Source organism: Diorhabda sublineata, chromosome 9 (assembly GCF_026230105.1).
Source record: "Diorhabda sublineata isolate icDioSubl1.1 chromosome 9, icDioSubl1.1, whole genome shotgun sequence".
Taxonomy (NCBI): Eukaryota; Metazoa; Arthropoda; class Insecta; order Coleoptera; family Chrysomelidae; genus Diorhabda; species Diorhabda sublineata.
The window spans coordinates 24,542,153-24,686,331 of NC_079482.1; the positions used below are offsets into that span (position 1 = coordinate 24,542,153).

Here is a 144,179-nt window from a genome sequence, read left to right on the forward strand (position 1 = left end):
ATATTCAGAATCGAGTTATAAGAGCATAAAAATTGTGCAATTGACCTAAAAAAATGATAAAAACACGTAAACAACTATTTAATTCATAATAAACTATAAAAGAAGTAAATATCTTTCGCCTTTATGTACTTGAGCTTTTGTAAATAACAATTTGTGCGTAAATCTACGCAATAATTTTCTGTACGCCTATGGTTTCCTGTACCACCTCTAACTGAATTAACTTCCTGTACTTCTCAAGCAATCGAAGAGTACACCGACTGTCAGAGAATCGTTCATATCTCACTCAAGATCTAAACAATATAGAACTCTATTCAACGAAAAATTCACAAAATAAAATGTGAAATTCTTAAAAGTCCAAACAAACATAAGAATTAAATATTTGTAATGTAAACCATCGATCTATCGTTTAAGAAATGGAATAATGAAGCCGATATCTATGAACTGCCACTTCACTTGTGGAGCGGTTTATTTTTACGATTTAATAAAAGAAGTAATAAGAATACATAAACCGAACACACAAAATTTGTTATATTATGTGCGTTATTTGACAAAATTATTTTTTATTATTAATGCTTAGAAAATTATATGATTGGGTATTCGACGATTCTAAAATCAAGAAAACGAAAACGGAAACAGTATATATATCAAACTATTGTTAATTATACTTTTATCACATATTTTATTCGACCTGTAGAAAAAATGATTTAATTTTATAATACATTTTCATTTAAAATCTTAGCTTTGGTTGACGTTGAAACAACTAATATTCATTCCAAGCAAGAGATGACGCTATATATTCATATCGAAAACTAACGTTCCGTGTCACTTTTATAAGCGTATTTTCTCTACGTTTTTTATATTATATACCTAGAGTAGGTATAATTAAAAGTATTTTTTTTTTATAATTTATGATTACACATTTAAAAACGACTCCATAATTAATAAATCACTCTTGGAGTACCCCCGAGTGGATTTGCAAACAAAGAAAAATCATAACCTCACTAAGTCACATTTTGGTGTACACAAAGTATACGATTTATAATAAGAAATTATACAGTATGACTCAAGAAAATAGTGAATCCGATCAGGAACCCTCAACAAGTATTGTAAAAGTCAAAAAACCTGCCAAAAGAGGCATAATATATTTATCAACTATTCCACCTTATATGAATGTAACAAAAATACGTGATTTTTTTAGTGAATTTGGTACAGTAGGAAGAATATATTTACAATTAGCAGATAAAGGTTATTTGACAATGATTTATTTAATTTATAATTTACAAATAAGAAATTTTTGTTTCAGAATCAAAATATGATGGCAAAGACAAAACAAAAAAGAAAAGGAAAGTGGCAAAAAAATTTACGGAAGGTTGGGTAGAATTCGAAAAGAAATCTATAGCTAAGAAAGTAGCCGCTCTTTTAAACAATACACAAGTTAGTAATAGAAAAAAATCAAAACAATATGATCATATTTGGAATATGAAGTATCTATCTAATTTCAAATGGACACATTTACATGAGAGGTTAGTACACAAAATTTATCGAATGTAATCTTTATTAAAAACTTGTGAAAATTTATCTTCAGACTAGCATATGAAAAGGCCGCCCGAAGACAAAAATTAAGAGCTGAAATCCAATTGGCGAAGAAGAAGAGTAATTTCTTTGCATCTAATATAGAAAAAACAAAGAAAAACAAAACAGTCGTCAACAAAGAATTTGAAAATATAGAAGATAATTTTGAGAAAAATTCTAGCGAAGAAAAATCAAAAGATATAGAAGATAGAAAACAATTTTTACAATCCCTATTTTAAATAATTTAGTGTAAATTGAGTAAATTAATTAATAAAAAACAAAACATTTGTTATCATTTCAACACAGTGGCTCTTCAAGTTTAAAGTCTTCAATTGAAGCAGGAAAAGGGAAGTTTTAAATTGGTTGACTGTATCCCAGACAAATATAGAGTGAGACAAATTTCTGTGGGTTCTATTAGACCTAAAATTTAATCTTTGAATACAAAATATACAGTATGGACGTTTTACAAGTGTCCTCATAAATTAAATAAAATACCCTTGATTCTGTTACTTCATTATTTTCCAATAGTAGTTGATTGTGACGTTGTCTAAGGATAAAACTATCGACTTTGTCAAAAATTAACTAGGTTATTAAAATAAGAATATACTTAGGCCACCCTATATATTAAATATCTACAATACGAGGGTTGTCTGAAAAAATTTTCTATTTAAATCTGAAGATGGCAGCACCAGTGATGTCAACCAGTTGAAATTTTTTTCACGGAAGCGAAAGCATCTATTGCCTATATAAATCATATATGTAATACTCCTATATGGACAGTTGGTATGGGAAAAAACGTCCCTACGTTACGCCACCGACAATATTCATTTTCTCTCTCGTTCGAGACACTTTATCTATACTACACATGCTTGATAACTCGCAGAATAGAGTTGGAGCCTCGGAGGATAGAGAAATCGTTGACATTCTGTCTTCTTTAGTCGAAACAACTACCACTCAAAACTGTCCATATAGAAATATTACATTGTATGGTATTGCACAACAAAAATCATAGGGTTGCTCTTGGTAGCTGCACTGGAACTGTACTGACCGGACCAATGCAAGAGAGTTCATGAGTTTATAGAATTATTTCGATTAGATACAAAGAACGATATAGTACAAAGTGCAATGGAGCATTTGAGGTTATTTGATGTGATTCAGGCCTTGTAGTATTAACAATAATGGAAAACGATTACTTTTTGATATTTTACATTCGTCCTATGACGTAAATGGGGTTCCTTGCACTGCTACTAAGAATAACAACACTAGTGCTGGTTCTACTAGAAAGAATGCTTTAGTATACACTTCAGGAACTGACTCTGCCAGTGCAGCTACCAAGGACAAATCTCATTTTATCTTTGCACCTCTGCATTACAGTATAGTCAGCTGATTGTTCTGTTTCTTTGAGATATTGGCTTAGTTACAATTTCACAAATTTTTAGCTGGGAGGAATTTTTTTTTATTGTCCAAGGGAGGCTACTGCCACTCATCAACAACTTTAGGTAATGGAAAATTTAATGGAATACAAGGAGAAGTGGGTTGTACAAAAGAAAAACACATTTATACTTGAGAATAATTTATTAAACAATTACTGTGATACACCAACTGTTTCTTTATTTTTATCGACTAAAGTATCTCTTCCCAAAATTTTTTCACCCTCTAAATTCACAGCAAAATTATAATCTACTGGTGTAGCAAGTGCTCTTTCAATAGCTTCATCTATATTCTGTGGTGTAATAAAATGTTTTGAGGCTTCCTTTTCTCTTCTTACAATTTCTTCTACTTCCATTTTCTTCTGTTCTTTTTTTTGCTTTTCTAATTCAATTCTTTGAAGAGCATATTCTATATCTTTCTCATGTTGTGTAGTAATAATCTTCTCCCGCAATTCCTTCTGTTTTTCATTCCATTTTGAGTTAATTGCTGAACTTTTTTCATAATCTTCTAAAAATACTCTTCTGCTTTCTTCTGGATCTTCACTAACTTGTGCAAATTCTGCACTATGATTCACCATGAAAAAGTATCTAGAAGTACATTTTTTTATTGATAATAGCTACATATACTAAATAATGTAATTTATCAATTTTTTTGTTAAAATCTCCTTTAAAGCATAGTTGGGCTTAGAAATTAAAACTACCATACCTTAAAGATTTCATTGTTGTACGATAATTGTTGAAAAGTCTCATAAGTTCAAGTTTTTCATCTTCTGGAATAGTAGGGCGTTTTGGAACTCTAAATAATTTACTTTTTGCAGTACCTAAAGCTATAGGCTTCCTTCTCCTAAAGTGCCTTATAGAATCATATTTTGTATAGTTAATTGCTTCATTTAATACTAATGAACGTACATTTGCCGTTATTCTAAGCATAGTTTATTAATTTATTTTGAATTCGTAAATTCCAAAAACACTACTTAACATAACCTAATAATCTAGTGGCAATGTTGTCAAATCATGACCGGACAGAGTGAAGGAAGAAAAATTAGAAATAAGAAAAAATATTAAGAACTAAAAAAGTCATTGCTATCTATGGATTTCTCCATCTGAAAGTGTCATGTACCATATTATTTCAAGAATAACTGTATAAAATGTTTATTACGGAACTGTATACCTGGCAACACTGTTTTTACATACGTGCGACAAATCACTTCGAACCTTATGTTTTCATATACCCGTCGCTTCTTTTTCCTATTTTTTTTGTGATACCAATAATATGAAATTATGTATTCTTTCTCTATAAAGCACAAATTTTATGAAAGAAAATTGAATAATTAAAGGATTAGATTTTTTATGCAGAGTGAGCCACAGATCATACCCTTAGGGTTAGCTTTATCTATGATAGCTCTCATATCTAATTAAAGAATAATCAACTGAAAATGATAATAATATACGTATTATTATAATAAATATTGGAATAAAATACTTTCCAATGCGTGTTACGAGTAAACGTATTAAGTTAATCATTTTTTAAATTTAGTATAAGATTTTTGAAAATTGTAAAACATTGACATTCATCATGTCAAAGTATTTTAGTTGGCTATTCTGAAGAATACAAAAAAATTGATGTGTCCAGCTAACAAGTCGATACATTGTCAAAAGTGTCAAGTATTGTAAAAGAAAATAGAATTTTTTTGTTTTCGACAATATTTTTATTTTCTATTAGTGAGGTAATACATTTTATTGAAAATGAACAACATTAGTCCAACAACAGGTAGGCCTGAATAGCTTACTCACTGTAGTGTTGTTGATTTTCTTGTACTTTGCTTTGTGCATGATAAAAAATGTTTTAATTTGCAATAATCACGCCTATCCAACGCAAAATAATATTTGCTTAATATGATAATATAAATTAATCATTACTAAGGAACCGATAGGTTAGCACATGACGTGTCAGTAGGGTCAAAGAATTTTTCTATTGCGGAAATATATTTGTAATAGTAACAAAATTACCATAAACAAAAACGAACATTCATGTAAATTGTCATGAATTTTTCAACGTTAGAATTATCTGGAATAATTATTAAAATTTTATGTTCTTGTTTATTTTTTATTCGTAGTGTCTAATGAACCGACAAAGATAGGTCAGTAACAAACGTAATGCTGAATATTTACAATAGACTTTCTCATTTCTTTTATGGATGATCTAATTTATTTACGAAATATCTTATCGTTGAGTTTCATTTGATTTATAATTATTAAATGGTGTAATAAAATATTTATGAATATGATAGTGTCAGCATATTTATTTAGGTAAGTTGCTCCCGTAGTAAATTATAATATTAACTAAAAACTTCCTGATACATTTAATTACGCATATTAATGAGTAAAAATAAAATGCTTCCATTTTTTTGTTTTAGAGTTTTAATTATGAACGCTTATTTTGCTTTGTTTATTGATAGTTGTTAGTATTACATACTTTTTAATTTATACAAATTATCTTCAATCATTTGAATAAGAGAAAGATTTATATAAAATATCAACGATTTCGCTAATGCCATACATATAACTGTTTAGCTCATACGTTAAAAAAATTTCTATTTTCGTTTTAGTAACTGATTCAATATTTTATTCCATTCTGTTCCCTATAATGTTTTTTAAAAAATATAAAATCCAGTAACACAGTATTTGTACTAAATGTCTAAACAGATGAATATTCCGTCGTATGGTAGGGTAGACACTATCAGCTTGTGTGTAGTGCTGGTCGTCAAGGTATTGGCGTAAATTATAAAATAGTGAAAGTAACATTCCAAACAAACAACGGTATAGCTTTCTATCCGCGTAAGCATTTTAGTTCTTATGTATACTCAGTTATTTTTCCTTAAAATGTTTGACACGACAGTTGAAACATGCATAGTGATGATGATCAAAATTTAGAATATATTGAAGATCCTTACTTTAATCCCCAATATTCGAGTGCTACTCCAAGTTTAGATGAACCAGACTTGGATGAATACGATTTATTAGAAAACGAATTAGATTTGTTTGATCTGCGTCAGTTGGATTTTGATGAGGTTAACCACAGCAGTTTGTATTCGTTTCAAGAAGAATCTGAATCGGTTAATGTCGAAGCTGAATTTTTTAATGTGAAACGAGCGAATTCGATTGTTAGGGCTTTTTTTAGAAACAAACTTAAAAAACAAGTGCGTGTAACATATTGTGATCTTACTAAACCTTATTTAGCCAAATTACCAAAAGACAGTAATTTTAAAAAATACTTAGATATTAGTACTAACGGTAAGTAATATAACAACGTACAATTTTTACAACTGACAACGTTTTTCTACTAGTTTATTAAAACTTGTTTAGTTTTTTACTAACGAATTTCCAATGTTTTCATGCTAATTTAATTGAACTCTGTTGTGTACAACAGAAATACAAAGTCTAGTGAATGGACTGCTGATTACAATGTCTATTGTACAATATTTTAATCCTAGGATGAGTTGTACACTTGCTGTCACATAGTTGTTGCAATTTCTTTATTTTAAAAATTGAAATTTCGCGAATAAAATTGTAATTATTGGTGGATTTACAGTGAGCAATTTATTCAAACTTTCTACCACAATTTCCCAAATTCATTTCAAACAAATTTCTATTTTATTTTGAGAAGAAGAAGCTATGGCCGTGTCGGAGCACCCGATCCCCGATCTTTCACACCTTTCTAGCGAAGAAAAGGAAGAACAAGAACGACTTTGGAGAGAAGAATTGGCCACAGTTGAAGACGAAATTTCTACGCTGAGAACAGTACTGGCATCAAAAATGCGTCGTAGCGCCGAATTGAAAAGGAATTTAGGTATCACTGTATGGAAAGAAGTTTCTGATGACATCAACCAAGGCATTAAGAATGTAAAAGAAAGTAATGTGTAAGTATAATTATTTTTCGGCCGAAAACTAATTTTCCGTTAGTTTAGCCTGCTAATATTTGAATAGTAATGAGGTTATAAACTTTTTGAGACTTCAAGGTCGTCTTTCAAGACCAAGGTCCAGGACTAACATAGAGGGCGGCCCTTTTCTAAAAAAAATTTCTTGGTATACAAAATTACATAATTTTGTAGGAAATAAATAAATTCGTGCAGATTTATCAAGTTATGTATAAAGTTTCACTTTATATGCAGTATTGAGACAATTTTTTATTGATACAATTTGTTTTAATGATATTATAACTGATTTTTTGAAATTTTATATCAAGATTCATTGCATAAATTATTTTTTTACTATTATTTGCCCCCCTCCAGAGCCTGGTGCCCTAGGCATAAAGACGGCCCTGTAAGACTAATAGTTGCTTGTATCTCTTGATATGGTAAGTGTTAGATAATGTTAATTTCAAAAATGTAGGTTTAAAAAAATATAGTGTGCAATAGTTGCAGCATATACTTTCTTTAGGCTTTTTGCTGACTAGGTTTGATCTACTTTGTCATTAAGATTTTCTATATATCTATCTATAGATACTTTTATATTTATATAATATTATAAATTCTTAGTTTCCGAAGTATTAATTTCACTGAAAAGTATATGTGAAGTCCATATAACAAAACAACCGAACTACCGGGAAAAATCAAGAAAAGCTGACACGGGTACATAAGAGAAAGTCGATTGTTTACCCCATGGCTGTAATGTTGATGTAGATCAGCTGTTTTCTTATATCGCTTAATATATTAAAAGATTAATATGAAACCATAAACTTCATTTATATAAAAATATTTTGTTTATAATTCAAGTTTTAATGAACGAGAAGAATGGATTTCATTTAAATCAGGTGGAATTTGTAAATTTGGTTAAATTTTATTAGGCTTTTTTTTATTACCAAAAGATTTTATGCACTTTCTTTCTCAAAATACTTTCATTTTGTTTATAGAATTTCTATTAGGAAATGCATGTTTTTTGTTATTTAATGGTTCAATGATTTACAGTTTACTTTTTTTTGATTTCATTGTACCTTATTAGAATTAATATTTCGTTTGAAATATATGATTGTTCAATCCTAGATTAAACTCCCTTGGGATTGGATCTATTAAAAAAGGAATCCACTGATGCAAGACACGTTCACGTTCATTTGTAGCGGTTTCTTATAGTCTATCTATCAATTTATTTATTCAAGTATTAATTGAAATAGATCTAAAAGTAATATATTAATTAATTAATTAATTAATGTTAATGTTCAAATCAGCAAAAGTTCGAAACGCATTTTGATTATTGCATGATATCTTCTTTTATTTCTATATTTTTTTAATAGATACCAAACTGTAGAAACTAAAGTTGGTCAAGTAACAAAAGCTGTAACAGATGCTCCGATGTAAGTAGAAAGTTTGTATTCGCTTATACACGGAGTGAGATCAAAAAATAGGGTGAATCAAATTATTAAAACATTGAATTTGACTTATCCCACTTATCCAAATGTCGAATTCTCAATTGGAAGCAATTGTATTGAAATGGCTTCTATTTGCTTAACTTTCAGACGTTTTATGTTTGTCGTAAGAGTTATAAGTCACATTGAATTGAATCTGGTGAATAAGGAGCATGCAGATAAGCTGGGATATTTTAATAGGTTTCAAATGTGTTGCTGATTGTCCGCACACATGATTGTGTGAGATATATAATATTAATTCATCTTATTATTTGATCCCCCTTCTTAATTTTTTTGTTGTTATGTTAAAATGTACCAAAACATAATTCATTTCTTTTTACACAGTTATCAAAAAACTTCATCAGTTATAGGAGGTATAGCTGGAAATATCACTAATAAATTAGGACAAATGCGACATTCCGAATCTTTTAAATCTTTTGAAGAAAAAGTAGGATCTGCATACGAGAACGTTAAGGTAAAAATAATTTTTTTATCTAAAGATATTTCAACATCACAAAACATAATGTTTGAAATGTACAGCGAGGTTTTTGTTTTAGGGAAATGTTGTCAATTTTTATGAGGTTGGTATCATTATTTAAAATTTCCATTGCTAATAATGCATTTTAATTGATAATTGTTTGCTATTCTATGTGCTTATTCTATAAACGGGTTAATTGTGGAAACATCTCTATGTGTTCTTTTGTAGCTTCAGTTTTTGTTCCTTTCCAACTCTATATAATTGTTTTGCAACTCTAAATCTACTGCCTTACAAAAATATTTCTCTCCTCATATGTTTTTTGTTGATATTCGGATCAACGGATGACTTGTCTTAGTATTCGATTCCGAAACGTTCTAGTACCAGTTATTTTTGAACCGATGTTATGGTATTTCTATTGTTCTTAATGTAATGTATCTTTGGGCTATCCAATGATGGTTGAACATATTTTTATTTGTATTAAAACATTAAAAACCTACTTTTTATGTAATTAATTAAACAAATACAAACCGCTTTAAGTACCAAAATCCTATTGTACACAAAAGCTATAAATTATTATATTTATGGGCGTTAGAATATAAAATAAAAGTAAGTAACTTGATATGTTAATGGAACTTCAAGTGACACTTGGAACCACTTAACTATTACGTTGGTTTCCATTAGGAGCGTTCAGTGTACAACAAAAAAGGCCAAAAAACAACAAAAATTTCATTTTTGTATCGGGCGTTTCTTTCTTTTTCTTTTCTACTCCTCGTTTTCATTGTTACCCTTTTTTGTCTCTTTCTTCTACGACCTAATGCAGTGCACATCGCTTTACCATTCCACAGAACTCTGCAGTGGAGTAATTCCTATATCAGGGCCAAAACCAATAAATCCTTTCCCAACATGAAAAATTTTCTCAACCCATCCAAAAAAAAACCCAAAGAACCTTTCATAGAGAAAGCTTTTTCGCATATCTCTTTTTCGTCAATATAATATTTCCTGGTAAATTTTCTTTTTGTATAACACCGTCTAGATAAAGGAGGGGTTCATAATTTTCTTAGACTAGACTCCTGAAACCGACTCTGTTCACGAAATTTGAAAAGTTTTGAAAAAAAATTTTAATTTTACTTCGGTAACCAGATTTAATTGTCCTTATGTCCTTTTAATTCCCTCTATTTTGATAATCGGCTCTAAGGGTTGATTTTTTTTTGTTTTAGCTCTCAAATTAAATTTGTGTTTTTATTATGTGGGTATTTAAAATCATTTTGTTGTGTTTTACTAGTGTATATTTGATGTATGGAGACTGCTGCAAACTTTACTCGAAACCAATACTTTTATTTTTTTTTTATAATTGAAACAGAGTCGGTTTCAGTAACATGTCATCTAAAAAAAATCAGAAAATTCTAAATTACACCTTTATTTAGAACCTATAGAATATACAAAGTGATTTATTTGAAAAATTTTTGGTTTTCAAATTTTCTAACTACTTACAACTATAAAAAAAATTTATTAACAATACTTTAACAATTATTAATGGTTTATGATGCTTACTTACTAAAAAGCTTTAACCAATCTTCCCCCCAAAAGGCAACATATTAACCATCGTATTAATAACTATTTAATCTTTAAATAAAGAATATAATCACCTTGTACACTAAACCAAAGGAAGGGGTTAGTTTTTTTCAAAAGTTTTTTCATAACTTTTACAACATGCGTCTTCGTTGGAAGATTTGTTGCAACAAGTTTAAGGGCTTTAAGTAAACTTTCCATTTTTATTTATTAATATCTTTTAACATGATTAAAACGATAGGTTTGGACTTGTTTAACAAATAAACGCGTGAGCAGTGATGCGTGTTTGGAGGCGCTACTGGCCAAGAGTAATAGAACGACAATCGAAGAAAAATATCGGTGTTGATAATCAGAGATGTTTTCATTTTTTTCTCTGAAGTCTCTCAGAGCCCCCACAGAGGTTTCGCAGTACCTTGGGGTTCTGTGTAGCACACTTTGAGTATAGGAAGGTGGAATATTTAGAATAATTTCCAGTGCAGCTATTAGGCATGATTTAATGGCTCCAGTTGCACATTTGCAAGTCTTTTTTCAGTGTATTTTTTTGGAAGAAAATTTCTTCTGGAATAATTATTTTCAGTCTTCACATAGTTAACGGAAGGTATATAATTATTAAAAGTACTTTATAAATGATTTGTTTATTGTGATTTTTAATCATAATTTCATTCAAGTCTAAATTTTTTCTACTCTACATTACACGTCAAGTCCTAAAGTGATTATTATAATTCATCTCGACGTTTCTATTAAAACTTAACATTGGTAGACTGTAATTAAACGATTAAAGACTTCACATTGATATCTGTATATATTGTATTACATTTTTTGTTATTAATATTTGATATTTTTATTTTTAGACTAAAGTCGTATCTCGTTCCGGTTCCAATCACAGCATAGACGAAGCTGGTAGATCTCGTTCAGGGTCATCAGTTGCTAGTCCAACAATTCCCGAAGACAAACCATTGGCGTAGGACGTTAAAATCACTTCTTATATTATTTAATATTATTGATAATACGCCAGCCGGAAATGCCTTTATAAAGCTTGTCCATAAAAATATTAGTGCTATTTTATTTATATAAAAATGATTTTATTTTACTAATATTTCAGTAGAAGGGGCGAGATGGTATGTGAAAATAAAATTATTATATTGGCCTGTATTTTTTTCAATTTTTAACACATATTCTAATTTTGTAGTTGAAATTATTTTTTCTTCTATTAGATATAATAAATATTAGTTTTTGTTATTTTCTGGACGTCCCTCGTAGTTTTAACTAAAAGTATATAATTAGAATAAAAATTTAAAGAAAATCGAGTCTATATACAACTTTTTACTTATCATTTGAAAGTTGATCAACAAAATCCACTGCACTTTGCAACCCCATTGAATGTAAGCAAATTCAACTATTCATATAGTTCTACCCAAAAATAAAATTAAAATTTTTATACCGTTAATGACTTTCACCAGCCTCAATGACAAATTTCCTGAAAATGGGCTAGTTCCAAACAAGTAACAAAATTATTATCATTTGAATAATATGAACTTCTTCATTTACCGGCGCTACGGTTCTTTAAGAACCAGAGAATCCTCAACAATCGACTGCCAATTCTTTCTGTCCTGAGCATAGTGCCTCCTGGTTAGATCCGCCTCAACGTCCTTTAACCGACGACCTTTCAGTCTCCGTCCTCCAGGAACTCCATACATGGCTCTACACGGGTATCGATCAAAAGGCTCCAATCTCTACATCAGATGCGCGAATAAACGCCATCAACTCTAGCTCGCCTTATATCTGTCTCAGCTCAACATTCCCCCGAATCCTCCACGCACCATTCTCGCAAAAAGGGCCAAACATCTTTCATAGAATCTTATGTTCCCGACAGTTCACTTGTCGTCATAGTCCATGTCTCGCATCCGTATGTAGCTACGGGATGGATTATTGTGTTGTAAATAGTGAGCTTTGACCTGGCTGAACTGACTCTAGACCCAGTACAAGCAGTACAGTGAACTAGGCGAACTAGTTCTATAGCACTGATACTAAGCACAGCGCTGGTTCTGCTACAAAGAACGCTTTGGTGTACACTTCTATTAATGCCAAGAACAAATCTATTTATTTATCGAGTTCGATGACTGGTGATTGTAGTATGATTTACAAATCATAGATAACCTTTTTGTACAGAGTGGCTTTCGCCTAGTGTCATTTTCACAACAGAAAAGCAACATTTCATAATAATTCTAATCGTGTTTGTATTGTACATTCCTCCATTATATTTTTCATAATCTCCTTGGATTTTTATTATTTATCTAATATTTAGTTAAATTAGAAAAATGACCTGTTGTAATGTTGATAACATTTGTAACAATTCTCTCCTCTGTCCACAGCTATTTTAGTTAAATTGAAATAGTTTATAGTATAAATAAAATAACATAATGTGATTTTATAAAAATATTTATTACCTAACATTCTTAAAGTACAGTTTCCAATAGAAACAAACAACTTTTACGGCATGTCTTCCTCATTATTTCTGTAAATAATAAATTTAAATTATCTGTTTTATAAATAAATAACAAGATCAAAACAAAAAGATAAAGAAACCATCACCTCACTACGCTGCCTACATAAAGACAAAACCATAGCTTTTTAAGACACTTGAGAAAGCAACTCACAATTAGACAATTCAAAGCTTGCATAAAAATAGAATAATTTATAGTAATAACAATTTTTTTTCTATATTTGATTTAGTTAAAAAGAAACCCATGTGCCGAAGATATAACATTTTAGTTTCTGCAAGACAAAATTACAGTTTATATTAATTTGGTGTCATTTTTAATTGCAGTTGTAGACATTAGTTTTGTTCGAGGATCAAATTTAGAATCGATTCCGAATCAGTTTAAGATCACTGTAATGCGCATGCTCCATTACGAACAAATAAAGAATGTTCATTTACTGCGAACGATAAACCACTGAACTAAAATTTTTATCCCCTAATAAAAACTATAGAACTGCTATGAGTGATTCGAAGTCGATTGACTCGCGAAAACGAAATTTTTACTAAAAATTCAGAACAGAATCGTTTCTTAAATTGCTTCAGAATCAATCACGCGAACAAAGCTATAGTTACTTTTAAGGTTTGTTCTTGGTAGCCGTACTGAACTGGATCAGTTCATGAGTGTATAGAATTATTTCGATTGGATACAAAGAACGATATAGTGCAGAGAGCAATGGAGCATTCGTTGTATTTGATTCAGGCCTTATAGTATTAACAATAATAGAAAACGCTTTAGTACTTTTAGCTAGTTCTCTTGCACTGCTACTAAGAACAGCGACACTAGCGCTGGTTCTGCAGCAAAGAACACTTCTTGAACTAGTTCTGCCCGTGCAGCTATCAAGAACAAACCTATAGTTTTATAACTAAACAAATGTCAAAAAGGTCAGCTGATTGGAGCGAAGACCAAGAAAGTGATTTGCAGATTGTTGCTTTGAAAAGCGGAGTGCTTCTGGAGGTAGTACAACAAGATGTTTTTGTTTCCAATTTATTTGATTTTGCTTGTACACATTTACTAAAATATCTCGTTTTATGTTATTATGGGGAAATCACCAAACTCGTAAAAAAATAAAAATGAGCTTATCAAAAAATACCTTGACGCCCATTGCATTGATAAGATTTCAAGTAGGTACACGAATTTGTAAATTTCAAGTGTTCTTGATAAATATTTTAGAAAAAATAATGACAAGATAGGGGAAGAACATATAAACTGATATCTATAAAAAATAAAACCATCATTTAAGCAACAACAGTAGAGAAACATACCAATCAATTATCGAATGTAGTAATCGACAAGGCTTCAAGGTGAGATATACAGTAATGAATTAATTATATTACACATTATATTTTAGATAGAAATCAATGTTTGAATTATCAGCTGAGCTTCATCTAAGCATTATTTAAACAAAATAGCTTTTATAACAAGAAATAGAAGAAAACTTGAAAAAACAAATAATAGTAGCAAAAGAGGTAGGTCTGCACAATAATGACAATATAAAGTTCTTTGGAGCAAAAAAGTGTGTACTGGGCTTCAGTTTTGTTTGCGCATCACGATTAGAATTGTTTCTAAACCAACTCAGATCGCGTTTGTTTAGGAATCAAGTCATGGTTTTATATGACTCGATTATAGAACCACAAAAGGTTAAGTACTACGTATGAGCAATTCAATCAAATAATCAGACCCTCACTGATTCGAAATCTGATGCTCGAACAAAGCTAATACATAAGAATATTTTTCACAGAATCAAGCAACATTTTCCAGTTTATTCCTTGTGGTTTTCTTGCAACCTGGTAGTCGCTTTCATCAGCCAAATGGCCCACGATAGGGAATAATGCACACAGGAAACATACCGAACAAATCCTATATCAGGACGACGGAAAATTAATCAAATCCAACATTGAATTTAATATTGTTTGCTAATAAAACGTAAAGAAACTCATAGTATTGTTCAAATTTAGTGGAATAATAAAAAATAAAGTTTGAGTTTGATTTATCGGAATGTGAAAATATTAAAATAGATTAGATAAATACCAGAGCCGCACTGGCTCAGATGCTGTTCATGAAATTAGATTCATATAATACATAAAATATGTAATTTTGTTTACATTGACGAGTACTGCAAAGAAAATTTCAGTTGTTTTGGCATAGTTTAACCAAGTTACGAGGTACGTAAGAAATTATCTTCCAATTCTAATACACACTAATTGCACCGTCAAAAGTAATTTGTACGGAATTAAAACTCGTACTGACGAAGCAATAAATCGGTCAAGCTTCCGGTAAATACAACGTTGCCAGATCTTCCGAGGTGTCGCCAGTCTCAATAATTTTCTCGCACAAATATTGTGAGTATTTGTAACAGAAAATCAGAATTACAAACCAAACTTCATAGGATCGTTTGAAGCATAATAAAAAGTTTCTGCAAGAATTATTGCGGATTTCTATGAGATTTATTTCATAAAAATGTTTTTTTTTGGAACTTGATTCACGATTTTTTTTGTGACTTGAATATTTTTACTGGTTTTTTTGCTAATAAAAGAAAAAATTGAACTATAATACTCGTATATTTATTTAAATACAACCTAATTAATAATAAGAAATACAGATAGTGATAAATGTTTGTACCATGAAAGAAAAAAAAAATTTAAAACACATTTATAACTAAGTCCATAGTGAAAAGCTAATAATATCACAATTTCATATGAATCGTTTTATATTTTCAGTCTTGAGAGTGATTTGAAAATGAACTAGTTATAAATTATCATCCTCGCACAAAAATTATACGTCAAAACATATCTTATAAAAAAACTGTTCAATAGTGGATTGGTTTTGAAAGAAATTCACCCATTTTGACATAACCTCGATAAGAAAACTGAAAATTCCCAAAATATACAGGAGAGTTGTTTTTTTTTTTCAAAATTTGATCGCAAAGTATGATAACCAGGAATGCGGTAGGTGACTGGTGTGCGAAGTAGGCGACTACGTATCTTCCCCGCTCACTTTCAATTCCAACAAGTCATTTCCTGTCGAAGTACAGCACATAAACATGACTATCGTTATTGATTCTCCCGCCAAGTTTTAATTGCTGTCTGTTATACGTTTCTTGCAGGCAGAAGGCAACAGCGCAACGAAAATGAGTCGAGTGTCTGTCTGTCAAGGACGCACGTCTGCCACTACAGACGACATTGTTAACCTGGAGGTTAGGGAAACTCGAAGGTTCAGCATAAATGAAATATCGATCGGAAATCGTCGATTGGTTACACCTTTGGAGTTTCTTGACCTTTACAATACTGATGAAGAAGATTTTTTGACATTTATTGTGACAATCACAACAATGGATGGAAACGAATCTTCAACAGATTATGGCAACTGTTTTGTGGAGTCAAATATGTGTGTGTGGAGTTTATGTAGCTTGGAACAACTATTGATGCAGATTCATATTGTGGAACGAACGAACGAAGAGCGCTTGTGTAACCCAATGACTTCTTCAGCAATTTCAATTGGACATTTTCGAAAACCCATCATAAAGTCCCGACTTAGCAACGTGGGTAGCAGTGGTTTGAAGGGCGGCGCTTCCACATTGGCGCGGAGCTCAAACAAACTCTCACAACTCACATCAAATCATTTTTTGAGAGGGTATTGCAAAGATTGTTCAAAGATATGACAAATGCCTTAATCGTCAAGGTGATTATGACAAAAAAACCTTTCTTTTGGTAATAAAATATTTTTTGTGTATTTCCCCGTCTATTACTTTTCACGATCCACCGGAGGTTGAAAAAAAAACAACCCTCGTATATATATTTGAAATTATATTGACTATATATAATTGATTTCCGCTAAAAACACGATTTTCTAATTTGCGAACAACAATTTATTTAAATTAATATTCATCTAAAGGCTTTTATGATAAGTTTGTAAAATAATATGGTAGATGTTTTACGTCGTTGCCACGTTCTAGTTTCTTCCCCTGTTATTGGGATTAAATGAAATAATTAAACCTAATGTAAGGTTAAAATGAAATATTCGGACACTATTGGCTTATTTTGATAACAATACAACATCGATGACACGGGTACCAACTTCTAAAATGTCATTTTCCCCGATACATGAACAATCATTCTTTGGGTATTTAGATTTTGTTTAGTGGCTACAAATGTCAAAGTTGCAAACTTGACATAAAAGCTGTCAAAGATTACAAATACAGAATTTAAAATCGATTTTGTGACTAAGTAGCTTTCGAAATGTTTATTTGACACAACGAAATTGAAATATTTAATTATTCCATAATAGCATCCTAATATTTTCTGTATGTCCTAGTGTTAGAGTAATCTACAGTCGTGAGCGAAAAGATCGATCGAAGCGGCACCCCTGTAATCGCAAGTCACTGGCAAAAGAACTGAACACGAAAATGTATTTTTTTAATAAAATCTTCACAGTGCAACAATATATTATAATCGGTTAGGGGTAATTCTTATTGAAAACGGATACAACAAGTGATAAAGCTGCACAAGCGGTCACCCTATTACTACAAGGCCATAGTTAACAAGAAGTGGCCAGTGTTGTTTCTAGATTTTACCGTCGTTAAAAAGATATTGATAACTTTCATCAAGAATGTGCATATCGCTGAGAAATCGCGCCCTCACTGGTGTTCAAGTTCAACAAGAGCTTAGAATGGTTGGATAGTCAGAAGAAGGCCTAAGCCAAATACCTGCTTCTGGCCCCAAATTAATCCCTTCTACGATTTGTCCGAGAACACGTTAATTGGACCGACGAACCATGAGGCTCTGTTCTCTTCTAGAAGAGGACGAGTCCACAGAAGACTTTGAGTGTTGCATTAAAGAAAACGTGCCTTTTGAAGGAGATTTTTGGATGGTTTGTTTGGTGCGTACTCGAGTCGATTTTTTTGTTCACGAGTGTATAAAGTGCGCTTGTGTTTTATAAAAGCAAAATTTGAGAATATGTTTTAAAAATATCGTGAATTAATTATCAAAAAGTGGAAGTAAACGTGTATAGAGTTGATAGTAGTAATAAAAATTTCCTTCAATAGGTAACTCATAAAAGTCACCATTGTGTTTTTAAATCATTAATTAAATTAAATAAAGTGTATGTAGAGTACTGTTTACGTGTATTGTTTTTGTTATATCACAACGAAAATCACTTCAATGATAATATATCATCAACGAAACTCAAATTACAATTTTAAATAAAATAAATTAAATATAAAGCCCAGCATATAATAATAAATACCCTCTTGTAGTTAAATTAGTTATGTTGTTTATTATAATATCCATAAATAAATAATTGATTTTTTATTCTTCATTCGATTTACTTGTCAATTTGATAAATAAATGAATGCATTTACCACAAGATTTTTAGGTGTAGGTGTAGGGACGAAAATTCGTACATTTTTAGACAGCTTAGCAAATAAAATATGCGTTTTATAAACAAAATCTGAAAAATTCGTTTACTTTATAAGAATAGAAATAGACAAACAGTTTACGACATCTGTCGGCGTATTGAGACAGATATTCCGACTGAAAGTAAGTCAAGCAGAAATGCAAAAAAAAGAAAACAGGGGAGTCAGTTTGCGAAAATTGGACAGAAAATTCAAAATCCACAAGAAATATGTAAGCAACATTATAAAGGTATAAATGTAGTTCTTCAGAAAGGGGGTGGGAGTGGTCCTAAATTTCCACTCGCACTACACACTCTGGCATTGTTAACATTCAGGCGTCAGTCGGCGTTGTGCTACAGCCACGTAAACTCGACCGCCATTATTGATGCATCCACCAATTATAAATTGTGATTCGTTTTCTACAGGCTGATTTGACCAAAGTCTTGCGGGATAGTCAAAAGATATCAAAGAGGCAAAAAAATGTCTGAGGTTCAAATATTTGAGACATTTAATGCTGTATATAAGTTAAGCAAAGTGTCGGTGTCTTCTGTTTCTGATACCATTCTCTCCAACAGGAATAAAAGCATTGGTGCGAAGATGAAGACATAAATTTACCCCGTATAAGAATATGTATGCCGAGAAACAGGTATTTAGAAATAAAAAGAAATTTACACCTGAATGATGATTCCAATATAGAAAACAACCAAAACCATTTCCTTTGATAGAAAAAATGAATAAACAGTTTGGGCTTTTTGCTAAAAATATAAGCATTGACGAACAAATGATCAGATACTATGGACATCAATTTTGAAGCAATTTATACGTGGTAAGCCGATTCTGTTTCCATGCAGAGAGAAAACAGAACCGAGCTCTCCCAGTTGAAGGTCTTGGAGCCTCCGGTATTCTAAAACACATTTCATTGGTTGACAACCCTACTGAGCATGTTTTTTATTTTGATAGGTTAGTTACAACAGAACCAACATATTTTTGCAGTAACTTGGAAGTTACTAGATTGGCTGATAAACAAATATAATAATAAAAACCCGAGGTAAGAAATGGTATTTTCCTCTTATAACAAATTTGATAGACACGACTGCTGTAAATGCCCATGTACTTCATGAAGAAGCTAATGGGAAAATCCCATTCGTTGAGTTCAAGAGGGTTATAGCAAGAACCTATTTGATAACGTTTTCAATTTTTGATCCTAAGAGGTTAGGCAGACCTAGCATTCGTAAACCAACCAGTAAATGTGTGCCAGAAGATATCTCATGGTCCCCAAATGGGACTTTTTTGGAAAATCGCTATATATTTTAAAAACTGATAATGAAAATTTAAAACATTTTGTATGGATTTTTTTGTCCCCACACCTATACTTTAATGCAGCTGTTTATATAAAAAATAAATTTCAGTGTAATAAATACCCTGATTCAAATTTATATATGGACGTTTTTGAAAATTTTAATATACATGTATATATATATATATATATATATATATATATATATATATATATATCATATATATATATATATATCGTGAAAATTACTTAAAACAGGACAGATTTTTCATAGGAATATAATCCGAATCGCTTCTTGTATCAGAAAACCTGAAAAATTGTTAATGTTTTCAGTTTACTTACCATTTTATATTGAAAACATACCAGAATCTCAAATTACAAGGGAACACATTAACATATAAAGCTGTATAAAGAACGATCGTAGCGTTTTTAAATCGAGAACTATCTACTGCAAACGTTATTCAAATAAGTATTAAATCACTTAAAGAGTGATGTGACTTACTAAGTAAAATTTTAATTTTGCCAAAAATTGATTCTATTCATCAAGAGCATCAATACAATCATTCCAACGCTTCTTTAACGTCTCGGTGTTGTACTTTTCGTAGCCATTGCTGAGCTTTTACAATATTTTTTTTTCATAAAATAACACGAAATTGTTTTGAAAATAACATAAATAACTTCACTTAAATGACTGTAACTTTTTTTTACTAATCGAAATGTTATGAAATTTGACACATAGTCTTTTGAAAGTTAGTACTTCATAAACGTCATATGTCAGTTTGTGTCAGTCACAGGACTTACAGAGTAATTTAATATTTAAAAACGGCTATTTTTGGGAAATTGATTGGTTTTAAATAGCTAAAACTTTACAAAAACGGAGCAATTAAGCGAAACCTGGGTAGATTCTATTAAAATATACCTCGACAAAAGATATTAGCTGCTGGTCGATTGTCAACTTCAAATACGTTACATGTGTTTTATGAACACGTAAAATTTAATCAAAACATTCGTTTATCTAAGCCTGCTCTAAGTTTAGATCTAATATCTATTTTATATTTCATGAAAATAGAAGGTTTGCTGACAAAAAATGTCACTGGGCATGAATCTACGTTATATAGAAGCTGAGATACAAATAAGTGAAAAATCAAAAATGTCTCGAGCAACTAGATTTGCAAATATCGAGATTAAATTTTCAGGATCGTCTCCTATTTAGGTGTACTTTCGAGAAAAAGAAACAACATCCAAATCTGATTTAAGGTAAATCCAGAAACAGGAGGACTAAGTTCAAGAAAATCTAGAAATGGGAAGACTTTTTCAAAGAAGACCAGAACTGGGGAATTGAGAGAACTGCGTTTACGAAGATCCATAAATGGGAAAATTGAGCTAAAAAAGACCAAGAAATGATAAGACTGAGTTTAAGGAGAACCAGAAAAGATTCAAGAATAAGAGTACTGAGTTTAGGAAGATCCAGACACGGGAAGACTAATTTAAAGAAGGTGCAGAAATGGGAAGACTTATTTGATAAAGGTCCAGACATGGAAAGACTGAGTTTAAGGAGATCCTTAAATGAGAGGACTCAGCTTGAGTTTCAGAAACGTGGAAACTGAGTTTAGAAAAAACCAGTACTCGGGAGTACTCAGTTTAGGAAGATTCATAAATGGGACAACTGATTTTAAAAAGATGGGGAATTGAGTTTAGGAAGATCCAGAAATGGGAAGACTGATTCAAAAAATATCCAGGAATGAAAGATTCCACAAAAAAAACTAAGAATTAGAGAATTGAGTTAGGAAGATCCAGAAATGAGTGGCTAAGTTTAGGACGATACAATTCATAAATGAGGACTGATTTTAAGAAAAATCATGAATTGTAAGATTGACTTACAGAAGGTCCAGAAATGGAAAGACTGATTTCAAGCAGTTCCAGGAATGGAAGGACTGAACTTAAGATTCAGAAATGGGAAAACCGAGTTAAATAAGATCCAAAATTGGGAGGAGTGAGTTCACGAATATCTGGAAATGATTTGACGATCACAGGACAATAGATATTTTTGAAAGATTCTTGGAATATAATAAATGAAACTATTATATAATTTGACTTATGTGACACGCGGTTTTTATATGATTCAATCATATAAAATTCACAATTAATTGATATTAAAGTTTATAACTTAAAATTACGAAATTTTCCTAAAGTTCCATTCATTAAAATTTCCTTTTAAAATCAGTTTTTCTTTCAATAATCTCTTAGGTTTCTAACCATAAATGGTTTAAATCGATTGACACTCCAGCATATTTGATGACTGGCCAAAATAAAAGTATAGAAGACTAATCTAACCTATAAAGTTTAAAATTGTATTTCTTCATTATATTATATAAAAAGCTTGAAGCTCCCTCTATTTTAGTTTTAAAAATACGGATCTGGTATATTTACAATTCCCCATTAAAAACTCGCACACACTCCATTAAGCTGCACAAATAGGGAGGAGTTTGAAATAAAAAATAAAAACAACAAAAACAAAAGCTTTTCCCAGAAAATTTATTTCAGCTCAAGTTACACAAAAATTACAGCTCTCACAGCCAATATATATATATATAGTATATATACGAAAAATTTTTCAGACCTATTACCTTCCATAGCAATAACAGGGTTTTACAAAAATCTATTAAATCAAAATCTAAATTTTACCCTGTATATTATATCAAAATTCATAATGGCTTTTTGTTTGGATTTCTGATGAAATTGACCACGTATATCCACACAAAAAGCTTGTTTTTAATAAACAAATAGGGGAAGTTATTTTTTTTTTTTAAACAAAAGTTTATATTCGCTATAAGGCTTCTTCATACCTACCGTTCCTATATTTAACCTATAAGTAATCTAATATCTTATTCTATTCAAATTTGCGTGAAATGAATATCTGTTCTATCGCAATTTTAATTTGATGAATTATTTTTTTAGTGTAAGAAGCAATTACACTGGGAATCGTTGAGTAGATGAACTATTCTTCTGTCCCTCGCGTAATTTATGCTTTTACTATACAATTACGCAGTTATAGTATACTCCGGAATGTTCTTAATCTATGAGAATCTTCGGGAGGGAATTGGATCAGTTTCTATATTCATTTCGATTCTCTTTTGAAGAATCTTATAGATTCGGAATATTCCTTAATGGTATAGGCAAAGGGGGTAAGGAGAATATAACTTTTTTCATTTGATGCTAAAAACAATATTCAACAATTTTTAAAATTACATGAAACTGTTACAGTTAATGATTCCGTTTAATGGAATAGGTGAATCTAAAGGGGTATATTTGATTGTTATAGTGAAAAAAAATTGATTTTGCCATCAAGAACCAAGTACGGGTATGGTAATATCAGAATCAAATTTTATTTGGAATTTGGAAATATTTCCAGAAATTACAGAGGGAAGATCTTAGAAAAAATTAAAATACAAACAAACAAACGGTATCCTAACGAAAAATGAGGTGGAAAGACATAAAGTAGACAAATTTAGAAAGAAAATTGAAGATTTTTTTTAAAGTTAAAGGGAATCATGGAAATAATTGAAAGATATTTCCATAATTTGAAGAGGGAAGATCAAAGAAAAAAATTTAGTATAGTCAAACAACCATTATCCTAAGGAAAACTGAGGTTAATAGGCACAAACCTCAAGAACTTTCAAGGAATTGAAGATATTTTCATATCTTGAAGCGAATGGACAAGGGGTGATCCATATATTACGTCACAAGTTAATGGGGAGGAAGTGTATCACCGAAATGTGACTATGTGTGATTAGTAGCCAGGGGGGGAGTAGTTTTGTGACGTCTACTACTAATCAAATTAGTCTTTTGTTTTTTTTGGTTATCTGATTCGGTTTTAGATTATTCAATAAAAGTATAAGTAAAAAAATTAAAATAGACAAGAACGGAGGGAGGGGTTCGAATGTCCTAAACCTCGTTTTATATTTGAAATAATGACACCACAAAAATATTTAGAATACAATGGGTTTGATATATGAGAAAAAAAAAGATAAATGATAAAAATCTGATGGATAAAATACTGCTTGATAAGATTATTTTGAATTTTGAAGTGTGCTATAAAAATTGGTGAAACACAAAAGTAAATATTTTTCTACTTATCGAAATGAATAAATTAAATAAACCTCATTATAATTGCTTCATTTTCTAGGAAAATTTAAAAAATAATTGTCTATAATAATTGCAGTGTGCAGAATTGTAAAAATTTTTGTTTCTGCTCACCATCAATACGTTAGATAGTTTTCAACATATTGAATTGACCAAAAACTAATTATTAAAATTAACTATTATTTACACTAAGCTTTATTTAATAAGAATCATAAAGTAATTGAAAATATTGAATCAACTTTATTTGAAACATATAATACATATCTATAAGAAGACATAGAACCCAAAACAAAATGATTTTCACGCCTCTGAACCAAGTAGGTTTGTATATTAGGGTGATCCATTTCCAAAAAAGTTTTTTGGTACCCAAGCAAAACATTAAACTACATATAGAAAAAAAAATTCTCACCAATTTTAAGTACTTACACTTTAAAAAGTTTTACAAATTTTTTTTCAAATTTCTAATACTACTTTTTACAATAACGCAAACGTTGTTAAAAGCAAATTCAACAAGTCATTAACACAAAGTTTATTCAATAGGCCTTGTGGTGAATTTTATGCTCTTCGAAATCGCTTTAGATTTTTTGGTTCACCAATAGGAGTCGTTAAAGCACAGTTTTTGAAAAAATTTTTTCTAAAGCCACTGATTTGCTTTATTGTAAAAAGTGAATATTAGAAATTTGAAAAAAAAAAAATAGTAAAACTTTATTTAAATTGTAAGTACCTACTGAGAATTGATGTTAAGAACTCAAACTTTGCGAGATTTTTTTTTTCTATATGTAGATTAATATTCTGCTTGAGCACCGAAAGAAACAAAAATTTTTTCCGGAAATGAATCATCATAGTGCGTATATATATATAACAATGCACAAAAAAAATAAAATCACCAACACCAAAACGAAACAAAAACAGATAATTGTCAAAACAATAAAATGAGTAAATGTTGTAGTAACGCCCGTCTTAATAAAATTAATATGACAAAATAGATTTCGTTTATAATTAAACAAGAAGTATCCGGTAAATCCCAGAGATATTATTAGAATAAAAATCAAAAACAAACTGTTACCAAACAAAAATATTTCGTCATATTCTTACAATTAAGACACGAAGTGATAAGTTTAGCCCCGAAAAGCTCAAAATGAAATTTCGAAAAATAGACCACACTTTCTCACTCGTATAGTATTAGTTCAAATCATAACTAATTTATTATATTTCTTTATATCAAAAAATAACGAATACTAATCGAGTAAAAAGCGACGTCTAATAATGTTTATTTATATTAAGATCGAAATGTCACTAATGACACTCCCTATCTGCGAGCTGTGGAGTGTTTTTGCAACTCACATTGAAAGGTATCCTCTAGCCTGGCAACGACGTCTTCCATATAGGTAGGCGACCAATACTACCACTACAAGAATTGCTAGGACGCAACCAACTACGATCGGGACGACGTCCGATGTTATATTCGATGCTTCACAATCGATGGCTGGAAATAGAAATATGGTATATAATTAGGGCTTACAAAATTACGCAGATTTTTTTCTCCAATTACATAATCGAATTTTGACAGAAAATTGAAGATAACAGATCATAGAAAATGGAAGTAGAGGCACAAGATCATTATAGGAAGAACATTAAGGTTAAGAGACACAAAGCAGAAGAATAAACATCATAGAAAAAATTAAAAAACAAACAAATAATCAGTATCCTAAGGAAAATGGTGGTTGAAAGAAATAAAATAGACAAATTTTGGAAGAAAATTGAATATTTTTCAAGGAGTTACAATTAAGAAATCATAGGAGGAGTTTTTGGAAAGAATATGAAAATTATTCAAGAGGAGAGAAAATTGAAAATAATTTATCAATTTAAAACAATCAGTTCATAGATGAAATTTTGCAAGTAAAATTCAAAATATTTCAATCATTTAAAGCGAACAGGTCACAGAAAAAATGAAAATCATTATCCTAAGGAAAAACTGAGGCCGAGAGGTACAAAGTAGAAGAATTTTTTTGTCTACTACACTTTAATTTTAGTTAAGAAAATTATGAGCATAGTAGTTCCCCATGATCGTAGAGTCACCCCGGCCCTATCGACTCGCTAAGTTAATACATTTGAACTCTATTTTAGACGTCTTCTTACTATTATTTGTAAGATGTAACAAACGATAAAATAAACGGCGGGGAATCCCCTTAGAAGTGACACAACCTGTCCGCTAGTCGCAAGGCTACTCTACAGGCTACCCCCGGCCCCACAGGGGAGTCACTTGATAGCAAGCGCATATTTTGGGCCTCTTATAAAAATGACCTTCGTACATTTTTACTGTTTTTTAGTTTTTTTTGCTCCTATAAAACGATTCCAATACTTTGACGGTTGATTACAAAACTTCATAAACAAAACTACATATCTAAAATTGATCGGTAACTTGAATTATTTATTGTTCATAAAAATATACCTTGAAACATTTATATATAAACTTAATCGTTAGATAAGAGTATTTACTGTAAAAATGTGTAAATCACCCAAGCATATCTAAAATTGAATCAATTTGACGCCTCTGTAGACTGATAAGATTGATCAAAGTTAAAAATGTGGTTTGAAATATTTTTTCTTATTATCAAGAGAATGTATATTATATTTAAACGGATTCAACGATACACTGGACATTAGTGTGACGTGAAAATTTCGAAAAAATCGTTTTCAATAAACAGTATAAATATTAACTTAACCTACAGCATTCCAACAAGCTTACTGAACACACTGTTTACACAAACATTCACAAATACACTGTCTGATGCGCGTTTCGATAACCCAGTCATCATCTTCAGAGACTGAAGGTAAACTGTCTCTTCAGTCTTTAAAGACGATACAGTGTGTTCAGTATAAATATTACCAACGGTTCCAGAAATTCCAGCATGCTGTCAAAATGGAAACAATGTGGCCGTTGGGAGGCAAACAAAAAATTTTTCTCTTAGTTTTGTTACTTATTTCAGTTTTTTGAATGGAATGATTTAATAGTTTTATTAAATTAAATACTGTAAATTTCAAGTATGCCTCTGAGGTTGCCTCAGTAGATTGAGAACGTATGGAAAATGATTCTAATCTAGTGGAAGAAAACATTTTGATGAGTAATAGTAAATGTTGTCAAACAAATATTACCATGGAAAATTTAACTGAAACTTTTATCTTTAACATTCACTATTGATCTATATCCAGTTTCATGGATTGCTACTATGGATGGAAAAGTGGGAAAATATCTAAAGGACTAACAATCTATTTTCCCTTGGTTGGTGATTGCTTTTCAAAAAATGATTTAAATCATTTAAAAAATTGTATTCTTGTTTTTAAGAAAGCAAGTAAAAAAACCCAACTCGTCGACATTAGTAGGAATTCAACTGAAAAAGAAGTTTCGAACTTGGAAATTCAATAATGACAATTTTTCCTCAAGATTTATGAAGATTCGTATACATAAATACTGCGGGGGTCAATGAAATAAATTAAATATACTTACCATCATAGAAATGATGTCCTGTAACATTCGAGAAAGCTTGGAACTGCGCATGACTAATGTGTAAATAAGCAACTGTGTCATTTTCATGTTCCTTGGTAAAGTTTAGAGTTTGAAGTTTAGCGCATTTGTACGAATGATCCAATAAAGTTTTGAATTCGGGTTTCTCGTGAATTAAAGTGTTATTTTTGGTACCTGCAGGAAAAAAATGAACATTATTTAGATTAATGTTGTAATAGATATTTTAGAAAATTTATATTTATGTAAAAAAGCGATTTTCGTATAGATTGAGGGTGGCCAAACATTTAAAAAATAAAACTGCTTACATAAACCATGAAATAACATATATTTAATTATATGAATTCAAAAAGAAAATTTTTAAAAAGGGTTCATGTGAATAGAATGATAAAAATGACTTGAACAAATGTTATAGCTACATTTTATGAATTTCAATGTTGCTGTGAATAATTTCATTGCAATTATATTTTTGTACAATAAAATATATCACAATTAGGGACAGATAATATGGTATTTTGATATGCATGTGGTGAGTGATCTATTAATTCATATAATTATCAGATTTTTCAAGTAATCTTTCAATCTTAAAGTAAATAATTAATTCTGATGAACCGACTAAAGCAACTTAATTTGAAGGTTATATTTCAATAAAAACCCAAATTAATAAATCGAACTTTTTTCAAATTCTAGTACAAAATATGTTAAATTTATTATCATAGATCCAAACTCAAGATCAGTTATTGATTCAGCATTTTGTATTGTCAGTTAATGTGTACTAACTTGTTATAACATTGGAGACTGTTTTTATTTAAAAGACAAATGCTAGAATCAAAATGAGTGGGAAACATAACGAAGATTAACAGACTCTAAAGCAGAATAAAACAAATTAGTAGCAATAAACTTGAAAATTTTGATTGATAATAAATATGATACAAAGTAATTTCGAAATATATGAATTTTAATATAAAAACTTACCATTCAAAGATACCCTGATGAATTCCAAATCGAATTTTTTCTCAGTAGCATTTTTGGTGAAATTCATTGTTATAACATTTCCATCCCATCTCAAATTCAAAATATCTGTATTGTTACCGCAACTACCATCAGACGTAGCATTTACAGGAATGTTAATTTTCTTCGATGTAGAATTCACCACTAACAATTCAATTTGGAAAGCTGCATCTATTACCAGACAAGTATAATTCGATTTGTCATAATTCAAACTCCAATTACCTGTAGATGGGTTGGGAAGAGGTGTCGGAGAGGGAGTAGACGTTGGAACAGTGGTAGTTGGAGAAGGAGTGGTTGTTGGATTAGGTGTGGTTGTATTAGGGGCAATACTAGTTGTATTTGGGGAAATAGTAGTTGTATTTGGGGAAATAGTAGTTGTATTTGGGGAAATAGTAGTTGTATTTGGAGAAATGGTAGTTGTATTTGGGGAAATAGTAGTTGTTTTTGGGGAAATAGTAGTTGTATTATTAGGGTTCGAAGTGGTAATTGGACTGAATGTCGAATTGGTAGGAACTATAGCTGTTCCCCTTGTATTTGGTTCTGGAGGAACTACCTTCTCTAAAAAATTAAAAACTGATCAACACATTTGCTTTGAGAAAAGATATTTAGAGAATAAAAATAATATATAAGAGTTATTTTATAAATTCAAACATTAGTGTAAAATGTGGTGAATTAACTTGTGAGACAATTGCTAGATAAGTTACAATAGCAGATGTTACAAGGTCATATCCCACGACAACACTAAAGTCATTTTAGACTTGTCCCCTTAAGACCTTCATAGAAAGTGAAGCAATAAAGGCATAGAACAAGAAACCCGACGACCTGAATAGGCACCCCAGTAATCTAAAGGAATATGTGATACCCATAGATAACATGGACACCATGTCTTCCAAACATGCTGCACACAACGTAATTACCGCAATGCAAAGATATTCATCCTATCAGATAGCAAAGCAGCTCTGCAAGCACTTGATAAAATTGAGTCAAAGCTATTATGGGACTGCATCAAATTTTTTTAACTCAATGGGAGCAAACAATAAAGTTTTTATCATCTAACAAAAAAAGATGGGTTATTTCCTTTCATAGGACCACAACCTTAGGTTTCCCAACAAGTCATCCAGTCACAATCATAATGAAGTCGGAAAACGAAAAGAAATCAGAAACAGGAAATAAGATCCCAGGTCTGAAACAATTGAAAATATTTCTTTCCTATTCCACCAACTGGTCTAAAAAGCTCGTTTCATTGAACAACACAACACTGACCATTTGAAGAATATCTTAGTAATTCCTAACAGCTTTTATCACTTCTCTAAGGAACCAAAGAAAACTGCCTAAAGCCTCCTTTGTGAATTCGAGGCAATCCATAAATAGAGACTGCCATACTTACATTCAAGGTTTTTAGAGCCAGAAGAATTAAACCGCATATCCCCCAAACAGTTCACTTAGCAAAGTCGTTGCTGCCTGACTGGTGAACAGTCCAATGTACACAAGAGATCAATAGATCAAAATGTTAATGAGCTAGATTTACGACTTAACGCCCTAGTTCATCTAATCTAATCTAAAAGGTCTCATATCAGAAATCACAATAAATATGATGGAAATAAAATATTCAAAAAAGTTATAATTTTCTGAAAACCGAAACTTTCAACGCAGGCTCACCAATCAAGAATGAGATCCTGTAAAAACCAGCTACAATGTCAAAAATACTACAAGGATGCTTTATTGAATGATATACAAGATACAAACACAAATCTAACTGGCCAGAAGTAAAAACACATAAAATTAAATAAAAATTTTCTTTTCTTCCACTGAGTGTGCCTATTGGTTTCAGATTTTAATCATTAGCAAAACCATTTGAACTCAACTAGTTACTTCTTAAGTAGGTAGAAGAAATAAAATTCTAAAATTTTAAAACATTTTTTCAGGTTCTCATGTACTTGGGAAACTTGAAGAAATCGATAAATAAGCGAGACTATTAACCATGAAATCTACCATCGGAAAACTAGTTTCTAGTGAACGAAAGCATCGAAGCTAATTCAAATGTTTAGCATGAAGATATAATGCAACAAAAGCAATCTAAAATACTTTCCATGATAAATAATTTGACCACATAATGATAAGTTCTTTAATGAGTTACCTCATCCCTACCTAAATTCTCAATAACAAAACAAAAATGAGAAGGAACTAGTTGGATGATGTAAATAAGCAGATTGGAAAGTAATTTTCAACAAAAAAGTTTTATCAAACAGAGAACAAACAATACTATATGTGTTGTTATGATTACTTATCAAAATTATTTTTATAAATAGGAGTGCTGATATTAGAAAGAACTTAAAACCAACATTTTGTTTTATAGACAATTTAAAAACTACTAATTATTCAAATTATTAATCAACATATTATACATAAATAATCTAAAATGTGCTGCAAAATGTGATAAATAATGTACAAATTTCCACTTTATCTTGGTATAAAAATATTGTATTGAACAAAACAATAAAATATATTTGAGAACAAATTATTAGAAAACTTCATCTTTATTATAACATATATAATAAAAACGTTATAACAAAGGACATGCATTCATCATTAACTGCTTGTTTGTGAAAACCCACGGTTCTAGGAATATTACAATGAAACAACAAAGTTGATTTTAGATGTAAAAATATAATAAAGAATGATCAATTTTCGTGTTTTTATGTATCATTTCATATCATACCACAGTATTACTTGCAGATAAGAGAATACACAACAATTAAATCATATCTACAATACCAGGCAATATCTACTATACCAGATGTTGATTCGACTCTGAAAATATCATAAGTCGGATTATAATGAACATTCTGATAAAATTTTGGTAATTATATACGTTAAACAACGTCTGATCTATTAATATAAATAAAATCAGAAAAAATCAACTATAATTCTTGTTTAATCAACAATATCCTCATACTATGTAGTTAAACAAAAACGTAGTATATAAAAAAACCAACTATGACAAGAGCTCATATCCCCATAGCAAAATGTTACGTTCGCTTAAAATTTTCTTACCTGATACGCTCAAACAGACAAAAAATGAAAACACTATTAATATCTTTGAATATTCCATATTTTCCTTAATTATTAATATCTATAATTCTACAGAAGACAAAACAAAGGTACAAGATGATCTGTCAGAAATTTATAGTTGAGAATAGAAATGGGAAATGAACCGCTGGAATCAAACAACGTTTGTGTTGTGAAATCGGAATGCGGATACTATATTGCGTTCGACTATGGAGTACTTCATCTGTCAATCGATAGAACTAAAAGATTTCATTTGGATAGAAGTTTATGTCAACATTATAAAAAATACTAAAATAAATACTACTCAATATTCGATTTTGATGAGATGCTGGAAAGAGGTAAAAAATTCTTCAATCAGAAGTTTACTATAAATTTTCTTTCAATAATAGTAAAAATTTGTTAGTAGAACCTACAGAAACTGACAATATAGAAGTATTACATATATGCTTGATATTAACTCTATGATCTAGACTTCGTAGAATTGTAGTAATTGTTCTGTGGTTTGACCGCTAAATTCATAGAATTAAATTTTTTGTTGTGGCAAGTACTAGAAATATTTCCGTTGCAAATATAAATTCAAAAGATAAGAGTGATAAAAGCTATTTTCATTATCACATTTTTGGAAGTTTTATATGAAATGTTGGTAGGTGATAAAATGAAACAATCGTTTATAGTGTTAGAACCGCTATTTATATTCTTTAAAAAATTACATTTAAGCACAAAGAATTTTTTTAGACTTATATTGACCACAACGTGCTTATGCAAATTATGTTCAACATTAGACCACAAATTTAATATTTTGCTACCAGTGAATATTCCAAAGTCATAATCATTGTTTGATTTGGGTGACTATTTGAGCAAAGTGTCTCCCATTCATTATCTTACAAGCTTGAATGAATGAAACGAATCAAATACAATAATAAAAGTATATTAATGAGTATATTTTCAGTTTGTTGATTACGAGATTCATTTGCCTAATTATTGATCATGACTTTAGAATATCTATCTGATAGATAATATTTTTATTAAGTAATATACAATGCAGAATAACAATGTGTATGTAGCACAACATATCAAAATTATTACTTTCGTGGGCGAATTTTGCCGTTTTATTGAGATATCAGGTTTATTCCTAGGTTATAACTGTTTTTAGGATTTTTATTAAAATTTAAAATTACAATATATCTCATAAATAAACATTATATTATATAACTTTCGATTGGGTTAGGACCTAAGATGACGCCATGATAATATTTCTTTGCAGTTCAACCAATATACCACCATTCACAAACCAGTAGGGGAAAGTGGGGCAATTTTTTTAGCAAATCAGCCAAATTTGTTGAGGACTAACATCAACTTTCCTCCACATATATATAGTTTTCCTTCAAGAATTATCTTTCAATACCATTTTTTATTTTCATTCGCATGACATATTTGTAACAAATCAGTGGCCGTTGTTTTATTGGTTCTATTTGTGGAAAAGAAAGACGTAAGAAGCCGTGCCGGATCTGTGTCCAGTTGGGGAAAGTAGAGCAGCTTTTTAAACAAATCAGTCATGGAATTAATTCTCTTAAATTATATTTTTTGTGGGTAATATTATGCCGTTTGGACCGATTTTGCGATCACTAGGGAAAAGTAGTGCAATTTTTTAGTCACTTTCCTTCAGGTTTAACATCATATTTCCTCCATTTCTATTTTTTGTTCCATTCACATGACATAGGGGAGAGTAGGGCAATTTTTTTTCTTCATATTTATGTTGTTTACCTTCTAGAATTCTCATTTAATTCAATTTTTTAAATGATATTATATCGATGTATGCTTTTCTTGTTCCATTCGCATGATCTATTTGTACCAAATCAATTGCTGTTATATTATTGGTTCTATTTTTTTAACAGCAAGAAAAAAGACGCAAAACGCAATGCAGGATCTGCGTGTGGACGGTTTTTCCGATGAGACTCGAAGCAAGGATACGAATTAGAATCATCATAAAATGTAACGACGATGAAAGGGGCTGCAATTTTTGTCACACATAATTTCCTTTCCACATTATTGTGCGTTTGGTATTTTTTTTATCAATTTCAATGAAATATTATCATTGGTACGTCGATAATATTGTGCCGTTTCGGCTTTTCCTTTGATATGCAAAATGCATTCTGAAAAATAATCAGTCTACTATATCTTGCGAACGGGTAGAATTTGTCATTTGAAAATCTTAAAACTGGTTATTATCTATTTAGTAATATTAAGATAATCTAGACTCTATGAAGTACAATTAACACTTATCTTCTGGTAATTTATAACAATATTATTAATTTTTGCATATTCTTCTTCTTTTTGTTCCTTATAATAGAACTATAGCATTTTAACAGTGCTTAACACATATTCGTAGGTGTCCGTAAGTGTTTGGATTCTTTTCAAAGGCAATAGCACACCTTTTGCACTTTCGTTTATATTAACTTTTTACATTGCATTAAAATGACGATATTATAGCTTAGACGAAATTTTCTGTTACTTACACAATATATAACGTTACAGTTTAAGATAACGTAGTCTATAAATATTTATTTAAATAAATACTGATAAAAATAATCGATAACTTTGTTCGCCGTTTATAATCAGAGTCGATGCCGAACCGATTGATGTCCCCCGCGAACATAGAACTGTTCCTATAAAATTAAAACTGAACGAATTAGTTCTGAAAGTGCGCTATCGATCAGTGCCTGAATGGAATTAAACTCGCGAACAAAGCTATGTTATGTCAATATCCGCCATGATTGATGATCATGAATTTTTATTATGAATTAGTTGTTCGAAATGATGTACAAACGTTTATTTGATAGTAGATTAATACATCGCATTGTATTGTATGTTGGTTATTACAAATTCCTATTGCTGTCAATAACCCCTTCGTTGGTATAAATATAAATATTATTAAAAGAACATTATCTGCTGTATCTGAGAGGTATATTTTTTGATATTAAAATTTCGTCTTTTTCATTATTCAAACTGAAAGTATAGTTGAAGAACTCTTATTATATATTGTCTCAGATGAATAATAGATTACAATTTAATAAGTCTCCATTAGTTACTTGACATTTACTAATAAGCTTTTTATTTTACTTTATGGTAAATAGAAAATATTTAGTACATGCGGACATCTACGCTTAAATTTTTAATAATTTTCAATGCACAAACGAATACTGCTTACTTTTACTATAAAATAATATGTATGCTATAAAATCACAACGAAATTTTATGTACAGAAATAATATAACACATTCGTCTCTATCACAACACAAAGACCCGAAGGATCCCAATAAGAAACGTATTTAAACCAACCAGTTGGTCATGAAAATGATTTTATATCAAATTTGAAAGTATATCACAAAAACTTTTCTGCAATTTGGTGACAAGAAGTGTGGGTGACTGCAAAATATCAAAAAAATTTCTTGTTGCACTACATCACTTAAAAAATTCTTTATAGTTATAAAATTCATTAATACACAAAAAAAGTTTTGAATCAAAAGTTCACATCTGGCCCCTGGTATGTGGGTTGCCTCAAAAATTTGGTAGCATTGTATAATAGAGAAATGCCGAAAAATTGCCACAAAAATCTGAGCAGCATTGAATAGTGGAGGATTGGGAAAAGATGTTGCCTTCAGCTGGGTTGCAAACGGGCAAAATACCCTACTTTTCTCTTAAGGTGTAATGTACTATTAAATATATTGCAATCAATGTCTGGATAGCATTAATAATAAACTGTCACTAATAGAATAGCTGCTTTGTTCGTCTTGGTGATGAATAACAGTTTTTAAAAACAAACAATTGTCATAAAGCCTTTTCGAATGTAATGTCTTTCATTTCTGCATAGTTATTATCTTGTTGATTACTTGCAATGTTGGCAGATATTTTTATAACAAGCTTTTTCCAATTTTGTGACAATAATTCTTCAAAACAATGGCTGGGATACCGAGAGGATGGTAAAAAAATATAAACAGGTCTCCATACATAAATGAAAGTTTTATGCAACTATTTGATCTTAAAATTTGGATAGAAAACTGTCAGTAGTAAAAATTTCCTTGTTACTGTGATTTCTTGAAGTATACAGGGATAATTATGGATACGGTTTCATACTTTCGGTACATTATTCATTTATGAAACAAATGAGTGCAATTTATAATATAAATTTATAATTAATTATAGCCCGGGAAGAAATATGTCATCCAATTTCCTAGAATAATGAAACTTGATATAAAATTATTATTTTCATTTATTAATAAGTTGAGTGACAGACATTTGCTATTCGGATCTTCTACTATGTCTTTAGCTTTTAAATAATATTATAATATATATTTGAATACCCCATACAATCAATAACAATTATGTTTTTTATAATTTATTGTGATAAGTCAGATTAAATTGTGTTCCGACGATAATTTTTTCAAGATTTTTATTCTGGGAATGGAAAGAAATTTTGACCATTAAAAAAAAATAAATTTGCATTATACCAAATGTTGTAATAACATCGATAATGAAAATATTGATGAAATATTGGGCGGTCGAGTTCCAAAATTCACTTTTTTAAATGTTTACAGGATCCTATATAATCTATTTCAAGAAACTGTTGATAATGCGGATTTTATCGGTATGAGTGATTTTTTTTCTGAAATTTCTTGATTATTACATTTATTGATCTCATTTTTTTATTTTTATCTTTCTTCATATTTGTATGTTTGTTTGGTTGGAGCGTTTACTTAGTTCTTTCTAAAAACTTAATATTCTTCTGTTTTAGGGATTCTTATTGTTGTTGCATAGTTTTGTGGATATCAAAAATGAATCTTCCAATATTTCATCCAATAGAAATTGAAGAGTTTCGTGGTACTAGTATAAAATTAACGTAAACACCACTAGCTTCTTGTATATCAGGCTTAAAGCATTCCATTGGACTACCATCTAAACTGATCGATTCTTCAGAAGATAGATATGGTAAAGTAAGTATTTAATTTACCATATTTTTTAATTTCAAATTTTTATACTACACAAATTTGGGTACTTCAGTGTCAATTCAACTCAATTGCGTTTAACTATACAGTTCAGTTTGTGTTAGGAAGTTTCAAAAGTTTTAGTTTATATTTTAGTTAAAATTTTGAGACGTTGATGGTTGTCAATTAATCTTTGGAGTGGAGATAATTCTTACTTAAAGGAGAAACTGATAGAAGCAACTTTTGGTACACCGTGTGTGTCATTCAGGAATCTATTGGTTCTCCATGATGCTTCAAGATTGATTTCATCTTCGGAACCACATTTCACCTGTTTTCGATTCTTTATTTTTTTGTAAAATTGTACAAAATAAACTAAAAGTGGTGAAATCGTCCTACTTCTTTGTTTCCATTAAAAAAGTTGAGTATATCATAACCCAATTTGAAAATTTGTTATTTCGTTTAGTTTGAGCTGTTTAACTTACACAAATGTGGGTATTTGAGTCTTAATTCAACTCAACTGGGCATATAAATTGAGAAGATTGAAATTTCAATTTGTTCAACGCGTTTTTAGGGTTTTAATTGTACAGTTTTTAGTTCAATATGTGTTAGGAAGTTTCAAAAGTTTGAGGTTATATTTTAGTTGAAATTTTGAGACGTTGATGGTTGTCAATTAATTTTTGGAGTGGAGATAATTCTTAATCTGGTAGAAGCAACTTTTGGTACACCGTGTGTGTAATTTGGGAATCGATTGGTTCTCCATGATGCTTCAAGATTGATTTCATCTTCGGAACCACTTTTCACAACGAAACTATTTCGAATTAAACGAAGTTTTATTCTAACCACGTTAATAATAAAAATCTCTTGGAAATCAGTGTCATTTTTGTATCGTTTGATGGAATAAAAAAAAAACAAAGCTGTTATTGTTTAATGGAAAATTGCAAATAATTCACCTCCATTGACGATTACCCTGGGTACACCTATGGAAGTCAGTGATAGGCGGCCAAAAGCAACCTAAACTTACAATTTCGACGATCCGCAAACACATAGTCGAAATAAAAAGAAGTTATAAAGTTAAATAACACAAAATTTTTGTTTGAAAACGACTAAATATTTCCGAATCGATCATTACGAGTTCTAACGGTGATGGCAGATTTGAAAATCGTGAACTAATACAACTAAACTATCTAGACCGTCACCAATCTGTTATTTATGGAAATTTTGAATACTAAAAATGCGAGCCCCTTTGCGATTTTACTTGATGGCAGTTGTCAGAGCCCTTATTTGGCCTACTTGATGATATTACTGTTTTTAATCTATCATGAGTTCGAAATGAACCGACCCTCGTCTGTCGATGCGATCGTGGATGATATTTTTGGCCCATGCCTTGCATTCGATATTAATCAATACACCACCTAAAACAAATTTAAATCCCCATCATTTTCCATTAGAAAAAAATATAAATAAAAACAAATCTTATACTAAAATAGAGCGACAATTTCGTGCCCAATGCACCCTGGGCGAAATTTCTAAGACACGATTGGATAATACGTTCCATTCCACGCTGTTGCCAAGATAACAAATTGTTTGGCCCGTTCTAATACCTCACCAATTGCGCCCCTTTAAGTCCGTCGCTCTGGGTGATCGTCCTACCCTATCGCCGCTTCTGAATCTCCAGGAAAACATTTGAATGTACAACCTACACAAAAACAAAGGACGTCTTCTAATTGTGCTGGTTCTTAATAAAACCCCAACTTCGATTCTTTTTATGAAGAAGATTAAGTGTTGTTGTTTGCTTGGAACTTTCTTCAAGACCAATAATCTATATACTTCGCAAAAGCTTCTAAACATCTACAAGTAGATAGTTGATGTATTGCACGATCATTTGGAGCCCGATTCTCAAGCATACTCGACTCAAAACAGAAGGGAACAATTCGACTTATAGTCGACCCGGAGTTGACCAGAAACTTGGAGTGATTTGATCATAGAAGAAAGGTCGTTGACGTGACTCAATTTTACCGATACTTCTACGGAAGATGCTCTTCCGAGCTATCCAACAAAATCCCATCCAGAGCAGTATTTGCAAGACGTGGCTCAACGCCGAGTTCGATAACAAAAAAACAGAAATCGAGAGAGTCTTAAAATATTTGGATATATGAGACTATCGTGAAAGGGGCGGTTTACACGTGCAAGTTTGGAAACGTGGAAAAAATTGACAGAGAACAGATCGCTTGTACTGTGAACCCTTATCGAAACTCCTCTTCATGGAGAATCATGGAGCAGCGATACGCAACCAAAGATTGTGTAAAGCTTGGCCATGAAACTAACCACCTAACCATAACTGAAGGAATATAAAATAAAAATCCCGTCTCTGGTTGTCGATAAAAAAGCTGAATTAGTTTTTGTGTTCGTACACTTGTCCTCGATGTTGCCAGAACGTGTGCGTTTTCTGTTGAATAGAAGATTTCATTGTTGAGGAGGTGATAGTGCCGTAGCTAGATCGGGTCTTTTTTTATGATTCAAGATATTCCTAGAAGGTAGGGAGTAATTGGAAGAGATAGAACGCCCAATGGCCAGCAAGAAAATTTGTCGCGAATGAAAAGTTGCCCGCCTATACAATTGGCGTTTGCGCCATGACATGGTGGCGTTGCCTCATTTTTCCTACTGTTCAGACGCAGAAGCTGAACAGCATTCCGGTCCAGGCGTTCTTAGAGAAAATGGACAATAGGAAAGCATCTATTTCAGAAATTTCAGCGCTTTTCAAGCTTTTAGATACAATTTTTCTTTGGTATCTGAATCAGCTTTTCTTTGAGTGATGATTTCCTAATTTGACTAATCTGGAAGCAACTATCGGTCGCTGGAAACCGAACCTGGAGAATATAGTGGATGCTGAAGCAAGAAGATAAGACCTTAGACTTTTTTTTTAGACCATTCGAACGTTGCCTAAGAAGAAGACTTAAGCATACGTTAGTTTTAATGTGTATTTCGACGATACCGTTAATAATGGTTTAAGTTACTTACGTTTTGGTGTTTCAAAATGGACGGCCACCAACGGTGAAAGATAACCGTCCTGGTTCTTGAAAGGAAAATATTGTGATGAAAAACCTCGTTGAGGTATATATCGTAACGGACCGATGTTTTCCTTATCGGCAGGATTTTCTCCTTCGCACGTCACCCATACCATTTGGTGCTACATGAAAAATTAGCGGAAAATTATGATTTATTTAATGTAAATAACAAGTTTTACCTCATTTCTGGTTTCGGCATCCAAGATATCTTTTCTTAAATATTCGCTCATCACACTGGAATCGGGCAGGTTCGTCGAATTATAATATTCTGGATACCAGTTGTAAATCTGGAACAAGGTATCGATAGAAACTAACCCATATCATCAGAGAAAAATGTATCAATATGAGTGAAGCTTTGAATTGTTTTTTTTTTTGAGGCAGTTTTTCCAATCCACATCCATTCCGATCCAGGATAGGTTGATTCGAGGTCAAAGTTACGTGGTCAGTCCTAATCTGCATCCATTCAAAGTGGTACTCATCTAAAATATTGCAGGGTTAATTCTGGCTTGATTTGGATAGGTTTGTGCCTTTGAATGTCCACCACGACTTATCCGTTGCTCCTTTTTGGTGTTCTATCACTACGCCAGTACAAGACTTCAAATTCGAACTTCCATATCTCCAAATGTAGGCGTTTCCGCCGAACCACCACGTGGTTGATACTTCCTCATTTTAAGTGCATTATGTATATGAAATTTCTTCAGGATCAAAGGTCTCAAAGTTTAGTTTTAATATTTTGGTACTTTCGTACTTTCTGCTTTTTTTCTTTCTTCTATAATCATGTTACTTTTACTTAGTTTTATCCAAATTTTCCTTCCAAGTTTTCTGTTTCTTTTCTGTTATCCTTTTTATTTTAACCAAAATTTTCCGAGTTACTTACTAGTTTTTTATTGAAACCGCAACCTGCGATCGCTCCGTGCAGACGCTACTCGGACAAATGAAAGCGGGCATTCGCTGTAGGCGTCAGTCGGCGTTGTGCTACATCTCCATTATTGATGCTCCAGCCAAATGTAATTCGTTTTCAACAGGCTGTAGGAATCAATCGGAGAATGAATCGTGTGTATGGGGAAAACTTCATGAGTGATGGTATTGTACGTAAATGGTGTGGAAAGTTTAAAGATGGCATGACGAAGGGAGCCAAGGATGCAAATCTGTCGTTTCAGACGACCTGATTCGACGAGTTAACAAAATGGTTAAAGAAAACCGCAGATTCGCCATTACTGCTTTGTCTACTGAATTTTCCTTGTTATCTATGTAATTTTTTCTTCTGCTACATCTTCTCTTATTTCTTTTTTTCAATTACTTTTGTGTCCATTGCCCCTTTCAATTTTTCTCACCTCTTCTTTGATATCTTCTCTAAAACTTTCATTTTCTTTATTAATATCTTTTCCGTGGCTCCAATTTTCTCTCGCACTACACACTTCGCAATTGTTGACATTCAGGCGTCAGTCGGCGTTATGCTACAGCCACGTAAACATGTCAGCCATTATTGATGATAGTTATAATTGTTTGTAGTCAAATTTTTGTTAAATATATAAATTTATAAAGAATCCGTTCGGAAACTATCTACATTTGGAAAATTGGAAAGAAACTGGAAATTTATTTCGAAAAATCTCAAATTAATAATGAAAACATTGTAATTGAGGGGTGATTTGATTCAACTTACTTTATTGAGTTTAAGAAAAATGCATGGTCCACCTTTTTCGTCTTCAAAACCGAAACCGGCTTCGTCTAAGCAAGGATGCCATTTCTGGGGTGTCATTTTTACATCGCAAACTTTACCGGGCGTAGGGCTGACAAACATACTGCACTGTTCTACGTTATTATAATGTGGATTATTCTCTTTATGGTAAGCTGAAGAAGAAAATGCAATCATAAGGAAACAAAAGTATACAGAATGATAAAACTGAAAAATAAAATTTAAATTCAAATTGAAACATCATTTTGTGTATATGCGATGATAATATTAATACCTGAATGAAGCCTTGAGGACAGCAAACAGACAGAACATCCTCAAAGAACTGCAGGTTGGACCAACTGGCAACGTAAAGGTCAGGGTCCAATCATTTTCACAGGCTGTGACCAAATGGAGCCTACGGTCGTTAATAATAAGGGCTTTAACACACAGATCATTGAGGTAGAGAAAGAGAGAGCAATGAACTGGTGACTCCAAGCCCACGGCTCCAGAATGAATGTCACTGCAAGATGAAGCGGACTCATTTGTTAGACTGGGATCGGCAAATCCACCGATAGGTCCAGAACATTTTTGGTGTGGCTAAACGTCTCCGTGGAGGTGAATGAAGACACGTGTCATGAAAAAAGCGATGACATAAGTGTCTCTCTTACCAAACAACTGCTCCAATTAAATAGGCGCGGGATTCGAATAGTGATTGGAATTTCATTCAGGTACGCACCTCCACACTAAGGGCACCACGGAGTATCCTGAGTGCCTTTGGTGCATTGAGAAGGATCAAACCGTAAACGACGGCGATAAGTTCAAGTCAAAACGCCTGTTCGGCTTCACCAAGGACGTTGGTAATGTCAAGTAGGGTCTATCAGAAGGTCGAAGTGTTTGACGGTTCACTACGCTATTAACTTTAAATTTTATTAAAGAATCCTATATGAGTTGAATACTTACGCCTTAAAAATTTTCGTAATTCTTCCTGCCAATAATGCACATTCCCCTTATCGGAGCTTTTATACCAAATTAATGTACTCTCTACATTCGATTCTGGTGGCATAGGTCTAAAACCTAAACCTAGAACAGAAAGATAAATAGGAAATGGTTTCTTTATAATCAAGTCACAATATTACAGTCGGTTTCCTTTATATAGGCAAACCTGTATACGAATAATGTCATAGGTCGTGGAGGACTTAGGTTGACATCCAAGAAGGTTGTCACTTTTTCGTTTTAGTCGTGGAAGAAAAAGATTCAAACATCTAATAGAGCTCTTAGCTCCAACGCCATTAAATCGAGACTAACCTGGATGAGCTAAACGAGTTACCATGCACTCCGAGGACACACCGAAGTGAACGAAATAGTCGACAGACTCTCTAAATTAGAAGCAGACAAACCCTTCATACAATCTGAACCCTATCAGTTACAAAACAATAGAGAACAAATTTGGATAGGGGCAAAACGAATTACTGGGACAATCTACAGAAGGTTGGGACAAGCAACGACATTCCTGGGAATGTATCAACTTGGTAAAAGCAACCAATAAATACAAACAGGCCTGTTGGGGCACTGTCGTCTCAATGGGCGCTTGAAGACCCTAGAATTAACAGAGAATGAAGCGTGCAGGTTCCGCTGTGCAGATGACGAAACCTCCAAATTTTCTGAAACTCCAGAGCGCTACATCTGGAAGCTGTGAAATAGAAGACGGCAGCTACAATCACACTGGGATCCCCAGTATTACAGTGGGATACAATAGATCTTTTGGGTCGCGATTTAATGGAGAATTCGACTCAAACGTCAGACTGTCCCCTGCAACTTTATTCGATGAAGAACTGTCAACCCCACCAACAAACCGATCTATACCGTCACTAGTAGACAGGGTTGCCTATGAATGGAACCGAAATAAATCTAAAGCCGGGTTGCCGGTGCACGAAACGAGTCTCGCCTATGTACTCACCCCGAGCGAGCAGTCAAACATCAAATAAACTTTGAGTATAGTAGTTATAAATCGAAAGATTATGAAACTAAAAATCGTCCACTTCACACTATTAAACGTAAACTTCAAGTATAATGGATTTGTAGTCATTTGTTTGTAGGTGTAAGGGTCCTGGATCCCTTTCTCCCAGTTTCAACCCCTGTGAGCAGTCTACAACGTTTGTTCTTGTCTTGGTAGACGTGAAATATTTGATCCTCAAGGCAGGTGCGAAGTACGCTCTGTGATTCGTGTTTTTTGTGTAAAAAATATTTCTCCGGTGGATATTTATTCCGGAATGCTTGAAAGGAAAAGTGTTTGAGTGTGATACAGCCTCTTACAAGCCTTACATGGCCCTCAGTGATTTCCATAAAGAAACATTTGGAATGAAGGCATTTAACAGCCGACGAAGAGGTTTAAGCGTGCAGCGGAGGCCATCTTCTACGTCACAGTTATCGTGCATTGATCGGCGATTATGTCAAAAAAATAGAAGAAAGTCTAAGCTTTCCAAACATGTATTTACAACTGCGATTTATCTACACTGAAGTTTCTTTCTTTTGGTTTTAGCGATTATAAATTATTTATAGTCTTTTCTGTTTTATAACTAATTTTGTTTCGGGCGGAGTGTCTTCATCATTCAACGACTAGTAGAAATTTTGATGAAGCTTATTAACTAATTTACGTTTAATTAACCGATTGACATCCGTCAAGTTTTCGCAACGTTTATTTTGGATAAAAATTCTAAAAAATTGATGTGTCTGATTACTGTGTTGTTTCGAAAACATTCTGAGACAATATCTTTCGGAAATTAACAATTTAAAACTTTTATGTACATAAAAAACGCGGGGTGTTATCAGGGACTCTATTTGGAGTTTGTTGGTGGTACATTTGGAAGAAGAAGAAGCTTCAAAATAGTCAAATTAAAACAATTCGGAACTATCTTTAATTATTACTCAGTTTTTGAGAAAATGTACTTAAAAATAGTCGATCCAAGTGACACCAGAGGCGCCTAATGTACTTGGATCAACTTTCCCAGATGTACCGTTGGCACCACTGCGTTTTTGGCGGTCTAGGAATTTTTCATCATTCCAAACCGCTGTTTTCTCTACCAAACATTCAACAAGTGTTTCATAGTGTTGTTTTTCTTTTAATTATAATTAAAAAATCATCTCGCACTTCACCAAAAAAACGCGGTCTCTTTGCCCATGTATCTACATTACAAATTGAACAAAATGTTTGAATTCAATCATTTCATCATTTATCCTATTCTCCATTTCGAAAATTCTTTACCAAGATTTCAAAACTAATTTTGAAATATTAGTTTATTGTAATTATTTTCCTATTTTTTTCCTTCCTCATCTTCTTGTTCCTCTTTCAATAGGACCAGGTCCTGTTCAATCCTGTACGTTTGGCAATCTTCCTGAGAAGCAGAACTCCAGCTCTCGTACCACCTCTTTGGTGGTTTGCTTACAGGTCCGCGTGTGTTCTGACATTCTTTCGACGTGATTCCTCCAGAATCTTTTTCGTACCCTGACCCATCTCACCACATCCTGTACGTCCAATTCTTCTTTTATGTCATCAATCCTTATTGGATCCCTGAGGGTGACTCCTTTGATGGTTCGCAGTATTTTCATTTCCGTGGTTCTCATTATTTTTATTTTTTATTGTTGATGACTCGGCTCTGGTTTCTGAGGTTTTACATACGTTTTATAGTTATAGTTTTATGGTTTTGCTCTGTGTCTTTTGAAGCTTTCATCGGTTGTGTTCGTGCCTCCTCTGTCAGGTTTCTTTCACTAGATAATTGAATCTTGATATTATTCAAAAGTAGTTCCGCAGTCGGACCACGAAGAAGAAGACTTTAGACTGTTTCCTCTGGCTAACGCATGGAACCACATAACATCACATACAATGTTGGAGATTTCCTTGTTGTTACTGAACTTGAAGGAAAGAAATCACTGGTACATAAAATGGCAAACATAGGAAACTTTTGTATTGATGGAAACATAAAAGTTTCATTTTTGCGAACATCTGATAAGGGAAAAACATTCAGATTCCATGGAATTTTAGATGAGCCGAGCATTCAAAACGCAGACGTTGTTCTCAAAGCAGATATTCCACAAGAAAGAAGAGGAGTTTTCCATTTTTTCAAGATTTTTCCAAATATTTCTTCATTTTTTTGATGTTTGTATTAAATTGTTTATTTGGCCATCCTTTATTTCCATTAGGGGTTTCTAAAGTGTGATCTAAATTAAGTTTGGTGTCATTCAAGTTTATGAAGATTTTTTCTATACAAATATACACTAAAGTAAATTTAATTTTGTTTTTTATTTCAATCCTGGTCCTTCAAACATGCCAGAGTGTAAAATTACCCACACGGGGAGTTACCACAATAATGGCGTGACAAGCTTCAGTGATGTATTAGAAAAAATGGTAATCCAGTAGTTTCAGATCATAGTGGCACAAATGGGGCGATTTTTTTTCTGGAAAATTCATCCAAAAATATCGGAAATTTGATTGTAAACCTTAAAAATGGGCAAAGTCACCACGGGGTGTTAACAAGGACTCTACTTTGAGTTTGTTGGTGGTACATTTGGAGGATAGAAGCTTCAAAATAGACAAAGTCACAGCAAATTAAAACAATTCGGAATTATTAATTCTCAAACAAAAGATCGAGATAGAGAATTCTGAAGAAAACGTCAGAAGGAAGAAGAAACTCAACCTCAAGTGAATAAAAAAGAAATTACTTACCTGGATTATTACCAATTAAACCATTGTCTAATTCCCATTTAGGTTTCTTGGTATCTAAAGTTTGATAAAATACTGCTAACAAAGCAGCAAAAAATCCTACTAAAACGGCATAGAATATTAAATAAAATAACAATATTTTTCCTGAAAAAAAAAAAAAATATATCAGTCAAATGTATATCAGGTTAATAATTACAATTTTATAAAAAAACACTAGGCAATAAAAAGAATTTTAATATTTTCCTCGTGCATGATATTACGTGATTCGTAATTTTATAGAAAAACTGAATAATAAAAGGTGAAAAAAAAATCGAGTCACGCCACATTTTTGTGAAATATAGTATGTTGAATTTTCGGCCCTGCGCGTCATGTTTTCCCAATTAAAAAATTGTGGTTTTCGTATTAAAACTTTCACTTTGCGATAAATGTTTAACTTGACGTGTTTTACAATTTTTTTGTACGAGGTGTGATAAAAAAATAAGGAACTCAAAGAAATCTGTCGATGATGATGATGTACTTGTTGAAGACTGTTTGCCAGTGTTAAGTATATATAAAACAGTAGTCTGCAAGCATTGCTGGTTCCAATTTTTCTTGATAGAGCTTTCCATTTGTCGTTGTTACATACAAATTCATAATGTGCCCAAAAAGTTTTCAGTAACTTTGACAAACGCTTCCATCTTTGTCCATGGCTTTTTCAAAATTTTCGAATAGCCCTAATTTGATGTGCGAATGTGGCAATATCATCTTTTCGAGGTTAACCACTGCTCCGCTCGCATTAGAGCAACATTATTTCAATTTCCGGTTTGTAGTATTAAAACCAAAGCAACAACTTTCAAATCTGCACAGATTAACCATTGTGTTTGCTGTATCTATCTTCTCTAACGCTAGTTTCATTTATTGTTTTATGTTTCTTTATTTCCGTTAGACTTGGCTTCGAGGAATCAATGGAAAGTCTCCATTTCTTCATGTTCATAACCTAGTTTTGAAATCAAGCCTGCAACAATTCAGCTCTTTCTTTCGGCAAATCCAAATCTCTTATGAGATTATTGAGCTCCAATTTGTTAGTTAAATACGGTGCTTGAAGACTGACAGAAGCTGTTTCAGAACTACTTGAGCTTTTTTTAATACCAAAGGCACGGGAACTTTTTCCTAATGAGGGATTGTTTTTGTTCGACTATATGCTTCGATTTCCTCGAAAAACCCTCTGATATTGGTCAAGAAAAAATAACAGTCGCTTATTCATGTGATTGGTAGATGATTTACCAAAAGGCATTGCTGAATATTGTTCATTAAACCAACAGGGGAAAGGCAAAAATTTCTGATTGCACATCTCGAAACTCGGAACTTATATTGCGGGAATCTAAAACTATTTGCCTGTTACCAAAAATTGTCTCTTCTTTTCAATCAATATACTCTATGTTCTTTGCGAATTTTCACTTCCAAAACTTTATCGTTTTTGATGTAGGTATTATATATCGATATGACTGATGAATAATGATGTATGAAAATAACAAACGAAATTCATCCCCTATATCTTTTGTAGATTTTTCAGTATAAATCTACTATTTTATTTAATTTAAAAACAATCTTCAGTCTACGCTTCAAAAATCTATCGTTATTTGTTCTCCCCGATGTCAACGAATCATGGAAACAGGCGCAGTATTCGGTTCCGTATCAGTAGAAAGTATAACTAGGTCAGTTTAACTTTGCTTTTGGATAAATGTGGAAATGGAAAGACGAGAGTAAGAGAGAGAGAGAGAAGCGATTCGATCAATACATACACCCAAACATCGCCACTCACGATAAAAGCGGAGGGGTAAATGGATTTAAATCAGTAATAAAACGGTTGACTGAGTTTAAATTTCCACATTCTCAAAATTTTATTTTTGATATTTTGATTCGAATCACGATTTTTTCAAATTTACAAATAATTTCATTTTTCAAAGCCAATTCGATATTAATGTACACGGTCACAAGTCATATAATTGAAACACTTGTTTTAAACGCCGCTTGACATGATGCAAGACAACGTACAATGCAATGCAAGACATAGTGCAATGCAAGACAACGTACAATACATTGCAAGACAAAGTGCAATGCAATGCAAAACAACGTGTAATGCAATGTAAGACAACGTACAATGTAATGTAAGACAAATTACAATGCAATGCAAGACAACGTGCAACGCAATGCAAGACAACGTACAATACATTGCAAGTCAAAGTGCAATGCATTGCAAGACAACATGCAATGCAATGCAAGACAACGTGCAATGCATTGCAAGTTAAAGTGCAATGCATTGCAAGTTAAAGTGCAATGCATTGCAAGACAAAATGCAATGCATTGCAAGTCAAAGTGCAATGCATTGCAAGTCAGAGTGCAATGCAATGGAAGACAACGTACAATGTAATGTAAGACAAATTACAATGCAACGCAAGACAACGTACAATACATTGCAAGTCAAAGTGCAATGCAATGCAAAACAACGTGTAATGCAATGTAAGACAACGTACAATGTAATGTAAGACAAATTACAATGCAATGCAAGACAACGTGCAACGCAATGCAAGACAACGTACAATACATTGCAAGACAAAGTGCAATGCAATGCAAAACAACGTGTAATGCAATGTAAGACAACGTACAATGTAATGTAAGACAAATTACAATGCAATGCAAGACAACGTGCAACGCAATGCAAGACAACGTACAATACATTGCAAGTCAAAGTGCAATGCATTGCAAGACAACGTACAATGTAATGTAAGACAAATTACAATGCAATGCAAGACAACGTGCAACGCAATGCAAGACAACGTACAATACATTGCAAGTCAAAGTGCAATGCATTGCAAGACAACATGCAATGCAATGCAAGACAACTTGCAATGCATTGCAAGTTAAAGTGCAATGCATTGCAAGACAAAATGCAATGCATTGCAAGTCAAAGTGCAATACATTGCAAGTCAAAGTGCAATGCATTGCAAGACAACATGCAATGCAATGCAAGACAACTTGCAATGCATTGCAAGTTAAAGTGCAATGCATTGCAAGACAAAATGCAATGCATTGCAAGTCAAAGTGCAATGCATTGCAAGTCAAAGTGCAATGCAATGGAAGACCACGTACAATGTATTGCAAAACACAATGCTATGCATTGCAAGACAAAATGCAATGCATTTGGAAGACTTTTTGATCAAATTATGCACAGATGCAGTTCGGCTGATTGTTTGATGCAAGAGTTCGCACTTGCGACTTTATCGGTTTGATACGATTTTTATTAGATGCAAGTTGCAATTCTAGAAAGAATTGAGTTTCAGATCTGTTGATATTACGTTTTATTTTCCTTAGGAGTGTTTCAAATAATTCTTCATCTATTCTAAACTAGTTTTTGTGTGTTTCTTCGTCTAATTCTAAAGCTAAACTCCCTTTGTTCTATCTAGCCAGGGCCTGGCCCTCCAACGCCTGGTTGCTCTTTTCTGTTCATCAGTCTACAGAAGCAAGGCAGCATTGATGCAATTTGGAATTTTTATTATTGCCAACAATGATGCAATGGCAAGAGACTTGCATAACGTCAAGCGACGTGCAAACTTTGTCTACGTAATATTTTAATCTTGCAAGGAATTGCGTGTATTTTCTTGCATTGCGTGTTGTCTTGCATCATGTCAATCTGAAGTTATGGATCTTCCGATTGGGGTATCACCAAAACGTGATTTGAACGCATCAACTGCTTCTTCAGGTATAGAAAAACGTTGACAAGAATAAGAAGAAATAATTGGGTGTCAAACAAGGATTGTACGGTGGATAACCCACACTTTTTGGCAAACAAACACAAGTGTTCAACTCAGAATTAAACGTTCTACGTTGTGCTTAGGGTTTATATGCATAGATCCATGAATAGTCGACTGTCTAGTTATTTTCTTTGCTCTAATTGACACCACAAATCTTTTGAAAACCATACTTGGCTCAACCTTACAATTGCAATATCAATTAACTTACATAGTATCGATGTTTTTTGGCACAACGCCCGATTTTGCACGACGAGCTTTACGAAATTCATCCTGTAGCGAAGCGCGTTCACGATTGGTTTCGGAAAACCACGAATCGCGATGGAGATATGACATTTGACGTATTCATATCAGTGTTGCCATATATTAAAACTTAAGTAGCGAATCTCGTGACATTCCAAGAATTTCTATCCGACAAATCTTCCGAAAGGTTTTTCCATATAGTAAGGAAGACCAAGTTGTGTATTCTGAACAATTCTAATGTGATTAGGGAAAATTTGGAAGGGCGGCGTAAACGGCGGTCGTTAAAGGGTTAATAAAAAAAACATTGTTTTGAATAATTAACAAACATTTATGTGGAAATATTGATGACATATTGAAATTAGTTAGTAGTACGTTTGGTGTTGGGAAATCTACGATTTACAGCAGTTATCAAAGAAGTGAAATGTGGCGAATTTTAAATAGAAAATCATTTGAAGAAAATTACATGTTTAGAAAAGAATTTCCGACAGTTGACAAAGTTCTTGTCACCGGTTCGAGATGACAAGAATAACCTTGAACTGAATCGAAGTACACTATGGAAACTTTCAAAAGAAAAAAAAACGGGAATGGCATTCGAGAAAAAGACTATTTTAATGGAAAGAAACGATATTATGGTATGAGGAAGAAATTACCTAAGAACTATAAAAGAAATGAAAAAATCTTCATCCAGATTTGTACCCGAATGATTTGTATTTGTTAGTCCTCTGATACATTTTCTTTTTTCGTACAAATATTTACTTGAGGTTTGGGCAACTTTCCAACAAGTTATTAAGAAGTTCTTAAACTTTTTGATGAAAGAATTTGCGGTATATCAAAATACAACATGTTTTCTTAACTATATCGAAAAGTCCAAGTCCATAATTAAAAGTGTGCACACACTTTTATAAGGTTGTCAGGTGAGAGTAAAAATGAAAAAGCTACCTACTCATAAAATTGTAAATCGATTTTTTCGAAATGTTTTCACAGTAAGTCTTTTTTATTTATACAGAGTGTGGAAATGCTACGAAAAAATTTGTTATATCTATTATCAACAAAAATAGTAGATGTCTTCATCTTTTTATTTTGTTTTTTTAATGGGAAACCCTATATATTACACCGAATTTGAATTTCTTGATGTTTTTTTATGTAGTACATAATCGTTCATGTGAAAATCGTGGATGAATCAACACTCTCAGGGCCGGATTAAGCTAGGGGCTTGGGGGGGCTATAGCCCCGGGCCCCAGGTCCCAGAGAGCCCCATCATTTGGAAATCATTCTGTATTTTTTGATGTGTTGATACCACAAATCTAACGTATTGATATTATTTTGTGAATTTTTCCGGGTTTTCGAATTCCTTAAGGGGGCCCCGTCATTATTTTAGCCCCGGGCTTTATAATTCTTAATCCGGCCCTGAACACTCTGTAGCTTAACAAACGTTCAAGATCGAAATTATTTATCAAACGTAGTTTCCTAATTGTATGCAATATTAGATTAATTTGTAATTATTTTTTCTTTATTTAGTTTATTACTCTCAAAAGTGAACATTAATAAAATTCCAAAGTTCTCTGCACATGCGTTACCGCGCGAAAATTACGATTACGAAAAAGGAAATTGCAATGAATTAATAATCTCTCCAAGCGACTCCAAATCTCCTCTATCTCAATTAGTATGCTTAATTACTACTTTAGAAAATTACTTTCTCAAATTAATGACACGTTTGGATGAAAAAAAAAATCAGAATCAAATTTAATGAGGATGGTGAAAAGTACTGCGGTTGAAGTTAAATGTTGTTTGTCGTTTAAATTTATTCATATACTCCGTTGAATTAATTTGTATTCTAATCAAATCCGTTTATTGGAGATACAGTCTATATTATTGATCCCAATAAATTCGAAGGTTGATTGGAATTGATTATAGAACATATCGAAAGTTTTAGCGGAATTAACAAATAGCAATACGTTTTTATATACAGCACGGACAACATTAAACAATTCAATGCAGTATTTAATAAAATGCTTCGTATTTTCGTTCGAGAAATTTCATCTTTCTAACAGCAATTACTCAACCAAAGTTTTCAACGAACCTCGTTGAATTAAATATCAAATACGTGAACGGAATTCCGGTACCAAAATCGTTACCCGAGTTTTGTATTTTATACTGTTCGGTAATTCACTTTATTTTGAACTCACTGTTCGATTATATAAGTTTTTGAACGTCCAGACCAAGACGACAAGAGTGTTTAGCCAACAGACTAATTCTCCCGTAGAACTGTGACCCTGGGATGGATGCTTATAAGGTTACGATCCCAAATCGTCGGTGTTGCAGGTTTTCTGCAGTTCCCCTGTAACCTGGTGAACCGGTTCAAACAACGAAGCATGCTTTGCATCACGTTCTGGGAAAGACTGACCCATTCCTGCGCCAGTATGTCGCGAAGATCTCTAGAATTTCTGGGAGCCGGCAGATGTCTCCGTAAACATCTCTACATCTGATCCCAAAGGTGTTCAATGGGATTGCTAACAAGCCAAACGAAGTGATTTGGACATAGTTTGGATACTCCGCCGTGCATTATCATCCATAAAGGTTGCGTCGTCTCCAAGATTAACCATGAATGGTACAACATGGTCTTCTAGAACCTCTGTCAAGTACCATTTGCTAATATCAGTTATTGATGGGGTATATATGGAAGTCGCTGGGCAATACACGTTTGCATCACGTTCTGGGAAAGACTGACCCATTCCTGCGCCAGTATGTCGCGAAGATCTCTAGAATTTCTGGGAGCCGGCAGATGTCTCCGTAAACATCTCTACATCTGATCCCAAAGGTGTTCAATGGGATTGCTAACAAGCCAAACGAAGTGATTTGGACATAGTTTGGATACTCCGCCGTGCATTATCATCCATAAAGGTTGCGTCGTCTCCAAGATTAACCATGAATGGTACAACATGGTCTTCTAGAACCTCTGTCAAGTACCATTTGCTAATATCAGTTATTGATGGGGTATATATGGAAGTCGCTGGGCAATACACGTTTGCATCACGTTCTGGGAAAGACTGACCCATTCCTGCGCCAGTATGTCGCGAAGATCTCTAGAATTTCTGGGAGCCGGCAGATGTCTCCGTAAACATCTCTACATCTGATCCCAAATGTGTTCAATGGGATTGCTAACAAGCCAAACGAAGTGATTTGGACCTAGTTTGGATACTCCGCCGTGCATTATCATCCATAAAGGTTGCGTCGTCTCCAAGATTAACCATGAATGGTACAACATGGTCTTCTAGAACCTCTGTCAAGTACCATTTGCTAATATCAGTTATTGATGGGGTATATATGGAAGTCTCTGGGCAATACACGTTTTAGCACGCTTCGTTGTTGCCACATCTATCCGAGTCCGTCATTTGTAGATGATTTCGAAGGGAAACTGTCTTTCCGTTCGGTTTTTCACAGCATTAGAAACACCTCTAGCTGTTGTAGTCTTGTCTCGTTTTGAAGCAGCCACAGTTTGTGTAGCAATCACAGAATTTATGCTTCAATATGCTTTTTTTTTCAAACGTTTATCAAAACAACAAAAACTTTTTGTTCATTCAAGCAATCAAAACTATGATGCAACCGAACAACAAACCAAAACAATTAAAATTCGTATTTACTGGGTGATCCTAATTTTAATCTCGGCTTTCTACTTTGTATTTAGGTTTGAATATAGTATGAATATTTTTTGAAAGTAGATTTATTTAAAAACCATTTCACTTTTCGACAAACAAAGATACACGTCATAATCAAACGTAACTACGATTGAATATAGATTTAACAAAAAAAGTGGGTCCACCCACTGTCGCGACGATATTTTCTCGAAAAAATATTAAAATTTTATTAACTTCCTTATTTTATTGAGATTTTCGGCTAGAAAATCGAATTTCCACGAAAGTAATTTTGCTAAAACGGGCGGCGTCCTCCATGATCTACATACAAGACGCCATTACGAAGACTTTCAAAGTCAAATTAAGTAGAACAACATAAAAACACCCGAAAATAGTTGAAGCCAACTTTAGAAAACCAAATTTTTCATAAAGAATTTGAGGTTCCATACAAGGAGGTTAAAACAATTTAATTTTAAAATAGAAAAGGTCATAGGTCAAGTCTAGTTTGAATTTTTTTATTTTTTTTTTTTCGAAATTCAATTGAAATACACCAGGTTGTTCGTTACGTAATTATAAAACTATCAAAAATATAAGATGTTTTGTAAAAAAATATTTTTTCCGTAAACTATAAATATATATATATATATATATATATACTTAATTTCCACAACATTTTTTTTTAATTCGTAAATTATACTATCATAAACCAAAAACCCTAGTTATTAATAAATGTCTGGAAAAAGACAACGATATTAAATACTTACCCCAACTAGCCCCTGTTCTACCGAGGAATTGTTTCGTTTCCGGATTCCACAGGAATTGTTTGAATCCTTCCCATTTGGTCAAAACTGGTGGCCGTGTATAAAATTCGTTCACTTTTTTATCAGCCATCGTCTTTCAACTGTTCCGTCTACTACCCTTTACGTAAGAAGGACTATCCTGGGGTTGCGGAACGATTATGCGCGATATAGCGGCACACTTCGATCGACTATGTCTGCGTCGTACGAATTTCGTTTCGGGCTATTCTCGGTGTAGCGCCATCTAACGTTTTGAGACGTAAATATCCGGTTCGATCGACGATGAAATCCTTCGATAGAAAAATGTGTAAATTGGGTTAGTTTTGAAGGTGTCAGGAAAATACGGAACTCGAAGGCGTTTCGAATGTTCATTAATATCAAAGATAATGAATTTAATAATTAATATTTTTTTCTTGCGTTTAGTTCGTATTTAATATACGAGGGGCGGTTCAAATATGATCGAAACAAACGTTGTCGATGGCGCGCCTGTATGTCGCGGCTTGATTATGTGTTTGCAGGTTCCTTTAATAACATAGTGAACGTCAAGTGCCGACTGCCTTTGCGCAACGTATTGTCATTCGTCCTCTTGTTGTGGGAAGGTATTAAAAACACGAAAATTGTGCCTCGACTACGAAATAAAGTCGGTATTGAGTACATGGATAAGTCTGCTGTTTTTAAATGGGCCAAAGCGTTCAAATATGGTTTGATCTTCAACCGCTAACAACGTCACATCATACACCAACTTATTTTGGAGGACTACAGCATGAATCTTCAAAAAATTTCGACTGAACTCGGCATTAGTATTGTTAGTGTGGAGTATATCATTCACGAATACCTTCAATAGCCCAAAATAACGGCACCATGGGTTCCCAAACTGTTGAATTGGACGGCATTTTGTTTAATGGAAAACTGTTGACGGGTTCGTAATCATCAGCCTCGAAAACCTCCGCATATCCAATTTCAATAAAAATGATCATTTATAACATTGTTGGCTGCCATTTTGTTTTTTGAGAAACTTTTGATGCATTCGCAATTAGCCCGTATACTAAATTTCATTACATAATAATGATGGACGCCATTTTGTTTAATGGAAAACTGTTGACGGGTTCGTAATCAGCTTCTTCGAAAGCACCAACGTCTCAAATTTCAACTGAAAAAGATGATTTGTCTAGCATTGTTGGCCGCCATTTTGTTTTTTGAAAAGCTGCTTTCGGTTTCGTAATCAACTACCTCTAAAACCCCCGCATACCCAATTTCAATAAAAAAAGTATCATATATAACATCGTTGGCCGCCATTTTATTTTTTGAGAAACTTTTGATGCATTTGGAGTCAGCGACTTTGAAAAATCCCGAATTTTCAACATTCCTTGACGCCATTTTGAATCTGCCACTTTGTTTCTTTGAAAACTGTTGACTGGTTCGTATCAGCTACCTCGAAAGCACCAGTGTCTCAAATTTCAACAGAAAATGATGATTTGTCCAGCATTTTGCTTTTTGAGAAACTTTTGATGCATTTGCAATCAGTGACTTTGAAAAATCCCGAATTTTCAACATTCCTTGATGCCATTTTAATCCGCCTTTTTTTTTGACAAGCTGCTGTTGTTGGCCGTCATTTTGTTTTTTGAGAAACTTTTGATGCATTTGCAATCAGCGACTTTGAAAAATCCCGAATTTTCAACATTCCTTGATGCCATTTTAATCCGCCTTTTTTTTTGACAAGCTGCTGTTGTTGGCCGTCATTTTGTTTTTTGAGAAACTTTTGATGCATTTGCAATCAGCGACTTTGAAAAATCCTGAATTTTCATTATTCCTTGATGCCATTTTAATCCGCCTTTTTTTTTGACAAGCTGCTGTTGTTGGCCGTCATTTTGTTTTTTGAGAAACTTTTGATGCATTTGCAATCAGCGACTTTGAAAAATCCCGAATTTTCATTATTCCTTGACGCCATTTTAATCCGCCTTTTTTTTGACAAGCTGCTGTTGTTGGCCGTCATTTTGTTTTTTGAGAAACTTTTAATGCATTTGCAATCAGCGACTTTGAAAAATCCTGAATTTTCATTATTCCTTGATGCCATTTTAATCCGCCTTTTTTTTGACAAGCTGCTGTTGTTGGCCGTCATTTTGTTTTTTGAGAAACTTTTGATGCATTTGCAATCAGTGACTTTGAAAAATCCCGAATTTTCAACATTCCTTAAGGCCATTTTGTTTCTTGAAAAACTGTTGATTTGTTCGTAATCAGCGCCTTAAAAACCCCCATATGTGGAACTGGATTAGAAAATAATGCCATATTTAAGGTGCCATTTTGTTTTTCAAAAATCTGTTGACGTATTCGTTAACATCGACCTCTAGAATATCCCCCGTATATCAAATTTCAATAAATTATGTCCACCACTGTGTTTCGTCGGACTATTAGGTATCGACACTGGGGTGTATGTACGAAACGAGGGAAGTAGGAAATGTTCAGAACATACCAAACTCACATTCATGATGTCAAGTATCAGATTTTATCTTCAAAGGGCAATGACAAATACCGTAGATCAGCAATTCGAACATTTTAGGTTAGAATGAGGTTTAAATGAAACAATTTTTTTAAAAAGAATGAACAATTATATTCATGGTTATTCATAATCGATTCATATTGTACATTTCTCGTAAAAGTTGAAAATAAAACAGTATTTAAAAAAAAACATTCATTCACTACAAGTGTAAGTTCTATAAAACTAGAACTTCAAAAATATTAACAGCCGTTAATATAATCTTATTGTAGGTATAAAAGGGACTAGACGTTCGTTTTAGGAGTAATCTTACGGACTAGAATTCAAATTAATAAATAATAAAATTATTTAATAAAAAAAAAACAACAATTTCAATACTTAAAAAATTCAAATCTCGTAATGGGGCCTTCAATTGGAGAGCACTAGATATTTTTTTATGTAGTATTAGAAATGAAATACGAGATTTCAATATTATATAAATATTTTAACAAAAATATTTGATCTACTAACATACACTGCTGAACACAATTAATGCTTATTTTGTAAATTGGAAAAATCCATTTGAGGACAAAATTTCAATTCAAGTTAAAGGTTTAATAATGATAGTTGTTGGGTGTTTTTGAATAAAATTTCAATATCTAGGGCACTGGTATGTTATCGAGACTGGTACGAATCAAAAATCTGAACAAAGACGTCATAAAGTGACATAATCGATTTTTGAAATCGATTCGCGAATTTATTAATCGATGTTATCATTGTAGCGATCTCAATGGCGCTAGTTAGTTATCGAAATATTAGTTCCAGGCAAAAGAGACCTGGACAAGGACGCCAGTGGACATGGAGAAGCGACAAGATCGATTTTTGCGAATGAAGATACTACGTAATCGATTTACAACAAGTTGTGCACCATAGTACGAATTTGTTCATCGATATAATTACTGCAGGGATCTCAATGGTGCTAGTTGGTAATAAAAAGACTGGTTCCAGCCAAAGGAGACCTGGACAAGGACGCCAGTGGACATGGAGAAGCGACAAGATTGATTTTTGCGAATGAAAATACTACGTAATCGATTTACAACAAGTTGTGCACCATAGTACGAATTTGTTCATCGATATAATTACTGCAGGGATCTCAATGGTGCTAGTTGGTAATAAAAAGACTGGTTCCAGCCAAAGGAGACCTGGACAAGGACGCCAGTGGACATGGAGAAGCGACAAGATCGATTTTTGCGAATGAAGATACTACGTAATCGATTTACAACAAGTTGTGCACCATAGTACGAATTTGTTCATCGATATAATTACTGCAGGGATCTCAATGGTGCTAGTTGGTTATAGAAAGACTGGTTCCAGCCAAAGGAGACCTGGACAAGGACGCCAGTGGACATGGAGAAGCGACAAGATCGATTTTTGCGAATGAAGATACTACGTAATCGATTTACAACAAGTTCTGCACCATAGTACGAATTTGTTCATCGATATAATTACTGCAAATGAAGATACATTCTGTTAAAGGCAGTATTACTTCATATAGACCCACAAATGATCCTATTCTAACTTCAAGAAATAATGTCTTTCTTTATTTTTGCCTCCTGTAGGTATTCTCCATTTTATGTAATATGCTTTAATTTTGTAAACGCAAATATAAGAATAATAAGCCCTTTGGACGACTTTGGATAACAAAAAAGTTCATTGACCCCATAAAATATGGTTGTTAGTGATAATTTCCCGCCCTAATATTTGCATAATAAATTATTCTCCTTCTTCCTATTTTTTATGATCATCGTCCCATTCAGAATTACTGCCATCCTCATTCTTGGAGGGCCAGCTCTCGTACCGAGTATGTGGAATGTCTATGGTGAGTCTGCTATGAGTAAAACAAGTATTTACGAGTGGTATAAGCGTTTCCAAGATGGCTGTTGAAGATGACAAACGCCCGGGACGTTCCAACAAACAAACAACTGATGATAACGGGGAGGAAACGATTATGAACGATATTATTCGAGATAACAATCAGCCCGAACGTCCTAACTCATAAACAATCGATGAAAACGTGTGAAAATTTGATAAAAAGTGTATTAAACGCTAACAAAGGTCTATGGTGAGTCTGCTATGAGTAAAACAAGTATTTACGAGTGGTATAAGCGTTTCCAAGATGGCCGTTGAAGATGACACACGCCCGAGACGTTTCAACAAACAAACAACCGATGAAAACTTGGGGATTTAAGTTGTATTTAGATTTGAACGCTAGTTCTTGAATTTTCAGCTAATAATTTGGCTCCAAATCCATCATATGCACTTTCAAGTAACTTTTTCCTATTTCGTCGTCGTTTTACCACCACAGATGACATTAAAAGCTAGTTCCGCGATTTTCCGTGATTTTTTCTCAAACTTTTTCGCCAAAAACAATTTTTTTCCGTCCAAAGGGCGTAAAAAACGAAATAAAATTATAAAAAAATTGTATATGGGTTAATACACTTTAAAAAATCATATTAAACTTTCGGAGTAACAAAAATTTCCTGTGAATATTTGGTAAAAACAATGGCAGACTTTGAAGTCTCTAATCTAATTAGAAAAAGACACAACAACGACTGTTATTTGATTCCATCAGGTATATATACAACAAATTCACTATTTATTTGTACTTGATTGGTTATAAGTACCAAATAACCTGTCATCTTCTGCTCAGATTAGAATTCTAAGTGCTGACGAGACCCCTCGATCGAAAACATGTTTCACAAATTGTGACGTTTTTATATAATTGTAAGTAGTATTCACCCATTTACACAAAATATTATTTATACTTATAGTTTATTGCAATGAAAATGATGTTTCCCATTTTTAAAATGAAAATTATCACAGAACTTATAAAAAAATTGATGATAATAATAAAAAATAGATATATACACCGACGAAGGCAACTCTTGGTATTATTAAATGCGAGAAAAAACGGTGTTTTGGGCAGATAGAGAATTAGCTATTTCTATCTCTGTACAAACTGTTTACTACCACCATCTGGTCCTTCGAGCCGGATATGTGTGTTATATCCGGCTCGAAGGACCATATAATGTAATAACAGTTTGTTAATTTCAATTGAAGTTGTATATTGAAAATATCAAGTTAATGACACGGTATCAAATATAAATATGTGAAAATAACAGGTTAATGCAAAAAATTGGGGACGTCAGGGTAGCGTCATAATTTAAAAATCAATTTAGTGCTAAATTGAACTGATTTAAGGGTGCGATTTTCTCAAACTTTTTTCAAAACTTCTAAAACTATCAGACTTTTTACAAATTTACATTATTAAATATTGCAAATATTTTTTATTGCATATTTTGTAATATTACGATCACTATTACCGACAATAGACTTTTTAGAAAGAATTAGGGATGCGAAACTATTAAAAACAGAGGAGAAAATTGGAATTTTTTGTAAAATTTGTTTCCAATATCAAAATATAAAAAGTAATCATTACATAATTTTGAATAAATATCGGCAAATTTTCATATTGTTATGAACTCATCTCCGCCCTGGAGCCGGTCCTGCTTAGATATAGTGGAATTCTAAAATTCGATTAATAATATACCAGAAATTCGTTTGGTCTTTGTTTGAAGTTTTAATTACAGCAGACGGTTTATTTATAATGTTTCTTTTAAATAATTTCTAGGAAGGTCTATTCATTTATTTTGTTTTGTTTCTATATTTTTCTAGATCTTTTGAGAATTATTTTGGGATATGTAAGGAGTTTATGTAGCGCAGTTCAGTTCAGTTTATAATAAATAGTCGTAGTGAACAGACCAAAATAAAAAATAATCCAAGAATTTAAATAAGTTGGTTAAGTAATGGTGATGAGTGAATATTAAAAGTTAGTGTAGTGTATAGTGTTTAAATAAATTAAGAACCTAAGAAACAGTGTCTAAAGTGTATAGATAAATGCGAAAAGCCTTACAATCTTCTATAATTATTCCAGATATATACCAATAATATCATCAATTTATGAACATTGCATTTCAAATTGTATTAAGTGTGGTATTGATGCAATAGCCATGACCTTCGCTCCGTAACCAATTCTCAAGACTTCGTCGTACATTATGTTCCACAAGACAGGGCCTAGGATTGATCCTTAGGGCTCCACCACAGTGCAGCTCCTTCCGGATGTGCAAAAAACTCCGTTTGCAATTTATATTGGTTGGTAGTAATTTACACCTTCAGAGTAGGGCCTCCATTGCTACTCCCTTCCTACCCCTATGCACAAATCACTATAAATCGACGGTTCATAATCTAAAGTTTTACCCATTTCTTTAATAAATTAAAAATAATATGAATACAGGACCATTACAGCGGGTAATATTTCAAATTTTGAATCAAGAGTTTCCAGATCGGCGATTCCCTAATTAACTAATTAAATATTTGACTTCTATTAAGCTGCTGGGGTCATTTTGGTGCGCACGTTCCGGACCTGGCTCATAATTTGTTCGGTATAATTGATTTTGTTGTTCTAGCCACTGTCTACTTCCACTCGTCATTCTCGCATCCAGATTTCCTCCCTCGTCACCCTTGTCCTTGATAACCACCCCGAGATCTACATAACTAGTACCGTGGTTTAATCCTACAAGTAGTCGCTAGAGTGAGTTCGACGTGTAGGGGTGTGTTTTGGAATTTTCGATAAAGCTTCCTTAAAGAAACAAAATATGCCACTTACTTCGTGTCTTGTCTGGCTTTCAAGATATGTAGCCAGTTGGCTACCACAAGTTCTCTTCCAAATTAGACCCGGAACGTGCTTCCCAAAATGTCCCCCACAGCTTAATGTACGTAAATATTTGACAAAAATTCAAACATAAAATTCCAAAACAAACATTATATACAAAATAATGAACAATGGTTATAAATGTGTTTGTAATTATCACATTGGGCATACCGGACTAACCTGAATTGAACCATCTTTAAAACAGACGTTTAAAATTCTCTCTCCAATTTCCTTGGTTATTATTTTTGTTTTTCTTTTAATTGATTCGCTAATTTTATCCGAGAGTATGTTAGCCATCCAGAGGTGGACCGAGATACACCATAGAAACTTCCGTATTACCATATACAGCAGATACAGTCGGGTACAACTTTTTATCTGGGAGTCCTTACAAAATATGAGATTTTCAATATAAGGAAATCAATAATGAATAGAATTCACTTTGAAAATACTTACCTCTAAAAGCAACACCCAAAAATTCATAATTCTTCTCGAAAGAAAGAGTATTATCATCACAATCAAGTATTACTCTTATTCTTTCTCCAACCTACAAACGTATATTTATAATTGGGTATTGCAGCATTTTTTAATAAACAGCCGTTTACAAAAACTTCCCTGCGTTTAATTGTAGAAAAATTACACCAACTAAAATCAACTAACCGATAGATAAAAGACTTTTTAATGATTTGTTGCAAACTTCATGTACTAAAATTTCAAATAGAAAAAATGCTTGATCTAATTAATAAAAAGAAGTGGGAGGATTTGACACTGTAGTGTAACCTTTACTTGGAAAGGCAAAGCCCAACAATTTACTTCAACTCCGTTGGACCTTCCTGTCAACATGATATTGAAAGTTTAAAACTACATAATGTAACTGAAAAAATTGTTAAGAAAAATCAGGCAAAATTAAAACGAGAAACTTTTAAAACCGGTAGTGGTAGTCTCAACATGCCATTGGGCTTGTTACAATTTTTTTCAAAAATTTTGAATATTCCTTTGTTCACGTATTGTGGCACAGTAGTCACTTCTGATTTATTTATTCTACCATTCGTTTTGGAACAAATTCAATAAAACATAGGAATATATTCAAATGCTTCCTCTACCTACCTACACTTCAAATCAAAGTAAAGTTTAGTAAATTTGTGTTGATTTTATTCTTTATATTCATTTTCCCAAATTTTGTATGATAGTTTTCATAAAATTCGTATCTTCTATTCGCCCTATTCCCTAAATAAATAGAATATACGAATTTATATTAAAACTATCATACAAAATTTGCTTAAAAGAAAGAAAATTCATAAAGCAATAAAAACTTACTAACGAATATAAAAAATAAAATCACCACAAATTTACTAAACTTTACTTTGATTCAAAGTGTAGATACGTAGATTAAGAATTCGAGGTTTTATTGACTAATAATGTGCCACGATATTTGAACAAAATGTTTGAAGAAAAACGTAACAAGTCGAATGGCATGATACAAAGAGTTTGACACTTGCTTTGATGGTGACTAAGTAACTAATTCTCACTATTATATGACATAATGACTCCCTTTTACAATGGGTTCGTCACGATGTTGTTAGCTGACACAAAAAACTAGTCAGTAACTTAAAGTTAAAATAATAGAGATGGGAGAAAACGAAAAACAATGACTAAATGAAAAATAAATGAAACTAGAAATTTGGAAAGATATAATTCCCTACAATAGTATAACTTGTAATAGTGTCCACCACATTCAATAAACGACAATAAAGGACTTCCAAATCTTAAAAGAAACTAAAAGAATGTTAACAAAACCTTGACCAAAAATCGAACAAAAATTCACATAACCTCACAAATCGGTAAATTTTAAAATTAAACGGCCAAAATTGGGAGTGTAGATTAAATGTTGTTTACAACCAGTTAAACTTCGGTTTATTTATGCTGCCAAATAAATAAACGTCGTTTAACGTAAAACGACATTTAAAATCAAATGGTGCAAGACAATAAAAAAAGAAAAAAACATTTTTTCACCAAATTTTGTTAAAAACTTCAAGTGAACCCATAGAATTTTATTCAGACACAACAAAACAAATTTAACGATTGATATTTAGATCCAAATCTTTTCAACAGTTAAATTTTACACCTGTATACAGTATAACAAAATTAATACATAAAAAAACCATTAGATATCGCATTTTTTGTGAAAAATCTTCATTATTATATTATTACCTGATATTTTGGAGCGTTGTTTAGCATAGGGTAATTTCCTTGTGCATCCCCATTGTGTAATAAATGATTATCTACTAAATTCCAACCCCAACTTTGATCATCTGAACCTAATAAAGCTACATAACCATGACATTGAAGAGGTGCATCTTTTGTAGCAATGCCTATAACAGCTACTGTACCTAGAGGCCCTTCCCAAATCACTTCCCAAGCATGTCTACCATGTCTGAAGCCTATTTTACCCCTAGAAACATGAACAGCTCTATTTTAAACTGTAAGGTAAATTTTTCAAGTCTTTTTATCTTTTCTTGTAATTATGAAAATTAAACAATGTTATGGATATGATTTTGTTTAAATATATAGTAAATATTGAACAAAACTAACGGCAAAATAAACTGTTGAGGAAATAGGTATAAGCACAAAAAATAAAGAAAACAATAAGTTTTATTAGCTAAACAATGTGATCAAATGTATATACAATGTAGTAGTAATTATTTTTACATTCAGTAGCCTAAAAAACCAAATTCGTATATCGCGTGAAATTTTGATATTCAACTTTTATCATTAAATACTTACCTTGAGGCATCCGTACTTTGAGCTACGGGATTTCGATGTAACGTAAAACCATTAGGCTTTATATAAATATTTCTAGAACAATCATTAGGATTCCAAGCATGATGAAAAGCTCTCAATTTTGCTTTATAAGTGGGCACAGAACTTAAAAGGTCCGATTTAAGTGCTTCTTCTGCAAGTTTTCTAACACAATGTAAACGCCACACGTCATTATTTTCATCGTTTAGGAAACTATACCACCGTTTACACACAAGAGAACAATTTCGGAGGTCATGTAAAGTTAAAAACGAAAATATAACTTCTAAAACATTATCGGGAACTAATGTAGCTATAGCTGTGTCCATTTTTCGTGTTTGTTTGACAAGTTGATGTTTTTGACATTTCTCTGACAATAAACAACGTCAAACGTCTATTTACTTTTTTGGTACAAGGCATATTTTCATGAGGCTATTAAATTGTCAAAAACTTTTTGAACATATCTTCTGAACGTATAATTTGGAAATTATAGGAGTTAAGTGTTGCTTAAATAAATATTTGAAACTAAATTCAATAATATTTTAAAACTGGGGAAGAAAACTCTTCGTAATAACATTTTGAGTTTGAGAAGTTGATTTTTAGCCGATATTTAACTTTACGTGTGCGTGCTACCATCTACTGTCGTATAGAAAAAGTTACATATATTATTTAGAATCATATGGCGCCAAAAACAAATTTTTGAGTACTCTAGTGGCAATCATCTTCAACTCAGTCAGCGTATCCCACGTGAGACAGCATAGCCAATGAAAAGAGAGGCTTTGTACCCGCCGCAAAGCTGATCTGAGGATGTATTTGCACGAAATAGCTCAACTTTGTCAAGCTTTGAGAGTGTCAAATTCTTAGTAATCATAAAAAATTTGAAAAAATATGAAAGTGCAATAATCCGTCGATTATAAGAACAACTGAAATTAAATTTCGGTTCAACAAATTCGAAATATTGGGCTTTAAAGTATGGTATTATTCCGTCGCCATTTTGACTAAGTTTAGTTGTAAGTGCTGATGGTTTGATAGAATTATTTACAAATTTCTTGGAGATTTCTTAAGATTTTGAAGACTTTTTCATTTCGTGCAATTTCGGAAAGTGTAAGGATGACACAACAAACAAATACAACGAACTGGGTGATACAAGGATCGAATGGTAAATTTTTGAAATTATTTGTGCATGTTCATTTAATCTAGTATACGTTGTAATATTTATTCGTACTACATGTTTTGTTATTTCTAATATACATTATTTAAATAACGTGTCGTTAGGAACAAGTTTGGTGTTTTATTGTGATGTATCAAAAAAGGTTTATAAAAAAAGTTATCTTCTAATATTCCATTATTTTCGAAATTAAAATAGGGCAGCCTCAAATGATTAAATTGATGCAACCTACAGGAAAAACTTTTAATGGCATAATGACTTCAGCAATGACTGGGCAACCAGTGAAAATTATCAAGACATCAGCTTCTGCTTCTGATGATTCTCAACAGGTTAGTTTATTTTAATATTCTACATAATATTTATTCTAATATATTTTCGAAATCAAATATTTGCTAGTTTTTAGTCTATTATTTTGTTTGTTAAGAATAGAAATAGTCATAAAACCATTCTTGAGTGGGTAGTTTACAGCGCTGAGTTCTATATTTTAAAATTTAAGCTTTACATTTATTTTCATGTCAACTAAATACCATTCCTAATTATCATACAGATTGAGTAGTGCTGGGGAATTTAAATAAAAAAAGTTGAATGTTATTAACAAATGAAGCACTCCAAAAAAAGGATGACCTTGGTCATTGGCCTTTTAGTGTTGTGTAATTTTTTTTTCAATTAGAAGTATTAAAACCTATAATTCAGCAATATTAATTTGAATTAATGGAATCTGTAATATTAATGTGTAGATAAGATTAAAAATAATCATATCTAAAATATTAATTTCCATTTAACTTTGTTTATATTTGGGTATTGGACTCTCCTACTTTCTTGAGGTATCACTCTACTTATCAAGTTTCACCTTATAAGAATTTAAAACTTTACTTTCTATCATTAACTCAATAGTGACTCAACATTATCGATTCTTTTTATCAACAATTAAATGTAATAGGACATTTAATTTAGTAAGACTACAGACACTAATGTTTTGCTTATAATATCATATTGATAACAGGTGATTTGCCATTAATAAGGTAAAAACTACTCCGGATTTTCTACTAGAGGCATTGCTCTACAGTGAAGTCTCTAAATGTTAGTATTTGTTTTGTCTCAAGAGACATCGGCCTTTTGGTAATGTCGAGTGGGGCACGACGGGCCTATCTGTGTTCAACAGCCCCTTGGCCGCCCACAATTAACTATGAACTATAAATATTTGTGTTAGTTGCATTGTGGGATAATCGTCAAGGTTAAAATGTTATTTTACAAATTCGTGTATGTTTTTACAGGTTATGGCAATGGTTATATAGTTTTATTTTAAATTATGGGTGTTAATTAAATGTCTGATGTGTGTGTGTGTGTGTGTGTGTGTGTGTGATAGCTTCACTTTGGTTACAAGAAATGTATAATAATATGTTTACTTGGGACTTAACATCTGTATATTATATATATGTTTATTTATGTTTTCTAATGTCTATGTTTACAAATGTCTTTTATCTGGTTATAAATTACGAGCAAAACGTGAGTTAATGTAAAACATCCTTAATATGCCACCCCATTTTTTTGAATACATGTATAAGGTTGGCAATTTTTGCTTTCTACTGATAGAGAGCCTCATTTTATTTTTTGAATAACTTATGTTAGTCTGTACTTTGCTGTTTGTCACATTGACATATCTGTAGAAGCAAATAGTACATGATTTTGATTAAAGCTATTAGTTGTGGGTTCATAGTTCAAAAGTGTGGGCGCCTGTTGAAGCGGTTGAGTATGTAGGTCTTCAGATAGGCCCGTCATGCCCCACTTGACATTACTAAATGATGTCCTCTGAGAAGCCAATCAGGCGCTTTGGCTTGAACCTTTTGATGTTATTAGACAGGGCACTCACAGATAATGTGGTCTGCAGTTTCGTCCTCCTTCTTGCACCAGCGGCACTCCGGATCATCCATGATGCCCATGGGGTCCATCTATATGGGCCTTCGCTTGACTCATGCCAGGCGTCTCCATTCATCTCTGCCGAGCCCGCCTTACTTGAAGGCTGTTGAGAGACGTGATGACAGGATTTTGGCCACATCAAGAATGGGTTCAGGACCTATTGGTGTGTCCGCCGATCCCAGTCTGGCGACTCACAAAGTTCGTGCTATAAAAACAGTGTTCACAAGTGTTATTTACACAGCACATGCAATCATATCTTTTAAAAGGAATACATTTTCACGTTTTCCTTCTATTTTTCTGTAGTTTCCGCGGCTGCTCAATAAATGGGCATTGCAAACAAACTTTTCAGCTTTATAATACTTTTTTTGTGTTGATAATTGTGGATGCCTTGATTAAATTAGAGATGTATTCTTTAAATTTTCAATTCATTGTTTGCGGCTCTAAAAAGAATTCATAATTACTTTATGTATGTAGGGACTTTATCAAAGCCTAAACACTCGAATATCATTTTATGATCTTATGGAATCAACAATAGAATTCCGTTACATCAAACAGACCCTATTTATTTAAAACAAGCACCTGCAGAAAAATATTAGGGCTGCTGAAACATCTGTTGCTTTGAACACTTGGCAAAGGGAAATTTTGACACTTTATGTGTCCCTTAGAAATTTAATTGGTTTGGAATAAATTTTATCAACGGCTATTAGTGAATATACGAGGGCTATTCATAAATATGTGAGACATTTATTATTTATGTAAAGACGGCCTCTTAATGTTTATTAATTTTAAACATACTAAAGATACGAGGGTTATTCGTTGAGTAAAAGGCATATTGACCATTTATGTGAAGACGGCAGTGTGATGTTTATTATTTGTAAACTGTACAACAAACCGACTGAACAAGACTCACAATAAATCAAGCATTAGAAGAAAATTAATAGTTTTTAGACGTTAATAAAGTATTCGACAAGGTATTGCTTGTCGTGTTAGGATTGTAATTAGTCATCTAGGATTTCTGGCGTAGTTAAGTATGTTTTTAGAGGTAGAAAGCGTATCGAAACGTTGGTAACGAAAGGTTATGTTGCGAGATTTTTTTTAGGTTATGTCTTGTTTGGTCATTCCCTTACCGTCATTTTCTCATTTTTAATGAAAGTGACGAGGATGATGAGTTATGAGGTAATGACTTTCATGAGAATTACTCATTTGATCCATTAATGAAATCAGATGCTTCAATTATTTTTTTTATCCCAATTTTTTCCAGATTTATGCTACCAGCCTCGCCTCTAATCAAGTTTTAAGAACTATATCAACGCCTAAAATAGTAACAAGTAAGTCGAAAAGTAATTTTCTCATATCAATTGAAATGATTTTTTTTTTATAAATCTTTATACATAATAAGAGGTAGACATTTTTTTTTATCTCATGGTAAAATAGTTGAAAAGAAACGTGTACGCATAAAACTAATACCAACAATCAAAATTCAAAAAAATATACGAATATTTACATTAAATTCTTATGTACAACTATTCACAAAGAAAATTGAAAGAAAGTCTTGTCGTTAACGAGTTATGGCGCGTTAAATTCTTTGTAAATGAAATTTATTTAGACCGGCCAAAAGTTATGTGAAAAACATGTGAAATCAAACTTTAAAACTGCCATGAAAACATTTTTATCATATTAGTTTCAGTTATCTAAAAAATCATTTATTAAATCGCTCAATAAGTCGTGTGACTAACACACAGATGGCGCTGACATTGTCAAATCCAACTGACATTTATGCAGTACTAACTTTCAGAAAATTATGTGTCAAATTTCATTACATTTCGATTAGTCAGAAAAAAGTGACAGTTATTTAAGTGAAGTATTTTTGTTATTTTGAAAACAATTTCGTGCGTTAATTTATGAAAAAAAAAAAATATTGTAAAAGCTCAGCAATGGCTTCAAAAGTGTTATCCGGACTCTGCTCTATCGAAAGGAACCATTAGTTATTGGTTTGCTGAATTTAAACGTGGTCGTACAGACACCGATGATGGTGAACGTTCTGGTCGTTCAATTGAGATGGTTACTCTAGAAATTATCAAAAAAATCCACGAATTGGTTATATCTAATCGTAAATTGGAATTGCGTGAGATAGCTGAGGCCATAAAGATATCAGACAGCAGTGTGTTTACAATTATGCTTGAACATTTTACCTTGAGATAGCTTTTATCAAAGTGGGTGCCGCATTTACACAGTCGATGAGTGTTGATGATGAAATTCAGCTCAAATGAAGAAGCAATTGCTGAAACTAAAGCCTATTTTGAGGTAAAAGTGTTTTTCTTAGTAGTCACATGACTCATTGAGTGATGTGTTAGGTTCAGCGCTACTTTGTCTATATTAAAATAAAAATTTATCTAAAATTGTACCTTTTTATTTATAGAAGCCATTCCAATTCAAGTTAACAAAGTGCCCACTTTAAAAACCATAAAATTAACCCCATCACAAATGGTAAGTCTTATTTAAAATAATATTTTTTCTTTGGAATTCTATTTTTTTTTTTTAATTTATATTGTAGCAAGGTATCAAACTTGCGCCCCCTTTGAATTCTACAAAAGTCCAGATTTCTCAGCTCAACTCTACTTCGTCCTCGGTACCTGTTTTTACTTCTCAAACTTCGCCAATATCGAAAAACGTGACACCTCCAATTTTATCGAGGAAGAGACAAGAACACGTGGAATTGGAATACGCACCAGAATCGTGAGTAATTTCCATTTGAATTTCTTTGGAAATGGACTTATTACGAAATGTTTTTCATTTTTAGAAAACGTGGGCGAAAATCGGAAAAAGTGGGTAAAGGTCTCCGTCACTTTTCTATGAAAGTATGCGAGAAGGTCAAGCAGAAAGGTACAACCACTTATAACGAAGTAGCAGATGAATTGGTAACGGAATTCACCAGTTCAACAAATAATTCTTTGGCGGATCAGTACGATCAAAAAAACATCAGGAGAAGAGTGTATGATGCTCTCAATGTATTAATGGCCATGAATATTATTTCTAAAGAAAAGAAAGAAATTAGGCAAGTCTAATATTGGTACAACCGAAGGTCTTTAATTCTTGAAAATTGAATAATTGATGTTAATTCTTCTGGACTCAAATTTTTAATAAGGCACAAAAAGATCTGGTTATAAAACACTGTACAGAAAAAGATGGGACTCTCATCATGGTTTGGATAATTGCTGGATAAATTCGTTGCTCTTAGGCTGTAGATTATTTTGGGAATCATTTTCCTTCTCTAACCGCTCTGCACCTATACCTAAAAAGATATTTTGTACATGACTCTGCGTCTCATTGCTCTACCTCCAAAATACATAGATTCCTCCCAAAAGGTTGCTAATTTGATTGGCACTACTCCTCTGAAATACCTTAGCCTTGCTAGTATCGTCCTCTGCTATTCTTAATCTCTTGATGGTATTTGATGGTGCAATCACCTGTCAAATGATGAACACTAGTTTAATGTCATTTGGTGCTGAGTTAGTTCGAGAAATGTGTCAAGTTGTTCCATAATCTTGAAATTGGACAATGTTCTTAGTTTTTTAGGTCCAGTTTCCTATTCAAATAAACAAAATATGTGACAAATGTGTGTCTTATGTCTTTTCAATGTTTCCTATGGCAGATTCTATTTGTAATAACTCCTCGCCATAAACTAATGATGCATTTTAAATGTATGTCAGATTTAATACTTGATATATATATGATTTTGTAAGTACATTTCAAATAAATAAACTTTTTTTTTACAATTTCCCGGAAGGTATTGAGGTATCCTTCTATTTATAATCCATATTGGAATATTTTACTAGACCAATCAACTGTTTTGAATACAGCCAGTATGGCGTGCGGCTGTGTCCCCATCACAAAATTCTTTATTTTATCAAATTACTTTAGTTTCTGATTTTGTATCTATTTTAATATATAGTTTTTGTGTTTATACTTTTAGGTGGATAGGACTACCTACGAATTCTCTCCAGGAATGCCATCAGCTCGAACAAGAGATGCAAAATAAATTAAGGACAATAATAGAAAAGGAGAGGCAATTAAATGAGCTGATCCTCAATCAAATCGCTTTTAAGAATTTGGCCCACCGTAACAGGGAAAACGAAAAATTATACGGAATGCCATCTCCGAATTCTTACATCCAGCTGCCTTTTATCGTTGTCAATACTAATAAGAAGACTGTTATTAATTGTAGTATTTCTAATGATAAGTGAGTATATCTTGATAGATTTGTTACATTAACCAAAAAGGAGTTGTCCTATTACAAAATTGTTTCAGGATGGAATATTTGTTTCAATTCAATAACAAATTTGAAATTAATGATGACATGGAGATTTTAAAATCAATTGGAATGTTATCAGGTAAGTTTATAATGATTATTTATCAAAATATCGAATAACTGCATTTTTTGCTACAGGTGAAGTGTACTTGTGAAATATTTTGTTTTTATATGCAACGTAATTGAAACTTGGAAGGAATAACTCCAAATAAAAAGTGTACTTGTTGAAATTGTGACCAGCAATTAGAAAAACAACAAAAAAGGAAGTCTAATAGTGGAAGGACAATATATTAAGATAACGCAAAGATTAATTCAGAATTAAAATGTAGATGTTTGGAATCTGCAGTCACAGAAGACATAGCAATTAAAAGAATTGTTTTGAACAATGGAAAAGTCAGGTTTTCCTGTAAATTTTGCAAACTATTGAGTCTTTTTTTTTCTAAATTATAGTATTTTTACTGCAGAAACATCAAACTTTGAATCCTCGAAAAAAAATGGGCTTTTTTGTTACCAGGGATTTACACGAATTATAATCTAACAAGATATTGCTGGTTTAGCTTGCATTGTTTTTCAATCTACATGAAAATTGAGAATATTTGAGTCAGTTGAAATATGAAACAGAAAGGAGCTGACGGAATTGTTTGAAATCATGGAAAAGTTAAGCTTTCCTTGAAATTTTAACTTGAGTATTTAAATTTGTCCACCTGGAATTGAGTTAATAGACAAGAAACAAGTTTCTTTTCATTATTTTGAAGAGGGCTACATCGGTTTTACTTCTTCTATTTCGAATTTTGAGTCCTTGATAAAAAAAGAAACAGAGACTATTGGAGTCAGTTGAAAATTGGAACAGAAAGGAACTGACAGAATTGTTGAAGAATTTCGACTTTACGGTTATTTTTGTGTGTGGAAACTGCGGTTCTTCGTTCTTGGCGGCTCTGTTTGTGTCATCTTAACTAAAAAATTCATTTTCTGAAGTAATTAAAATTCGGTAAAACCATAAATCGTTTCGATTTGAGTTTGCTTAGATTAGAACCTGAAAATCATATCAGAAATTATATGAAATAATGCAAACTTCAGAGATTTAGTAGATCATTGGTATCTGGTGATTTTTCGATTTTATTTTGTTTGGTGAAGTAGATTTTTGACTTTTTATAGATGAAAGTAAAAATCTTGTTGAAATTTCAGGTTTAGATACTGGTACCTGTACGCCTGAGAATTTAGAGAAAATCAAGACGTTAATTCCACAATCGTTATGGCCATATTTGGATAGTAAGTATCTTTATTTGATTTTATTTAATGAAAACACATTGTATTAAGTCTAAGTTTTCCTTTCAACTTAATTTTAAGAGTCAATTTTGTACACATTATAGTTGGAAAACATTTTTTTTTCAGAAATAGCTAATGGACGACCACATTCGTACGACAGTTTTCTTGAAGAATCGAGTGCGGGAACTAGTTCGTTTTCTGTACTCAATCCAGACGAATTAGTAGAGGCGCGATTGGACGAAGATAATTCGCGTCAGTCGTCTAGTTTCGATCCGTTATCGCCCAGTCCGCAAGATTATTCCGAAGAAGAAGCCGAATCGGACATTTCTAGTGATAATGATGTCCATTAGTATTTTTATTGTTGCATTGTACTCCGATATCGTGAGTGTGTATTTTCGTACAATTTTCAGATAATTCGGCGCGACGTCCAACTCGTTACAAAATCGGTCTATAAAAAAAAATTATTTTTTTAGAAAGTTTTCCACAAATTATTTTAATTTTATTATTTTTTCTTTTAAAAAATTTTGAATTTTTTAAGTCTCCGAATTATTTCTCTAATTACAATTGGTTTGTTAGTTGTAGGTCTAGAATTGTCGCATTTATTTATTTATTATACAATCACCGCATAATTTCCAGGTGAAAATTTTTTCCTGAAATCTATGGAGATGTTTCGAATCAGTACTTTTTGTGATGTTGTAAACCTCAAACAGTAGATATTCGTTTGCAGAGATTGCACAATCTTTGGTTACTTTCCGACAGAGTAAAGGTTTTATGAGTTATTGCATTGATTTTTAGTCTAATTGGTTGTCTGTAATCGTTTAAAAACCATTCCTGAATTCAATTTGTTTACACTTTTTCTAATGAGTCTTTATATCCTATGGGTTTCACATATCGATCCCAAATATGTTTCTCAGAGGACAAATCTTTACACCTACAAGTGGAAACCAGTAATTTTCTTGAATCTTTTTTCTACACGGGAAGGTTTTGAATCGGTAAAAGGCTTTTTTATTGTTCTGAAATCAAAAATACCTTGTTGTTTTAGGTCATTAGGTTTTTCTATAGCATTCCTAAATCAATTTTAATACCAATGTCTATGTTCGTCTATTTGCAATAGTCCAGTTTTCAATTCTACTTTGACTTGAAAAACTAGTGGACATTTTATGCCGATACCAGTTTCTGTCGTGGTTGTTTAATCATCTGTATACCATTTTATATTTTCCTTTATTTTCATAATTTTTCTTACTACTTAGTATCATAAACTCCATATTCATGCTTATTTTTTCCATCATTTGCGTTTTATCCTTTTTATTTTGAAAAAAAAAATTACATTTGTCAAATTTGGATTTTTGTACACCGAAAATCAATTTCAAATGCCGAATCTTTACAAAAAAAAGACAAGCGAAAAAATAACCTTTTTTACATGAAAATATTGTAGCGAAAATTAGCACCAAAATATATTTTTGTCTATTAGATCGAGAAAACGAAAAAGTAATAAAATTTCCGAGTGATAAATATCAAGTGCTTAAAAAAAGTTTGTAGATACTGATCGGTTTTTTTTTGTAATGGACCAAATTCCCATTATTAAATAATTTACTCACAATCTAAAATTTATTTTACAGACCGAATGAAAAGTAGAGTCGATTTTTTATTCATGTAATCATATATTAACAACTACTATTAATTATTCAAGCACTAAATTCTAATTCCCTTTGCTCATTTCCTCCATTTGCACAAGTTTCTGGAACCTTGAACTGAACACACTACTTTCTACACTGACAGTCACACTATTTGGTCCTATGAACTCTATTCGTCGCTGTTTCATACTTGCCTCAAAGGAACAAACAGACCATTTGGCAACACTACGCCTTGGTGAGTTAATATTAAGATATGTGGTTAATCAAAGAAATTACTCTTAATAAGAAAGGATTTGTTGCCTGTTAATAAGAACAATAAAAGAAACATCTATACAATAGACAACGATTCACATGGGCACATTTATTAAATCTAGTACAGAAATACGAATTAAGTTAATCATATTTGCTTCACTGCTACCTGTAAATCTAAAATCAAATTAGAACAACAATTTAGTACATCGAACGACTTAACCTTGTAAGGAACCGCATGCGTAACGTTTTCTTTTTAGTATATAATCGCACGGTATACATCATTTAAGACTTGTGGTCATGTTAAATCCGCCACATTAAAAATCTAGTAGTTGATAATATATGAATAACAAAACGATAAATAATTCATTATGAAATAATCTATACCCCGAATTTTTTACTTTTACCCGAATTATGTCACATTTTTAAGTATTACAAATTTTTTATATATATATTTTTCCCATTCCCTGGAATTTGTACATATTTTGGAAGAAACTGCGTGACAGAAATGTTTGTTGTAATTATTTTTGTATATATATATTTTTTTTTGAATAAAATCAGTTTTTTTGTTGGATATAGTAACAGTTAGGTTATACAATCTTTACATTTATGTTTGATTTTTAAATTTTTATTGTTAAAATTAAAATTAGATTAAGAACCTTTATGTGTACAAACACACACACACACAAATTGATGATTTTATTCCGAAATCAATAAACTCAAAACAACGTTTACAAAATTTCTCTTTCTTTTTTTCCTTTTATAAACTTTAACCATTGTCATCATAAATCGAGTAAGTTTCCAGAATTAAAAGGTAAGTTAGAAGCTCGTTTTTCTTAAAAACAATTATTCTAATTGACCCTGGTGTACACCTATTTTTTCCTCCTAGCAAATTGTAGATCCAGACCCAGTTAGTATCTGTTTCCGTTGAATATTTTGTCAGAAAATTGAAGTCATTAAATTTAATATCTATAATTCAGGTCATCAAACCGCGATAATGTTTATAAAAAGAGATAAGAGACGCCTTACAGCGAACTACATAGTAAAAAACTTTTAAAATCAGTGAATCATTTAAAAGTATAGATAAACAACATTACACAAAAAATTAATCACTTGGAATTCTTTAGCAAAATCAATTACTAAATCGAATAATTCTGAGAAAATAATGAACCTAAATATGATTTTTTTTATAATCATCAGATCGCGGATCACATTCAGTAGTTGTGAGCAGTGCAAGTCGAAAAGTTGAATTTAAATTGAGATATTAAAAAGGGTTTTAGACCAATTCTTAAACACAACTTTTTGTTCTAACCACACAAACACGTTTAGGAAATAACGGAAATCACAAAAATACAGAAAACTAAACATCATCAAACACCATTACAGATTGTATTGTTCACCGCTATAGCGCCTTCTAGTCACACGTGGTTTTCTCCAAAAGGATGTGGTTGTGAAAAGCCATAAAAAAGGCAAAATACACATGGAGGAAGACCTCAGGTCTGAAAAAATCGAAGAAATTTCTTTCTTATTTTAACTAAAATTTAAACTACCACCAGACGACCGGTAGCGTTTAAAACTAAGAAGAGTACTGATATGTTCATTGGACACTGTTTGGTTAATTACCATCTTAAAAACATCAAACTCCCTACAGATCCAAATAAGGAAACAGTCAAACACCTCCTTCTAGGAGTGTGACGTTGTCCTTCATCAAATGCTATAACACTTCAATACCTTTAAAGCTAAAAGAGGTAAGCTGCATATCCCCGGGGAGGTAACTTTGCAAAGTAGTTCAACAAGATGGAAAAAAAACTGTTTGACTTTATGTGAGTCGATTGTTCCAACTTATGTTCACCTCTGATCAAAAGATTTGCTTTTATTCTATGATTGTGAATGTAAAGTGGATCTAATTTATTTTCTTGACAAATAACTAGAATTTTGTGCGGAGAGCTGCAGATATTTCAAAGCTCCAATACAAGAAATGATTAATGTTAAAAAAAAAACAAAAATTAACTTGGAGAGTAAGCATGGCAATATCAACGAAATATTTCAGACTAGAAGATTGGTTGGGAGGACCAAGAGAAATGGAGATTAATCACAGCAAGACCTATATAACTAAGTAGAATGTTTTACACTCTTATCATTGGTAAATTGAACTTATGTCGTAGCTAATTTTATCAAAGATAGTCACGACTTTTCCACTAAACCATTCATAACCACAACTTCATCTTTCGACTGTGATATACTACAATCTAACTTTTGGTACATACAGTATATATTAATCAGATTATGAACAATTGTTCGGTAAATAAAACAACAACTTTGTCAAATTAATTTATTTTCAACCTGATAAATATAGAAATTACCTACTGCAAATCCTCATCATCATAAAGATCTTCAAAATCTGAAACGTGAATAACAACTTTGATTAATGATAAATTAACAAGCAGAAAGTTTAAGTAATAACAGGCAATACAAATTGCACTGTCCCGATAATTGTATAATATAATGATTTATATTAAATTATACATTTACCATTAAAAAAATCAGCATGCACAGCCTTTTCATTTGCAGTTAAATCCATCAACAAACCAGAAGATCCTCCAGCCTAAAAATGGTTGTAATGGTTTATGTACATTATATAATTTTCAGTTATACTCACTTCCTCTAGGTCCATATACGGCCCAGCTCCTTCTGGAAACATTTCATCGGCTACTATAGCAGGTTTCATTATTTTAATTTTAAACTAATTCAAAAAAGTAAATAATGTAGTTATGACATAAGCTGTCAAGTGTCACATTTGTACTCGTGGTTCGTTCCAACATGCGATTCATACATATCAGAAACTTATTCTAAATTTTCAGATAAGTTGAATCGAATTCTTAAATATTAGTGCAAATTTCTAATGAAATTCGCAGGCGAAGTGGCACGTATTTCGACGTAAAACTGGCTCATTTCCAATTAATTTTGACAGCGACTTTACGAACAGTGCTTGAAAACGCGCCTTTGCACCAGTTTTTGTTTTATGAAGTTTAATTGGGCAGCCTTTTTATTTAATATGGATACAAAAGTAAACGATGAATTTCTTATTCAGAAATACTATTCCAAATTATTTGAAATTAAAATGCCTCTGTGGACCATGGTAGCCTTGAATTGTAATTATATAAGAACTTAACCTATAAAAGGTTTATTCACTAACTAAAAATTATATTATAACATCACACGCTACGTTGTCGGCAACGATAACCTCGTGATCATCAAGTAGACAACTACTCAATGTTCTTATTATATTATAACGTCACAGTTGAAAAGCAATGTGAAGAGTTTTCTCATGTAGCTAAAAATTTGAAATTTTTGCGATGTGCAATTAAATATTTAGATATTATTTTTTTACTTTTGATTAAATATCAAGAATACGTGTAAACAATTTTTGATTTGGAATTATATAGATAATCTTCTAATGTTCAATATTTCAGAAGAATTCGGCCGATGGGAAAGGTAAGTAAAAATAAAACGAAAATATAGATTAAGTACGTTTTTAATGTATTACAGAGTACAATTTGTTCATATAAATAGTAAATGTAGAAGAAATATTATCACAAATATTTCAGTAATTGTATCATTGTGGCAACGTAATTTCTAAATCTAGAGGCGCCATCTATATAGTGATGTCTTTTGACCTCTAACAAGTCCATATGTATGCCTCATTGGCTCCACATTAGTTTAATGGTTAAAATATGGTTCTATGTGGGCTCTCTTGGACCCAGATCGGGGCCGGTATTCTCAACTCACACCTCTCACAAACGAGCGATCACCAAAGGGAGTGATTAGTAGCACTTTATGAGCTGTGAAATAAAGCAACATGAATTCAATCAATGCCTCCAATTAGCCCAGGTACATCATATTTTAAAAAGAACCTCAAAAATTTCAAATTCATATTCAACTGAGAATAAATCATAAGTAATTTTTTCCCTACTTTCTTTTGAAATTATTTGGGGGGATTTTATGGGCGCATCCATTATTTCCTGTCTATTGTATACCTCAATAATTTTGTCAATGTATCGACTCACTGATAGTTGGGAAACCTAACCTAACCAAACAATAATTATTACCTACATTAACTATCAGTATAAAAATTAACTTCAATGCTGCCAATAACTAAATGAAATCATTTCATTTCAACATTTATGGCATCAACACTCACAATTACATTGTTTACCTTCAGTCTCTGAAGACGATAACTTTGGCTTCTTCTAGTTCTTCCAGCAGTCCAATCATTCATTACTACAATCCCTTTAAATACTGTTTCAATAAAAATGATAGGTTAGAATTGTCTATTTACTTGCGAATGATAGTGAAATAAATTACTCCCCTTTGGAAGTAGCGTTCCTTTTGCTAGGAGACGACCCCGATGCACCATTTTGACGAGTTATATATGAAGCGGCACAAGATTGTGAATCCCCTCAGACAGGTTTTCATACCAAAGCCATTGAAGGCAGTTGGAGTTGGATGGGAGCAACAAACTGGATCATTTGATCACTAAGAGAAGTCGACTTATTCGTCCATGGCAGGACATAGAGACAGTGTATTCAACTGAAGATAATATGTGAGTGTGGACAAGCTTTTTAATACCCTCTTCAAAGAAACTTGTCGCCAATAAAGTAGAGTACAAAAGGGACCTTGAAACTTCTGGAAATTCCGTAAATACATTAATAATGGTGAATTTGTAGTTTTCTTTAACCATTCTGTCAAATCGTTGAACCAGGTCATCTGAAATGACATTAACGCACAACACCACCACTCATGAAGTTTTCCTTATAGAAATGACTTATGACGAATGGCAATTCAGACTTCAATAATGACAGATATGTTTACGTGGCTGTAACACAACGCCGTCTGACGCCTGAATGTCAACAATGGCGGAGTGTGTAGTGCGAGAGCTTCGCAGTCGCCTACAACGTCTGCACGGAGCAATCGGAGGTTGAAAAAAAAACGGACCTCGTAGATATAGTATGAAATATTTAAAAACCATGAGGATGGAGGAAATTATTCATATTCATTAGGGTCATCACTATATAGGTGGATTCAGAAGTTGCTAAACTGCCGTCCAATAATTATTAATTTCATAAAAAGTACTGCGGTGAATAGAATTTAAATATCCATCAGCGGGTCGAAATTAATTGGTTTAATGTATAAATATACAGAACGTTCCAATTTTATAATGAAATAAATTGATTATTTAATTTTTTTACACAATCCTCACCGTACATTATGAAATTAACAAATACCGACTGACTTTTCGGTAAATTCAGATTCTACTGTAGCAAAAATATGGAATATTTTAGTTATTACACTTAATGCTTGTAAAATAGTGATGTAATAAAATATACGATGATTTGCATTAAGGCACTGATATATTTCGTCATGGTAGGACACTTACAAAACAAACATGACAGCTGTGCTTACAAAATTTTTCAATTGATAAGAATATTGGAGAGACTAGATAAATTCATAGGGTATACTCGCAAAGTAAGTTTGAGTTGATTCACTATCACTTATAATATACATCGATCAGTGATTTTCCGAATAAAAGAAAATTTGAAATTAATTAATAAAAGAAACAACGATGAACGTTTTAATTATAAGAAGATAGGATCGACGGTTTAAAGAAATACAGTATTTGGATAGCGGTGATTCCCAAAGTGGTCCATATCCGCCACCAGGAAGCTCTACAACTCTAAAACGAGTAATAAGTAATTTGAAAGTGATTTTTGAGAAAAATAGTTTGAGAACTTCTGGGCTAGAATATTTTAATTATTTCCCGTATAGTTTTAGCTTCATTCGTACCTACTTTTGTTTATTTAGGTACCCAAAGTGAGGGGTAGCGAATGTGGTGAAAGAAAATGCTTCTATGACACCATTATAAACGCTAAAAATCACTATGTTTTTTTTTATTTCAAAATAGATCTTACTTCATGAGTATCTCTTCAATTTTTGATACTTTACGTACTAGTACATCTGAGAGTTAAAGAGACATAGTTACAACAAATGTACGTTATATATTTCACACAAAAAAAAATATAAATAACGCGACTCACAACATAAAGTAACACTACATCTATAAAAACTATTTCTATAATAACTTAAAAACAACCAGAACAATAACTTGGTACAACCAAATGAAACTTTGCAGACTTTATCAGTATTTTTTTGAAGGTATTCATTAAAACGTGAGATTTCAGCGTTTTCGTAGTGGGATTGTGGCGAAATTACACCAAAGTGTACTAATTCTAATATATTTCCGAGCTTTCGAATATATATTCATCATATATAAAGTAAACGTCGTAAATAAAATTCAATGTGGGTTTTTAGTTCGTCTAATTAATATATTTTTTCTCATTCTCAAATTTTAATGAAAACCTCTATTCAAATAATGAAATAATTCTAGGAAGGAGCCGTCACGGAAGTAGGCGATGAAGTAAACGCGGTACTATTTTCAATTTTAGTAGTTGTTGTTGATACAACTGTAGAATTATTTTGTTGTATTGAAGATATAGTCGGTGGTTTGGTTGTTGCTTTATATTCTCCGTCAACTTGTATCTCAAATCTCACCGAGCCGGCTCTGTTCAAACCGGTTCTGTATTGAATATTTGCCGCCCATGCTCGACATTCTATTGTAACCACGATGTTAGCTACAGAAAAAAAAAACGAATATATATATATATATATATATATATATATATATATATATATATATATATATATATAAATACGTTGAAATATATTAAAAATTTAACTATAATACGAGTTATGACACCGGCAATTTCGAAAAGTCTATTTTGGAATTTTTCTACTTTACAAATTACGTGTTTAAAAGCAATTTTGTCTAAGTAATTCTATAATTTAACTGAACTTTCGATCACGATTCCGAACAACCCTTTTTATGTTGCCTTTCCCCTTAAAAAGTGAAGATATAGCCAGACGTCTTAACCGGTTTACACTGGTTCAAACCGAAATATGAAATAGTGATTAATCTTTACATATAATAATATAACCTCACTTTTTATTATTATTATTACTAATTAAGTGTGGTTATAATGATATATATGACTAAAGTTAGTTGATTAACGAATATTTACGATTTTTTATTTATTTGCTAATTTCCTAAATTGTGTTAATGGAATCTTCTATAATTAAATCCAAGTAGGTACATAAATATAATTCTGTTTCGAAGCACGTGGACGAGTTGACCTTAAATTCGTATAAAAGCCATCACAGGAAGTACGTTGTTATATCCCGCACCCTTAGAGACGTCAGAAATGTATTGAAATGGGTGTGAGGGAGGATAAATAATCCATGTCATGGTCGAATTTAATCTAAATGACAAAACATGCGATGGATATTTATATAACTCGACCATGTTTAGATTGAAATTAATTATTGTACATGTTTCAAAAACATTGGAAAGTACGAAATTCATTTTCGAAAAAATAACGCCATTATTTAATATTTTCTTAGTAATTAACGTTGTTAAAATGTAATTTCATTTTTGTGGGTTCATATGGCCACTTTTGAAACCAGACAACAATTTAGTAATCACTAGATGGAACGAAGCACTTTCAGGATAATATTTACGTTACTTTTCTTGGTTTCTTCGATTTTTTTTTTATATTTAACGTTTAATTAACTTTGTATGTTATGTTTTTTGTGTGTTGGTATTATTGATTCAATTTATTGTTGGTACCATTAATTTCTTCTCTTTTTTCGATTATTTTCATTGTTGCTTAGTTCTTCTTCACAGTCATTTAGTAATTCTTCAAAATACTGTGCAAATTTATTTAATTTCCCTTCTTGGTGCTTTCTTTTCCACTTTTTTTTTAAATAGCTTACTCGATTCTCAATAATTTCTTTTCAAAAATCTATTTTCATTCTGCACATTTCGCTTCATTATATTCCTTTCTATTTTCTTCACTGGTTTTATTTTTTTCCCCAGAACCAGTGTACATTATTCAACAAAACACTCATTTTATTTCTTCCTCTTGGTTCTCCTTAGTATTCTAACCTAACATCTATCATTACAGTTTCCATTCTCCTTTTATTTGTGCGTCGAAAGGTCTTAAATTTAGTCCTCCATTCGTTTCTTGGTGATTTACTGTGATCTCGTCTTTCAATTTTTCTAAATCGCTTTGTTACGAAGTCGTCCACTGATATAGACCGTCAAGTCGGTCCTGTTGTATCTATTTACATGTTTTTTATACGACAGCAATTCATTATCAATGTTTTTATAGAGATATTTTTTAAGAAGGTCTTTTTATTGATTTAGAGTAAATTAGAGATGTCTAGCAATCTGGAAAGTGATTATAGTGTATATAAACGAGTCAATTGTAGCCGTAGTAGTTAGTAAATAATTAGAAGTCATAGTTAACACATCGGAATAGTGAAATGTGAACGGTGTATATAAATAAATTAGTGTGTCAAGATTTCGATAATTGTTTAGTAGTAAGTTATAGTGAATAGTTTAGTGTAAAAATAAATTGAGCGAGTAAAATATAATAACTATACTCGTGAGGAAAACAATCGATTCAGGCAACATCCTTTCAATTCCAAATCACTAGCAAAAAAAAACTGTACTGTTAAAGCTAATAGCATTAGCTTCGAAATGATCACTAACCTAACCTAACCACGCTTTTTATACTTGTTTACAGTAGCAACTCACCTTTATTAAAGGTTATCTACCAGACCTACTACTATCAGTTAGCAATCAAAGGTTAACAAGGCCAGAATTGGCGAGAAGTGGCCAGTGCTCTAAACAGTCAATTTGCTGTTTCCAGAGTATACTACTGGTAACTTTCCGGAAGAAAAAGGTGCATATCGCCGAGAAATCAATCCCTCATTGGTGTTTAAGTCCAACAAGGGCTCAGAGAAACGCGAGGAGCCGCTGGGTAGTCAGAAGAAGACCTGCTTCTGGCTTCAAATTAATCCCAGCTCATTTACCAGCCCTTCTACGATTTGCGAGAAAATTCTCTTCTCAGAGGGTACTGTGGATGTAGAAGAAGACCTAGAGAAAAATTCACGCATTGTTGCATGGGTTTTAGAGTAAATTCCTGGACGGTTTGGGTGAGAATTTCAATGGAAGCAAAAACCGAGTCGATTTTTATCGAAACTGGCGGTGGAGCGGGAGGTTTAACGTCGAACCAATTCATAGAAGAAAATTTAGGGGACCACGTCGTCCTCTAAGCTAGTTTCATAGTCTAATGCAGGAAAATACCCGTTCACATACTCAGGTTACGTACAGGATGTCGAAATCGCCGCTATGGATTGGCCGGCGCGTAGTCCGGACTTAGATCCTATCGAAAATTTATGGGATGAACTTAAGAGAAAAGTTCGGGCTAGAAATCCTGCAATTGTCACGGAATCGGATTTTAAAACGGCGCTTAACAAAAAATGGAAAAGCACCGAACAAGATCGTGTTAAGAAACTTATTCGGTCCATGGAAAAGCGATTGGAAGCTTTTATTAGAACCAGAAATAATAACTAGGAATGGATCGTTATTTTATTTATTTTTTCTTATAAAAGAAATTGAGACGAAAAACGATTAAAAGATGCTATAAAGTTGATAGAAATTTCCTACAGATATTTATAATCTTGTTTGGAAATAATCGATGGCTAGCCGGGTAACTCGACAAATATTGGTTTTGTCGAAGGTTACTAAAAATAGAGTTCTTCGTTAATAAAACACTTCTCATTATACGGGGTCAATGGAAAAGTGGTGCAATATTGAAACGAAACAAAAATCATCATAAAACGCGTTTAATTATCAAAAAGCGTAGCAAATTTTGGTTAAGTTGAAAAGCTGTAATCGTGGTTCTAATAAGATTAACACCATGGTAGAAGCAACGTGGAAAAAGAGTACCAAAGGGGGAAATAGGGTTAGAATATAATTACCTCAACCATATTCTACCAAAACAAAGTGTGTGCCGCGTATACTCAAAGTCGATCCAAAACAACAATTTTTGATGATTCGGAGCAGTGTTTGGCCATGTTTAGATGTAAAAAATCAGATTTTTCGCGCCGATATGTGACAATGGATGAAACATGGATCTATCACTTCATTCCGGAATCAAAACGATCATCATTTGATTGGACTGCAGCCTGTGAACCACGTTCGAAGCGCCCAAAGGCACGACAGTCAGCTGGGAAGGTTATGGCTTCGGTATTTTGAGATGGAATATTGTTCATCAAGTATCTCCAAAAGGGAGAGTTGTTGGATCGTTTGAATGCAAAAATAAAGGAAAAACGTCGAAGAAAAAACCACTGTTTCACCAAGACAATGCATCGTTGGTTGAATCGAACTAATTACGCTCCCTCATCCACCGTATAGTCCAGATCTGGCTCCCAGTGACTACTGATCTCAAAAAATGCTCGCAGGTAAGAAATTCAATTCAAATTACGAAGTAATTGCTGGAGCTGAAGCGTATTTTGAGGCAAAAGACAAATCTTTCCGCAAACATGAATGAGGAAAATCGATTTTTGGCAAAAAAATGTCTTTTTGTGTAGTTATTCTTATTGAGTGATGTGATGAGTGTGTAAGTCATGCAAATTATGGTAAATAATATGTATTTTTTTAAGGTGTAACATTGCTTTCGAAGGAATATGTTTATTTGTGTGTAAATTATGTCAATGGTGAATTTTCAAGTTGTTGTAAATGATTATTACGAAATAATTGTGACTCACGTGTCAAGTCAAGTATTTCAACTGCGACTATTGGACTCAAATAATTTTTGATGTTTTTATACGGATAATAGTAACTGGCGAAACCCGCTGGATGGTATCTGAAACCCTTGATATTTTCTTTATCGATATCGTCGATACCATTACAAGTCACCCAGACCATACGATCCGTTTCTGATTTACCTGCAGCTTTCAGCTATGAAAATAAGAAAAAAATTAAATTACTTGGATCTTAGTATGTTTATTTTCTAAAATAAAGTGTTAACCTTGTTATACAGAGAGTCCAGCATAAAATTTCTCAAACAATACGAAGATACTACAAGAAGTACCTGGTCTCACCTAGAGAAGGCGGTAGTTGCTGTATTAGAAAGTACACAATCTATACAACATATGTTACAAGTTTGAAGACACCACGTTGTTTAGTATTTAATTGGCAGCCATTAATAATGAACGTTTTCAGTAAATTTGTAAATAAGGAAAAAATTTTTTATCGTTATGTGATGCAATAATTTTATTTGACAGGCATTAGCTCAACCGATAAACAAACTGAACTAGATTCACTTTGGATGAGATTGCTCCTTGATTGTTTATAGTAAAATATTGAGTAGAAATGTTTAGACGAGAGTGTACGATCTGCGAAGACCAGCAGCACAATGGTCGACCAAATGAGGTGACAACTCGAGAAATAATGAAGAAAATCCAAAAAGCTGTACTGGATATGCGAGTGCGCGAGCTAGCAGACATAGTAGACATTCCAAAAAGTGCGATACATCGAAATTTGGATAAGAGAAAGCTGTGCACAAGTTGGGTACCGCGTTCGCTCACAATGGAACAAAACTAGTGTGGTGAAGACGTTTCCATCGAGTGTTTGGCAATGTTTCACAGACATAAAACCATTTTATAACCATGGATGAAACGTGGGTCCATCACTTTACACCCACAACCAAAGAACAATCAAAACAATGGAAAAAAAAAGGAAGAACCGGCTCCAAAGAAGGCAAAGACCGTTTCCATCTGCAGACAAGGTCATGGTGTTGGTTTTTTGGGAAGCGCGTGAGATAATTTTCATTGACTATCGTGAAAAAGGAAATAATTTAAAATCAAGACGATTTATCAAAAAAATATAAAGTAAAGAAGTGAAAAGTTAAAGAAAAATGTATATATTGTGATTGTTTTTCATTGAAATGCTTCTACTTACATTGTCCAAATGATCTGACAACTCTTTGGGCATACCAGGTTGAGTGGATGTGTAGTAAACGGGAGTCCAGTCGATAATCTAAAATTTTTTTTTTCAAAATAACTAAATAAATTATTAAAAACAAATCCAAATCCGCTTCCGACTTACTCGATTCAATTTTAGAAACATGCAAGGTGAAAACGAGTTATACCCATAGTTGTTTTCAAGCGTACAGTTTCCAAAAGTGCTAGAAGTCGTTCGACAAACTTCATCTTCTCCGGGTCCTTTTTCGAAATTGCAGGAAACAAAGTTTTCACCTGATTGGTTGGCGTTGTAAGCTTAAAAAATTAAAAAATTTGTTTTGAAATAATAGAAAATTTCTATTTTTGCACTTACGTTGTAAAAATGTATTAACTAAATCCACCCACTTGTCAATGGTGGTGCCATTGGTGATATTGTACCATATTAGAGATCCTTCTTCGGTTTTATCAGATATTGGTCTAAATCCCAAACCAGGATTTTCTCCTATGAGACTTTCACCCAATTTCCATCTAGGTTGTCTATCATCTAAAGTGGCAAAAAGACCTTGCATACATACTGCAAATAACGCTGCTAATACGATGTAAAAAATCGAGTAGAAAATTAATAGTTGACCTGAAACAAAATTGATAAAATTTAAAATAAAATTCATGCAAAAAACTTGCATCGTATTGTTACGAATTCGTCCTCTGGTATGAACCGTGAAGCCGGTACTGTTTCAAAATATTATCGCACGTTTCTTTGTAACCGGCCAGCAAATTAGAGATTTCGATAATTCGAAGGTTCCAGAAAGTGTAGTAGTACACAAAGCGTAATGCAGTCAACTATTTAATATCACAGTGAATACATCGGGACAATGACAAGGGAACTAAACGTTTTATTTAAATAAATTAGATGTTAATTGTGCATATAAATATTAGTGAATAGTGCACCGTGCGTATAAATTAATTCCACCCGTTTTGCGATTACAAACATATTTATTAAACACGTTTTTTATAATTGCATATTTTATATTACGAAGATATAATTGAAATTTTCAAAATTATCAGCAGAGGAATCAGCACAAGTATCCCAGTGTTTAACATGCAAAATTTTTGTCTTCGTCTTGCAAATGGAATACAAAGAGACAGAAATCACACAGCGACATGTCTTGGCTGTAGGTAGGACGGTCAAGCCGCTCCAACTTGAACTTGACGAGTTTGACTTTGTAAAAATGCGGAAGACAGACTGTTTACTTATGATGGACCTGTCTAGGTTACGGATGGTCTCACTACTATAAAATATCTCGGAATGTGTAGATCATCGATTTATTTTTATAGTACGCCGTAATTGAACACAAAGTCATTACATGCTTTCTTCCAACTTATGGAGTAGCGTAACCACTTCAGCAAATCCTTGAACAAATCCTCAATAGTGAATAATTCGAACTTAGTATTGGCCTTGTGGCCCCAAATGAACAACTTCATTTGATTATTTGGAAAAAAGTTATAAACAATTATACGTAAATGAAGTTTTTATCTTTTTTTCATAATCTATAAAAACAATTATAACTAAAATGTTTTCACAATTAAAAATAATAAAAATTTCCCTTAAAATTGACCTTTTCTTACAAATAACTATTTGTACCTTTTTTATTAAGTAATCATTAAAGTTATTTAAACAAAAACATTTTTAAAATCACTTATTGCAATCGAGTTTATAATATTGAAAGTTAACTTTGAAAAATTTAAAATTTTCACCATTAAAAAAATCATATCTTACTAAGGTTGACTGTTAAAGAGAATAGGGTGTGGGGCGAACCAAATCCGCCGTAAAAACAAAGATTTTAAAAAAAATTCATCGAAATCGGTTGATTTTTCGATTTTTCTAGAACCAAAAAACGAGGGGACCGCGAAAGTATAAAATTACCGAGTGCGGTCCTGTTACAAGCTCGCCTTTTACGTTTTCAACCCTAATCACGTGCATTATGCGTGATTATGTTTTGGTTTACTATTTTTCTTCGATAAATAGTTTCAATAATTAATTTAATTACCATATATTAGTGTTACATTACGAAAACATAAAAAGTATATGAATGAAGTAAACATTCAATAAGTAAAATTGATTCAAAAGTTTTTACCCTCATTCCAACACTGTATATATATAATATGTTAATGCTATTATGAAGTATATTTAGAAGTTACCTTGAACGATCAGTAAGTTAATTATATTTCTTAATACTGTCGAAAAAAAAATCCTGTCGATGTTTACTCGAAAATTAAGGCATATTTTTGAAAAAATGTAATTGTAATCATTATAGTCTGATAGTCCCATTATATGAATATGAAATGAGAGATAAAAACTTCTCGTATTCAAAAACCTCGATTTGTTCTAAAATATTTTCCCTGCTGCTTTAACACTATTTAACTTTATTATAAATAGTTTTCCAATAAGAGGTGTTATTTTGAACAGCCCGCTATTTCGGTACATGTCACTTTTGAAGCTGTCATTTTTTGACATTTGACAAGTAGAAACTACGCCATTAATGAAAATGCGTTCAACAATGCATTGAAATTATTAAAATTCACTATAAAAATGGTGAAAGTTTGGCAGAGACGGTTCGTAAAATTAAAACATTTTTGGGTCGACCTGAAGCACCTTCTTGGACCGCAATACAGAAGTTGGTGGAAAAATTTGAGCTGTCGGGACAAGTTAGTGATGTGAAGAATAAAACCCGTGCACGTCGCTCAAGAACAACTGAAAATATTGCTGCTGTAGCCCAAAGTGTTGAAGAAAACCCAGGTTTGTCCATTCCTCGTCGTTCTTTGGAATTAGCCATTCCACAAACGTCATTACACCGTATTTTGCATAAGGACTTGGATCTTAAGGCCTATAAAGTTCAGTTAACACAAGAACTCAAGGCGGCCGATCATCAACAACGTCGTGTCTTTGCTGATTGGGTCCTTGAAATGCATGAAAATCATCTTAACTGATGAGGCCCATTTCCACCTTGGTAGTTACATCAATAAACAAAATTGTCGAATCTGGGGCTCGGAAAACCCAAGAGTTATTGTTGAAAATCCTCTCCATCCTCAACGCGTGACTGTTTGGTGCGGTTTATGGTCTGGCGGTGTCATTGGACTTTACTTTTTCGAAAATAAAGCTGGAGCAACAGTTACGGTGAATGGATTGCGCTATCGAGAGATGATTAATGATTTTTTATAGCCGGAATTGGATGGTATTGATTTGGACAACGTTTACTTTCAACAAGACGGCGCTACGTGCCACACAAGCAACGAAACCATCTCGATATTTTACGGGAAAAATTTCCGGACCGTGTTATCTCAATTGGCCACCGAGATCTTGTGATTTAACACCATGCGACTTTTTCCTTTGGGGCCAACAAAGAAAGATAAGGTCTACGCCAACAGTCCAGCATCGATTCAACACCTCAAAGACGGAATTCGTGAGGCTATCGAGGACATAGGGCAGTCGCTTTGCAATTTGGTTACGGAAAATTTCATGAAAAGGATATGGTCCTGTAAACGCAGTCGTGGCGGCCATTTGGCTGATGTTGTGTTCCATTATTAACGGCATACCTTCCTCTTTATAATGAAATAAACATTTATCTCAAAAAATGGCATTTTTCTTTGAATATCAAAATAACACCTCTTATTGGAAACCCGCTATTACAGCTTGTGTCTTAATCATTTTTTTTATATACCGAAGCTTTTTTGAGATAAAAGGTCAGCGACTGTCAAATTTCCGGTTTTTCCACGTTGGTTTTCACATTTTCTCTGTTGAAAATTCGAGTTTTCACTTCACAACCAAGTTGTTGCTGCAATTTGTTTTTGATTTCAATTTAACTCGTGGTGAGAAGTTTTAAAAAAAAATATTGTAAATTATTAAGTTCTACAAACAATAAATATACTGTTCAATAGTCATACATATATCTGATTACACTTCATTTCTTGTAAAAAAAGTTTAATTTTGAATTACTATAAATTGTGGTTCAATACGAAATCTACAGCGACGCGCTCTGTGTGACGTCGTCACTAAAAATAAAATTATTCTGAAAACGTGTTTATATTTTTGTGTTCACTGGCGTAATGAACATTTCATATATCCCCCCGATCTCAAAGGATGTTCTCTATTTTTAACTCACTCAAATCAAAAGTATTCCAGAATATTATCGGAGTGGGTTTAATACGTATTATGCGAATTATACACGGTACGGTTCAAAATATGAAGAACTATGATTCCGAAAGGTCCAAGTTTGTCTTTAGATTTATCGATCGACCTTGATTTTCTACCTAAGGGACAATAAATTATAATTGGAAAAAGAAACACACACTTTTGCATTAAGGGGATCAGAAACTAATCTAGTTATTGAGCATATTTGTCATTTGTCAGCTTATTATGCACTTTTTACCAAATTTAGTAGTAACGCAACAACTACGACTACAAACATTTGCGATATTTAGACGAAGATGGTCCAAGAAGTACCTGGTCTGACCTAGAGATGGCGGGTAGTTGCTGTATTAGAAAGTACACAATCTATTTTCGGTTTAAACATGGGTGAGACTGTTCATTCTTTCTAAACAGTAGACTATTTGGTGACAAGTTTAAACCAGACCTTTAGGACCAGCATCGCAGTGGTCGACCAAATAAGGGCACGGACTCCAGAAATGTTGGAGAAAATCCACTGGATTATCATCGATTGAAAGCTAGCAGATACAGTAGACATTTCAAAAAGTGTGGTACATCGTATATTAGTTGAAAATATGGACTTGAGAAAGCTGTGCACAAGATGGGTGCCGCGTTTGCTCACCAATGGAACAAAAACAGCTTCGTGAAGATGTTTGGAAAGGTTTCACAGAAATGAAGCTGAATTTTTCGCCGTTTCATAGCCATGGATGAAACGTGGCTCCATCGCTTCACAGTCAAAACCAAGGAACAATCAAAACAATGGACTGAAAAGGAAAAAACCGACTCCAAAGAAGGAAGAGACCGTTCCATCTGCAGGCAAGTTTTTTTTGGGATAATTTTCATTGAATATCTTGAAAAAGGAAAAACTATTAACGGCGATTATCATGCCAACTTATTGTAACGTTTGAGCAAAGAAATCAAGATCCGTTATTGCAAAAAATTATTGAATTGAAGCTTGAATTGCACCGTAATCGCAAGATTTGGATAATTTATGTTGTCGGACTTGAGAAAACAGCTCGGCGGTGAAAGATTTTTCAACAACGAACTTATTGAACACCTTCAGGAACAGTGTATGGACCAAAAAGGAGATTACGTTGAAAAATAAATATATTTTTTCCCAGGTACTTTTGGGACCTTCCTCGTACATGAAGAAAACTGTAAAGCCAACTGAAGTATTGGATGTTCGAGTGAAAAATGTAAATAAAATAAATTTGAGGAAATGATAGCGTGCATTAGAATTTATCGCTCCTTTGAAGTTTACTGTAATGAAAAAAACATTGGGAAATTCGAAATAATTAATTTTCTTTTTTTTTATGGAAGTTACGATCCATTTACGTGGTGTCCATGAGTCGTAGGCTTTAGCCAGACGATTTGAAAAGTGTGTGGAAATTAAGGGAAAATATATTGATGAATAATCGCAATTTTTTGATTTTTGATCTTTCTATGTCATGCTAAGAACTTATTGACCGCATTACGTATATAAAGTCTGTTTTATTTGAGGAAATAAAATTTAATGCGGTTAACTGTTTTTAAATTATCGTGGTATACGGCGGAAATTGTTATCATCACTAAATTCTGCTTCCGTACTGACTATTCTACATGTTTCATAACCACCGATGCGTCGTATACTGATAATTTAGATTTTGAAGATAGAAATTTAGAGGAAAAATTTTGAAAAATATTTATTATACTCCAAAGGCAACAACCGGATTATATCTCAATTTATATACGAGAAAGCTAATGTAACCGATAACCATACACCATAAAAGAAATGGTATGTTGGGAAACCATTGAACTATTGTTGGTGATTATTTAGAACCGGAGTCCATTTTATAGTTCATAGTAGCGTTGTAGTCGGCCAAGGGACCGTTGAAAACATAGGCCTTCAGATAGTCGACGTACTCCACTTGAAATTACCAAAGGCCGATGTCCTTTTAGAAGCCGATCTGGCGCTTTGGTTTGAACACTTTGGATCCAATAATGTGTGCCAAAAATCGATTTAATTCATCAATGTAATACAATCATTCCAACGCTTCTCTAACTGTTTGTGATCAGCGAATAGCCAGTAGGCACTGGGGGTTTGATCTGGAAGGTGGATGAGGAAGCAATTCGTTCAATTTAACCATCGGTGCCATCAACTTGTGAATCAGTGCATTATCTTCTATATATGAGGCCGGTGTAACCTTTTCAGCTGATTGTATTGTCTTTGAGCGTTTCAGACGCGATTCGCCGGCTGCAGTTCAATCAGATGATGATCGTTTTGATTCCGGAGTGAAGTGATGGTTCCACGTTACATATCGATGCAAAACTCTGATTTATCACGTATAAACATGGCCAAACACTGTTCTGAATCATCAACACTCATCGACTGTGAGCAAATGCTGTACCCACTTTGATAAAAGCTTCCTCGTGATCAGATGTCCATGCATAATTGTAAACACACACGCACAAAGCTGCTTAGTCACTGCAAATCCATAATTTTAAAGCCAGCAGTGGTTGGTTGGAACATTTCAGGAAACGACATTATCCGGCCTTCAAAAAAGTTGCGGCGAAAGTTAATGTTGTGGTTTTTGTTCACGAAACTGGTTTTCCTGACAAAACATTAACGTTTAAGCATGTCTTTGAAACGTCCAACGATTCTGGTTTGTACCAGATACAGAACTTGAACCCTTAGTAAGTAAAAACCTCTATAAGTCAATTATTTAATATTTGTCTTGTTCTTTATTCTATCGAGGTTCTACTGTATGTCATTTTCCGAAGTCTACACATCAGGGAAGAGCATTAAAACAAAGTTTTTCATGTTAAGCATCATTCAACTTTTACTTTAAAAAAATCTAATTCGAAATTAGTACAAAAATAAATTATTTGACTTTGTCAATTTGTGATATGGTTGCCGAAACCGAACCCCTTATCAAAATACAATAAAAAAATTTCAACTGTTGCCACATATCTAATATTTACAAATAAATAGGGAATTTAAGCTTGTTTTATAAGATTTGGGAAACTACAAGACCCAAAATGATAAAATAAAAAATTGGATTCTAAACAAATGTGTCGATTGATATTGTAAATATCGTGAAAATAAAGCTTATCATTTTTAATATTGAATATGTAACTAACGATAAGGAAACAGATAATTATTAATTATGTTTACGTTTCACGGTCGGTTGGTACTACTGTTAGCTGCTTTATGTACTGGTTAAATTGAGAATAGAATTATAGAAGAAAAAATGAAGAAGCTCGACGACAAAAGCAAATAGTATGCCTATCAGGGATACCACGTCTCGTAGATGGCTTCACTTAAGCCGCCATCTTGAAAAACACGTTTTATTAAATATCTCCCGAACCGCGAATCGTACGACAAAAATTGTGAAAATCATTATTGTAGATAATAATATTTGCCATCTTTTTTATTTGAAACTTTTTTTTGTATAACGCATAGGTTTTTAATTATAGCGATCCAAACTTTTTTCAATATAGTTTTTGCTAAATATTTAGTTACAACGTATTGTAATTTTTATTTTTAATATTATTATTATTAATTATCGTTATGCTTGTATTAAACTAATTTATATTGTAATATTAACAATGACTAATAAGTTTTAATAGAAGAATATAAAGGTTGGTATTCAATTTGAATTTTTTATTTTTTTAAATTTAACGTGAATCTGAGTTTTTCGAAAAATCGATCCTAAACTACGAATGCTACGGGAAAAAGTCTCCAATGAAATTTATACAAAATTTTATGCTCTACAAATCAGTTACCACCATTTTAAATTTATCTTTGAGCATTAACTGAATATTTAGCAAAAACTATATTGAATAAAATTTGGAGCGCTATAATTAAAAACCTATGCGTTATACAAAAAAAAGTTTCAAATAAAAAAGATGGCAAATATTATTATCTACAATAATGATTTTTACAATTTTTGTCGTACGATTCGCGGTTCGTGAAATATTTAATAAAACGTGTTTTTCAAGATGGCGGCTGAAGTGAAGCCTTCCCCATGACGCCCATTTGGATTTACATTCAGGGGACACAAGTTAAATACTTGATCTACAACTTTAATCTTAACTTGTATAATTTCGATCAAAAAAAGCATCAAGAAAATATTAGAATTCACTGCTTTATACACACGAGGTGATAAAAACGACCGACACATCATTTGTTTATAATAATTGAAAGATAAACAACATATATAGTTTGTTTGAATATTTGTCATGTGATTCTCACAAATTTTAAATCTATATTTGTAGAAGAAACGCTGACAATCATGATTGTTTAAATATCGGTTTTCATAAGCGAAAATTCTTACGCCCTCAATTTAAACATGTCGTAAATTCAATTCTATATTATAATAAAGAGAATTTTCTTTAAATCAGTCTCTGTTTGTTTATTGACGACGCAGTTTTTATAATAAACCAGCTGACCCGGCAGATTTCGTACTGCCTCAATCGATAAATAAAAAACCTAAACTTTTCTATTAAATAAACTCGAAATAAACAAAAGAAATCCTTTTTTCTGATTAAAAACACAGTTTTCCCGAAATACTGGATATTTATAAGGTTTCAATTCGATATTGACAGACACACTCAGTTATAATACAGTCTGTTAAACAATTTAAATCTTTCTGGTAAACAAAATACGATTGGCCTTGCGATTTATTTATAGTTATCGCAAAAGCCAGACGTACCGGAAATTGTAAACGTTTAAAATCGAATGGCAGATGGAATCATCAGTATACGCGGGATCAAGACCTTGATTGTTGCCTCAATTACGATATTCATCACCTTTTTCACAGCCAGTCTTCTTCCATCGTACAGCAATAGGTGAAACATGGAACCACCACTTCACTTGCAGCCGGTAAACTTCGTCCAAAGGCACAACACTCAACTAGGAAGGTTATGGCTTTGGGATAGCGAATACTACATAAAGTTGATGGATGAATGTACAAGAAAAAAAATCTATTTAACCAAAACTGTGAAGAATCATAAATCTACCTATTTAACGTCTAGTTGCTGTTGTATTCGTTAAGATATATTGTGAACTGACCGTTCCCTGACGGGAAGCAACGTCGTAGTTAAGCGATTCCGTATGTACCATGTATTGATGTGGCTCTTAACGACATAAATATAATTAAATATAGCCTTTGTATACAATAGTGAATTAAATTATTTAACCAACTTGTAAAAATGAACTTTCAAAGACAACTGGCAGCTTTTGGACAAACTTTTTTGCAAAATATCTTCACGTCTCGATTTTTGGTTTAAGAACAAAAAATTGTAGCGCCATCTATTAGTGAAATTTTGAAGTTTGATTTGAAAAATTATTAAGTTAATATACGAGCTAGTTTTGAGTCAAACACTTTTGAATAGATACGAGTTAGAGGTTTTCGAAACCTTGCGAAAATAAAGAACTGAGGGAAAAATCGATTAAATCGATATTTCTAATCGGAAATAACAGGAAATAATAAACATTTAACTACCTGATAGTTGATATGTGTTTAAATATTTATCACCAATGTAACCTTTAATTGACACCTACATTATTTCATCCTGTTGATAAACGAAATGTACTTTTTAACAATCGGTAGTTTGGAAAAGTTATCATTCGATAAAAACTCACATATATTTTTAGATTTTAACATTCTATTTTAAAAAGATGCAACAAGATTTACTATTAAACAGTGATACACACTTTCTTCCACATCATTTTAGCTCTTGGTTGACACCCCAAATATTTCGTAGTCGATCTCTACTCGGGAGATTTATGTCTTGCTATATTTTTTCTTACGCTATGATACCCATTCTCAAACGTTTTTTGACGTATAAGTCATGTTTTAAAAACCATTTTCTTTGGTTTTTGTCTTAGATGTTGCATATAGACACGCACAAACCAGTAAAACAATTTGAAAATTTGTATAAGAAGGCTGATTCATCTTGACATATTTATGAAAAGAAATTAGTAGACAAAAAATGTCTTGTTGTGCACTGGTCTGGTATATTGATGAAATTTTTCACTCTACTCGCGATGACAGCTCCAAACTTAGCACGAAACAAGTATAAATGGTAGTGACCAAGCGATTTATACAATCACAAATGAGTTCTTAGCTCTAAGTTCTTCCGTGGTATGATTTTCTTCAAAATTAAATTCGCTCAGCACCTTTCAACGTCTTAGGTATTAAAATCCTTCACCTCCTTCATTCATAGTCTTCATTAAGTTCATCATTATTTTAAATTTAATGTGAAACGACATTTTTTGAATCTACAAGAGGCAGAAACTTGACAACCCGGTTGAAATCCTTCCCTACAGTAAAGTAAATGTTTGGTCTTGCAGATCATGCTTCAAATCTTCAGCTTGATTTGAACCAAAAACAGTTTGTTTTCTTAAATTTCGAGTCGAATATTTTCGTTTTCGTAGACATTCAAATTGTTTAAACACCGAATTAATCATCCAAAATTTTTTAAATTCAACGTAATTTAATATCCAAAAGATATTAATTTGAAATTTCAAAAACTCGGATTGTTAATTGTTACAAAAATTTGGGACTAATTTCAATTACGATTCTCTGATATTTGACTATCGTCGATGTTTTTAGACCAGGTTCATTTGGCAATTAATTGGCTACGACTATTCTTTTACATTTTTGTTCATTGTGTACTTCTAGTTTTATGAAACTGTAAATTACTTGATTTTATTGAATTTTTCTGATGTGTTAATTTGGAAAATGATGCATAAAAGGCAACACATTCGTACCACAAAAATCCTGATGCAAACCTGTCCAGATGACTATGGAGGAAGCGAAATTTTGTGCTCAAATTTCACTTTATATTTTTCAAAAACTATCCAAGTCTTTAGTTTTAATTCAGTCATAGAATTTCTAAATTAAGTATCTTGTCTAATTGGGGCCATCATTTTTTTTTTTAGTGAACTGAGAAAATATTTGGCAAATGTTAGAAAAGCAGTTTCCACCTTTATCTAGTCACTTATCAAATTGTTGCATGATAATTTTGTCACGAGCTAATTAATAAATTCCGGACTATAATTTCTTTCCAGACTCCATAGATTTCAAGTTTCGTCTTATCCAATGTTCTAACCCCGTATACTTTCAATCGAATTATTTTTAAAAAGTTTCATTCACCATTTTTTTTTTGTAAATCCCAGAAGAAACCAAAATATTCGGTTAGGTTAATTTACGACCACACTGTATAATAATATAAAACTTAAATAAATGATTCGAAAAGTGTTTTCACATTTTTTCAAATTTGTAAAAATATTTTCATTCCAACAACTCACCCCAACTTTTTGGCGTTCTTCCCAGGAACTGATTAGTCGATTTATCGTAAATAGCTTTTCGAAAAGCTTCCCATTTAGTCCTGTTTTCCGGTTGATAAAATTGAAACTCAACGACACCGTTATCCGGTTCTTTTTTACTAATCGCCATGATGCGAAAATTAAAAAAAAAAAACCACAAACAACACTAACTGTAATAATTTCGAAAAAGAAAAAACAGAATGATTTGAAGGGGTTGCAACGGCAACCGGTTATCGATTCCAAGTATCGGCCAACAATGTATATAACGCTTCGACTGTGCCTCGATTTCGCCTTTCAGTTAAGACAGTTCATCTCCTACTAAATTCATGTGCAGGAAAGGTACGAAAAAACTCAGGTTATAACGCTGAACGTCTCGCACATTCGAGAATGTGTGCATAGTGATTCAGCCGACGATTTGATAGCTACAGGTTTCGAGTTTTTTCGACTACCAATCGGGTCGAACACGTTTTCGGAACACAAACGTTTTTAAATTAAAATTATATACAGGGTAGAGCGAGATGTTGAAATTTTTAACCAGCACTTATATGAATCAGCACAATAAGTTTTTTTATCGATTCTATTGGCAGTTAAAATGGAAAATAACGTACGTTCTAACAGTTTTAGTCTAGTCAAATCGAACAAAATTATAGTCTTTTAAATATTATTACCGATTAATTTAACAGTTTTAACTGAAGTATGAGTTATACTGAGAATTGACAAAAAAAAATTCCGAATGTAATTTTTCTGTTGATAGGTGGTGGTTATTAACCCCCAATATATACAAAAATGAATCTACGCAAAAGACAAGGTTAATATAAATCAATATTACGTTCATAATATTGTTAAACATCAAAAAGGTAGTTATTGTACACTTAGGAATTTATGTTAACATAAATATCACGCAATATAATTAAACAAATCGCGAATTGTTTTACTATAAGTCTCAGATAGGGATCATGAAACAAAATATGGTATTTTTAGATTTTATAAAAAAAATTCGGAAGTGAGTGGATAACGTGAATATAATGCTGTAACATAAGAAAATTTTCTTATACCACCTCTATCTCTATTTAGTTATTTTTATGTTTTTTTTTAGTTTTTACAAGCTTTTGTATACGCAATTTTTTGACAATAAAACATTTTTCTCTCTCCCTCTATCTCTATATCTCTCTCCATCCAAGATTATAAATTTTTAATGGACGATTACGTATTTCCATGTAGTGTGTTTGTAGGGACAACCTTTACAATCTACAGATAGTATTTTTTAATCCATTTTTTAATAAATAGACTTCGTAAATGATGCGAGAAATCATCTTAATAATCTTTTTCCTAATTGGTGGATTAATCGGGGAAGTTAGGTTAGGTTAGGAGACGTCCATTTGCATGGCCACCACGTTCTCCTGAATTAAATACAACGGATTAATTTTCTTGGGTATATCTTAAAATCTTGGTATTTGCATTACTGGTAAACGCAAGGAACGAAATGATCGATAGGATAAACTTCCATTGTGAATTATTTTTTGTAGGCTAACCAATAAATTTTTTCTACATTTCAATTTTTTTTTCACGTAAGTAGCACGATGTTCGACAATATGCAATTGTAAATACTTGATTGTGTTTTAATACTTTTTGTGAGTATTTTCAATAAAAAATTACAATTTCTGATAATTTTCTTCAGAATGTCTCTTTATATCGAACGGTTTCCTTGGCGTGTACAACGATCTAATATTCTACATATTTCCCAAATCATAAATTTCAAAGTGAAACAAAGAATTAAAAAATTCATTCTCTGTAAAAGTGACGGATATTAACCATTGGGCACGAGCCGCCCCTGGCTTTCAGATAATAGTATGAAAGTTCGCAACTTTAAACGCATATAACCAAATTAAGTCCCGAGCACCCGGTATATTAATGTTTTTAGTGAATATAAAAAGTAAAATACTATAGTTATGACGTTATTTGAAATTTTGAAACGAAATAATATGATACATATTTCAATAATTAACACTCTAAATTAAAAGGCATTGAATGAATAATACTGTCTCGCCATCTAGTAGACGGTAGAAAGTTCTTTTGATAATCATATCATATGATGAAACGAAATCTTCTTTATCGACTATCTAAAAGTTTTCTACTGATACATCTTCGAAATAATGTGTCTATTTTTTAATAGATGGACCTAGTTGTAATATGAAATATTCTCAATTGGCGTGTAAAATTACAATACTAAATAAATTTTATTTATAGGAAAATTGTTTTTTGCCAACTATTACTTATTATTTGAAACATATTCATGTCGTAAAGCTCCTGGGATTCTATTTCTTACATTACAGTGTTTGGAAAGCTCCATATTTGGCAAATATTCTAAATTATTTGTCGTACAGAAATAATATTCTTGAATTAATGTCTTGTAAGTATGCAAAGCTAAGTTTTGCTGTCAGTATTTTTCGGTTTTTATTTGAATTAAAAATTAACGAAGATTTTAAGTTTGGCATCGCACTTAAGGAAGCCTCGGAAGGCTTCTGTGCCAGTACCTACTTCGCCCACGCCTAGCTACGCCACTGTCCACAGTAGTCGACCGCCATGGAGTATCAGTGCAGTTATTTCCCCCCCAAAATCAACTGATAAAGTCAATACTTTGATTATAAATTACAGTGTCGTTATTTTCAAAATTTAACAATGTCTTTCATCGGTGCTAGTGTTGTATTGCTAGATTATGAATTCACTCACAAACAACGAGGCGAAATTAAGAAAGGAACGTAATAGAAACAAAATAAATTTTTCGAATACTAACATGTAGTTGTATCGATTATTTATTTTATACATTGTTCTTCGACATTCTTAAACGAACGACGTGAATTAATCTTTTAAATGGTTGCAACTACTTATCATTTAAGATTTTTTTTTGTCCCGGCGACAATAAAAAGTTAAACTGAACTAAAAGCGGGTTCCTATAAATCTTGGGCGTGGTCGAGCTCGTCAATTACGAAAAAATTAACGCTTTAATCGTAAATTAGCTTGAACTTGTTCAACAGTACACTGCCCGCCGTGGTTTTTCTGTTTCTATAATGGATTTGAGTGTTAAACACTAAAATATACCCAAAAATTTTCATTAAAATAATCAAGTAAATTGAGAGAAATTATGGACATGATTGAGAAGAAATTACTATAAATCTATATTCTGGTAAGTTTGACTATACAGGGCAGACTCGATAATCCGAATTCTTCAGTAGTCCGAACAAGCATTTTCAAATACATTGGATACACTCTAATCAGAATTTCATAGTACTTTTAGGCCTATTTCCTATAGAAATTATGTCTTGATGTTCAGGGATTCCCCCAATTATCCTTTTGTTTATATCTGGGACTTACATTAAACAGGTGTGCAGCATTTTCACTGCTTTTGTAAGCTTTTGAGTAGGGATAGTTACATATTTTGCTGGGATGTTTGTAATGCCATTTTAGGTGATATAAGTGGGGTTTTATTTTAATATTTGCTTTAAAAAATTGTAATTATTGAAAGACTTAACAAGGGAGAAAGCGGAAAAAGTGATTTTAGTGCTTTTCTTTGTACAACCGGTTCCTAAAAATACGATCTAAAAATGAATTTTATTTTTTTGAACAATCTAAACGCGTTATCAATTTGACGTGAAGACTTTTGACATATTTTTTGCAAAATTAAATCAATTTTGTGTCAGATTGACAAGAATAATTGATTGATATAACACTCTGTGGGTACTGAATTAACATTTCAGTATAATATATAATACTAAGATATTAGAGGCCCTGAAGTACACTGCCCAAAGTTATGAAAATTACAAATTACTTATTCGTAATTACTGTTTTTTTTGCGTTTCATAATAAAGACTTTGATAAAAAACAATTGCTTTGGCAATCCGAATCGCCTCGGTTTTTATTAGTTCGGATTATCGAGTCTGCACAGTAAAAAAAAGCAAAAATTTTGATAATTACTCAAGGCAGCTTCATAATTGAGCTCAATATTTTCAACCAGGAATGAATAGTTAATATACATAAGCAACTTTTAAATGAAAACGTTTTTGATGATAAAATGGGTTCGATTTATCATTTTTTGTGTGTCATTTTGTAAAAAATAAGCACGCCTCGTACCAAATTCATATTTGGATAAAGACTCTAAATGTTTTAATACGAAATTTTGATTAAAACGGTCCTCAAATTAAGACAAATCCTCACAAAACAATCCATAATTTGATACTTAAAACATTATTGAAACGCACGTCGAAGCATGTTTTCCATTCCGATTGAGGCACCTCCAAAACAAGTGATTTGAACGCTTCTTCGGGTGTAGACAAACGTCGACCTCGCAATTCATCATTGATCTGCATAAATAAAACTAAATCATTGTCAAACAAGGACTGTATGTCGGATGAACCATCAATTCGATGTTTTAACTGTCCAAAATCATTTTTGTTTGAGAGCTCGCATTTTCGTCGTGGTCTTCTAGTTTTTGAAATTTTTTTGATATGCAATATTGAATTTATCGATGTTTTCTAACACGAAAACCCATTTTGGACAACGAAATTCATCCTGAAGCAGCAACTACGATTGAATTTGGAAAATCAGCGAAACGCGGTGGTTCGGGATGATGCTGTATTGGCACACTGTTGTTAGTTTAATCCACGTCGAAACTCATAGAAAATCATGTTTCAAGTATGTCAAACTTTATATTAGCAGATTTGACATAATCACACCAGTGTTGTCATATCTGAAAACTTAAGTAGCAACCCTCGTAAATACTGAAATAATTTACGAATAAATACTGATACTGATATTTCCCCAATAACTCTTTATGTCGTTGAGTGTATGATATATAATCCACAGACGTCCTTGCATCTATAAAAAATTCAAAGTCGACCACTTCCCGTACTTAAGCTCTCGAACCAAATAATCAAAATAAAAAAAACTCTCAAAAAGAACCCTTAAGGCATCGACATTACTATATAATACAAATTCGTCCAGAAACCGCCGACAATTCGCGAGTACTGATTAAATCAGCAGCGCAAAACGTTTCCAAAGTCAAAATGAAATTCATCATTGCGATCTCTGCGTTTCTGTTCGCTTTCGCGACCGGATCGCCGACCGGGTATGTCGTCGATATACCAGCCCCGATTTCCAGCCAATATTACACACAGGACGAGTTAGGACGATATAGTTATGGTTACTCCAATCAACTAAGTGCCAAGGCGGAAGCTAGATCTTTGGATGGTTCAGTTCTGGGAAGCTACAGCTATTTAGATCCAAATGGTAAAATTCAATCGGTGGAATATACGGCCGACGATAGCGGATTTAGAGTAGCGGCCTCTAATATACCCGTAGCGCCCGTACCCGAAGTACCCACTCCAGTTCAAGATACCCCGGAGGTTCTGGAGGCTAGGGCTAAACATCTCGCAGCAATTGAAGATGTAAAGGTAATTATAATATTTTAGAAATAAAGACAACCTTTTCTGTTTACTTTGTACAAGATTATAAAAAGTTGTTTGGAGTTCTTTGGTACTCATTTTCCTTTATACCCCGATGGGAATATAAACATGGGCGGCTATATTTTCCTTTTCTATTATTTGGCGTTCTCGTCGGTTCTGTATTTTGCGTAGCCCTCAAGAACTTGTTGGCGACGTCTATGTATTATCTCCACCATAGATTTTCCGTGTCTTGATATACCAAAATGGTTGCCTCAAGTTAATTTTCTCTAGGTGTTGCAGTTTCTTATTTCCAACTTGTGTCTAACTCCATTTAGTTCTTGTCTTGTCCATTAAGTAGTCGTTTTGAACGTTCTTACCTCTTGAAATCTTCTAGTTGTGTCCAAGATGATTTCTTGGTTCAATTATTGGTAGATCTGTAGACCTCAGGCTAATATTCTGTTAACACAGTTTGTTCAAACTGTAGATAGATAAAGCTTGGTGGGAATAAAGATGAAGCTGTAGCACCAACTTGGATAGTCCCAGTCGTCTTTTTATCTTCTTCGCCTTGTTCACTAAGTAATTGACGAGGTCATTTAATGTTAGTCTTTGGTCCAGGATAACATCCATTTATTTGGCCAGGTATCCAGGTGATTCCTTCTGCCATGGTGTTTCCTGTTCCTTTTGAAGCGCACTGTTCGGGTTTTCTCTGCATTGATGCTTATTTTCCACGTCGTACAATACTCATCGAGATTTCTAAATCCATAATCGATAATTCTCTATAGAAACATTGGGATAATGAAGAAATTTCTTAAAAACATGATCTTTTATATATAGTTTTATAATTATTGTTCTGTTATAGAGCCGCGCCGGTCAAAATGACTTACGAGAAGATTTGAATTCGGTGGAAATAGTGGCAGCAAAAAATGATGTAGCTCTTAAAAAGGATGGCGCAGCGCTTGCTATCACTTCTTCGGTCCCACTACCTACCTTTCTACCAATAACATACAGGTAATCAACTCAATATTGCTACACATACTAACTAACCAGAATCAGTTCAAATTTGTCATGTGGAATATTAAAACCAATCACAAATCAAAAATCTTTTGTGGAAAATGATAATTTGATCCTCGAGAGGTTTTCTCTATGTTTAAAATTTAGTTTCCCGGTTTTCTTTAAAGTAAAATTGAGATCTGGAAAATTTTAATTGTTTCAGGTCTACTGTTTACGCTACACCAGGTATAGCGATTAAATCTTTCGTCTCCCCTACCGTTGCTGTTAAAGCTGCTCCCCTTCAGGCCTTCTCTTATGCATATGGTATAAATAACTACTACAGTGGTTTCCATTACCCAGGATTCACGACCTACCCCGCAACCTTTGTGGCTGGTCCGGTCACTAAATTTGAAAATGTTGAACAAGCTAAAGGGCGTTCTGGAGAGGGAGAGGAAATGAAAGAAAACAAGACTTCGTAGTGATTTTTTTCGTAATGACTTATTCCTAGTGTAATTAGATTGTATATTGTAAAAATAACAATTTTTTTTTGTCAAAAAATTAAATAAAACTAACGTATCATAATTTGAATTATTATTTTTAATATATTTTAAAGCAATCAAAGTCAAAAAAATGAGGTAAAGGCAAAAATGGTTTTAATTGTGTACAGAAACAGAAAAAATTGGAATTGAAATCCAAAGATTTCTACAACCATCATGGTGTCTATCATCAAGTTCGACAAAATCAGTCTAGCCAACATACACATATTTTAGACATAGAAAGGAATCAAAAAATATATTTTCTTTGCGAAAACGATGCAGGTGAATGTTATAAATTAACAATAAGGGCTTGGGAGTCACTCATTACTGACTAAAAACTCCAAGCCCGCAATTCTGAATAATGAAACCATCTGGTACATGTATGGTTTCAAGATGAGTAACTTAATAGGCTCTTGACATCCCAAAATCAGTTCACAGAGCTGGTACTAAACCATAACCAACAAAGCGGCGTGTTTTAGACTAGTTGGAGCGCAAAAAATTCACCTCATTTGGATTACCAGGAGCCCGACCTTGTCATAAGACAAGATAAGGCACAATTAGATGATTGTTTTATCAATCAAATGCTCCGGGTAACCGAAGAAACTGCAGACCATTCAAAATTAGAATACATAGACAAATCTCTGCCTTATAGATCTTTCCAAGAACTTCTACCTTTGGTAAAACTATGATTTATACACCTTCTCAAAGAAATTCGATGCCGAATACAGTATCAGAAAAGATAGGGACCAAAACACTATTATTATGTAGATGGATAGTACCAGTAAATGATGCACGATTGAAAAACAAAGAAAAGATTTGGTAACAAAAATCCTGAAAGGTTGAGTAAAACCTCGAACACGTTCCAAGTAGAAAAATGTGTCCAAACATTTTTTGGGAATCCTTCGGTGGAATCAGCACCGATACAGTATCGGAACAAATTTGTAAGCAAAAAAACTAAGATAAGATCGAACTGATGGGATAATGTACCATGTATTAGCGGGAGTAAATCGCACTAAGAGTTTTTGTTGCCTGAATGGATACTATAAGAAACTAAAACTGGTGGAAAGATACGACGTAGGGTCTATGGGTCAGGAAAGGAAACATCTATTCACTTCTTTGCTTATTGCTTATTGCAATACAGACACTAACATTCGTTGAAAAATTTGTCATTGGATACTGAATGAAAGATAGAGACAATTCAATGGTTTGAAAAAAATTTTGAGGCGCTTCGAAAAACTTTTGCTATTCGTACAACGTTTTCATCGTGTTCAGTAATGATTGAAATATCGAAGTTTCTTCTGCATCATCGGCAATGGAATCATCAGTTTCATCGCGGTCTTCTTCGTTTTCGTCGTTCATTTGTTCCAGAATAGTGACCGTTTCTTCTTCTTCACTTCTATCTTGTAATGGAAACCACACAGTTCGCGCTCACAACGTGCCCAGCCTTTCTGCATCCGCAAGCTTTTTGGCAACCTTTCATGCATTTGCAAAAAATAAGTTTTAGCAAGCTTTCCAGAGCAAGGGGGTTCAATGTAGTAACAGGAATGAGCCCGCTCTTGTATTTTTCCATCCCCATTGTTCTACATCTTGTTCGTTCCCATACCACTGCTGAATTTGGTGATAAGTTCTGGATCAGCATTCGGATTTTTAAATACTTCGTTTACATCAAGCTTTTTCAGGAGTAAATTCAATTTTTCCTCGATAAAATAATGCTGATGTGGTGGCACAACAACTAAAGGCATGCAAAAATAAAAAATGATTTGCGGCTGTTTTATCTTTTATACTATTTATGGTCTTGGTTTGAGGATGTATATGTTTGGATGCGTTGTCAGCGCCCTGGTCTGGTCTACATCATCACCGACAACAACTACAAAATCAAATGTCGATGAAATGCTTGCTGCGGTGTCTTGTTTGACCATGGAGTGTTCAGGTCCAAATTTTGTCATTACCCAGGAAATTGGCATAATGTTTTCGTCAAAAAGTATGTCTGCCGAAGCAGTTTTTCATGATCGTCGGGATCGATCTACATATTTGGTACTCCGGGTTGCAGCATCTTCTGGATATGGCATTGGGAGGTAGGTAATTTATTTATTGCAAATATACGGAAACGATTCGCCTTTAGGGAAAAAAGGTTATAACATAAATTGTAGTAAATTTTCTCTACAATTATTTTGTATGAATATGTTTTTCCTGTAAAACGCATCGGAAAGGAGTTATTATCAAAAAACTACTTTTAGGCGCCATTTTTCCAATATGGCGGCGCGAGCGATAAAGATACAAGGTGGTAAAGTTGAAATTCGGAAAGAACACGTCAAAATCTACAAAATTTTCCACATAACCTCTATTTTTTCAAGTATATGACTGTACTAGTAGGCCGAATTTCTACTGTAGATTCCTAAATTACCGACTGTTCACTTTCAATTAAAAAAAATATCATAAAGGTTCTAAAAATTTCGTTAAACCTACCGTTTATGCCATTATAAAATTATCTTTTTGGTTCGATGTTAATTAATTTGAATAAATGTAGTGAATGATTCCAAGGTTTCAAAATGTTAAACTTTTGATTGTTACAACAATAAAAACCGTAATCTGTTTTGTCTGGAAATATTCGGTATAATTCTTGTAATGTTAATCTTACTCATAACGTTACTTTAGTTCTGCATAATTCTATCAGTGGTTCTCAAATATGAGATAGTGCGGTCCAGGAATTCTTGGCATCATTAGTAAATACAGTGCGTTCACAAAAATCTTCACGCACGCGTCATTGATACTTCTCAACAAGCTCTACACCAAGTTTGAACTTAGTCCATTGAAATGTTACAATTTGAAAGACGAACCGAACAATTTTATTTATGGGACATATAGGGGGGTCAATACAAGCTTAACCTCAACTTTGTGGAGTTGTCGCTCTTGTCCCACAGTCGCCATATTGAAAAAAGGGAGGAAACACGTTTTTCGCGTTATCTCGGAAACTAATAATCTTACAAAAAATTTGTAAAGACATATTTTGTATTAAATAGCATTGTCTACAATTATGATTAGTGACTTTTTATTATAAATCCAAAATTTAAGCAAAAAAGTGGAAAAATTTCCTTTTTTATAATAATTTTTTTTTTCTATTGATTTTACCAAAAAAATTATGCCAGAACAATTTTGTACGGGATATTTTTAGGAAGATATTTTTAAGCTTCATTCATTTAAAACTAACATCCTTCCAAAGTTGACCTGGTTCGTCAATACTCACGACAACAATATGTTTACGATACTTTTATGTTTTTTTTTTTATTATATTTTCGAAATTTTTTGTTGACCACGCTGATGCAGACACAGTCATCGTCTCTACTGCACTCACGTCTCTCGTGGAGCGTTTTCTACTATGATTGGCTTGCTACTGGTCCACGCTTCTATGATGACAACCATCCACGTCCGAAGAAGACGGCTTATTTTAAGTCATCACTGTTCTATCAAGTCCAAATGGTTAGAGTCCATTCGTTTGAACCACAAGGTCTGAATCACCTCCTAGTTATATGACTTTCTTCGTTTTCCGATGACGCGATTGTTGGTTTGAGCAACTACCAATTGTTTTTTCTTCAGTCGAGAGCCAAGGAATTGAGGAATTTTTTAGTTCCTTCGCCAAATAGTTAACCTTGTTTTGTAAATACGGATTAGGCTCTACACGTGATACATTTGAACATATTTAGTCTACAATAGACTTCAAGTCGTCATCTGGTTATTCCTGGGTCGTCAAATATATATTTGACATATTTTAGATCAAGTAAAACCGTACCGGACTACAGCTTTTTGAAATTTAAAAATAGCATTCAAAGAAAATATTTTTTCATACATTAACATCGATATTTTCTGTATACTTATTTGACGAAAGACTTATAGAGAACTGCTGATGAGGATGTACGTATTCACGGACAAAATAACTAATATCCGGATCGTCCTACGGTACATCGCAGAGACCTTTTTAACACTTTGATATGATCTTCACAGTCACCATTACGTATCTTGAGAAAAAAAATTGTTAGTGAAACGAAGGGAAGAGCTGAAAAGAATAAAATAAAAATGAGGGAGAAGAAAATTTCGCAAGTTAGCTGTAGGACTTTCAGTAGACAAGAAGAATTACTACAAATTCAAGCTAAATATCTGGAGCATGTGGAAGAGCAGAAGCTAACGAAAACACAAATTTTTCTAAAATCTATTTACGATAAAAAAAGAAAAACTTTCTTCGGGAGAACGGGAATGAGTTGGGGTAAGTTTTGTAAATTAATTAATGGTTTTGTAGACTAAGGTTAACAATTTATATGTGGTACATTAGTTCTTAATCTAACAGAAAAGTTCTGCGCCAAATACTTGATGGAAACGTCTTCACGACGCGATACCCATCTTGTGCACAGCTTTCTTATATCCAAATTTGCGATGTATCGCACTACTAGATCGCGCACTTTCAATTGTCGATCATCCAGTACAACTTTATGGATTTTCTTCAACATTTCTTGAGTTATCACCTCATTTGGTTGACCATTGTGCTGCTGGTCTTCGCAGGACTTACAGTCTCGTTTAAACGCTGCAACTCAATATTTTACTGTTTATAACGAAAGAACAGTCCCGTCCAGAGTAGAATTCAGTTCATCTTTTATATTGTTTGGGGTAAAGCCTTTCAAATACCGACTACTTTTTTCCATATTTACAAATTAACTGAAAACGTTCACTTTTGATGGCTGCTAGCAAACAAATATAAAACAACGTAGCTTCTTCAAACTCGAAACATATTTTTCAAGCAACTACCGCCATCTTTAGGCCAAACCAGGTACTTCTTGAGACCATCTTCGTATATAAAATAATCAATAAAAAATTATTTTAAATACATACTTAACAGAAATCATTTTTTGTCATTTTTTTTAACCAATTTAGATAATTTTTAATTATTTTGAAAGAATTTATTGTATTGAAGTCATTAAAAGCATCCAACGGAATGTAAGAGGTGTTTAAAAAAACTCTCTTATAGGTAAAAAAATGATTGGGGTTTACATTGTAAAGAATTTTCGTAATCGTATTCCAAATAAAAGCAGTTAAATATTTTTTACGATTTTACGAAGCCACTGGCAACGTTTTAAAAAACATTTATACGAATTACTTTGAAAGCTGACACATTTCAATTGTTTTTAAATCTGACTCTCATAGAGGGCGTTAGTTACAGGGTTCGTAACAAGTAGTATTGAAAATTTATTATATTCCAAGTGATTTTAAAGATCATTAATTTTATACCAAATAGAAGTTGATTAATAAATATAACCTCAAAAAAAATTTTTAATATTACTTGATACGACACGTGTAACTAACGCCCTCTATGAGAGTGGGCCATAAAAACAAATTCATTGGATGTATCAGCTTCCAAAACCTATCCTATTGACTAATTAATTAAATAAACTTTTTATTCGTCAAAATGGACTGAAATTTACGAGATTCTTACTATTTTTCTGGTGACACCAGATTTCATAATTTGTGATAAAGTTAACTTTGAAAATAACATGAGAAAACAATTTAACCCAACGTTGAAACTATTTTTTTACACACTTATACTAGACGGCGTGTTCGCCAAATATTTAACTTCCATTATAACCGCACAGGAGCGGCTTCGCGACCCGTGTCGTGGACGAGTTCGTAACAGTATTTCTAGATTGGTTTTAATGTTTTAGTTGAAACAATTTCATTTTATTCTCAACCAGGAGTATTCAAAGGTCCTATAGTTATTTTCACGACGAATTTTTTAATAAAAATATTCATAAACAAGTGAAGAATGTTAAAAATCGAAAACAAGCGCGGGAAATTTGAATCTTTCATATTTTTTCAGAATATTCAGAGGTAATAAAAACAAGTAAAACGTATTTTCGAAAATAATTCATATAAATGTCATATTTTCAATATGAATAATCTAAAAACGAAACCGTTCAACATTATATTATTTGAAATATACGTGAGGAAGTGTTTATTTCAATTTCAATGTGGTCTGATTAAATTGGACAACGAGATCAAGAATTAATGATATAATGTAATAAAGAAACAGATGCGTCATATCCATCAATCTGTTAACCTTCAAGATGTCCAAAGTTTATTTATTTACATGAAATGATACAGAAGAATCATTTCATAATCGTATTAAATCGAATAACACAAAAAATACGGTGAACGTAAAGTGGAAAATAAAAAAAAAAAAAAAAAACATTTTCGAATATGAACATCGTAAAATTCAGAGTTTCTCGACCTTTCAAGCTCTAAACCCCCCTACATCAAGTTTGAGTCAAATAATTTTGAACTAGTTATATTCTGATCCAAATTATAATTGAATAAACCATTGAAAAAAAACCCAACAGAAGTTAACCAGGAAGTGTTGGTTACTTTTTTTGGTTTTCCGGTCAGTTTGGTTTCAATTCTGACAAGCGGATCACTTTCCACATTCCAGTCTAGCTCGATAGATTTTATATCAGCAAATGATGAAAATTCTAGCTCGCATTGATAAGTTGATGGAAACTGTACAAGCAACTCAACTTCCTCCATTGTTATTTCTAGGTAAACAAGAAGATATAGAAGCCAAGTTTGGAAAACTCATTTTAGCTTTCGAATCCAATTATTAATTTTTGAATGTGATCAAGAAACGTTTATTTGAAAGTGGTCCTTTGTTAACTTGAATTTGTAGTTTTCCGAGCTCTTATCTGGTTGTAGTGGTGGTGTAAATAGTGTGTTCAGTATGAATATAATCGATCAAAGCGGTGGGGTGTAGAATAAAAATGGCCCAAAACGACTCCTGGTCACATTTCTGAGTTCAAAACCAAACACCGAATGCGATCGTCACATTTTGCGTACTCAACTCCGTTCAGCTCCTGGTCTAATATAATACGTCAAAATGTTCTTTTCTTTTATCAGTCCGTGTTAAATTTGATATCATTATATATCCATTTAGTATTAAATTTTAAGAATTACAAACAATTATTAAACTTTGAATCTTCTATAATTATTAACTACTCCTCGTATTTAAACGCTTAAGTAAATCCAGCTGGATGTCGATTAAAGTCAAAGGTGACTGAGTTTATCCGATGACCTTCCGATGTAAATATAATTCAATATTTGAATTGCGTATAAAATTTTTCTTAATTTATAAATATTAAGTTAATATATTATTAATGACAATAATCAAAGAAATTTCGTAAGACGCGGCAACGTTCAACAGGTAGTAGGAGATATACAATGATTGGATTAGTCATTCCATGACCGGTTTAAAGCAGTTTCTCCACAACCATTATGTTCCAAAAGTTAATAAATTTAATACAGATATAAAGAATTTTTTTATAATTATTCTAAATCACAACGAAATACAAAATTATAATTATTGTAAGAATTAATTGTTTTGTGAAAGTTAATCATTATTTTTTAACGTATATGTAGGTAATTAAAATATAAAGATCAGGTCCGTACTTTGATTTATTTGAAAAATAAAAATCGTTAACAATATTTTATTTTTGCTAAGGTCATAATTTCATCGATATTTTTTTAAAAAATATGGGAAACATCATGGAAATAAATCAAAAACGAATGTCAATTGTTTTCGATATAAAAAGTGTGGGGAAAGAACGTCTATCTAATATTTTGATAAAGACCGCAACAAGTCGAAACGACAAATTTTTAAATGCCTAAAAAATTTCAATTTCAAATCAGAAGAGACCTAAAATTAAGACGATTTAGAAAAATAAACTTATCAAAAGGTCTAAGACATAAGAAATTTCCGAAATATTTCTCTTTCTCTCTTAAGTCTTCCACCATCTCAGTGTTTCATCTTTTCCTTAATCTTTCTTTTATTCTTGTTCCTGCCGTTCTTTGTCCATCATATTTTTGGTTACTCTAAAATCTGGCAGTCTCTAGATGTGACCTAGCCCCTTCTGTTTTGCTTAGTTCTGCTTTTAAAAATAAATCCACGTTTCGTTTTCGTTTCCTCCAGGTTAGACGTCTATCCAAGTTCGTGCCTAGGTTATTATCAATCTTCACCGGTGGAGATGCTTTTCTTCTTAGGGTGAACGTAACGTATAATAATTTTCCTTCATTAGCATTGATACGTCGTGGTTTTAGCACAGCAGAGTCATCAGCAGTAAATAATTGATTCTTAGAGACCCCATTGTGAAACACCAGATTGTCTGTTAGTTAAATATGATTTGAAGAACTGATAGTAGGTATGGAAAGTAGTTTCTCAAGCTTGACTTGCAATCCACTATGCCAAAAGCTTGGGATAAATCAAAATTAAGCTGCAGAACAGTATCTTTTGTCATTGATATCTCTATTAATTTGTTTAACTACCCTATGGAGATGCTCTACTGATGCTTTTTGTATGGATTAAGAGAAATAAAAACTTCTCTTGATTATTATTAACAAAAATTCAATGAAATCCGATACATTTCGTCTACTTCACTTCTTATTTCGTTATTTGTTCTCCTCAGCCACGAATCTTCCTCATTTTTACCACCTAGTATCCTTCTTTCGTTCCCATATATCTCTGCTTTGTTAAGAATCCTCCGTAGCTCAATCTTGATCTTATTATTGTTTTGTATAGTTGTAGCTTTTCTGGACATCTTTGGGGATCCTATTTAGCGCTCCAAACTGTTGTTTACTTCCCCTCGTCATCGTCGTTTCCTTCCGATTTATCTTCGTTGACTAGTAGAATCATGGTCATTGCTATTAAGACTCTGCAGGTTTCCTTGAGCTCGGTTTCCGTCTGCGTATGCCGGTAGTTGAGTAGTAGATGAAGGATCTTCCTGTTTTAGTCCTGTGCTGGTCTGGAAACAATTTGATAGTCTTTGATTTGCCTTCATCTTCGTTTTTGTCTGTTCTAGTGTCTATTTCGTAAGCTATCAAGTCTCCATAAATTCTCAAGCTTTTATCTACGGCCTTAGTCAAAATTGTGGTAGTCTTCGTTGCAGTTCCACCATACTTGATTAATTCTGGTTTTATTTCGTCCTCTCCCGTTTTTTAACCCCCGAATTATTGTTGTTGAAACCTTTAGACAACTCTACAGTCTGTGGACTCCGATGTTCCGATTCGATGCGCGTAAATATTGTTTTTTGTCCGCTCCTCGTATCTGCCCGTCAAGACGATACAAACAAACTAACTGGCTTGACCTGATGGAAAATAATTTCTATAATGTCGTAGTGGTGGAAGTTAATGTTACCGTTGTTAATTCAACGGCAACGTAGCGTCTTCGCGTGTCGATGTGTATGCCTCGCCTACCTGGATGAATGAACTAAACCATCAGAAAATGTGTTCGATTTAAGTGTGATTTTCGTGATAAAAAACATATTCCGTCCATTTTTCTAGTTTATTAGGTGTAAGTGTAATTTTTTATGTGCCAAAATGACTGTACAACATTCTGAAGCCTATTATGATCGCGAAACGAACAGATTTATACCGAGAGTTAATCAGAGAAAGCAGGAACGAATTCGGAGAAGAACGTGTAAAGATATAGGTAAAAAATGATGGATTTTTAAGAATTTTTTGTTGTTTCAATTAAAAAATTCACCAAGTTTATGATAGGAATTTAATGATGTAGATTAACGAGAACAAAAAAATAAATACTATAAACTAGGTGTGTCAACAATAGCATGTGTCATTGGCGGTTACTACCATTGTTTACATACAATGTTTTTAAATTTTCTACATGTATACCGGGTGGGCTTTTAAATACGTATTATACAACTTATGTTTATAAATGTAAAAATCTATGATTTGCTTTTGAATAATCACTATTTTTCCATAAAATTTTTAATCGCTCTTTCTTTACTTGGGGAAGCTACAAATTTGCTCTAAAGAAAAAATAACAAAGGATTCTGCCGTCTTCAGTATTATTAAAATAGCTTAGCGATTATAAATTATCATTTAATTGCTTTAAATCCACGTAAGGGAAGCCCCAACTGAATGGGGTTGCCAAACATTCCGGATTTTTTAATTAGAAAATAAAGTTAACCTAACCTAACTTAACCAATACGTGGAAATCACATTACATTATATTTCTTAGCATTAAATTGAATTTTCAAAACCATGAACGTTTTCAAAAATTCTTACTGCAAATCTCTGTACTCTTTATCCATAACCTAAAATTTGGCCCGGGCGTTTATTAAACCTAGTTATTAAGTAGTAAAAAACTTGAGTATATTTTCTGAATTCGTTTTCAGCCAAGATTGGTTTGTTTTATTTAATTTTCTACGGAATGCTATCATCTATGGTGTCAGTATGTATGTGGGTGTTCTTTCAAACGTTAGACCCCAGGATACCGAAATGGCAGCTAGACAGATCACTGATAGGAACAAATCCGGGATTAGGATTCCGTCCTATGCCAGTTAACAACGAAGAAAGTACCTTAATTTGGTTCAAAGGATCAAATAAAACCAGCTATTTACATTGGGTGGATAATATTCTACAATTTTTGGATAGTAAGTTTTTTTTGTTACTTAAATTTTGAGATAAACAAATATTTATTGCTCGATATGGCTTAATTGTTTTTAAAGATATTCTCTTTGCTCCATTCCGATTGAGATACCTCCGCAATATGTGATTTGAACGCATCAATCGCTTCTTCGGGTGTAGAAAAACGTCGACGTCGCAATTTAATTTTTATCTTCGGGAATAAGAAGAAAGAAATGGTGCTTCATCACCAAAAGTCGAACCGAGTTGATCGACAAACTGTTGTTGATTCAATCCACGTCGAAAGTCATAGAAAATCATCGCACAAATTGTGATTTAATACAATTTTTTACCAATATTTCAAGTTTATATAAACAAGTCAAATAGTACTCGTATCAGAACACGTTCTGAGTACATTCACCATTTAAGATGTCCCATATTTACTATCTAGGAACTACATAAAATCCATTTGAATGACCGATACAAATAGACCTGGAAAAATTCATATCAATCATATGATGAACATAGTCACTTGAAAAGTCCACTTGATTAAGTATAAAAACGGACAGTTAAACGTTATTTTTAGCGAATTTTATCATTGATGCATAAAACGAGCTTGGATTTATTTTCTTGCGCGTTAATTTTTTGCGATGTAAGTTTATAATAATATACCGGATGTAACTAACAAATTTAAGATCGTTTTTCAACTAAATACAATTGGTATAGTATAAGTATATACAATCCCGGACTTTTTTGTGGTTTAATATATTTCGTTGTATCTCAAACAGATTCCGCAGGAACTTAAGATGACAGATTTATCCTCACATTTCCAAAAATTATCATTATACTTCAATCCATATACACATAACCTTCATAAATTGTTTATCTATCTCACTATTGGTTAAAATCGTGAAAAATTTACGAAAAGACAGACTTAGATGGACATTATGTTGTGATAAGTGTCTGTTTACTATTTGTTTTGCAGAATATTATGTACCGAGCAAAATAGCAAAGGGTAATGGTCAAATAAAGACGTGTTCACATCACGACTATCCGGCTATCGGCGAAGTATGCGAAGTTGACGTAAGGGATTGGGAAGAATGTAACAGAGATCAATTTTTTAATTATCATAAAAACTCGCCGTGTATTTTTTTGAAATTGAATAAAATATACGGTTGGACTCCCGAGTACTATGACGATCCGTATAATTTACCAGAAGAAATGCCCGACACGTTAAAAAATCATATAAGGAGTATAAATAATACAAGAGAGGTAAGATGATGTGGACATATTAAAATGAAAAAAATAATTTAATGAATAATATACTCGATATTTACAATTTTTTTAATTTCTTAGTTACAGAATGTTTGGTTATCATGTCATGGTGAAAATCCTGCTGATAGAGAATATTTGGGACCAGTTACCTACTACCCTAGGGCTGTACAGGGATTTCCAGGATATTACTTCCCCTATTTGAATTCTGAAGGTTATCTTAGTCCATTAGTAGCAGTTAAATTCGAAAGACCAGTTTGTAAGTATAAGAATTTCTCAATTATAAACATAAATAAAAATAAAAGGGATGCTTTTATAGAAAATATCACATACATCATCCATTTTTAATAATATTTTACAAAAAATAATATTGACCATCCTTCTTCAAAATACTTGATTATTTACAATTTTTTTTAAATCTTTCATTATATCAACAAAAATGCCGCTAATAGAATCTTTTATAAGTACATACCTGAATTTGAAAACACTTTTAGATAAAAAGTCCTTGTCACAATATAAAGAACACTAATTTTTCCTCTACTAACACACAAGCACACTAAATATTTGTTCAAAAAATTCAATTTTTGAGACGATCTCTCTAAAAGCCTTAGTACGCCAAACATACTAGCTTCTATTTTTTTTATTCATATTCATTTATATTCATATGTCAATAATGCCATATGCAATATTTAATACAACTTGCCTTATAAGTTGCATACCTATAAGGTAGATAATTGTAGTTAAGGTTAAAAATATATTAATTCCTAATTTTATATCATAAGATAATTGAGCCAATAGTCTCTTCTAATAATGTAACTAATTATTGTAATAATTTCCAATAAATTATTGTTAATGTGTATAGGCAATATTTGATACAACTTGCTTCTTGGGTTGCATAACTAAAAGTTTTATTTTCACCATGACATAATACGTTAATCTATAATTCTGTTCCTACTGTGCCGTTTCGTTAAGTTTTTCTTGCCACGTGTATTTAAAGGGAATTTTAATTGTATAAGATTCAACTGAGTGGTTTGGAACACTGAACTATAGTAATACTGAAACAAGCGCTAGTTGTTTCATATAAAAGAGGCACTTGGCGGTTTTGTAATACATTTTTCAATTTATCAAAAAATGCATCTGCGGATTTATACTTTTTTGAAATGTTCATTTTTCATTCCAGCTGGTATCGTTATAAACGTTGAATGCAGAGCATGGGCCAAAAATATAATTTACAATAGGGGAGACAGGATGGGTTCAGTGCATTTTGAACTTTTAATCGACTAAAATTATAAACTAATTATAATAATTACAAGTCGTACTGTAGTTATATTGTACCTACATCTACATGAAGTGGTAGCAGCCTTTTAATAATTAAATATGCAATAATTAAGGGCGCCATACCAAATATTTTTATATCTTTTTATATCACAAAAACGTATCTGTTGTATTTTTGTTTTTATTTCAAATACCTTGTATTCTACGTAGATATGCAAAGTATTTCGATTTGTTTTAATTATTGATCAACAATATCAACATCAACAATTTTAATAAAGTAAAATAATAAATCCAATTGTTTCTTTATTTTCCCCTAATTCAACCATTACATTAAATGATCAATGTTTCATTATTCACCATCTTTTCAGTCTTATTTCTGCCAAAATAATAATTTGCAGGCCGAAAATGAATAATTTACAAGGAGAATTTACTAGAATTATTGCAACATGTAAGTCATCAAAGCATGACAATTTACGTTGGCTAGATTGAATTTACCAACAAATAGTGAATTGGTAAAACTGATAAGTCAAAACTTGACACTTTTGACATTGCCGCAATGCAATGCACTTATTACAAGTATGTTTTGACTGCTTGTTCTGATTGTTTAGTTTACTTCACATTTCCATTCCATAGCTTTTCGTGTACTTTGCTGCTTTAATGTCTTTATCAAGATATGAATTTAGCTTTCTTTTAAGTTGATGATGTGCTGTCATTATGGTATAAAGTATGAGAAACAAAAATTCTCATGGAAAAGTTTATCGACTTGGAATAGATATCGATTCGTTATTTACTAGAACTACTGGTAAAAACTATGTAAAGAATTTTATTTGTCATCTCCATCTAGTGACGTATGTTATAAAATGATGAGTTTTATTGAACTAAAAAAGTTAGTTACCTTTATTATCGATACCATATGAAAAGTTATCTTTAGATTGTTTGAAATACAGATACTTTACGACACTTTCTAAGAGATGGCGTTTGATGTAACGAACTCACATTTTTTCATTGAAGTGATGAATATTTATCATTACCTTTCAGTTAGAAAATTACTGCAACGTTTTGAATAATTATCTTCATTATCTTTCGACAATTAATATTAAAATCATCCTTTTATAACAATATTATAATATGAAACTTGGGTATGACTGTTATTATTCTGGCTTAGATTCTCGTTAAAATTTTCTTTTTATTTATTTTCTTTAGAAGAAGCATATGGAAGAGTGAATTAATTCAATAGATTTTAATTCTAAGTAACATTTATGTGTTCCATCAATGCTCTTGGCGATTTGTTTTGTATATTTGTATTTATATAGAGTGTCTCACATTTGATGACCGCTTCACCAAATGAAGTTATTCCAACGTCGACTCCATTCTCAACTGGACATACATAAATTGATCAAATTGTAGGAGGGATTTCATTCTAAATATTATGTCAGTGATCATCCCTGATGATTTTAATTTAAGCCTATGGAACTGTAATATCGATAATTGCGAATCTCAATTATCGTTTCGATATATTAACGAAGAGCTACCAGCTCATGTTTGATAAAAGTAGAGCTGAATCGAGGTCAAATGAAATATCAGCCGAATCAAACCAAATTCCATTGATAGCGAAGTTGAAACGTCTCTTCGAGCTTTTCACGAAAAGCTACGAGCTCTAGCTCGGAGGAACAGCAGTTATTTTGTACTTAAAAGTATCCCAAGCTAAAACAGAGCTCTACAATTGGATATCTGTAAGATTTCGAGCAAAATCATATGAAATTTGGTTGATGGTGAAGATTAATCGTCGTTTCGGCGTTTTTACGGAGAGTTAAGAGCTCAAATTCGAAAAAAATATTTTCACAAATCGAAACAGAAGTTTGGTTTTCGATATATAAGAAAATTTGAGGCTTAATTGATAAAAAAGTGCCCATAATAGCGTAGCTCAGTTGTCGTTTTAATATATTCACCAAGAGTTACCAGCTCATACTTTTGTAGTATTTTTGCAGTTTTTTAAATCGTTTCCAACGAAGTACTAACGTCCCTTCGAGTTTTCACGAAGAGCTACGAGCTTATAATCAAGCAATACGAATCGAATTTCGTTAATAATGGAACTTAATCGTTTTCTCGACATTTCGCAATGCGTTAAGAGCTCAAACTCCATAAAACAACAGTGGTATCGCGTAGAAGATCCTTCTTAATCAAATCAAACAAAATCAGATAGAATTCGATTGATAGTGACTTTCTATAGTTTTTTTGGGGCTTTTACGAAGAGCTACGAGCTTATAGTCAAGCAATACGAATAAAATTTCGTTAATAGTGGAACTTAATCGTTTCCTCGACATTTCGCAATGCGTTAAGAGCTCAAACTCAATAAAACAACACTGTGGTATCGCGTAGAAGATCCTTCTTAATCAAATCAAACAAAATCAGATAAAATTCGGTTGATGGTGACTTTCTATAGTTTTTTCGGGGCTTTTACGAAGAGCTACGAGCTTATAGTCAAGCAATACGAATCGAATTTCGTTAATAGTGGAACTTAATCGTTTTCTCGACATTTCGCAATGCGTTAAGAGCTCAAACTCAATAAAACAACACTGTGGTATCGCGTAGAAGATCCTTCTTAATCAAATCAAACAAAATCAGATAAAATTCGGTTGATGGTGACTTTCTATAGTTTTTTCGGGGCTTTTACGAAGAGCTACGAGCTTATAGTCAAGCAATACGAATCGAATTTCGTTAATAGTGGAACTTAATCGTTTTCTCGACATTTCGCAATGCGTTAAGAGCTCAAACTCAATAAAACAACACTGTGGTATCGCGTAGAAGATCCTTCTTAATAAAAACAAACACAATCAGATAAAATTCGGTTGATAGTGACTTTCTATAGTTTTTTCGGGGCTTTTACGAAGAGCTACGAGCTTATAGTCAAGCAATACGAATCGAATTTCGTTAATAGTGGAACTTAATAGTTTTCTCGACATTTCGCAATGGGTTAAGAGCTCAAACTCAATAAAACGACACTGTGGTATCGCGTAGAAGATCCTTCTTAATCAAATCAAACAAAATCAGATAGAATTCGATTGATAGTGACTTTCTATAGTTTTTTTGGTGCTTTTACGAAGAGCTACGAGCTTATAGTCAAGAAATACGAATCGAATTTCGTTAATAGTGGAACTTAATAGTTTTCTCGACATTTCGCAATGGGTTAAGAGCTCAAACTCAATAAAACGACACTGTGGTATCGCGTAGAAGATCCTTCTTAATCAAATCAATCAAAATCAGATAAAATTCGGTTGATAGTGACTTTCTATAGTTTTTTCGGGGCTTTTACGAAGAGCTACGAGCTTATAGTCAAGAAATACGAATCGAATTTCGTTAATAGTGGAACTTAATAGTTTTCTCGACATTTCGCAATGCGTTAAGAGCTCAAACTCAATAAAACAACACTGTGGTATCGCGTAGAAGATCCTTCTTAATCAAATCAAACAAGATCAGATAAAATTCGGTTGATGGTGACTTTCTATAGTTTTTTCGGGGCTTTTACGAAGAGCTTCGAGCTTATAGTCAAGAAATACGAATCGAATTTCGTTAATAGTGGAACTTAATAGTTTTCTCGACATTTCGCAATGGGTTAAGAGCTCAAACTCAATAAAACAACACTGTGGTATCGCGTAGAAGATCCTTCTTAATAAAAACAAACAAAATCAGATAAAATTCGGTTGATAGTGACTTTCTATAGTTTTTTCGGGGCTTTTACGAAGAGCTACGAGCTTATAGTCAAGCAATACGAATCGAATTTCGTTAATAGTGGAACTTAATAGTTTTCTCGACATTTCGCAATGGGTTAAGAGCTCAAACTCAATAAAACGACACTGTGGTATCGCGTAGAAGATCCTTCTTAATAAAAACAAACAAAATCAGATAAAATTCGGTTGATAGTGACTTTCTATAGTTTTTTTGGGGCTTTTACGAAGAGCTACGAGCTTATAGTCAAGCAATACGAATCGAATTTCGTTAATAGTGGAACTTAATCGTTTTCTCGACATTTCGCAATGCGTTAAGAGCTCAAACTCAATAAAACAACACTGTGGTATCGCGTAGAAGATCCTTCTTAATAAAAACAAACACAATCAGATAAAATTCGGTTGATAGTGACTTTCTATAGTTTTTTCGGGGCTTTTACGAAGAGCTACGAGCTTATAGTCAAGCAATACGAATCGAATTTCGTTAATAGTGGAACTTAATAGTTTTCTCGACATTTCGCAATGGGTTAAGAGCTCAAACTCAATAAAACGACACTGTGGTATCGCGTAGAAGATCCTTCTTAATCAAATCAAACAAAATCAGATAGAATTCGATTGATAGTGACTTTCTATAGTTTTTTTGGTGCTTTTACGAAGAGCTACGAGCTTATAGTCAAGCAATACGAATCGAATTTCGTTAATAGTGGAACTTAATCGTTTTCTCGACATTTCGCAATGCGTTAAGAGCTCAAACTCAATAAAACAACACTGTGGTATCGCGTAGAAGATCCTTCTTAATAAAAACAAACACAATCAGATAAAATTCGGTTGATAGTGACTTTCTATAGTTTTTTCGGGGCTTTCACGAAGAGCTACGAGCTTATAGTCAAGCAATACGAATCGAATTTCGTTAATAGTGGAACTTAATAGTTTTCTCGACATTTCGCAATGGGTTAAGAGCTCAAACTCAATAAAACGACACTGTGGTATCGCGTAGAAGATCCTTCTTAATCAAATCAAACAAAATCAGATAGAATTCGATTGATAGTGACTTTCTATAGTTTTTTTGGTGCTTTTACGAAGAGCTACGAGCTTATAGTTAAGCAATACGAATAAAATTTCGTTAATAGTGGAACTTAATAGTTTTCTCGACATTTCGCAATGGGTTAAGAGCTCAAACTCAATAAAACGACACTGTGGTATCGCGTAGAAGATCCTTCTTAATCAAATCAAACAAAATCAGATAAAATTCGGTTGATGGTGACTTTCTATAGTTTTTTCGGGGCTTTTACGAAGAGCTACGAGCTTATAGTCAAGAAATACGAATCGAATTTCGTTAATAGTGGAACTTAATAGTTTTCTCGACATTTCGCAATGGGTTAAGAGCTCAAACTCAATAAAACGACACTGTGGTATCGCGTAGAAGATCCTTCTTAATCAAATCAAACAAAATCAGATAGAATTCGATTGATAGTGACTTTCTATAGTTTTTTTGGTGCTTTTACGAAGAGCTACGAGCTTATAGTTAAGCAATACGAATAAAATTTCGTTAATAGTGGAACTTAATCGTTTCCTCGACATTTCGCAATGCGTTAAGAGCTCAAACTCAATAAAACAACAGTGGTATTGCGTAGAAGATCCTTCTTAATCAAAACAAATAAAATCAGATAAAATTCGGTTGATAGTGACTTTCCATAGTTTTTTCGGGGCTTTTACGAAGAGCTACAAGCTTATAGTCAAGCAATACGAATCGAATTTCGTTAATAGTGGAACTTAATCGTTTTCTCGACATTTCGCAATACGTTAAGAGCTCAAACTCAATAAAACAACACTGTGGTATCGCGTAGAAGATCCTTCTTAATAAAAACAAACAAAATCAGATAAAATTCGGTTGATAGTGACTTTCCATAGTTTTTTCGGGGTTTTTACGAAGAGCTACGAGCTTAATTGAGAAGAGCAGTTGATTCTGTGTATTGAATCAAAACAGTTCAGCAGATGATTGGTATTGGATAGAAGTGAGAGAAAATTAAGTTTAAAACTTCTGTTTTTTAGATAAAACTAAGCTAATACGAACTAAGCGTGTTAACAAACCGATCTGTTTCCTAATGTTTGTTCCGGAATAATCATTTTATTCCATTTTAGTCTTTCACTGTATAAATACTCCATTTGTGCAAGATGGGTGGATGTATTCGAGAAGAGATCACACCATATACCCGTAACCGCAACAAGAAAAATAGTTGAATTGGATTTTCTGGAGTTTCCAGCGTTTTCAGAATGAAATATGGCTTATATCGCGTGACGGAATAAATACAGAGATCCAATAATTCACACGACATCGTTGCATCAAAATAACATAAGCGATTTCTTTGTTGTAGAGAAAACTACAACTACTTATATGTTTTGTTTGAAAATATGTTAAGAAATATGATAAAATCGATATTTTGCGACACATAAAATGCAATGTACAAAAGTATAAAACAGAATACAGAAGCACCTCCGTATAAATGAAGACAATGCAGTTATTGGTGCGTTAAATCAATTACTAAGGTCTAAGAAACAGTCTAAGTAATACAAAAGAGAACTTTATGCGGTCACTTTGTAGATATACAGGGTTGAATAAATGGAAATATCCGAAAAAGCTCATAAACGGAAAAAGGTATAAATAATATTTAACCAGTTGTTTCATCGTTACCTGAATGTGCAGGAAAACATACTTTATATAGCAACATATCTTCTTGTTTCAATTTTTATTAGATTTTTGTACGACCACCCTGAAAAACTCGAATACAATCATAAAATTCGAATGAACAAACTGTGAACATTCTCGTTTAAACTAACAAACTTTTTCAGTCCAACTCTGTCATTTCGATTTCATCATTCGATGTGACTGACTCAATTTATGTAACTATTCAATTCCATTAGGTCAGATTGGGAAACGAGTTTATCTCACAAAGGTTTTTTAAATAATTTTTCAAAAATATACTTGCGTGGATAGAAATTGGCCAACTGTAAACTTTCTTACTTCTTTCGCCTCCTTTTTTGTCTTCTACATGTTTTTCTGGTATAAAATTGGAGTTATCCATAAATTTGCCCAATCCTTTTTATAGATTGGACAAAGCACTGCTTTGAATCAAATAGGTTTATCCACGGTATGTAAACTTACATTTTTGCCTTTGTAAATCAGACTTTCTACCTAATGTCACTGTCTTTGTCAGTGACAGATAATTCAATAAATAAGTTGTGTTGAAGATGAAGTAAAAATGTACTCAATAGCTTCTCAGTTAACTTAAATTCAGGAAGCTAATATTATTACCAAATTTGAAGATACCTAGTTTATCAGAAGATTAACAATTTAGGTCTTGAATCGCCTGTGAACTTCGTGATCTTTCGGGAACGAATTGTCTTTACAGATGAAAAAAACATTCAAGTCGTGCAATGATGGACATAATCGCGTTGACGTTTGACGTCAAACGTCAAACGTCAAACGTCACCCGCGAACGTCAAACGGAAACTCAAGTTTATGAATCGGTCTTGATTGTCAAAGTTTGTCAACCATTGTGGAAAAGTATTTGGATCGAGAATCGTTTCTATATTGTGGCGCATTGAGAGATAAGTGTGAGATAATTATATCAATTGATAATGTCATCACAATCTTCTTAACCGAAATTACTGAATATATTCGTAGTAATTAGAATATCAATTTTCAGTTTGGTGTATAATCAAAACCATGATCAAAAGAGACCCCTTTCCTTTATCCCATTTACGAATATGTTTTCCGTATAGCAAATTTACCTGTCAAAATATTTTATGTTGAAAGGGTTCACTTAGAAAAGCGAGTCTTTCGACAGTAACAGTCGAAGTGCGATACGTGCAAAGGCGTCCTTTCGGGCGATTGTTTCTGAAACGATCCAATTTTGTAAAAGCCACACTTAATATTAGAATGAATTCTATAATGTTCACACAAATTTTATATTAATTGAAGGCTTTATTGAGTTCTTATGTAGATCGACCCATCTACAGTTTAAGTGCAAATTTATGGAAAAATTAATAACGTAAATGTTAATTGAATGAAAGCAAAAACAAACTTTATCGTTACAAGAAGATGATATTGATGAGTGTCACTTTCACCAGGAAGAAAAGACTCAATTTCAAGCCCGTCAATTTGTACTAGCGGGACATTGAGTAAAAAACAGACAGAAAATATCCGGGCCTCATTCTAGATCTCAAACTTTTCTGGAACAAGCGTGAAACAGAGATAACCAGAAACTTGGCAAGAATTGTGATTGTAACACAAAGATTTTCAATCTCCTTTTCCATGCAGTAGCGGTAAAGTTTCGCTCATAATGTTCGAAGAAAGTCGTCAGGAATTGAATGAGATTTCCTTCGAGATCAAGTGATCAAATCTAAAGACAAAATACCAAAATTTTGCTTTGAACAAAATTCAGCTCAAAACTGATCTAATAGAAGTGACCAGAAATACCATAAAATGATACACGATACTGGAATAAAATCCAATTAACTAGGCCAAAATAAATGACTTGGTGACGTGGGGGCGGAAAAACACTTTGCAGAAGCTGAACAATTCCGTGGAATCGGATACAGGACAATAAAGAAAACATCAGAAAGGGTTCAGATAAGGTAAAGATACTCTAGGGAGTTAGTTAAACAAAGAAGAGGATCCAGATTTCGACTAAATAGAGGATGGAACCTAAACTATACACGCCAAAATAAAATGGAATTGAATTCAAAAAAACTTGGGATGTATTTCGTTTTAAGGACGCCTATGAAAAGACGAAGTAAAATGAAGTGATTTTATTTCAAAATCACGAGTCCGTACATATGCAAATTTCAGGTGAACAGGTCAAAAGTTCTTTATAATGATGGAGATTCATAGTGAAAGCCAAGCTTTATGCATATATTGTAAACTACATTAGTGAGATAGCAGTCGTGCGTTTTTAAATTTTCAAAGTTGACGAATCTTGAATAACAAATCTGTTTTGATGTTAACTATACAGAGTGAGTTCTAAAAAACATTCCAGGGCGATATTTGGATAATGCAATCATGGAAGTTTCGATGGAAGGAACAAGCACTTTTGAACCGTAGAAAGAAGCCTGAAGTATGGTCAACCTACAGTAAGGAATTCCTCAATTATTTACATGTTTCAGAGACCTAAAAAAAGTCATGTGGATATTATGTAAATTTGGAAATCAGTTCAATAGGATCGGAAATTACCAAACAATCATAACACATCATTCTTATATCCTCAAACTCAAAGCATGTTAGCTTATTGGAGAAAGATAGTTTGTTTTGTTTTCTACTCCAGTTGCTCCAGTCCAGAGCTGTTCTCTTCCAATTGCGTATGTTTAGAAGACTGATTGCAATCTTTTACGAGGTCTTCCAATTTGCTTAGGTGGGATCTTCAAAACTGGATTCAAGTATTTGACAGTATTCTTTAGGTTTTAAAGGAATGCTGATGCAGTTTCTTGTTCTGGATAAACTCTTAGTTTTTTTAAAGTTCACTTTGCTAGTAACCTACTCCCAATACTCTGCAACTATTTTTTCCTTGGTTTTTCTGTTTTTCTTTCCACTTTCACAATCATTCGTTTATTTAGTACCTAATTCATTTAAACACAGATAGAGCTGCGAACTAATATTAAATGAATGTCACAGAAAGATAATGGGAAAAACTTTTCTTGTTACAAAGCTCATATCATCGAAATATTCGTTTTCTTTAAAGCATCATACGAATATGGAAAATTTGAAATAGTGTGATGTGTTATTTTCTGAGAAATGTACCAAAGAATAATTATATCAACATATTTTATGGGAAAATTTTCCGCAGTTCTCTCAGTTTGCTTTGTAACTACCGACGACCGGTATTCAGTAAAAACACTTTATCAAATAAATGCTTCATTTGGTGAAAATGGAATTCTGGACACGGAAAACGAGGTTGGAAATACGAGGACCGACGTTGGAAACGTTTTTGTATGTTACTAAATTAGTTTAGGGGAAAAATTTAAACTGACCATCAACGTAAATAAAAATGTATAGCAATAAATATAAAAGACTGATTAGTGGTAACCACGAGGACTGTATCTAAATAATTATCTCATTAAACTTGTCGAATATAATGAAACGGAAACGGAACAAGCACTTTTGAACCGTAGAAAGAAGCCTGAAGTATGGTCAACCTACAGTAAGGAATTCCTCAATTATTTACATGTTTCAGAGACCTAAAAAAAGTCATGTGGATATTATGTAAGTTTGGAAATCAGTTCAATAAGATCAGAAATAAGGTAATGCAATTATGGAAGTTTCAATGGAGGGAACAAGCACTTGAACCTTAGAAAGAAGCCTGAAGTATGGTCAACCTACAGTAAGGAATTCCTCAATTATTTACATGTTTCAAAGACCTAAAAATAGTCATGTGGATATTATGTAAGTTTGGAAATCAGTTCAATTGGATCAGAAATAAGGTAATGCGATCATGGAAGTTTCAATGGAAGGAACAAGCACTTGAATCGTAGAAAGAAGCCTGAAGTATGGTCAACCTACAGTAAGGAATTCCTCAATTATTTACATGTTTCAAAGACCTAAAAAAAGTCATGTGGATATTATGTAAGTTTGGAAATCAGTTCAATAAGATCAGAAATAAGGTAATCAATCATGGAAGTTTCAATGGAAGGAACAAGCACTTTAACCGTAGAAAGAAGCCTGAAGTATGGTCAACCTACAGTAAGGAATTCCTCAATTATTTACATGTTTCAAAGACCTAAAAAAAGTCATGTGGATATTATGTAAGTTTGGAAATCAGTTCAATTGGATCAGAAATAAGGTAATGCGATCATGGAAGTTTCAATGGAGGGAACAAGCACTATAACCGTAGAAAGAAGCCTGAAGTATGGTCAACCTACAGTAAGGAATTCTTCAATTATTTACATGTTTCAAAGACCTAAAAAAAGTCATGTGGATATTATGTAAGTTTGGAAATCAGTTCAATAAGATCAGAAATAAGGTAATGCAATCATGGAAGTTTCAATGGAGGGAACAAGCACTTGAACCTTAGAAAGAAGCCTGAAGTATGGTCAACCTACAGTAAGGAATTCCTCAATTATTTACATGTTTCAAAGACCTAAAAAAAGTCATGTGGATATTATGTAAGTTTGGAAATCAGTTCAATTGGATCAGAAATAAGGTAATGCGATCATGGAAGTTTCAATGGAGGGAACAAGCACTTTAACCGTAGAAAGAAGCCTGAAGTATGGTCAACCTACAGTAAGGAATTCTTCAATTATTTACATGTTTCAAAGACCTAAAAAAAGTCATGTGGATATTATGTAAGTTTGGAAATCAGTTCAATAAGATCAGAAATAAGGTAATGCAATCATGGAAGTTTCAATGGAGGGAACAAGCACTTGAACCTTAGAAAGAAGCCTGAAGTATGGTCAACCTACAGTAAGGAATTCCTCAATTATTTACATGTTTCAAAGACCTAAAAAAAGTCATGTGGATATTATGTAAGTTTGGAAATCAGTTCAATTGGATCAGAAATAAGGTAATGCGATCATGGAAGTTTCAATGGAGGGAACAAGCACTTTAACCGTAGAAAGAAGCCTGAAGTATGGTCAACCTACAGTAAGGAATTCCTCAATTATTTACATGTTTCAAAGACCTAAAAAAAGTCATGTGGATATTATGTAAGTTTGGAAATCAGTTCAATTGGATCAGAAATAAGGTAATGCGATCATGGAAGTTTCAATGGAAGGAACAAGCACTTGAATCGTAGAAAGAAGCCTGAAGTATGGTCAACCTACAGTAAGGAATTCCTCAATTATTTACATGTTTCAAAGACCTAAAAATAGTCATGTGGATATTATGTAAGTTTGGAAATCAGTTCAATTGGATCAGAAATAAGGTAATGCAATTATGGAAGTTTCAATGGAAGGAACAAGCACTTGAATCGTAGAAAGAAGCCTGAAGTATGGTCAACCTACAGTAAGGAATTCCTCAATTATTTACATGTTTCAAAGACCTAAAAATAGTCATGTGGATATTATGTAAGTTTGGAAATCAGTTCAATTGGATCAGAAATAAGGTAATGCGATCATGGAAGTTTCAATGGAAGGAACAAGCACTTGAATCGTAGAAAGAAGCCTGAAGTATGGTCAACCTACAGTAAGGAATTCCTCAATTATTTACATGTTTCAAAGACCTAAAAATAGTCATGTGGATATTATGTAAGTTTGGAAATCAGTTCAATAAGATCAGAAATAAGGTAATGCAATCATGGAAGTTTCAATGGAGGGAACAAGCACTTGAACCTTAGAAAGAAGCCTGAAGTATGGTCAACCTACAGTAAGGAATTCCTCAATTATTTACATGTTTCAAAGACCTAAAAAAAGTCATGTGGATATTATGTAAGTTTGGAAATCAGTTCAATTGGATCAGAAATAAGGTAATGCGATCATGGAAGTTTCAATGGAGGGAACAAGCACTTTAACCGTAGAAAGAAGCCTGAAGTATGGTCAACCTACAGTAAGGAATTCCTCAATTATTTACATGTTTCAAAGACCTAAAAAAAGTCATGTGGATATTATGTAAGTTTGGAAATCAGTTCAATTGGATCAGAAATAAGGTAATGCGATCATGGAAGTTTCAATGGAGGGAACAAGCACTTTAACCGTAGAAAGAAGCCTGAAGTATGGTCAACCTACAGTAAGGAATTCCTCAATTATTTACATGTTTCAAAGACCTAAAAATAGTCATGTGGATATTATGTAAGTTTGGAAATCAGTTCAATAAGATCAGAAATAAGGTAATGCAATCATGGAAGTTTCAATGGAGGGAACAAGCACTTGAACCTTAGAAAGAAGCCTGAAGTATGGTCAACCTACAGTAAGGAATTCCTCAATTATTTACATGTTTCAAAGACCTAAAAAAAGTCATGTGGATATTATGTAAGTTTGGAAATCAGTTCAATTGGATCAGAAATAAGGTAATGCGATCATGGAAGTTTCAATGGAGGGAACAAGCACTTTAACCGTAGAAAGAAGCCTGAAGTATGGTCAACCTACAGTAAGGAATTCCTCAATTATTTACATGTTTCAAAGACCTAAAAAAAGTCATGTGGATATTATGTAAGTTTGGAAATCAGTTCAATTGGATCAGAAATAAGGTAATGCGATCATGGAAGTTTCAATGGAGGGAACAAGCACTTTAACCGTAGAAAGAAGCCTGAAGTATGGTCAACCTACAGTAAGGAATTCCTCAATTATTTACATGTTTCAAAGACCTAAAAAAAGTCATGTGGATATTATGTAAGTTTGGAAATCAGTTCAATTGGATCAGAAATAAGGTAATGCGATCATGGAAGTTTCAATGGAAGGAACAAGCACTTGAATCGTAGAAAGAAGCCTGAAGTATGGTCAACCTACAGTAAGGAATTCCTCAATTATTTACATGTTTCAAAGACCTAAAAATAGTCATGTGGATATTATGTAAGTTTGGAAATCAGTTCAATTGGATCAGAAATAAGGTAATGCAATCATGGAAGTTTCAATGGAGGGAACAAGCACTTGAATCGTAGAAAGAAGCCTGAAGTATGGTCAACCTACAGTAAGGAATTCCTCAATTATTTACATGTTTCAAAGACCTAAAAAAAGTCATGTGGATATTATGTAAGATTGGAAATCAGTTCAATTGGATCAGAAATAAGGTAATGTAATCATGGAAGTTTCAATGGAAGGAACAAGCACTTGAATCGTAGAAAGAAGCCTGAAGTATGGTCAACCTACAGTAAGGAATTCCTCAATTATTTACATGTTTCAAAGACCTAAAAATAGTCATGTGGATATTATGTAAGATTGGAAATCAGTTCAATTGGATCAGAAATAAGGTAATGTAATCATGGAAGTTTCAATGGAAGGAACAAGCACTTGAATCGTAGAAAGAAGCCTGAAGTATGGTCAACCTACAGTAAGGAATTTCTCAATTATTTACATGTTTCAAAGACCTAAAAATAGTCATGTGGATATTATGTAAGATTGGAAATCAGTTCAATTGGATCAGAAATAAGGTAATGTAATCATGGAAGTTTCAATGGAAGGAACAAGCACTTGAATCGTAGAAAGAAGCCTGAAGTATGGTCAACCTACAGTAAGGAATTCCTCAATTATTTACATGTTTCAAAGACCTAAAAAAAGTCATGTGGATATTATGTAAGTTTGGAAATCAGTTCAATAAGATCAGAAATAAGGTAATGTAATCATGGAAGTTTCAATGGAAGGAACAAGCACTTGAATCGTAGAAAGAAGCCTGAAGTATGGTCAACCTACAGTAAGGAATTCCTCAATTATTTACATGTTTCAAAGACCTAAAAAAAGTCATGTGGATATTATGTAAGTTTCGAAATCAGTTCAATTGGATCAGAAATAAGGTAATGCGATCATGGAAGTTTCAATGGAGGGAACAAGCACTTGAACCTTAGAAAGAAGCCTGAAGTATGGTTAACCTACAGTAAGATATCGAGGAATTCTTAAATTATTTATATGTTTGATGAACATAATCCATCAGTAATGCCCGAGGAAAGATATAAATAAGAGGTAATGTATTTGCTGCACCTGCAGCTGATTCTTTAGAGATGCTATCATTGAACAGTACTAATTATCTTGATTAATTAGTAAAATTTTTAATTTTTCTATGTTTAGGAAAGTTTGAAACGTTTTTGGTAGGTGGCAGTAGCTACACCGTTTGCATAAATGCTTAAATCAAAACCCTTATTATCAAACAAACATCAGTATGATATCGATTTTAGGGGGGAAGGTTTGTAAAATTGAAATATTGATCATGATACATCATTCTTATATCCTCAAACTCAAAGCATGTTAGCTTGTTGGAGAAAGATAGTTTGTTTTGTTTTCTACTCCAGTTGTTCCAGTCCAAAGCTGTCCTCTTCCAATTGCGTATGTTTAGAAGACTGATTGCAATCTTTTACGAGGTCTTCCAATTGGATTCAAGTATTTTTCACAAAATTGTTTGCTTATCACAATGTCTGTTATATATTGAGAGATATTTATTTTTGATATAACTCATGGGTTTCCATGTCATGTTTTCTCATTTCGGGACTTTGTTTTTTGGCACAAAATCCTTTCAAAGGATTATGTAATGTGCTACGTTTCATAGGAATGGTTTAGTAAATCCCCATAATATGAAACTTTATCATTAAATATCTCCCGAAATATTGATTTTAGCGACTTGATGCTGTGGACCTATTTTGTAGAAAATGGAATTTTTTACAAGTTTGTTGTTCACATTTTCTTTATAGCTCTTGCCTTCACGTGATAAATGCAAAGAAATGCGAATTTCATGGAAAAGATCGAGTTTAGAGGGTCGAGTTACGTTTTGGTCGCGATGGATACTTTTGTAGATCATTCAATTCTGAGAAAAACTGTCCATGGTCGACGCAATACTATGAATTTCCACTGAACTATAGAAATTTAGAAATAAAAAATCAGTTTCTGGGTTTTTTTCAGGGAAAATCTTCACACCCACCAGTCACGGACTTAATATTAATATTAATGACATTAATATTCGAAGAATTTTTTCTGTGACTTGCCAAATTTTAATTTAGAATAAATTTTGAATGTCCGTTTGGGTGAACCTCTTTAAACAGACCACTTTTGATTCAATATAATCCGTTCCTGGGTTCCTAGTTGCCCATCCGGTACAAGCGACTCACCCTGTTATAAAAATCTGTGTTTTCTTATAAATAAACAATAAGAAAGGTTTTATTTATATTATGATGTGAACTTATTTGCTTGCTGAACGAAATATCAACGTCAAAATTTGTATAAACTCGGTCTAGTTGTTATATTTGGTCGCTAGAATAAATATTATAGCATTCCGAAGCAAATTATGTTTGTATGGTTCTCAAACCAGTTACGGTAAATATTATAAACATGTCCAGACGTACTTATTTTATTACTATAATTATATTTATGCAAATATGCCAGATTTTGTTTCAAGCTTTCATCTTATATCAACGCGATTACCAAGTTTGGTACATTAATTCAAAAGTAATTAAAACTAGTCATTTTTCAGTACTTTAAACGCGATTATTTCGAAATTATATTTTTGAAAACTGCTCGTGTTGTAACTCAAAAAATTATTGATAGATTTAACTGAAATGTTTTTTATATTAATATCGGAAATGTAAACCTACAATTCCATAGATTTCCCTTTAAAAAAATACTTTTTTGGGGTCAAAAAAGTAGCCCTAAATTCTGCTTATTCTATTTTATCGAGCCTATACTTTTTTAAATTTTATTCGTTCATTCTTTTCGTTTAAATGTCCCAAAGAAAAAAACTTTTATTTTTGTATTTCAGATTAATAGTTAACGAATCAAATTGACCCCCTTTCTTCCCCCCTTTAAAAATGAAACTAATTATTCTCGATAAAGTTTTGGAGACGGATCAACAAGAAATCACTAGGAAATATAACTGCAACTTTTCGAGAGTAAAAATTAAATTGTAAATGTGACGACCTTCTCAAAGTACTAGTTATAAATGGAGTTGAAATTTGTTTGAAATAAACTTCTCTAACTATCATTGTTCCTTAAGTTGAAGTTGTTATGAAGTCTATGAAAACTTCCAAAGAACAATTTGAGTTCGGTAATGAATTTTCACATTGAGGCAGTAAACGACAAACAATGTGTTTTTGCTTCTTCATCTTAACTGTTTACATTCTTGGAAACAGAGCAAATCATAGACCGACAAAAACTAACAATTCAAGTCTCGGTTAGAACTAGACGTATTCTACTTTATGGGTAGTGCATTGACTACGAGGTATAATCAAAAAATATCATCCACAATCAACGTGCGGCTTTCGAGCCTGATTTTTCGCGTATATAGAAGCGAAGGAAGTTACCAGAGGCCAAATCATACATCAAATGCAAGGTAAATTCTGCTATTTTGAAAGTTTAGATACGATTTGATAATTAGTGATGACAGGTTTTGAAAAGATTTGACATTAACAAATTATTTTAATTGAATATCACGTACTAGTTTACTAGAATGAAAAACAATTATTAATCTCTCAAGTTTTTTATTTTTCATTTATTTATTCATTAGTTTTCCAAGAAATATTTGATTGGATTTAAAACAGTTTTTTAAATAAATAATTACAATTTATGATAATTTTTTTCAGAATGTTTCTTTATGGCAAACGGCTTCCTTGGCATATACAAGGTTCTAAAAATCTCCTAAGCCCTAAATCTTATGGATTCGAACTTTTTGTTAAAAAATCGATTGAAAAATCATTTTTCCTATCTTTAGATTGTACAGGTTGTGTCTGTAAAAGTTAGGGATTGTTGTTTTCAATCCTTTGGATTCTTGCTATCGGTTTTAGAGCTCTAAAATCCTTTTTTTGAGGTGTCTTATTCCTCGTTTTCTATTTTTGATATTCTTTATAATTTTTTGTTTATCTTGGTTGCTTTTCTTATTATTTTTCATTCCTTTCGATTCCGGCATTTTGGCCTCCAGTGCTTTTATGTCCTCCTCTATTTCGTTTCTCCAAATCATTCTCGATCTGTCTCTTCTCCTTGGCCACAATGGGGTCGATGCTTTATTATTTTGATCGTTTCAGTTGGTTTTCTTCTCATTATATGCCCAGCCCAATTGAGCGCTTTTATGTATCTCATTATATTTTCCTTCTCCAGCTCTTTCTCTATTTTATCGTTTTTCTTTGCTCTCCCTTCTCCTTTCTATGTTGTGTTTCGTCCTGTTATAGTTTTCTCGGTTCTTTCAGGCTCTTCTTCTTTCCTTTTGTTGAATAGGGGCGTATAAGGAAATTTTTTTATATTCACGTCACGTCCCGGAATACCATGTAGATACCACAAAAATACGCATATGGATCTCAAACGCGTGTTGAAGTAGACTTTGCGGCTCTAGTACGCCGAAACTATTAATTTTAAAAAAATATTACTTCATAAACTAGCGGAAATTTTCTCTAATTTAACTATTTTGGTCATTCTCAAAATTCCCTCTCTGTTGTTTCATTTTTTTCTCGCCTTTTATATCTTTTTTGCCTCTCCTCCAATTATTTCACCTGCATCCCTGGATGACAGTCTGTCATAACTCAATTGTCTATTATTTGACGTCTATGTCACTTGCCACGAGATGATTCAATTAGTTTCGTCTTCTCGTTGAAGGTTGGCAACCGTGGTTTTAATAGCGTCTTTGGAGCATCTACGGAGCCAGGATTTCTTCTGCCCGTTGATGCCTTTCTTTCCCCTCAACTCTGCCTAGGTATTTATCGTTGCTTTTGAGACCAAAGCGTCTTAGTACTTCGTCGTTGGTGATTCAGTCAGTCCTGGGTATCTTCAGGATGCGTCTATAGACCCACATCCCAAATGTTTCAAGTTTTCACTCAGTACAGCAGTGCTGACTACACATAACATTCCATGAATCCTATTCTGACAAATGCCTTTAGAACCATTTCAATTCTGATCTCGATTAGATTAACTATTGCCTTGCTTAACCTCTTTAACCTACAGCTCATATTAAGGAATGCAGACTCTCTTTTTAAAATGGCAATTTGAATGTTCATTTTATTAGAATATATCCCAACCAAAGTGTTTTTAAAACGTTTCAAAAGTAATAACGTTTGACGAGCCGCTCATTTATAAATTCAAAATAAATTTCACTCAAAGCTAGTCGGCATTTACAAAGGGATTATTTTAATTTTAAATTTAAAATATTGACGTATACTTCTCGGTGCTCTTAAATACAGCCCTGTGTTCCTTCTTTGAAACTCTTTGTTACATAATAAAATGCTCTTTGAATGGAATATTGAATTACAAAATAGACCTCAGACGATTTGTTCCTTTTCCTTGGTGAAAGTATTGTTTCAACTTTTCAGTATTTTTTTGCTTATCATTTTATTTACTGTTCTACTAGAACGGGTTGTTTTCTTATAATTACAATTTCATTTTGATATATCTCGTTATATTTAACTCAATTGGAAATTTTTTTTTCGTTGTTGTTTGTTGAAACGTGGGATACGCGATAATCATATAGTTAAGCGATTCAAAGTGTCCCTTATTCATGACTATGAACTCTAACCTCAGTAATTTCGTCTTCAACATTGAATTATACTTGCATTCATGTTAGTTTTGTACTTTAGCTTTAATTAAGTGACTGTAAATTATAGTAATGATTGTATACGATGAGATTTACTATTTAAGGCAGTTTGTACACTGATAATGGGCTCTTACTAGTTTGAGGTTCGTCGAGTACGTTAATCAGATTATTTGAACCAAAAGTAACTTCATTTATTATCAATTTGCTTGATAAATCATATTTTTACAATAACTTTAAACTAGATGGTTTTCAATTTTTAAAAAACAATTAAATAGCATGTAAAATCAATAAACTTCATATTTACGTCTTATAAACATTTTGAAGTTTGTTTTTTTTCATTGTTGTTTGTTGAAACGTGAGATACGCGATAATCATATAGTTAAGCGATTCAAAGTGTCCCTTATTCATGACTATGAACTCTAACCTCAGTAATTTCGTCTTCAACATTGAATTATACTTGCATTCATGTTAGTTTTGTACTTTAGATTTAATTAAGTGACTGTAAATTATAGTAATGATTGTATACGATGAGATTTAGTATTTAAGGCAGTTTGTACACTGATAATGGGCTCTTACTAGTTTGAGATTCGTCGAGTACGTTAATCAGATTATTTGAACCAAAAGTAACTTTATTTATTATCAATTTGCTTGATAAATCATATTTTTACAATATTGTGAGTTATTTAACTCGCTTAAATTGATTTTTAGATTTTGAAAATACAAATTCGTAACCTATCAAACTTCAACGTTATTTATAACGACCTAAACTAACTCAACTTTAAATTAGATGGTTTTAAATTTTTAAAAAACAATTAAATAGCGTTTAAAATCAATAAATTTCATATTTATGTTTTATAAAAATTTTGAAGTTTGTTTTTTTGAACGTATTGAAGTGCAGTCTACGAGTTCTTAACTTAAAATAGAAAGAAAAGCCATACAAAACGTCATATTTAGAGTCAAAATGTTGATACACCTGAATCTAATCATCAATCAGAATGGTGCAGTTCTAAAACATTGTAGCCATAACTTTTTTGGCACCAACTCTCCTTTCCATCGAATCATAGTCATTCAATGTCTTGTTCAGATGTATTTTTAGCCACTGAAGAGTCAGGTAAGCGCTGCACAGCACCAAAAAGTTGTAAAACATCATAAAATCACAACTAATTTCGAGTGCGAAGATTTCAACACTAATATCATGTTTGTGTATCCAGAAAGTTCTATAAAAGCCTTTTATTCCTATATATCAAATTGCTGATGATTTGGAGAGGAGGGTAGATCTTTTATTACACTATATCAAAACTTATTACAGCATTTGGTTTTGTTTCATATCGTTTATGATGAGTGATTATTTTGATCACGGATCAGTGTGATTAACTGCTGGTACAGTACTGATTGTGAAGCCACTTTACTTTTGCCACGAGATAATATTAATCCTATCAACCCTACAAAGGATATGGGAAAGGAAAAACTATCTAATTTGCACCACCACCACATACTCTGACGTAGTTGCCTGTGGCGAGGTGCCAACGCAAACTTCGGCCACTTCCTTTTGTCGTGTACGTCAAGGACAAAAAATTGTACTTGTACTGATTTGTTGGATGTTGATGATGATGAGTTTGGACGCAGCTTTTAACGTTTTGTGATAACCAAATATTCATTATAAAATGGTTATAAGAAATCAAAAATAATCGATTATTATTTTTCACTGGTAATTAGACATAGTATTTAAAATACCCTCGAGGTTGCTGGTAATATAATTGATGTGATATTTTTTGATGAAAAATTATGTAATTTCGAAAGGGAGGCTCGTTTTTCGATTTTAACTAGAGAGATAATAGTGCAGTAGATACGTTTATTCATGACGAATTAACTAACACGGTAATTAAAGGGAAAGTTTGGGGTGAAAAAAGAAGGGGTAATTAGAGAATGGCGTACATGAAACGAATTCAAAGCGGACACGTTATATTCGCATTACGAATTGTATGTGTTACCCACAAAAAACATTGTAATTGAAATATAATTCAAATGAATAATTGCCGACTAGTTAGAACTAGAATTAGAGTATTGAGGATTGATGTAAATTTTGAAATAAAAACTCTTGGATTGGAATCAATGTTATTGTAATTCAAATCATGTTACGAATAGTTTTTAAGACAGGTGATATCATTTTCCATGATAATGCTCGACCTCACAATGCTAATGTGCCAAAAAAACTCTTACAGGACTTCTTAAAACATCCTTTGTGAAGAGGGACCTTCGTAAACCCACTGTGTATAAGGATACAGCATGGTAGAGAAAAGATGATCCTGATGAGGTGCTTCAGGTCCAGTTTAGATCGTTTTCCAATTAATCCACGTCTTTTTGCCTTTCTGGTCTCGTCCAATAACTTCTGATGGATCTGCTTGGTTCTAATGTACCTTAAGTTGATGCTCTGTTAAGCTCGGAGCTTGCTTGAGTTGCTGCTCTAATTCTAGAAACTTGAGAACTTCCTTCAGAAGAAGTTTCTTAGACTGTGAAAATTACTTTCCATTGTGAAAACATCTAATTTGAATGATGCGTTTTCTAAATAATTACAGCTTCGAAATAGAAATGAAAAATTGTTTCTGGTCAGGTTTTTTATGGAATCTAATTTGGTTTTTTCCTGTATTTGGAATGAATAGGATAGTGGTCACTAAAAACTAGATTGAAGGAAGGGCTTTCATCAAGTGAAAAAAATGTGTTACGAGAAAGTAAAACATTTTCATAGGCGATAAAATCGTATCACGTGATAAATGGACGAACCAGTCAACAATTCACACCCCTTACTGTTCACGTGCCACTCAAAGGGATAAAGGGGAGTTTCTTTCAGGCTACCCAGGACAGGACTAGAATCTTAAATTACCTACAGATGATAAACTACGAATATATAAGTCGAAATAATAATTGGAAAAGCAACAGAAATGATTTTACCCATTTTTTGCTTAAGTTTTTTGGGATTCCGTCCCGAGGCATGTCCAGAACAATCTTCTCAGATTTTCTTTCCACGTTTTTTAATTATATATAAAAAGAGGAGAAAGGGTATATTTAGATCGCTTGAAATCTCCAATCCAATTTTATGTCACTTCATTTTGAATTATTACAAAAACTATTTTGTACTTTTGAGTTTGAGAAAAACAAAATTATAAAATTAGTATGATTTAATGAGAAATATGCAAAATTACATGGTTTCTAGGATCTTGAATACGTCGGAAAGTTATAAAAAATAATCTCATTCCAGTGATCCTATATACAGTATGATACAAATTTAGTTTTCGTCAATTCTACTTTGTATTATTGAATATCGAATAATAGTTGCCATCTACTTTCTGCAAGTGAAAGTTTTAAGGCTAGAAAACAGTAATAAATCACTGTGGATCAAATATGGTTTATACTGTGGGTGGTTAACGAATTATAAGTGAATTTAGCGGTTTTATCGATCGCGATTAACGATGTGCGAGAAGGTGCGTTGTTCTAATGGAAAAGAATTTTCCTTTTCTTCAAATGCAGTCGATTTTTAGAAAATTTCTCCGTTTAACTCTTCAGACTATCCACTCTTGTTATTATTTCACCTTTTTGGTAGGTAGTCGATGAATATAATCCCATGACAATCCCCAATCCTTTTTTCAAAGTAGGTGCATCCTTTTGCAATCCACATTTTGCTCAAAACGCTTCAAGTAGACCCCGGAAAATGTTCATTCGAACGCGCTTCTTGATGAGTTTATGGTCGTATCGAACGCTTGTGGCCAGGCAAGTTGATAGGTCTTGATTTTTAATTTTAATCTCTTCATTTCGCCATAATACTTGCGAAAATAAAGTCTATCATGATCCAATACCAACCTAAATAACATTTTCGCGTGTGGTGATTCTGCAGTACGCGTTTTTTTCGTTAGATGTCGTCCACGTCCAGTTGTTCAGTCGATCTGCAGCTAGCTCTTCTTTATTCTTGTTTCGTGGAGCTGCGAAAAGTCAGACCTTTACGAGATTCATCCCGTAGCGAAGTGCAACCACGGCACATAGCTGAAGGGGGTTTAGTCCACGTCGAATCCAGTATCTTTCAAAATATTTTTGTATTTGTTTCAGTACTAATATCCCGAAAACGTTTGTAATGTTTCCCTTTTCGGATATATAGTTTTTTGGTTGAGATAGCATTCGAACGTACGTTATGGAAAACATCGAATTGATGTTTTTATTTCTGGATCTGTTTGGAAATTGCCGATATCCAAACCGATGATCGATTTGCCAATACAGTGGTTATCTCGTTTAAATGCTAATGTGACATTTTCTAGTCGGTTCGAATCCGTTCCTGTTATTTGAGTATCAACCGACGCAAGGATCAAAGAATCATTTTTCATTTTTAGGACTGCAATGAAGAAATACTCGACGCTAACATATCCTTATAATTTTTCAATGCATTATGTCGCCGGACGGAGACATTATGTGAAAGGACTGAAAAATTATTAGGTCTGTACACAAAGAGCAGGTGTAACAATGAATTTCCCTGTGAAAAAATTTGAATTTATGAATATATATTATTTTACTAAATTGATTTATTCATCATGCGAAGAATATTATCATGATTAATTTTATATCGCAGCAGGTCTGAGTGCTTTGCTCCGCTTCTGATCTATTTAGAAATCGGGACAGTTACATTGGGATACAAACATTATTTTTTTATTTTAGAGCTAAATAGCATATCAAAGTAAAATGTACCTAACTTAATGCGAAAATGGCGTTGCGTTCTAAGCTTTTTTATAGCTTCTAAAACTTAAAGTTTCTTTTTTTATCGAGTTTTTCTTCCGATTTCTTCCGGTCTTTTATTACTGGTAGTACCTCGTATGGTTTCTATCCTCTTTGTTGATTTCGTCCATCCAGGTCTTCCTTGGTCTCGCTCTTATCTTCACCTCAGATTACAACATCAAACTACATGAAATAAGTCTTCTGCGCATTCTTCAAGGAATGGTCAGCAAGCAAGGTTTTGAATCAAACATTCTTCAGTAAAGCATTGAAAAGTTGGTTATACAGGCCTACTCCTTCAGGAAATTATCATTTCCCTTAGCAAAGTACCTGATGCATCTCAATCCATTTTCTAACCGCCGCTAATAAATTCGCTAAATCACGCCATTTCTAATAATGGTATGTTGCCGCTTGATTTTATCTTTTCCACGTGTCGTTCGCAGGTTTTCTTCAGCTTGATCCGCTTATCTTCTTCAAGGCCTTCAGATGGGTGTTTGTATACGTTGAGATTCCCTACCAGCGGACAGTCTGTGCACGTGGTCCAGCTACTGGTTCTATTTAACTCCCAGAGTGGTCAGTATGCTTGAGGCATCTTACATTCCTTCACCACAGCTCCGAAGATTCGACGGAACATTTTTGGAAGGTTTTGGTGTGTTTCTTTGTCTTTTGATTACAGACCAGACTTCATCAATGGTCTTATGAAGGTTTTATCTTTGTGTTATTAGCAGATTGAACGCGGCTCTTCAGGTCTTCTCTAGTTTCGTTTCTTTCGGTGACTACAGAAATTAATCCGGATCATAAAATCATTCATTCCTGTTAAATGGGTGCCTAAGATTAGTTTTTTGGGATTTTAACATAAAAACAGCTTATCAGTATCACTAACGATTATTGTTAGTTAATGAAATTTTAAAATTTGGCGAATTCGCTGTTCGTTTGATATACCGCGGAATTCGTTTTATATTTGTTTCATATATGTTTTTATCATGATTTGTTTGAATGGTTGATCTGATAACTAAGACTTACTTGTTTTTTTATTTTTTTCTGTTTATCTACTTTCTAGAATTATAGAAATGTCGTTTCTGCTATATAAATCGAGCATGGAATGTTTTTTATTTTGAATTTCGAAATGTTCTTAAATATTTTCAATATAATATGATAATATTTTTAAGTTTAGATAATTTTTTTACTTTCATTTCGATTTTATTCGATATTAAAAGAATACAGAGAATTTATTATCTAAATATAATGTATTCATCTCGCACATACAACATTTCTTTTTTGAAAAGAATAAAAGTTCAATAACTTTCCGATGGATGAATTTAAAAAAAAATTGAAAGAATTCCAAGCGGTATTTTGCAGAGAATATTTAATTCCAATATGAATTTGAATTACAAATGAGGTGATTGTGGGAAGAGCGAGGTATAAAGGGCTGTTGAGGTATTCAAACATATGTATTTCAAGAACGTTAATAATCAAATCAATTTCGCTAATATTGAATAATACAATTTGGCAAAAACTGAGTGAATTTAGAGATTTATGTGAGCCGTAGATGAAGGTGGCGGCTGACTCAGACATTCTAGAAGCCAAAAAACGCAATTGGGAACTCATTCGTTCGACCTAGAGGTATAAAGAAACTTTAGACGAATCAGCAATCGACTCCATTGATTATATTTGTTAGAAGCATTAGTAATAATGCCTCAGATGATTTGGAACTCAGCCAATAAGGAATTTCGGGTTATATTTTTTCTTATTTCTTAATTTTGCTAATGGTATCTAGGATTAATAACATGTTAAAGTTTCCCGAACCTATCAAATCCAGTATTTCAACGTTAATTTCTCTAGTAAAGTTTGCGGTGAATTTAAAGGTCTTAAATCATCATCAACCGCTTCTTCTGGCGCAGAAAAACGTCGACCTTGTAATTTCTTATTGATCTATGGGAATAAGAGGAAATTATTGAGCGCGAAACAAGAACTGATGTGCGAGAACTCGTGGTGAGGAATCATTTGACTTCTGCGATTAGTTTCCTTGTTTGTTTCGAAAAAAATGCTTGTGTACCATTCGTAATTGATCGTTCTATATTGGTCTAATTGAAAAGTGGTATAACGTCTAGTATTTTCGAAAAAACAAGCGACCATTTGCTTTGAATTTTGTTAGATTTGAATCACACAATCGATTTTTTATCTATCGATCCAAGATTCGTCGCCTATTACAAAATTTATTACTACAATCGATAGTTTCTCCATTTTATATATTA

The 144,179-nt window shown here is 32.7% G+C and overlaps 11 protein-coding genes and 1 long non-coding RNA gene across 24 annotated transcripts; 6 read left to right on the forward strand and 6 right to left on the reverse strand.

The window, feature by feature from the left end:
• The first annotated feature begins 969 nt into the window (after nucleotides 1–969).
• LOC130449069 (uncharacterized) lies at nucleotides 970–1,855 on the forward strand. Its single transcript, XM_056786722.1, has 3 exons — nucleotides 970–1,245; nucleotides 1,304–1,523; nucleotides 1,586–1,855. The coding sequence occupies exons 1-3, from the start codon at nucleotides 1,059–1,061 to the stop codon at nucleotides 1,809–1,811; spliced, it is 633 nt and encodes a 210-aa protein (XP_056642700.1). The 5' UTR covers nucleotides 970–1,058; the 3' UTR covers nucleotides 1,812–1,855.
• A 1,273-nt stretch (nucleotides 1,856–3,128) lies between these two features.
• LOC130448724 (probable 28S ribosomal protein S26, mitochondrial) lies at nucleotides 3,129–4,176 on the reverse strand. Its single transcript, XM_056786215.1, has 2 exons — nucleotides 3,709–4,176; nucleotides 3,129–3,590 (listed from the first exon to the last, which is right to left on the reverse strand). The coding sequence occupies exons 1-2, from the start codon at nucleotides 3,930–3,932 to the stop codon at nucleotides 3,158–3,160; spliced, it is 657 nt and encodes a 218-aa protein (XP_056642193.1). The 5' UTR covers nucleotides 3,933–4,176; the 3' UTR covers nucleotides 3,129–3,157.
• Nucleotides 4,177–4,613: 437 nt separating this feature from the next.
• LOC130449071 (uncharacterized protein F13E6.1) lies at nucleotides 4,614–15,540 on the forward strand. 10 transcript variants are annotated; one of them, XR_008910417.1, is made up of 8 exons: nucleotides 4,660–6,296; nucleotides 6,670–6,922; nucleotides 8,293–8,352; nucleotides 8,749–8,878; nucleotides 11,302–14,111; nucleotides 14,161–14,291; nucleotides 14,339–14,456; nucleotides 14,729–15,540. XR_008910417.1 is itself a non-coding variant. In XM_056786726.1 (6 exons), the coding sequence occupies exons 1-6, from the start codon at nucleotides 4,749–4,751 to the stop codon at nucleotides 11,413–11,415; spliced, it is 606 nt and encodes a 201-aa protein (XP_056642704.1). In that variant the 5' UTR covers nucleotides 4,614–4,748; the 3' UTR covers nucleotides 11,416–11,679. The 10 variants fall into 10 exon arrangements, 2 of the variants coding, with proteins under 2 accessions (XP_056642704.1, XP_056642703.1); XR_008910416.1 differs by having other exon boundaries at nucleotides 11,302–14,291; XR_008910418.1 differs by having other exon boundaries at nucleotides 11,302–14,291; nucleotides 14,749–15,540.
• Nucleotides 12,876–31,613, reverse strand: LOC130449070 (lysosome-associated membrane glycoprotein 2). Of its 2 annotated transcripts, none has more exons than XM_056786724.1 (5): nucleotides 31,408–31,613; nucleotides 28,318–28,911; nucleotides 27,328–27,519; nucleotides 25,164–25,305; nucleotides 12,876–12,965 (listed from the first exon to the last, which is right to left on the reverse strand). In XM_056786724.1, the coding sequence occupies exons 1-5, from the start codon at nucleotides 31,463–31,465 to the stop codon at nucleotides 12,941–12,943; spliced, it is 1,011 nt and encodes a 336-aa protein (XP_056642702.1). In that variant the 5' UTR covers nucleotides 31,466–31,613; the 3' UTR covers nucleotides 12,876–12,940. The 2 variants fall into 2 exon arrangements, with proteins under 2 accessions (XP_056642702.1, XP_056642701.1); XM_056786723.1 differs by lacking the exon at nucleotides 12,876–12,965 and adding an exon at nucleotides 19,218–19,985 and having other exon boundaries at nucleotides 31,408–31,596.
• A 482-nt stretch (nucleotides 31,614–32,095) lies between these two features.
• Nucleotides 32,096–36,799, forward strand: LOC130448893 (uncharacterized). The gene is made up of 2 exons (XR_008910388.1): nucleotides 32,096–36,413; nucleotides 36,561–36,799. It is a non-coding gene; the product is annotated as an uncharacterized LOC130448893 (long non-coding RNA).
• On the reverse strand, nucleotides 36,513–54,511 carry LOC130448890 (sodium/potassium-transporting ATPase subunit beta-2). Its single transcript, XM_056786466.1, has 7 exons — nucleotides 54,289–54,511; nucleotides 45,865–46,005; nucleotides 42,105–42,224; nucleotides 41,133–41,320; nucleotides 39,649–39,756; nucleotides 39,423–39,591; nucleotides 36,513–37,816 (listed from the first exon to the last, which is right to left on the reverse strand). The coding sequence occupies exons 1-7, from the start codon at nucleotides 54,413–54,415 to the stop codon at nucleotides 37,713–37,715; spliced, it is 957 nt and encodes a 318-aa protein (XP_056642444.1). The 5' UTR covers nucleotides 54,416–54,511; the 3' UTR covers nucleotides 36,513–37,712.
• A 2,399-nt stretch (nucleotides 54,512–56,910) lies between these two features.
• On the reverse strand, nucleotides 56,911–64,723 carry LOC130448891 (F-box/SPRY domain-containing protein 1). 2 transcript variants are annotated; one of them, XR_008910387.1, is made up of 5 exons: nucleotides 64,347–64,706; nucleotides 63,774–64,014; nucleotides 62,019–62,109; nucleotides 61,746–61,949; nucleotides 56,911–61,063 (listed from the first exon to the last, which is right to left on the reverse strand). XR_008910387.1 is itself a non-coding variant. In XM_056786467.1 (4 exons), the coding sequence occupies exons 1-4, from the start codon at nucleotides 64,685–64,687 to the stop codon at nucleotides 61,855–61,857; spliced, it is 768 nt and encodes a 255-aa protein (XP_056642445.1). In that variant the 5' UTR covers nucleotides 64,688–64,723; the 3' UTR covers nucleotides 56,911–61,854. The 2 variants fall into 2 exon arrangements, 1 of the variants encoding a protein (XP_056642445.1); XM_056786467.1 differs by having other exon boundaries at nucleotides 56,911–61,949; nucleotides 64,347–64,723.
• A 345-nt stretch (nucleotides 64,724–65,068) lies between these two features.
• On the forward strand, nucleotides 65,069–75,640 carry LOC130448888 (transcription factor Dp-1). Its single transcript, XM_056786464.1, has 10 exons — nucleotides 65,069–65,517; nucleotides 65,725–65,855; nucleotides 68,705–68,771; nucleotides 69,863–69,930; nucleotides 69,998–70,179; nucleotides 70,244–70,498; nucleotides 71,417–71,683; nucleotides 71,752–71,834; nucleotides 72,938–73,021; nucleotides 73,145–75,640. Exons 1-10 carry the CDS (start codon nucleotides 65,469–65,471, stop codon nucleotides 73,366–73,368), a joined length of 1,410 nt encoding a protein of 469 aa, XP_056642442.1. The 5' UTR covers nucleotides 65,069–65,468; the 3' UTR covers nucleotides 73,369–75,640.
• Nucleotides 75,641–77,219: 1,579 nt separating this feature from the next.
• On the reverse strand, nucleotides 77,220–77,699 carry LOC130448892 (COP9 signalosome complex subunit 9). The gene is made up of 3 exons (XM_056786468.1): nucleotides 77,561–77,699; nucleotides 77,434–77,506; nucleotides 77,220–77,302 (listed from the first exon to the last, which is right to left on the reverse strand). The coding sequence occupies exons 1-3, from the start codon at nucleotides 77,627–77,629 to the stop codon at nucleotides 77,265–77,267; spliced, it is 180 nt and encodes a 59-aa protein (XP_056642446.1). The 5' UTR covers nucleotides 77,630–77,699; the 3' UTR covers nucleotides 77,220–77,264.
• A 719-nt stretch (nucleotides 77,700–78,418) lies between these two features.
• Nucleotides 78,419–98,774, reverse strand: LOC130448889 (sodium/potassium-transporting ATPase subunit beta-1-like). Its single transcript, XM_056786465.1, has 6 exons — nucleotides 98,331–98,774; nucleotides 87,203–87,460; nucleotides 86,975–87,144; nucleotides 86,828–86,905; nucleotides 85,633–85,825; nucleotides 78,419–81,590 (listed from the first exon to the last, which is right to left on the reverse strand). The coding sequence occupies exons 1-6, from the start codon at nucleotides 98,476–98,478 to the stop codon at nucleotides 81,343–81,345; spliced, it is 1,095 nt and encodes a 364-aa protein (XP_056642443.1). The 5' UTR covers nucleotides 98,479–98,774; the 3' UTR covers nucleotides 78,419–81,342.
• Nucleotides 98,775–103,376: 4,602 nt separating this feature from the next.
• On the forward strand, nucleotides 103,377–105,255 carry LOC130448557 (cuticle protein-like). The gene is made up of 3 exons (XM_056785971.1): nucleotides 103,377–103,795; nucleotides 104,646–104,794; nucleotides 105,000–105,255. The coding sequence occupies exons 1-3, from the start codon at nucleotides 103,409–103,411 to the stop codon at nucleotides 105,253–105,255; spliced, it is 792 nt and encodes a 263-aa protein (XP_056641949.1). The 5' UTR covers nucleotides 103,377–103,408.
• Nucleotides 105,256–109,273: 4,018 nt separating this feature from the next.
• On the forward strand, nucleotides 109,274–118,603 carry LOC130448895 (sodium/potassium-transporting ATPase subunit beta-2-like). Of its 2 annotated transcripts, none has more exons than XM_056786469.1 (5): nucleotides 109,274–109,570; nucleotides 115,533–115,790; nucleotides 116,747–117,033; nucleotides 117,118–117,292; nucleotides 118,214–118,603. In XM_056786469.1, the coding sequence occupies exons 1-5, from the start codon at nucleotides 109,384–109,386 to the stop codon at nucleotides 118,315–118,317; spliced, it is 1,011 nt and encodes a 336-aa protein (XP_056642447.1). In that variant the 5' UTR covers nucleotides 109,274–109,383; the 3' UTR covers nucleotides 118,318–118,603. The 2 variants fall into 2 exon arrangements, with proteins under 2 accessions (XP_056642447.1, XP_056642448.1); XM_056786470.1 differs by lacking the exon at nucleotides 109,274–109,570 and adding an exon at nucleotides 114,480–114,826.
• The last annotated feature ends 25,576 nt before the right edge of the window (nucleotides 118,604–144,179 follow it).

Bases quoted from the DNA above. Each gene is read 5' to 3' on its own strand.
- LOC130449069 (XM_056786722.1), top strand. From the start codon at position 1,059: ATGACTCAAGAAAATAGTGAATCCGATCAGGAACCCTCAACAAGTATT. The intron at 1,246-1,303 runs GTTATTTGACAA...TTTTTGTTTCAG, and splicing joins TTTACAATTAGCAGATAAAG to AATCAAAATATGATGGCAAA. The intron at 1,524-1,585 runs GTTAGTACACAA...ATTTATCTTCAG, and splicing joins TGGACACATTTACATGAGAG to ACTAGCATATGAAAAGGCCG.
- LOC130448891 (XM_056786467.1), bottom strand. From the start codon at position 64,687: ATGGACACAGCTATAGCTACATTAGTTCCCGATAATGTTTTAGAAGTT. The intron at 64,015-64,346 runs GTAAGTATTTAA...TCATGTTTCTAG, and splicing joins CAAAGTACGGATGCCTCAAG to GGGTAAAATAGGCTTCAGAC. The intron at 61,950-62,018 runs GTAAGTATTTTC...ATATTTTGTAAG, and splicing joins TTTGGGTGTTGCTTTTAGAG to GACTCCCAGATAAAAAGTTG.
- LOC130448557 (XM_056785971.1), top strand. From the start codon at position 103,409: ATGAAATTCATCATTGCGATCTCTGCGTTTCTGTTCGCTTTCGCGACC. The intron at 103,796-104,645 runs GTAATTATAATA...GTTCTGTTATAG, and splicing joins CAGCAATTGAAGATGTAAAG to AGCCGCGCCGGTCAAAATGA. The intron at 104,795-104,999 runs GTAATCAACTCA...TAATTGTTTCAG, and splicing joins TTTCTACCAATAACATACAG to GTCTACTGTTTACGCTACAC.
- LOC130448724 (XM_056786215.1), bottom strand. From the start codon at position 3,932: ATGCTTAGAATAACGGCAAATGTACGTTCATTAGTATTAAATGAAGCA. The intron at 3,591-3,708 runs GTATGGTAGTTT...ATGTACTTCTAG, and splicing joins ACAACAATGAAATCTTTAAG to ATACTTTTTCATGGTGAATC.
- LOC130448892 (XM_056786468.1), bottom strand. From the start codon at position 77,629: ATGAAACCTGCTATAGTAGCCGATGAAATGTTTCCAGAAGGAGCTGGG. The intron at 77,507-77,560 runs GTGAGTATAACT...AACCATTTTTAG, and splicing joins CGTATATGGACCTAGAGGAA to GCTGGAGGATCTTCTGGTTT. The intron at 77,303-77,433 runs GTAAATGTATAA...TTCACGTTTCAG, and splicing joins GCATGCTGATTTTTTTAATG to ATTTTGAAGATCTTTATGAT.
- LOC130448895 (XM_056786469.1), top strand. From the start codon at position 109,384: ATGAGGGAGAAGAAAATTTCGCAAGTTAGCTGTAGGACTTTCAGTAGA. The intron at 117,034-117,117 runs GTAAGATGATGT...TTAATTTCTTAG, and splicing joins GTATAAATAATACAAGAGAG to TTACAGAATGTTTGGTTATC. The intron at 117,293-118,213 runs GTAAGTATAAGA...TTTTCATTCCAG, and splicing joins TAAATTCGAAAGACCAGTTT to CTGGTATCGTTATAAACGTT.
- LOC130449070 (XM_056786723.1), bottom strand. From the start codon at position 31,465: ATGGAATATTCAAAGATATTAATAGTGTTTTCATTTTTTGTCTGTTTG. The intron at 25,306-27,327 runs GTAAGTATATTT...TTCTATTTCCAG, and splicing joins AGGACATCATTTCTATGATG to CCATCGATTGTGAAGCATCG. The intron at 19,986-25,163 runs GTGAGTTGCAAA...ACAATTTTTCAG, and splicing joins GCTAGAGGATACCTTTCAAT to GTTTTCTGATACAAGAAGCG.
- LOC130449071 (XM_056786725.1), top strand. From the start codon at position 5,909: ATGCATAGTGATGATGATCAAAATTTAGAATATATTGAAGATCCTTAC. The intron at 6,923-8,292 runs GTAAGTATAATT...TTTTTTTAATAG, and splicing joins AATGTAAAAGAAAGTAATGT to ATACCAAACTGTAGAAACTA. The intron at 8,879-8,960 runs GTAAAAATAATT...TTTTTGTTTTAG, and splicing joins CTGCATACGAGAACGTTAAG to GGAAATGTTGTCAATTTTTA.
- LOC130448889 (XM_056786465.1), bottom strand. From the start codon at position 98,478: ATGGCGATTAGTAAAAAAGAACCGGATAACGGTGTCGTTGAGTTTCAA. The intron at 86,906-86,974 runs GTAAGTCGGAAG...AAAAAATTTTAG, and splicing joins TGTTTCTAAAATTGAATCGA to ATTATCGACTGGACTCCCGT. The intron at 81,591-85,632 runs GTGAGTCACAAT...TTTTTTCTGTAG, and splicing joins TGAAATACTTGACTTGACAC to CTAACATCGTGGTTACAATA.
- LOC130448890 (XM_056786466.1), bottom strand. From the start codon at position 54,415: ATGGCTGATAAAAAAGTGAACGAATTTTATACACGGCCACCAGTTTTG. The intron at 42,225-45,864 runs GTAAGTAATTTC...TTTCTGTTCTAG, and splicing joins TTTAATTGGTAATAATCCAG to GTTTAGGTTTTAGACCTATG. The intron at 39,757-41,132 runs GTAAGTTGAATC...ACCTTGTTCCAG, and splicing joins TTTTTCTTAAACTCAATAAA to ATTTACAACTGGTATCCAGA.
- LOC130448888 (XM_056786464.1), top strand. From the start codon at position 65,469: ATGACACAACAAACAAATACAACGAACTGGGTGATACAAGGATCGAAT. The intron at 68,772-69,862 runs GTAAGTCGAAAA...TTTTATTTATAG, and splicing joins AACGCCTAAAATAGTAACAA to AAGCCATTCCAATTCAAGTT. The intron at 71,835-72,937 runs GTAAGTTTATAA...TTGAAATTTCAG, and splicing joins ATCAATTGGAATGTTATCAG to GTTTAGATACTGGTACCTGT.